General features: G+C 40.2%; 1 pseudogene; it reads left to right on the top strand.

Moving 5' to 3' along the window:
- The first annotated feature begins 27,774 nt into the window (after positions 1 to 27,774).
- On the top strand, positions 27,775 to 108,904 carry LOC148526677 (uncharacterized; annotated as a pseudogene).
- Positions 108,905 to 109,194: the final 290 nt, after the last annotated feature.

Genomic DNA, 109,194 nt, shown 5'->3' with positions numbered 1-109,194 from the left:
TGCTCCTGAACTGAGGGCTGGACTGACCCACAGGGGTACAGGGGAAATCCCCGGTGGGCCCCACTGCCTGTGGGCCCACCCTCCTCTTCTAGGTGACAGGTTCCAGACCTCAAATTATAGATTGATACTCTATTACCTGGAGGAGCAGAACCACTGATCAACATGGGGGCTTGTTGGTTCCCTTCTATAGAAACTACTGTACACCAAGATTTGATCAATGGTTAGTCAAATGTCTGTAGTGGCTGGCCACACCTTCTCTGGTGGATGACCACACCCCTTAAGCATGGGCTCCTACCACTGCATTTTACTGGTGGGCCCTTCATGTCACAGTCTGACACTGCCTGAACTTCCCTCTTAATTTATTATTACAATTACCTGTGTTGAAACAACCTTCTCATCAATTAAATAGTTAAACACAGGTGACTGCAATCATGATTTGAAGGGAAATCCAGGAGCAAAACAGTTTGTACCTGGTGAAAAGGGTCATGTTTTTAGGGTCTGAAAACATAAATATGGCTTGGTGCAATATTGCACTGATATTATCAGTTTCATAAGAATACTGTAGATCTAACATATAACAAAATAGCCAAGGTCATGTTGTATGTAGCAAATATACTACCTGGTTAATAACAATAGAAAAATAAAGGAAAAAAGCCTGGGTCCTGTGCATTGTAACACTGATATAAACTGGACACAAATTTCATAACAATACAAATACTGAAAAAATGCAATAAAAGTTTCTACCTATACATTTTTTAGTTTACAACTAGAAGGTTTCTATACAGCACTATTAAATATGCCCCAAACAAAATAATAAAAATGGGTGACACTAAACAGTACTATGTAGCTTTGATGATACAAATACACCCCAACTGGCCAAAAATAAATAAATAAAGGTGGGACTAACACTGTGCTATATTAGCACTGCTATTATCAGTTCAATACCAATTCATCCAAGCAAACAAACAAAAAAAAAACCTGTGCTATGTAGCATAGCTATTACCAGTTTAACACCAATGCAACACAAATAATCATTTCTACATTACTGCTTATCCAGGGATGTATTTCCTGATGTACATGAACAAATTTAGCATACTATAATATGTAATTTGATCTCCTACTCACTCTACTTCTGCAGGCAGTGACTGCCTAATGACCTAAGCTGCTGGATACTCAGGACTGACAGGTATGGCAGTGACTGCACTAGATTAGAGCTGTAGAGTATGACTTGCAGATTCAAAGTAAATTTTGAATGGAATCAGAGTCGATAGAAATGTACTGATCTAGATTTAAAATATAAACTAATAATATTATATAAATTAATAAAATGCTCTTACAAGAGAGCAAAAAACAATGAAGAAACAATTCTTATTGGGGGCACACTTTGTAGATTATTGTTATAAAATATAACTTTTATTTGATGTATTATTGAAATGAAATGAAAGAGGCAATTCCTTATTCAGAGGGAAAGGGGCAAAGAGATACATATATATGTATTCAAGTGTATCAGTTACTTTGTGTACAAAAAACTCCATTGTAAATAAAATTTTAGTTAAAATAAATCTTGGAAACAGGAAGTTTTGATGAGTGTGTGGATCCAGCAAGCATTATATCACCCAAATCAGTTTTCCATAATAAACATATATATATAACAGTTGTGCCATCGGGATTGTGCAACTGCTTTGTTTTCCTGGACTCTCTCTTCTCATGTACAAGAAACCACTCCCAGACTACCGATATCTCAGGCACACCTCCATGTTAACAGAGCAAAATTAGGTGTTCACAAGTGTATACAAAAAAGGTTGAAACATTCAAGTGAAAGTGAGTTTGAAAGTGACTAAAACTTTTTTTGACTAAATAATAAAGCGCATACTAGTAAAGTATGGCAAAGCTTCTCTTCAGAATTCACACCAACTCCTTAATTCTGCAAAACACAAAGGATGAGTACTATAATGTGTAAATAACACCAATAGTGTAAAATTTCTTTAAGTGAACCCGTACAATAAATAAATAGATTTCAGACATCCCAAATCTTGAAAAGAATCAGATTATCTGAAATCAGCCAACCAGTAGATAAACTGGTTGGCTAATTTCAGATAAGCTCAATTTCGCTTACAAATTGTATGAGCAATATTACAGTTGTCAGTAAGTAGTTTGCACCAATAAGGAATTGTTAAAACAAATAATATAACAATATATCTGTTCATTTTAATTAAAACACAGAGAATGTCTTCTCTTGATAACTTGAATTTACTTAATATACACACATGTACACATACAGTACACAATAAACATTATCTTATTTACAAGTTGTACATAATGTATATATATATATATATATATACATATATACATAAGATTTGCTACTGTAGCAGCATAAAAGTAACCAACACCCTATCAAAATGCCAGGCAGAATGAGTCCATACATAAATTAGGAGTTACAGTAAATTAGAGGGATAAATCCTCCAAAAAGTGTATCTGGATCCCGCTGAGAACGTATAGTTGTAAATTTTTCCCAAAGGTGTACGGGAATGGATAAATGCTTCATACAGTAGTCTGATGTAAAAATGTGAAGTTACTGTTGCAATACTATTGTCCCGTATAGTGGTACAGGGCCTCCCACCTAAGGCTAGCTAGTGTGCCTGCCTGGCATATTGTGCTCTGCATAGGAGCCCTGTCCCGGGAATGGCCCACATGACCAGCAGCGCTCACACCAATAATCACAGGGCTATATATATATATATATATATATATATATATATATAATGTAGAAAGTGATGACAGCGGCACTCCTTAGTAATAAATCAATAAACAGATGAAGTTCTAAACTTCTTTACTTCAACGTTTCAATCTTTTGGATCCAAAAGATTGAAACGTTGAAGTAAAGAAGTTTAGAACTTCATCTGTTTATTGATTTATTACTAAGGAGTGCCGCTGTCATCACTTTCTACATTATAGTTTTTTGTTACTTGCGGAGGGCACCCGAAAATCACTGACTGAGGAGGAGTGCCAAGCTTTATGCCATTTTTTATATATATATATATATATATAAAAACATGCACATAGATTGGCACTCTCAGTACTGAAAAAGTGAAAACATTATTTGTTGAAGCTCACATATTCTTCAAGCGATAATCAGGTCGATGTTTCGGGCCTCCTGGACCTTTGTCAAGACATAAAGAATCCAAACTGCACAAACACCACCAAAGACTTGTCTATGTGCATGTCTGTGTGCATGTTTTTATATTTTGGTCCACTCAGCTGGCCTTTAATGGAGCACCTCACTATTATCTAACATGCTGGATGTGCTGTTTCTCATTTGTATTTTATATATATATATATATATATATATATATATATATATATATATATATATACATATATATATATATGATACAAAATGAACCCTTATATTGCACATATGCACCTACACTGGTTCATCTGCACCAATTAGGTGGACCTCTGCTAATAGAGGACCTAAAAATAGAAATTGAAAAGAGGGGATACCTTTGGTGTGCTATAACTTTGAATATTAATTTAATAGAAGAAATTTCCACCACTTAGGGGGATTTATTGGAGGGTAAAGCATCAGTAAAGCATTCTGAGACCATTCATGTGTGGGGTTGCTTTTCAGCCAAGAGATTGGGCTCACTCACAATTTTACCTTAGAACACAGCCATGAATAAAGAATGGTAACAAAACATTCCCCAAGAGCAACTTCTCCCAACAATCCAAGAACAATTTGGTGATGAACAATGCCTTTTCCAGCATCATTGAACACCTTACCATACGGCAATAGTGATAACTAAGTGGCTCCGGGGACAAAACAAGGAAATTTTGGGGCCAGGAAACTCCCCAGACCTTAATCCCATTGAGAACTTGTAGTCAATCCTCAAAAGGCGGGTGGACAAACAAAAACGCACAAATTCTGACAAACTCTAAGCATTGATTAGGCAAGAGTGCCCCCATATAGTGCCCCTGTAGTTGTGCCCCCATATAATGCCCCTGTAGTAGTGCCCCATATAATGCCCCTGTCAGGACTGCGAATATTTTAGTACATAAAGATAGACTACTTTTGCCAAAGTACCATTGTGGCCGTTGGAGGAGCTATCCTGCTTGCTGGCATGCTTCTCATTCAGGGGATAGAGTGTTAAAGGGATCATCTGTTTCCCAGGTGTCAGGTTGTGGGATTCCTAGATTGCTCATTATTTAAAACCTGATTCCATTTGGGGCACATGTTCTGAAACTCCCTATGGATCACAGACCTCTAGTATAAAGCCTGTTACTAACTGTGTCTCAGTGTCTGTGCAATGTTGCTTTCAGGTCTTTCTTGGACTCCTTCCAGATCCCCACTGTGCCTATGGATTGCTGTGGACTTTGTTATATTCCAGATGAAATTCAGATGCCAGTTATCTGATGCGCTACAGAGCCCAGCATTCCTATTTTCTAAGTATTGCTTACTGCTACATCACTGTGGTTTCATTGTTTTGCTGCACTATTTACTTTGCCTGCTTTCTTTCCGTTCCTGTGGATATTGAACTCATCCTTGTTACAGTTGTCAACTGCACCTTTACAGTATCACCTCTGCATCACGGGGCACAACCCTGCTCCGAACCCTAGCCACGCTGCAGGGCTCAACCCTGTTCCAGAATCTCATCACATCCCAGGGATCAACCCTGCTACAATCTTCTCTGTATCATGGGGCTCAACCCCGCTCCTAACTCTAGCCACACTACAGGGCTCAACCCTGTTCCGGAATCACATCACAGGACTCAACCCTGTTACAATCTTCTCCGCATCACGGGGCTCAACCCCGCTTCAAACCCTACTCACGCCGCAGGGCTCAACCCTGTTCTGGAATCTCATCACATCACAGGGCTCAATCCAGCTTCAATCTTCTCTGCATCACGGGGCTCAACCCCACTCTGAACCCTAGTCGCACCGCAGGGTTCAACCCTTTTCTGGAATCTCATTGCACCGCAAGGCTCGGCCCTGCCCGGAACTATATTATTCTGCAGGGATCGCTCTGCTCTGGATTTCCATTGCTACAGGGTTCTACCCTGGCAAAGGTTCTCAATGTCATCCTGAGGTGTTAGCCTCATACTGGACTTGGTGTTCCCTACCACATTACTTCTTATACTGTTTGTTAAAGACTGCATATTTATTTGGGGGTTTCCTCCTATACTTATTATTAAATATGTGAACCTCTGTGCTGTTTGAGACTTTATATGAGACCTTGCTGATTATATTTCTTTTGTAAATAAATTCTATTTTACTTTTATCCTGTGCTACTGAGTTTCATGAAAAGGTCATTCCTAAGACCACCCCAGTTTATTGTGCCTAGTAGGCCTGCCTCCCTCCAGGAGTTTCAAGTGTCGGCAGCTGTGACAGTTTGCACAGACATAAAAATAAATCCGGATCTGGAACAGACTACAGGGGTACAGGTGCTTCAGGGTTTTACTGCCCATCTGGAAGTACAGGAAAATACTCAAGTTCAAGTTTTGCAATGTCTACAGGATCTTTCTACAAATCTTGATAAACGTAAAATTCCTGTTGCAAGTACATCAGGGGTTTCTGCTTCTCATTTACGCAAACCGACTCCCACCTCTTATGATGGTAATCCAAAAACATGTAGAGGATTTCTCAACCAATGTGAGATTCATTTTGAATTGTTACCTCAGAGTTTTACCACCCCTCGTGTTAAAGTGGCTTATATTATGTCATTATTGTCTGGTACTGCTCTTGAGTGGGCCTCTCCTTTATGGGAGATAAATGATGCCTTAATGTCTAATTACCAAGCTTTTGTTTCTACTTTTAAAAGGATATTTGACGAATCTGGAAGATCTGTGGCTGCATCTGTGGACATTTTATGAGTAAAGCAGGGAGCAGCTCCAGTTGGTCAGTATGTGGTTCGTTTTCAAACTATAGCCGCAGAACTTAAGTGGAATAATGAGGTATTAAGAACAGCATGTTGGAATGGTCTCTCTGAGAGACTTGAAGATGAATTGGTGACTCGGGATCTTCCTGAGAGTTTGGATGAGTTTATTTAATTGACTATTAAAATTGATTTGCATATGCGAGAACAAGGGGTACAGAGGAATTGCACTGAGTGTTCTAAAAGTTCTCTTCCCTAGTCTCGCTCTGTTCATGGTACATCTGATGAGCCTATGCAAATTAATAAAGCCAAATTGTCTGAAGTGGAGAAGCTTCATAGAAGGCGTTCTAATCTGTGCTTGTATTGTGCATCCTCAGAACATTTTTTGGCTGAATGTCCAACAAGGCCGGGAAACGGTCATCCCTAGTTGATGGAGGGGAAGTCAAACTAGGGGTACCTTCTAAAGTTTCCCCCAAAAAGGATTGTTTCATTTCTATGAGCATTCCTGACTTTGGTTCTTCATGTCAAGAGTTTTCTGCATTGCTAGATACTGGAATAGCTGGAAATTTTATTTCATTGTCTTTGGTTCAAAAGTTGAAAATTCCTGTTGTCAAATTAACCCATTCTCTTTTCCTTTCTGCAATAAATTTCTAGAGTTTCTAATGGATATTTTACACATCAAACAAAGTCTATGAAGTTGAGGGTAGGAGCTTTGCATGACGAAAGTTTAGAGTTTTTGGTATTACCTATTTCTATGTATGATATAGTTCTTGGTTTACCATGGTTAACTCTTCATAACCCTCATATTGATTGGACTTGTTGTCAAATTCTTTCTTGGAGTCCCAAATGCAAATTAAATTGTTTGATTCCTGTGGTACAATTGGCTAAAGTGAAAGTAGATGTTCCACCTTCTCTACCACAGCCTTATCATGAATTTGCTGATGTCTTTTCTGAGCAGGCGGTAGATGTACTCCCACCGCATCGACCCTGGGATTGTCCTATTGAAATTATCCCTGGTAAAATTCCACCTAAAGATCGAGTATACCCTCTCTTTGTTCCTGAGACTCAAACCATGTTGGAGTATGTGCAAGATAACCTACGAAAGGGGTTTATCAGGCCTATCTCATCTCCCACCGGAGCGGGCATCTTTTTTGTAAAGAAAAAAGATGGCGGACTTCGTCCATGTATCGACTTTAGAGGTCTAAATGAAATTATGGTAAAAAATAAATATCCTTTACTTCTCATTACAGAATTGTTTGATAGAGTTAAGGGTTCTCGACTATTTGCTAAACTTGATCTAAAAGGAGCTTATAACTTGATCAGAGTTAAAGAGGGTGATGAGTGGAAAACCGCGTTTAATACACGAGATGGCCATTATGAGAACCTTGTCATGCCTTTTGGGTAATGTAATGCTCCTGCAGTGTTCCAGGAGTTTGTGAATGAAATTTTCCGAGATATACTTTACCAGTTTGTTATTGTTTATCTTGATGATATTTTGATATTTTCCAGGAATCTATCTGATCATCGTACCAATGTTAAAGAGGCATTAAGTTGTCTTCAAGCTAATAAGCTTTATGGTAAGATCTCCAAGTGTGTTTTTGAAGTTCCAGTTATACCCTTTTTGGGGTATATCATCTCCGGTTCTGAGCTTCAGATGGACCCTTAAAAGTTAAAGCCTAATCAAGATTGGGTTTTACCCACTTGTTCAAGTCTATTCAGAGATTTTTAGGCTTTGCCAATTATTACATAAAGTTTATCAAAGCGTTTTCAACGATTGTAGCCCCAATTATTGCTATGACATAAAAAGGGGCTAATCCCAAAGTATGGTCCCCAGAGGCATTGAATGCCTTTCAGACTCTTCAAGATGCATTTTCTACGCACCCCATTCTAGTTCAACCTGACATTGAGAAACCATTTATGCTAGAAGTGGATGCTTCCACTTATGGAGTTGGGGCTATTTTGTCTCAAGTGGCTGCAGATGGGAGAACAGTGTCTTGTGGATTCTTTTCACAAAAGTTTTCTAGTGCTGAGAGTAATTACTCTATTGGGGATCAAGAACTGTTAGCTATTAAGTTAGCTTTGGAGGAGTGGAGATATTTATTAGAAGGTGCAAAACATCCTGTTACTATTTTTACAGACCATAAAAATTAGTTATATTTGAAGACTGCCCATTGCCTGAGCCCACGACAAGCTCATTGGGCACTCTTCTTTTCTCCTTTTGATTTTGTCCTCAGGTATCGTCCAGGTTCTTTGAATAATAAGGCAGATGCTCTCTTATGCTCAATGTTGGAAGAGAAAGTACAAAATGAGGATCAAAGGTACCCTATAATAAACCCTCTTGCCTTTTCTTCATTTTACATCTCTCCTGATCCTACTCCAGGGAAGATATTTGTGGCACCTGAGTTACGAGGTAAATTTCTTTCCTGGGCTCATAATTCTCATTTCTCTGGACATCCAGGGGTTCATAAAATGTACTCTTTTTTGCAACGTTCCTATTGGTGGTCTTCCATGGAAAAAGATGATCAAGAATTTATACGTTCTTGTTCTAAGTGTGTACAACATAAATCCTCCTGGCAGTCTCCAGTTGGTCCTCTCCATCCACTACCCATTCCCACCCAACCATGGACCCATCTTTCCATGGATTTTATTACAGATCTTCCTGAGTCTAGGGGGTGTACAGTTATTTTTGTAGTGGTGGATCGTTTTACCATGATGGCTCATTTTTGTACTTTGGCTCGAATTCCATCAGCCCCCAAATTAAAACAAATATTTATCAAAGAGATACTTCATCTCCATGGACTTCCTTCTGAGATAGTGTCTGATTGGGGTGTCCAGTTTGTTGCTCAGTTTTGGAGGGCTTTGTATTCATCATTGCAAGTTAAATTACAGTTTTCTTCTGCACATCATCCTCAGTCAAATGGACAAACTGAAAGAGTGAACCAGGAGTTGGAGACCTTCTTAAGAATGTATATTTCTTCCTCCCAAGATGATTGGATGGATTTTTTGCCTTGGGCTGAGTTTGCTCATTACTTTCATTATTTGTCTGCTACAGGTATAAGTCCTTTTTTTGCCAATACTGGTCAACATCCTCGAGTTCCTGAGCTTCAGTCAATTAATACTGTGGACGTCCCAGCAGCTAAAGCTACCCTCCAACATTTTTCTGGAATTTGAAGACAGGTACATAAGTGTCTTAGGAAAGCCTCTCATAATTATAAAACCTTTGCTGATAGAAAATGTTTGGCTGTTCCTAAATATTCTGTTGGGGATCGTGTCTGGTTGTCTACTAGAAATCTTCGACTTAAAGTACCTACCATGAAGTTTGCTCCCTGGTATAATGGTCCTTTTCATATTATTAAAATTATCAACCCAGTGGCATGTAAGTTACAGTTACCTCCAACCATGCGTGTACCTAACTTCTTTCATGTCTCCTTGCTTAGACCATTGATTCTTAATCGATTTCATGACAGCTTGCCTAAAGTACCTCCCATAACAACTGCTTGAGGTGTGGAGTTTGAGATCGATAAGATTCTGGATTCACGTACGCACCAAAATCAATTGCAATATCTTGTAGACTGGGTTATGGCCCGAAGGAGAGATCTTGGATTAAAGACTCTGATGTCAATGCTCCTAAGCTGATACGCAATTTTCATGCTAAATTCCCTTTAAAACCTGGTGAGTGTTCGGAGACCACCCAAAAAGGGGGGGTACTGTCAAGACTGTGACTATTTCAGTACATAAAGATAGACTACTTTTGCCAAAGTTCCATTGTGGTCATTGGAGGAGCTATCCTGCTTGTTGGCATGCTTCTCATTCAGGGGATAGAGTGTTAAAGTGATCATCTGTTTCCCAGGTGTCGTCAGGTTGTGGGATTCCTAAATTGCTCATTATTTCAAACCTGATTCCATTTGGGTCACATGTTCTGAAACTTCCTATGGATCACAGACCTCTAGTATAAAGCCTGTTACTAACTGTGTCTCAGTGTCTGTGCAATGTTGCTTTCAGGTCTTTCTTGGACTCCTGCCAGATCCCCGCTGTGCCTGTGGATTGCTGTGGACTTTGTTATATTCCAGAAGAACTTCTGATGCCAGTTATCCACTGCACTACAGAGCCCAGCATTCCTATTGTCTGAGTATTGCTTACTGCTACATCACTGTGGTTTCATCATTTTTCTGCACTATTTACTTTGCCTGCTGTCTTTCCGTTCCTGTGGATATTGAACTCATCTTTGTTACAGTTGTCAACTGCACCATTACAGTATCATCTCTGCATTACGGGGCTCAACCCCACTCTGAACCTTAGCCACGCTGCAGGGCTCAACACTGTTCCAGAATCTCATCACATCACAGGGCTCAACCCTGCTTCAATCTTCTCTGCATCATGGGGCTCAACCCTGCTCCAAACGCTAGCCACGCTGCAGGGCTCAACCCTGTTCCAAAATCTCATCACATCACAGGGCTCAACCCTGCTATAACCTTCTCTGCATCATGGAACTCAACCTCACTCCGAACCCTAGTCATGCCGCAGGGCTCAACCCGGTTCTGGAATCTCATTGCATCACAGGGCTCAACCCTGCTTCAATCTTCTCTGCATCACAGGGCTCAACCACACTCTGAACCCTAGTCACGCTGCAAGGCTTAACCCTGTTCTGGAATCTCAGTGCCTTAAGGGCTTAACCCTGCTCTGACTTCACTACACCACAAGGCTCAAGTTTGCTTCATCTCTCACTGCATCGCAGGGCTCGGCCATGTCCCGGAACTATATTATTCTGCAGGGCTCGCTCTGCTCCAGATTTCCATTGCTACAGGGTTCTACCCTGGCAAAGGTCCTCAATGTCATCCTGAGGTTAGCATCATACTGGACTCGGGCTTCCCTACCACGTTAGTTCTTATATGTTAAAGACTGCATATATATTTGGGGATTTCCTCCTATACTTATTATTGCATATGTGAACCATTGTGCTGTTTGAGACTTTATATGAGACCTTGCTGATTATATTTCTTTTGTGAATAAATTCTATTTTACTTTTATCCTATGCTACTGAGTTTCATGAAAAGGTCATTCCTAAGACCACCCCAGTTTATTGTGCCTAGTAGGCCTGCCTCCCTCCAGGAGTTTCAAGTGTTGGCAGCCATTACAGCCCCTGTAGTAGTGCCCCCATATAATGCCACTGTAGTAGTGCCCCCATATAATGCCCCTGTAGTGTCACTTGTACAAAAAAACCACTTACCTTAATCTATGATCCTGCATCCACCGCCATCCTGTCCGCCCGGCTGCTCCTTGGAACTACGGGAGAGACATCATGACATCTCTCCCATAGTGTGCATGGAAAGAGGTGGAAGCTGGAGTACAGAAGAGAACACCAGCCTCCGGTTAATGCAGCACTGCAGGGAAGGAGCCGGGTGCCCACTGGTAATAACAGCTCAGCCGGCGTCCGGCTTAGAGGCTCCTTGTGGCACAGCCGGACATGCATATGAATTATTATAGAATAATTCATATGCATGCCGGGCTGTCCATCCATTACCCCCAGGAATGTAATTTTTACCCCATGTGGGGTAATTTACCCCTGTTCCCTGACCACTGGCTTATAGCATTAAACACAAGATTGCTCCTACTTCTAGATGTCTATATAAAAATTACATCCCTTTTTCATTATACAGCCAACAATAAATATTTGTAAACAAATAGTGTTAGTAGAATGACAAATATGGTTACTTTGATCATTATAATTTATAAATGCAACATTGAAACCACTAAACTTCAGCAGTAAAAATGTCTATACAGTACACCTATTGCCTTAGACATTTGCCAAAAATTAGCTTACTGTATATTAGGCACACCCCTTTCTATAAATAGCTCTGTTGCACAAGCATTAAAACACTTAAACCTACTCTTTCTATGCACAATCACTTTATACATACAAATATACTTTATAAAAAGCCATCCCCTATACATATGTCATAATATATCTGTAGAATCTATTTTTTCCCCTTGGTTCCTTAGATCAACTTACAATCCTGGACTCAACATAAATTTAATATTCGCCAAATGCTTACCAGTGTTATTGTGATGTAATTAGTGTGGAGTTGTGCTGTCATTCAGGAGCATTTTAAAAGCTCCAGAGGCAGTTCTTGACTCACATTTCATTAATAGAAAGCAGTCAGATTGAAAAGATGTGCTTCTAGGGAGAGTTGTGTTCCATGATGGCTGTGTGCCCAACACATTTGGGATGTCACATTAGAACACAGGAGACACATGTGCTAAAATATATTTTCAGCTTGCACAATAACTTAAATCATTGTGATTTTTTTTGTTTATGCTTGCAGAATATATTGCCGCATAAGGCTGAAAGTAAGCCCTTAACGATAATATGTAATGTTTATATACTGTAGAAAATTTTCAGATAACATTTAGTGAATCTTCAACTGTGCATGTTTTTAAGCTACTTAGAAAACTACAGGCAACTTTGAATAACATGAACAGTGTAGATATATGTTCAAAAGCATATAACTATATTATCTCTATTATTGCGGTTTTGGGATGGTGATACCAGTGGGAGATACAGGTGGCAAGGGGCAGATGACAGATAAGCATCTCACCTGACACTAAGGAATGTTACACTCACCCTCATATGCCAAAATACAGTGCTAAGACACTCCAGGTAAGAAATTCAAGATGCAAAATCATTACTTTCTATCCGATAAGTTGTGGGAGACTCTGGTATTTCAGGAAGTTCCCATTGAATTCTAAAAGAGCTGCTTATCCTCCCATCCACCCACTTCCATTCCCAGGGCTTGATGATGTATTTATCCTCATGGTGCCACACAATTCTGTATTTACACTTCTTTGCTCAGCAGGGGAGGTGTGTGTGGGGGGGGCATGTCATGTGGCACAAATTGCATTGCTTATACCCCTGGCAACAGCAACCTGCATCTTCCTTTGAGAAACTCCCTGAGGGTTTTATATAAAGTCACAAGTATAGTGTCAGGACAAGTTGTTTGTCTCTCAAGGTGAAAAAGATAAAGATACATTTGCATGGCCATCGGTTTGATTAGCGGCAGCGCCTGGCTGACAAAAGCAGAGTTCCCGGCAGCGGAAGCCCGATAGCACTGGAAATCCCGATCATCGATAGGTAAGTACTTACTAACCTAACCCCCTAACCCTCCATAGGGGTGCATAACCCTAACCTTCCCCCCAAGTGCCTAACCCTAATCCCCCCTCTAAGTGCCTAACCCTAACCCCCCTTCTCCGCTGCCTAAACCTAAGTCCTCCCCGGGGGTGCCTAATCCTAACCCTCCCTCCCCCTAGCCTAACCCTAAATCCCCCCCGGGTGCCCTAAACCTAACCCTCCCCCCCATGGCTGTCCGCTCGTGGCGCCCGGCATCCCTTCGATTGGGATACCGGGTGCCTGTCTCCCGGCGTTGGGAAAATGTCAGGCATCTACATCTAGACACCCACCGTTTCACCCTCTCCAGGATATGACAGTCAGGAAGCCGGCTGTTGGTATTAAGGCAGCCGGCTTCCCAATTGTACACCTTCTTTACATGTATGCCCCTGAAGGGGGCATGCCCATGTCATTTTGGGGAGTGTGACTAAGTTCAGACAGGCTCAAGCACTTTATATTACTCTCTCCTTCAGTTGGTGTTCAAGGGTAGTGAAAAAACAATTGTACCTGTTGGTGGGGAAAGAGTCTGGAGATACTGTATGAATACATTATCAATCATAAAAATTTAAGCAGTTGTGGAAATATGACAGATGAACTATTTACATAGGCCCTCATTCAGAGCCGTACGCTCTAAGCAGAGCGCACGCTCTGAATGAGGGCCGGGCTCCATTTTCATGGAGCGTCCTCCTGGACGCTCGTATAGCTGTGGGTCACCACCCACAGGCTATACGAGCGTGCTTTGTGATGGCCGCGATGGTCGAGACCATCGCAACCATCGAAATTGCGAGCCGGAGCCTGCGGTTGAGGTTTTCAACCGCAAGCTCCGGAGTGATTTTGGCTCTATCAGAGCCAAAATCACTCCCACTGACATCATTAGTGATGTCAGTGGGCCGGCTTCTGACGGGAGGCGTTCCCGTGGGAACGCCCCCATCAGGGAGGCACGCCCCTGGCACGCCCACAAAAGGGGGCGTGCTGTCAATCAACATTGACAGCACGCCCCTTTTGATCGGACACAACAAGCGAAGGACTTTCCTTCGCTCGTCGCGTCTGGCGCATGCGCACGACGGAGCTCCCTCCGTCGTGCGCATGCTCAGTCCATAACATCGACCCACTTGCGAGCGGACAGCCGCTCGCGAGTGGGTCTGAATCAGGCCCATAGTGAGCTGTTGGTAACAATGACATTCCTTCATCAATTATCTTAATGGAATCTCCATCCTATTCTAGTTCTAGGTAAGCCTTTTGCTTTTGTGTTGCATGGGTATTCTGGATAGCAGAGTGCTAGGAACTCCCAGTTGCAAATTAGTAGCAGATATTCAATACTTTAGAACGGCACATGGGAAGCAGAGCATCAGGAACTCAGGATTGCAAATGGGAAGCAGAGTGCTAGGAATTCAGGTCTGTACTTGGTTCGAAGGGTGCTGTGAACTTATAAGTGCACATAAATTGGCAAGTGTGAGGATCTTTGGATAGCACACATGTAGCAGATAGTTTTCTCAGGATTGCACCCATGTTTCAGAGTATTAGAAACTCAGGATATAACTTAGATAGCAAAATGTTAGTAGCACATGGGTGGCATAACTCAGCATTGCAAATGAGTAGCAAAGTGTCAGGCTCTTGAGATTGCACATGGGTAGAATAGTTTAAAGGGGTTGGTTAGGTCATGCCAGTGCTCATGATCACGGCGGTCAGAATACTGACAACAGCATCATATAGGGAATTTATATTGCTCTACAGCTGGTCCCCTTAAAAATGCAGGTAAGATCTATTTTAATTAAAACTCAAGTCTGGTAAAGGTTTTAGATGCCACTGTGCAAGAACCCTCTGTACCACATTTAAAAGGAAGATCAACTATTGCACACACCTTTTATCCTTCAGTTCAATGGAGCTATGCAGTCATAGAATACTATTATGTAACAAGACAAACATTGTTTGAAAAGTAAACTGTAACACTTCATTATTAATTGTTTAAAGTTCTATATCGAACTATGAATAAATTACATTAGTTGGGAAGCTCTGTGGTAGGATTAATGTGTTGCATAAATTTTGATGCTTGTACCAGTTGTTTGAAACTATTCATGCACAAATAAAAAAAATAAAAGATTTATGTTTTGCTTGTTCTTTTCTTACAATTTGTACCTATTTTTATCTGTAATTCAAAAAAAATGTTTAATCCATATAAATTATGTAACAAAGAATTTCTTCAGCTCTTGCACAGTTCCCTTCCTTCTCAAAGGGGAAAATATGTTTTGGAAGTTGAAAGCAAAATTATGCTATAATCAGCATATACAAAGCAAAAGTCAGGGTATTAATAAAACAATTAGTAAACCCACCAAAACTCTACTTATTATTGGTGTCCTTAGAAAAAGGAAAAAAGAAGTGAACGATACAATAAACTTTGGCCTGAATATATGGGGTAAAATTACTATTATTATTATTATTATTATTATTATTATTATTAGTAGTAGTAGTAGTAGTAGTAGTAGTAGTAGTAGTAGTAGTAGTTGTAGTAGTAGTAGTAATAAAATACTGTAAAAATGAAACACATTCACAATTTAATGACAAATAACAATGAAAGAGGATATATCTACATTTATTTAAATTTAAAGTTATTTGATTTTAAGATCCTGTTAGTAAAATGTTGGCTGTCTAGGGGTAGATTTACTAAAGCTTCAAAAACAGACAAGCAGTGGTGTAGCCCATAGCAACCAATCATTCTAAAAAATGCTAGAAATGGTTTGGTTGCTATAGGCAACACCACTGCTTATCTGTTTTAGAAGCTTTAGTAAATCTACCCTCTAGGAGTGAAATACCAAACCATCTGTAATGATTTTGTTGCATAAGTAAATAAAACACTTTCCAAAGCACCATAAAGTACCAGAATTTTATTGTCTTTAATAGAAAAAAATCATATTGAAGTTCCAACTTTAGTCTACTTGACTGATAAGACCTTCAAATATTTTATACCTAGTGCATCTGCATACACTGGAATCAATTCAATTGATTTGTTGGGAACTAAGTGTTCCACTTTCTTTGCAAAGCTCAATTAAACACAATTTACTCACAAGATCAATACAGCTTCCAATAACATTGTTTTACTTAAGCATTCACAATTTCAAGACTTATGCACAAAAAAATAAAATGTTATAAGTAACAGTATTATCTAATAACTTCCCAATGTTTTCTCTCCCTCACCTTTCCATTTTCTTTTAAAATCTTTATTTCAGTCCTTTATGTATTATAAATGCGGTCACAATTTCCTGGCAAGAACTTGCTCATTTTCCTGATCCTTCACGTCAACGATAACATAGAAATCATATGCAATTGTGAATGGAATATCTGTCTTCCAATATGCTTGAATAAACTGATCTTCCTTGATTTGGTTCTGGTGAGTGCATACTAGTTTTATGTTTACATATTCAGACTGGAGAATAGATCTACATGCTCTATTATGCTAATGATCTAATGTGCGTGCGGGCACATCTGTTACATACATGCATACATTTATACTGTACAATGTATAAAATAAAGTCCCTGGTAGGCATCTGTCTGTTTGTTCGGCTAATTTCAAGAACCACTGGACAGATTTTGATGCAGTTTTCACTATTCTACAGAGCATTTGTCGAGGAAGGTTTAGATGTATGAAACATTAATGTATGACAAAAGGGAGCAGAGCAGTGATAATTTTAGTGAAACAAGTCATTGAAAATACGGATGACCGAGTGCTTTCTTTGTTTATGCTGCCTAAACCGTTAAAGATATATTACAATAATAAACTTTATTTTATACCATGTAGAGATTGACACTGGTTTCTCCAGAAAAATTTATGTAAGTTATGTTTACTCTTACAAAATTTAATTTTTACCCTTTTTTATTCCTATTTCATTTATGTAAAAAATTATTCTTTAATTTCAAAGTAGTCCAGTCCCTGATAAGAGTCTGCCTTGGCATGACAATAAATAAAGCACAGGGATAGACACTCAACATGGCTGGAGTTGACCTAAGTGGAGACTGCTTTTCTCACTGACAACTGTACGTGACCTGCGTGTCACATTAAATAAATCTTTTTGTGTTGATGTCAGGAGGAAAAATGACAAAGGTTGTCAACAAAGCAATCTTAAAAAATATTGTGACACTGTAGGTTATTGATACCGCTATGTAATATTTAAAATTGCTACAAATTGACATATGTGCTGTACCCCACTTCATTCGTGATTGTTCATATGGAGAACGATCAGCTGAGACTTGAGAGGAGAGCAGGAACCACATACTAGTGCTGGAGCTGCTGCCATTGCTACCAGTCATGACGATAGTAGTCCATCTACATCATCTACTAAAGCCGATGCACAAAGGCATACAGGGCTTAAAATATGGCATCTAAAGAACCAATCTTTTACAGTGGTAAAGAAGAAAACATCACAGGGAAAGTTAGCTGCAGACAGACATAAAATTGGCAATATGCCAGTTTTACCACATGAAGTGGCAAGGAAAGGCTAAGGCCTTGACCTTTATTTCTGACTGGTCGTTTTGCCTCTTATGATGATGTACAATAAGCTTGAACATGCTGACATAGAAATTGAGGATGCTTCTGTGGAAGTGCACAAGGATGAGCAGGATATTTGTGTAGCTGACGCTAATAAGGATGTAGATGATGTGAATGTTGTTGATAAGGATGTTGATGATGGGGATGTTGATGATGAAGATGTTGATGATGTGGAGGTTGTTGATGAGGATGTTGTTTGTGTAAATTAGGCACCAGTTGCCAATAAAAAGGAAAAGCCCATTGTCATGCCTGGTCACAAGACAAAAAATTTGGATGTGTTGACTCATCTGCCTCACCAGTGGGTTTTTTTGGGGAAAGTTTATTTATTTTCTCGGCAGATGCACTTGCTGGAGAAACTGAAGGAGAAACCACCGCTGCATCTCATGCCACTTGAGCTGACAATTTGCTTATCAACAGCTCTTTGCATCTCTTCAGATCTGTGGGCCTGATTCAGAGTTGGATGCTCTTTAAGAGTGCTCGCTCTGAATCAGGGCATTTTTAGTTGTTGTTGCGGCCTTCTGGCCACTCGGTAAGCTGTGGGTGACCACCCACAGCTTTTGCGGGTGGCCTGGTGATGGTCGCGACCATTGTGACCACTGGGGCTTGCGACGAGACCCTTGTGGTAGGGTCTCATCCATAGCAAGCCCCAGAGAACCTCCTGCTTTAACAGAGCAGGAAGCTCTCCACTGACATCACTGGTGATGTTAGTGGTGCCTCCCACAAACAGCAGGCATTCCTTCGGGAATGCCTCTGTTTTTGTAGCCACCCCCCCTCCCCGCCTACAAAATGGGGTGAGCTGTTGATCAACATCGACAGCTACCCCTTTTGTAGTGAGTCCTGGAGCAAAAGAATTTCTCTTTCACTCTGGGGCTTGTGCATGAGCGTGGCGCGCGCCGTGCATGCACAGTACCCCACCATCATCTCGCTTGATCTGAATCAGGCCCTGTGTCAATTGGGGAATTATACACAATGTCTTAATCTCTTCTGGGATGAAAATCCACTCCCAGCAGCAGCAGGCATAGCGCTCAAGGGTTCTCAAGAAAGACACTACATAAGACTTAAACCTTAAATCTTAAATCTTGCATTTGTTCTTTTTGGCTTGTCCACATATCTGTGGTTAAGTGGACAGTGGGTATAATGGCATTTTGGAGGCCACCAATTTAGTTTTTATTAATGTCCCTGTACAGGTTTGGAAATGCTAGTAAAGTGGAATCTTTGCAAAGGATTGTTTAACTGTCAATTGTTTTTTTAAAGAACTACTAGTAGTCTTCCTGGTCCTCTTATCCACTCCCAGCAGCAGCAGCAAGCATAGTGCTCAAGGTTTCTTCTGAGGCAAGGACTGATGTGAATGAGTAAAATATTTTTTGTAAATGCCTCCCCTCCTCCCTCATAAATTTGATTTGGAATCAAAAAATGAAATTTAATTTACTACCAATCAACCCTTCCTGTCCCTGCCTTCAATTACATACATACTCCAACTCAATCAGGCCTCTTAAATAATAAAAACATTTGTTTCCTGATGTGCCATGTTGGAAGTTGAAGTGCCACATGTTTGTGGCACCCACTGCTGCTGCTTAGCTTAGTCAGCTAGCTAGCTTGATGCAAATGTTGGACCTAAACCAGATGAAAACACTATTGTGAGCTGTGAGGTGGTCAAAATTGACTGGAAACGAGTGAAAATTAATGTTTTTGAGGTTAATAATACCGAAGGAACAAAAAAAACAAATTATGTGATTTTAGCAGATTTTTTTCATTTTAGAAAAAAAATACAGATGCAAAGCCAAAACACGCAAGGGGCGGTTTTGGCAAAACTAAATCCAGATCCAAAACACAAGGAGATACAGATCCAAAACCAAAACACAGGGGTCAGCGCACATCCTTAGCTAATACGCACGCAATTAGTCAATGTTTGTGCTCTGTGCATGCATATATATCGCAGTGCATGTGCGCAAACTAGCAATTGCAATGGGAACTGCAATTGCTGAGGCTACACAGACCCGGGGAACAGTGATTGGCAGAAAGTGCCTTTTGTGGGTGGTGACAGGGGGATGCTTGGGCGAACACAGGTGTGCCAGTAGGTTTCAACGCTGTTGCAGGGGCATGCATAAATTATCTACTGCATGGCTATAAGCAGCCAAAGCACTGATAGCATGTGTGGCTGTTAGCAATTTCTAAGTGTGGTCAGGGCTTGTGCAAGTGGCATATGGGTCCGATGTTACTTGATGTTTCCGATGGTTTCACTATGTTCCCCTAGTATACGGATGTTAGTAAGGGGAAGTGGGCGTGCTTAGTTTAGGATGCAATTGCAATGTGAATGCAAACATTTAAATAGCACTGCTGATATAAGCAACTGTGTTGAGAGCATACAAGCAGAATAGTGATCCATATTGATTCAGGCCATCTGCACATAATTAATCTGCCCCACATGTAGTGTAACAGTATTGACAAGGTGCAAATTGTTTAATTTTTTGATCCTTTTAGATTTGTTCATAACTCTGAATCAGGACTTTAATTGCCTAAACCAAAAGGACCTGCACAGTCACTAAAGGCCCATATTAAATTTGGAGCAAAAAGTCAGTTGCAGGACTTTTCGCCATTATCGGAGGTTTTCCCGTCGAAAAGTTATCACGCTCGTTCTCGCTTCTCTCCGTTTCAATTACAAAACAGTGGAAACGTGAGCTGGCGTTAATGAAATAAGCGAAATGTGCTATCATTTTTGGGGCAATCAGCCTGATACCCCCCCAATAGATGCTCTGACATGGGAGCTCACCCCCGAATAGCCCTGCAAAAGGTATTTGGGGTCTTTGAATGGTCTCAATAGTTGATATGTAGAGTCTTTGGGACAGTGGTGAAGAATAGCATTTAGCTACTTTTTGGGGGGATAATAAGTAGTCCCATCAAATTTGGGGTACCTGAAAATGGGTGCAAGCTTATTTTAAAGTTACTAAAGTGAACTTGTAAAAATTGTGAAAAATCCACCTTCCGCAAGCACCTGCAATCAAAAAAACACCTGGGGCATACTTGGGGACCCCCCCCTGAGTTTATTTCGCTAGTTTAAAAGTTTGTCCCCCAACTTTTTTTTTCACCCTCAAAATGAAAGTACCTTTTTGGGGTGTCCTGTGGTACTTTTTAAACATTTTTTTGACACAGAATAACTTTGGGGGACTGTCCAAGGGGTGCAGGGTGGATTTTGGAAGTCTGCACCTCAAAACCCTAATTCTGCACTTGTTCTCACCACCTATTCATAGGTGATACTTTTTCACTGGTCCCAATGAATAGTATTTTCGCACGGCGAAAACTCGGATAATTGAATATAGGGATAAGTGAAATTGGCGAAAATGACATCATCGGTAAAAAAGTATTGCTATAAGTGCTTTTTGCAGCCTAATTGAATATGGCCCTATTAGGGAAAGCTATGGTTAATCATCCAACTATTACACAAGTCAGTGATAGAAAAATTGTTTGAAAATTTTTCAAATTTTCCATATTTTTTTTTGCTTATTTCTGTAAATAAACAAATAACAACTTCACATACAGTACCATTTTTCCAGCTTTATTTTGTTATCCATTCATTTGTCTATTCTTATGTATAAACTTACTATTTTATTTTTAGCTAATTTATTTACAGAATTTAGTTTAATTAGACAAATCTACTATAAAAGGATTAGAATAAAAAGAAGACGTTATTCAGTAAGTGGTAGCATCTTTGTAAAATGTTTTCTGATATATGTAACAAAAAATAGCACTGTCAGATAACACTTTGATTACTGTAATGCAGGGGCCTACCTACATTGGGTGCAGGGTGACATGGGCCCCGGGGTCTAGGGGGCCCACACTGCAGACCCTGCACCCATATAGTTTTATACTTACCCGTCCATAATGGAGGACAGTTTCCCGGTGACTCTGCGCATGCACAGTACTGCTGTCCCTGAGAAAACTGTGCAGGTACCATTTTCCTGGAGACCCGTGCATGCGCAGTAGATTCTGGCCAGAATCTAATGCTGCACCATTTGCCACAGCACCATACGAGAGAGGAGGAGGGGACCTGAATTAAGTCTGCACATAGGCCCCCTTCTCTCTTAAAACACCCCTACTGTAATAGTATGCAGATATATGTCTATCGCACAATTTAAAACATATATGTATTACATATGAAGCATGGATTAATAAAATGGAAATTACCCAGATAATGGCGGTCCTTTAGTCTCCAATCTTGTAATATGCAATTTGTTTCTCCTCTGGAATAGTGATGGTGTAAAAGGGGTGTGGTGCCTTCTGCTGTGCAGGTGTACTTTCGTATCTTACTTTGCATCACACTGTAAGGACATGAGATATGTGTTACAAATGTATTTGCCGCATCTCAGTCATTGCAGCGATTAATTAACTTTTCTCCCATCCGTCTGCTAAGTGTATGTGTGATCATTCACATGACTTATACTTTTGCAGTAGCAGGGATATATTATGTACTGTAATAATGTAAGTACTTGTAATTTTTAATACTGGATAAGCCTTGATGTTAGCCTGGTCCATATGTCAGTGTTATTCATAACCAGTAGAGCAAGGGGACACCTAGCAGAACAAAAGACCCTCTAAGTTAATTCCCACCTCCCCAGGGGATGCTCAGAATTTACTCCTCCTTCCATTTGCCTGTTTTGTGCCTCACTTGAATCTCTCAGACTGAACGGAACCAACCCAGCAGGTGTTCATAAGGGAAGTAATATCCAGAGGAGGAAGGAGAAAGTGACAGCATAAGGGACTCGCACCAATCAGGAAATGGTGCAATTAAGCTGGGAGATCACAATATCATGGGAAATTGGAAGATTTCAAAACAGGTCACTGAAGGCAGCTCCTTATGTTAGCCACTGACTTTGGCTAAGAGGCCTCACTCTGCCAAGGTGCTAGTGGAATGCATCACCAGTTCTGTGGATTTATACTTTGGAAATTATGCAAGGACCTATATGCTGTTCATTGCTGTGTGTTCTGTGATTAGCGTCTACTGTATGGGGTCCTGGAAACGATTGAGTGGACTTATGCGCTATTCACTGCAAGTGTGATCAGTGATAGTTTCTACTATGGGGACTGAGGGTCTCTAGCTTTCGTGGAATTGTTCTGGGATGTTATACTCTACTGGGACTGCCTCTGTCTGGACTGCTACCTATTTATTGCCTGTTCACTGTATTTACCACTTGTCCATACATATTATCTGTTGCTGTGTGCTGTGGAAAAATAAACCATCACGTTGGTTTCATCTGCTCAGTGTCTGGGTGATTGAGAGGACCCTGTATCCTCACACACACCCTCTCTTGTTCAGGCTGTATAATGAACAGATGGTACTGGTACACCAGACTGGACACGGACATGATGACCTAGGAAGAAGGAGATGATGTGAGAACTGTCCTTCCTCAACATCGACCAACACGCCCTACCAGACCAAGAACCAAACAAAATGGTTTCAGGTTTAAGTGAAGTCCATCACTGGCACTTTTGGCTTTAGATCCCGAGTTTCACCTATAGGTACTTGTGCACCAGGTGAAAACTCAATTTTGCACCGGGGTGCAAGGTCCTCTCTCTGACCAGAAGGAAGATAGACAGAAAGAAACAAATAGAGACAGTAGCACACAGATATTGCTCACCGTGTCCACTCTTATTCTTTGTCTGCTCACTTGCCTACAGGTCCCTGTAAGGAGATAATCAAACACCACAGCCATGCAGGACCTAAACTAAACCTAAGTGTGTCACACTACAACGACAACATCGCCCTCAATTTACCGTGTGTGTAGTGCGGCATGTTTAACAATAAACCATTCAACTTTTACCCTGCACAACAACAACCACAGATGGTACTCACACATGAGTAAAACATGGTACTATCTCTTTAAATGTTTGCTATCTGCCTAACTAGAGCAGGCCAGCTCCTCTGCTAGGTGACTAGAATTATACATTATTTTAGTGGGAGCCTGACAGCTCTTCAAAGGGTATCAATGAGCTTGGTCATGCCTATACATAAGATTCAACACTAGAGGGTGAGAGCCGCAGAACTTACAACACTCCTCTCAAATATACTGATATATGCCATGAGTGCCGCACCTTCTCCTCCTTGTATCTACTTGTTTGTGAGGGCACCGGCAGAAGCTGATCACATGGTAACTGTGAGTGCCAAACCATAAAATCCATGTATTTATATATAAATATATATATATATATATATATATATATCCCATCTGGCGGCACTCCGTAGTATAAGAAAAAAATCACATCAGCCTTGCTTCACAGGTATAAGAATCGTTTCAGCGCTTTATTGCACTTTTATCAAGCTTAATATACATACATCAGATACAACACTTACCAACATTAAATAGCACATGGACATAGAAAACACTCCTCCAACATGGGATGCCAGTGACCTCCTCCCCGACCGGAAGTCACAGAGACCGGAAGTGACGTCTCCCCCTTCACTTAGCGGTAACCATAGCAACCGCAATATACAAAATACTCAACATGACAAACTTACAAACATTACATGCAAAATGTCTACAATAAGTAAAACATCATATATATCTCCACTAATACTATGTGGTAATCAATTTACTATTAATACACAGTGCATGGCAACAAATATAGTCAAATATATACTGCGCAACATTTATAATGGCATAATCATTTAAGTAACCATAGCAACTACATGAGTTTAACCCTAACGATACCCAAATTGAACATTCATATATAAAACAGTTCTCAATCACATATGCATATCTTAAGCTACATTACCACATCTATAAACTAAGCTCTAACACATTAACCCCTCACAGGAGATAAATACAACTCCTAATATAAAGTTATATACAATCTAGAACCCTAGCAATCCATATAATTTCATCAAAATTTAAACAGACACCACAGCGATTATGTGAAACACTGTAACCCCAGTGATTCGTTCAATCCTCTAGGGGCTAATGAATCAAGCCTAATGATCCACTGAGATTCGCAATGTAACAGTTTACGTTGGCGATTTCCTCCCCTTTCCAGTGGTGGTACATGGACAATAATTCTGTAGCGCAAAGATGCTAGATTATGTTTATAGGTCGCAAAGTGTCGAGCCACCGGCTGTTCACTGGAACCTGAAATTAAGGCAGTCCTAATTGCAGAACGATGCTGCGCCATCCGCTCCCTCAGTGTACATGCAGTCTTGCCTATATAGATTTTTGAACACGGGCAAGTAATAGCATATACAATAAATTTTGTGGTACAAGTCACAAAATGATTGAAATTATATTTAAATCCAGAATACAGATGAAAAAACACAGATCCAGTTTGTAAGGAGCGACATGTTGTACAATTAGAACAACGGAAACAACCTACTTTAGGATTTCCTAAAAATGTCTCTTTACGGGGTTTATCCATTAACAATATATCGTTATGGACTAAGTAATCTTTCAAATTTTTCCCTATCTTATAACAAAACATCAACTTAGAGTTCTGCAAAGGTTTTAGACCTTTAATGTTGCGCAGTATATATTTGACTATATTTGTTGCCATGCACTGTGTATTAATATTAAATTGATTACCACATAGTATTATTGGGGATATATATGATGTTTTACTTATTGTAGACATTTTGCATGTAATGTTTGTAAGTTTGTCATGTTGAGTATTTTGTATATTGCGGTTGCTATGGTTACCGCTAAGTGAAGGGGGAGACGTCACTTCCGGTTTCTGTGACTTCCGGTCTGGGAGGAGGTCGCTGGCGTCCCATGTGGGGGGAGAGTTTTCTATGTCCATGTGCTATTTAATGTTGGTAAGTGTTGTATCTGATGTATGTATATTAAGCTTGATAAAAGCGCAATAAAGCGCTGAAACGTTGCTTATACCTGTGAAGCACGGATGATGTGACTTTTTTCTTCTACTACGGAGTGCCGCCAGATGGGATATATTATCGGTTTGTATGCAGATACATACTGTGGATGGCACCCGGACTATATTGTGTTTTCTGAACTCATGAGTGCCGGAGTTTGGATGTATATTATATATATATATATATATATATATTTGTGCAGCGGCCCACCTATCCAGTTATTATAGTGAACTGGGCCTACTTCCCAGTCACTCTCAAGGGCCAGTGCCCTGGGCCTAGTGCCTAGTGTCTTAGAGCTGGCTCAGGCTAGTAACCTGTCTATTTTTACCAGTGGACTGGGCCTAGTGCCCAGACCCACTCACAATGGGCTCATGCCTAAGGCCTACCTACCAAAGGGCATAAATAGTGACTCAGGCCTAGTGCCCAGGTTACCTTATCAGCCGCATAGGCCTACTGCCTGCCTATCAATGGCATATGTTGGTCACCTGAGATGGTCCTAATTCCCAGGCCACTAACACAGCATTGGCAATTACAATCTATAGGGCCTAATACCCTCTATGGAGCCCTGGGCCTAGTGCCCACCTATATGCCCACAGGCCTTTTGCCTGAATTTACCCCATGGGCCTAGTGCCTAGCATCTTGTGGTCAACAGGTTCCCCAGATGTATTATTTGGTTCATCCCCTGCAGACCCTTCAGATCTGCTGGGCCCAGACCTGACCTCAGGAGCAGGCTCTTCCCACTATGGTTCTGTAAAGAAGCAAAAAACAAATAATCATATTGTGTATGTGAAGTTGTTTCTTGAAACAATTTTTTTTTTTTGGGGGGTGCAGTAAAAATAGAAAATTACCTTCACCACCATGTGGAGCTGCAAAGTCTGGCATGTCTATGTCCATATTCGACACACTGACCACCTCCTCTTCCTGCACACACCCCTGAGACGTCTCTTTCAAAGAATTTAATTCTAATGACACAGGAGTGGAACCACCACCTGTCCCCATGGCATGCTGAGCCCTATTTGCCAGCTTCTTCTTCAGCCAGTACTTGAAGTCTGTCCATCTGTGATGGATTTTCTTTGTGTTAATTAAAAAAATTAATAAAAAAACATTTTTAAACATTATGAGTCTCAATAACGTACTGTCTCTTCACATCATTAGTGGTTTGGATGATGGGCTCCTCCAAGTTCACAGCACTGGCTATCTGGTCCCAAATTACATCCTTCTATGCAGCCCCCATATTTCTAGGTGCATGGACAATGTGCTCCATGCACATGCAAACTAAAATTTCCATTTCCTTCCTTGTGAAGGGTGGCTGTCTCTGCCCGCACCTCCCATGGCTTGGGCCAGCCTCCTCATCACTGGCTTGTGCATCTTGAGGGTCTACACCTTGTAAAATATAATTTGTGATTAAATTTGGGAACATGCACAATTCATACTGTCATTCATTTTTGGGGCAAGTGCAAACACTGACATTTAAACATACTTGAGTCTGGTGTTCTTTGGGCTGCATGCTCCTCAGAGTCCATGTTATATCACTACTGATCAAAGCATGAGTAATAGTGGTGTGCGCACAGTATTTATAGATGCATACGCATCATAGACTGTGCATTGTGCACTGTGCATACGCATAATTTTTTGGGCGGGATTTGGCACCCTATTTAAGTTTGAGGTGTTTCAGCCATTACATGTGCTTTATTGTTGGTTAGTGGCTGGTGTTTGAAGGGATTAGTTTCTGCATGATATCTCCTTGGTCTTTTGGCCCGGTAAGTACATATGAGTAGAGTACTGCATGCTGCTGTTGGGTTGATGTTGCCTTAGCAGGCCATGTTTGTCACTATTCCAATGTCTAGTATTCTTCTCTATTAGTAGGCCATGTTTACCAATGAATGACTGTTTTTTTTTGTTTGTAATATTCTAGGAGTGCCTTACATTTATTTTTTCCTTAGAAGGACTTCCCCTTATTTGGCTTTGCTTTTTATTTCCCTTTTGGCCCGGTAAGAACATATGAGTACTGCATGCTGCTGTTGGGTTGATATTGCCTTAGCAGGCCATGTTTGTCACTATTTCAATGTCTAGTATTCTTCTCTATTAGCGGGCAATGTTTTTTACTACTAAAATGTCTAGTATTCTTATTTGTTAGGAGGGCATGGTTTACTTTTCTTTTCCTTGTTTTAATATTGTTTTTTTATTTCTTTACTTTTAAAAAAACATGTAGGAGTAAGCCAATATGTCCCTTCCCAACCCTGTAAGATTATTCAACATTCCGCTGTAATAAAATTTTTAACAACATTTTTAAAATATCTCCAAAATGTTTGTTTAAATTTCAGAGAGCTGTTGGAGATTTGATTATGGCGATGCTCTCACACCTCTACCTACCTGTTCATCCTTCTTGGCATAGGCAAAAGAGGGGTGCAAGGCCCCAGATATATAGAACACATGTCACCCTTTTTGGAATGTCGGATGATGTTGTCTGAAGAAGGTTCCGGCTCCCACCCAACATTATCCTAGACAACAGGTTGTCAAACTCGATCTTCAGGACCCCAAACAGTGCATGTTTTCCAGGTCTCCTCACAGAATCACAAGTGAAATAATTAGCTCCACCTGTGGATCTTTTAAAATGTGTCAGTGAGTAATGAATACACCTGTGCAACTGCTAGGTGACCAGCAAAACATGAACTGTGTGGGGTCCTGAGGACCGAGTTTGAGAACCACTGTCATAGACACTCTCTCATTAATAGAGAGTGATCCAGAAAGTGAAATCAACATTCCTACAGCAATACCACCACTAAGGCAGTTGTTGTCTGTGTTACATTTCTGTGCCTCAGGGTTCTTCCAGACCACAGTGGGTGTGGTGGGTGGGATATCCCAGCCATCCTTTTCGAGGATCCTGAGGCACGTCATAGATGCAATTTTTAAACTAATTGGTCATTTTATTAGTATGCCATTGGATATGGTAGCCCTTGGTGTGGTAAAGCAGCAGTTTCTCAAAATTGTTGGCTTTCCACACATCATATGGGTAGTGGATGGCACTTACATAACACTTCAGCCTCCTGCATTGCAGGAGGTTATTTATAGGAACCATAAGCACTTTCATTCATTGAATGTAATGGTGGTATGTGATGCCTCCCTCCAGATCCTGTCCCTGAATGCAAAGTTTTCTGGGAGTGCCCATGATGCATTTGTCATTAGGCATTCAGGGCTTTGACACAAATTATCCAGCCTGCAAGCTGGTGATGCGTGGCTTCTGGGTAAGTAAAATATGTTGATGTGTTGCACAAATGAACTTGATGTCACTGTTTTTTTCTGATATGTATTTTTCTAAATCATTTTGTGCAGGAGACAGTGGATATCCTTGCATGCCCTGGCTGCTGACTCCTTATTTGGCCCCCACACCAGGGCCACAAACACAATATAATGCCACATTTACTGCCACCAGGCAGGTGGTAGAGTGCTGTATCAGCCTGTTAAAGGGCAGATTCAGATGCCTCCACCGGTCTGGTGGCAAACTCATGTATTCGACGAAGATGGTTTCCAAGATCGTGGTCCTGTGTGGGATATTTCAAAACATCGCCATAAAGAGTCGAGTCCCAATGCAGCCAGAGGATGACTTGCCAGAGGATGGCCTTCCTAAGGTAGGTTGTGTGGGAGTGTTCAGGGGGGCCATCCGCGATGCTGTGGTTGCTCGTTTTTTCAGGTATTTTGTTATATTTGTGGCGTATCTGTTCTGTTTTGTGGAACATATTTTGGCCATTTATGTTTAGATGATTACCAATGTTTTAATATTGAAATGATGCCATGTATGGTAATTTTTTTTTCCAAAACAAAAAACCTTTCTTTCCCTCCAAAAACCAACATTACCACATTATCAAAAACATTGTATGTTGCATTTGGAAATACCACACTGATGGATTTGGCCAACATGTTATGATGCTCCATCTTCTCCCAGTTCTTGATGTTTTATTAACAAACATTTGTTTTGTGTTTTCCTTTGTTGTAAATAAATTTCCTTGTTCTGTAAGTTTTTTTTAAATATTTAAAAAAAAAAATTTAAGCCAGTGCACATTCCTAGCTCACATACATTTCATACATTTTATTTTTGGAGTTTAAACCAAAACAACATACAGATCTATTTCATTATTGTGTGTGTGAATGTATGTTTGAGGTAGGCATGAGTGGGTTTGGATTTCTGAAATCTGAACCCCTCCGAGCCCCCCCGATCCGAGTCATATCCGAATCAGGCTCGACTTTTCCCACCTGACTCGGATCTGAAATTGAGGCAAAACGTCATCATCCCACCTTCCGGATCTCATGGGTTTTGGATTCTAGAAAAGGTCCCCACATTGGTGCCATTTCTCACTCCGGCTGTGGACAGTAAAGAGGGAGGGTGGGAGCTAGGGCTGGCTGTGCTGTGCTGTGCTGCTGTTGTCCATAGGGGCTGTGTCCACTGAGTCCATGGGGACTGACTGGGCTGTGTTGTACTGCTGTTGTCCATCGGAGCTGGCTGGGCTGTGTTGTGCTGCTGTCATAGGGGCTGGATGGGCTATGTTGTGCAGTCAGTTGTCCATAGGGGCTGTGTCCACTCCAAAGTCTATAGGGGCTGGCTGGACTGTGTTGTGCAGTGTCCCATAAAGCCGGTAGTCCTAGAAGGGTGCTGTATTGTTGTTCATGGGGTGATCTGTGCATCAGGGATGCCCCCCAAAATGCTCTCTAAAAATTTTTTTTTTCCTGTGTTTGTGAATTGTGTGCATGGTAGCCATAAGTGCATCAACAAAGTAGCGCCAAGCGTGCGCCTGTGTCATAAGTAAAGGGCTGTCTGGCTTGTCCATTAAAGGGTGCTGTAACCCCCAAAGTGCACTCCAAAAAAATATATATTTTTCTGTGTTTGTGAATTGTGTGCACTGTATGTGCATCCTCAAAGCAGCAGCACCAAGCGTGCATCTGTCTGTTAAATGGTGGTGTAACCCCCAAAGTGCACTCGAACAAAAATAAAATATTTTCTTCTGTGTTTGTGAATTGTTTGCACTGTAAGTGCATCCTCAAAGCAGCAGCACCAAGTGTGCGTCTGTCTGTTAAAGGGTGGTGTAACCCCCAAAGTGCACTCCAACAAAAATAAAAAATTCTTCTTTTCTGTGTTGTGAATTGTGTGCACTGTACATGCATCCTCAAAGCAGCAGCGCCAAGCATGCATCTGTCTGTTAAATGGTGGAGTAACCCCCAAAGTGCACTCCAACAAAAATAAAACATTTTCTTCTGTGTTTGTGAATTGTGTGCACTGTAAGTGCATCCTCAAAGCAGCAGCACCAAGTGTGCATCTGTCTGTTAAAGGGTGGTGTAACCCCCAAAGTGCACTCCAACAAAAATAAAAAATTCTTCTTTTCTGTGTTGTGAATTGTGTGCACTGTACATGCATCCTCAAAGCAGCAGTGCCAAGCATGCATCTGCCTGTTAAAGGGTGGTGTAACCCCCAAAGTGCACTCCAACAAAAATAAAAAAATTTCTTCAGTGTTTGTGAATTGTGTACACTGTATGTGCCAAGCGCCAAGCATGCGCCTGTGTCCCATAAGTCTGTTAAAGGGTGATGTAACCCCCAAAAGTGCGCTCCACAAAAAAAATAAACAATACTTTTTTTTCTGTGTTTGTGTGCGAAATATATGCTCAGTAGCTGCATGTTCATCAACACAGCAGCAGCGCCAAGCATGCACCTGTGTCATAAGTCAAGGGCCGGTTTGGATATCTGGTCCGGACTGAAGGACGTGCCAACAATGTCAATTTCTGACATGTCTATTGTCACTGCATATGATACTGTCACCACTGACAGAATGGTGGAGGATTACATTGGTGACATCATCCAAGTAGGGATGTCAAACAGTAAGAAACTGTCCTGGCAGGAAAAAGAGGCAATTTGGAGGCCCCTGTACAAACTGGCTCTATTTTACCTGAGTTGCCCCCCCTCCAGTGTGTACTCTGAAAGAGTGTTTAGAGCAGCCGGGAACCTTGTCAGCGAAAGGCGTAGGAGGTTTCTTCCACAAAATATGGAGAAGATGATGTTCATAAAAATTAATTATCAACTCTTCCAGGGAGACCAGCCTCCAGAACGTACAGAGGGACCTGTGGTGGTGGCTTCCAGTGGGGAGGAATTAATACTCTGTGAGGATGAGGATGTACACAACACTGAAGAGGGTGCGGAATCGGTGGATGAGGAGGAAGAGGACGACATCTTGCCTCCGTAGAGCCAGTTTGTGCAGGGACAGATTAATTGCCAGCATGTTTTTGGGGGCCCCAAATGAACCAATCATTTCAGCCACAGTCGTGTAGCAGACCCTGGCGCTAAAATGATTGGTTTGTTAAAGTGTGCATGTCCTGTTTATACAACATAAGGGTGGGTGGGAGGGCTCAAGGACAATTCCATCTTGCACCTCTTTTTTTCTTTGCATTATGTACGGTTTGGGGCCTAGTTTTTCAAACTGCCATCCTGTCTGCCACTGCAGTGTCACTCCTAGATGGGCCACGTTTTTGTGCCGCCCACTCGTGTCGCTTAGCATAGTCATCCAGCTACCTCGGTGCAACCTTTTGGATATAAAAACACTATTGTGAGGTGTTCAGTGTTCAGAATAGACTGTAAATGAGTGGAAATTAAGGTTATTGAGGTTAATAATAGCATAGGAGCAGAAAAACCCACAAATTCTGTGATTTTAGCTGTTTTTATGCTTTTTTTTTCAAAAAAATACAGATCCAAAACAAAACCCAGAACCCAAAACACGGAAGGGTGGTTTTGGCAAAACCAATCGGGATCCAAAACACGAAGAAAGATCCAGATCCAAAACCAAAACACAAAACACGAAAAGTGGCTGGTGCACACCCCTTGTTTGAGGTATTCAGGATTGCAGTTTTAGAATAACTGCATCAAAACATATACATCCTTTTTTTGTTTAGAAAAATACATTTTCCCTTAGGCCCAATGTTTACAAAATGCGTTCTGAACATATGCTAGATATGGGTAGTAAGGCTAACCTGTTTTTTATTTGTGCTTTTGGGTTTGTTTAAGTTCTGGCATAAATATCTGCACAGTTCTAAACAAACTTAGAATTTAGAAAACCAGGCCTAGGTATATTTTTAAACCAGTAGAAATGTGGTGTTACAGTTATCCATTGAAATGACAATGGATGTCAATAACTTAAATCTAAAAAAACATTGGTTTAGAATGTGGTTATCAGAGCCAAGAGCACTCCCACTGACATCACTTGTGTTGTCAGTGGGTCCAGCCGCAGACAGTAGGCGTTCCCATGGGAATGCCTCCGTCTGGGCAGAAACACCCCCGGCACACCCATCAAAGGGGGCGTGCTGTCACTCACCATCGACAGCATGCCCCCTTTGTAGCGAAACCCGTAGCGATGGCTTGGCCATCGCTATCCGGGTCTCGTGCATGTGCACAAAGGAGCTGGCTCCCTTGTACGCATGCGCACTGGGCCAACATCGACCCGCTTGCGAGCACTCAGTGCTTGCAAGTGGGTCTGAATTAGACCCAGAGGCCCTGATTCAGAGCCGGATGCTCTGACAGGGTGCTCGCTCTGAATCAGGGCCGTCCTTCTGGATTTTTAGAGCGGCCTCCTGGCCGCTTGTATAGTTGTGGGTGACCAACCACAGCTATAGCGAGTGGCCAGGAAGATGGTCGCGATGGTCAAGACCATCGCGACCAACGGGCTTGCGACAAGACCTTTGTGGTAGAGTCTCGTTGCCAAAATCCCTGGAGTGCTTTTGGCTCAAATAGAGCTGAAAGCACTCCCACTGACATCACTTGTGATGTCAGTTGGGCCAGCCCCAGACGGTAGGCATTCCCATGGGAACGCCTCCGTCTGGGCAGGCACGCCCACAGAAGGGGGTGTGCTGTCACTCAACGTCGACAGCACGCCCCCTTTGGTACGAGACCCGGAGCGACGGAGTGCCCGTTGCTATCTGGGTCTCACGCATGCGCATGACGGAGCCAGCTCTGTTGTGCGCATGTGCACTGGGCCGCCATCAACCCGCTTGCAAGCGCTCAGCACTCGCGAGCAGGTCTGAATCAGGCCCTGTGTTAGATAATTGACAGAAGCTGGCATATACAATCCCTACACTATCACACCCATTATGTCCCTAAATAATGAAAAATAGAAAAATTGTTAATTCAGATAGGAAAACAGAAATGCAATTAGAATACTACTACAACTATTACTAATAATAATAATACTAATAATACTGCTACTAATAATAATACTATGATTTATAGCAAACTGTGGACCTGATTCAGAGCCGGATGCTCTGAATCTGGGCGTTTTTTTTTTTGCGGCCTCCTGGCCGCTCACATAGCTGTGGGTGACCACCCACAGCTATTGCGAGTGGCCAGGATGATGGTTGCGATTGTCAAGACCATCGTGACCATCGGGCTTGCGACGAGACCCTTGTGGTAGGGTCTCATGGCCGCAAGCCCCAGAGAGCTTTCGGCTTCAATTAGAGCCGGAAACTCTTCCACTGACATCACTGGTGATGTCAGTGGGATTGCCCACAAACGGCAGGTGTTCACATGGGAACGCATCCATTTGTGAAGCCACCCCCCCGCCACACCTACAAAAGCAAGCTGCCCCTTTTGTAGTGAGCCATGGAGCGAGAGATTTTATCTCTTGCTCCAGGGTTTGTGCATGCGCAGTGCAGTCGCTGCACGTGCGCAGAGCACACCATCGACCCGCTCGCGAGTGCACCAGCGCTTGTGAGCAGGTCTGAATCAGGCCCCTGTGTACCATAATGTTGTAATGATGAGCCTACATTTATGTAGAGGCCTGGAGCTGTAGTCCCATCCACCCATTTTTTAATCTAGCCCAGGTGTGCATAATGTGACATTAATTGGTGCAATTAAATAAAAGATGGGGTAACGGTATGGGTTTTTTCCTATTACTGTTTTTTCTTCCCAATTACAATGTTTTTAAAACATGAAAAAGTGAGACGTCACAATATTCTTCATTTGGGTCTTTCTCAACTATAATTTACATTGCAGAGCTAAACATGTCACTACTACTTTGCTGTATAAGTGATTCTTTTTCTATAATAATACATATTAAACGTATGTTGTTACATTTCCTATCACTTCCATTGGCAGTGTAGCAGAGCCAGTGAGGCAATGTCCTAAATTAACTGAATTTTTGAACTACTCTTTTGAATTAACTCAATCATAATGACCTAATCATCAAAATGAACTAGATTTCCTATCTCTATGCAGAATGCTTCGCTCTAACACTTACCAGATTGGGTGGAGTCGCTGGCTAGCTTTGCAAAACTGTCAGGATGACGGGACCTGCCCGGTGTGTTTTTTAGTGCGTGAATATTGGGGGAGTGGGCAGGGGAGGGAGGAGACATTTGGGAGGAGTGGTCAGGGGAGGGGCTTGGTGAAATGGGCCCATGAATGGCGAGTCGGCCTGCCCTTATCCTCGCTCTCCGTATATGCTGTTGTCCTAAGTGAAGTATATATTTTGATAAAATTTTCTTTGATTGTTTGCTGTGTTTTAAAACATGAATTTAACATACTCATAGTTACACTAAGTTGAGACTTTTGGATTATGCTAACAAAAATTAGGTTACATACTGCACATAATATAAAGTACAGTAGGACTAAACTGTACAATAGTTGCAACATACATTACTGGCTAATATCATATTTACTGTACAGTAGGGCCATACTGTACAATAGTTGCAACATACATTACTGGTTAATATCATATTTACTGTACATTAGGGCCATACTGTACAACATTTGCAATATTCTTTACTGGTTATTACCATATTTAAAGTACATTAGGACCATACTGTACAATTGTTGCAACATACATTATTGGTTAATATATTTACTGTACAGTAGGGCCATACTGTACAATATTTGCAATATACATTACTGGTTAATATCATATTTACTTTACAGTAGGGCCATACTGTACAATAGTTGCAACAAACATTACTGGCTAATTAAGGTCGCTAATATAGCAATGTTTATCCATGTCCTGTATTGTATTGTATTGTATTGTAAGTCAATGGTTACTTTTTTGTCTATGTACTTTGTAAGGTGCTGTGGAACACTTTTGGTGCCATATAAATAAATGATAATAATAAAAATAATAATAATATCATATTTACTGTATTGTACAGCCATACTGTACAATAGTTGCAATACACATTACTGATTAATATCATTTTTACAGTACATTAAAGTTTTAAAAATTACAGTAGGGTCATAATAATTGTTTGAAAAATTAATCATTTTAATATGTCATACTTATGCTGTAGAATATGCAGCCACAAAGAAGCCAGAAAGGTAGGTGGGCGGCGGGCAAATCCGACTAACGCCTTTCCAGCTGGGTAATGCTCCTCCTACAACCCGCCATACGCATCCGCCGCTGCTCCTCCGCATACACTTCCCTTTTTAGTCGGTTGGGGATGGGCGGCGCTAGAGTGCCCAAGCACCGGTCCATAACCTGCACCAAAATGGCCAGCTCACGGCGTGTGAACGCTGCCGCTCTTATGATTGCAATGACTATTTTAACAGTAAACACAATTTTTACAAGAAAAAAAAAAGATGATTGCTAGTTAAGTTTCATAAATCACATGTACTAACTTCTATTGGATACTGCATGAGTCATGTGACACTAATATTTCATAATATTGCGAGTTATCGTCTCCATGCATTTAGGTATGATTACAAAGTTAAGGACAAAAATACTCATAGATATAAATGCAGAACAATTTGAAAAATGCACTTAGTAACATGACAACATTTAAAAGAAATAGCAAAACAAAAACCACCCCAAAAAACAACAAAGGGTTAAACCAAAAAACCAAAGCAAAGAAAATTACATAATCAAAAAAAGGGAACAAAGCCAACATTTGCCCAACACTTAAGTTAATTAATGAAATAATTGACAATCATAACATATGCAGTGTGAGAAACAGATAGACAATCATAACATGACATGTTTGCTGCTGAAAAATACCCTACGAGTGCAAACATAAAAAAACAAAACAAAAAAAGAGTGGCTCGGTCGCTAACTTCTGTGGCTCGCTAGCTATAGGAGGAGCAGTGGAAATTATTGGGCGTCAGTTTGGTTGTGAGCTACCGCCCAATTGAATGCATTGATTACCATATTCCAGCTTGCGCGACCGCGGCTTAGTGAACGGGTCTGAATCAGGGCCTGTATGTTTTAAAACCCACCATAGCATTGGGGAGATTTCAGTGGGTAACAGCAGGTCGCTGTTGAATTACATAGGCCTCTTTTAAATGACCACCTATAAAATCTGGTGAGATGCAAATTCGGTGGAAACTCAAACTCACTGTTGGTTCTAGAAGGATTAATCTCACTGGAAATTCAGAAGATTGGGGTAGTAACTGCTATATACAATATATACCCCACCCACACATACTGTACTTATACAGTATTTGCCTTAGTTAAAAAATACCTCTTTGGTCATTTTGAGTCGATTTATTTTGTTATGCTATCTTTCTGACTAAAGCTGTTACAAACTGTATTTGTTTAGAAGTAGTTAATTGGCAAAATATGAATGGACAACCTTCATTATCATTATAAACAGCTAAACTGAAAACAAAAAAACATCTACTGTCTTTCAGTGGTGCTTTTAGCCATGCTATACTGTATGTCCTTAAGGTAATGCAGCAACCATTTTATTAATAATGCAATACCACATTCTAGAACCATTCATATACTATTAACCCAATTCACATTGCTTATTTATTCATAAAATAATCTGCACCTGGGACTAACACTGTCACATCACCCATCTGTTAAGGCTTCAGCTTTACTCAGGTTCTGCTTTTATTGTGTTGCAAGTTTCTCCTGAAAGTGGATTCCTTATTAGTGTTGTTATTGATATTATTGTTATCTGTCACATCACCCATCTGTTAAGGCTTCAGCTTTACTCAGGTTTCTTGTATTTATTTGAGTTGCAGGTTTCTCCTGAAAGCGGCAGCCTTATTAGTGTTGCTATTGATTTTATTTATATGTAATTAGTGGACTATACGTTTTTTCTTCTACTTGTTTGGCAAATGTTTATATGTATTTAGTGCTGCTTATTCATTTCTCTATTTTTTAGATGTCTACATTGTCTTGTTATATACATAGAAATAAAAGAAGACAATGTATGATGTTCCAATACTGTTCATTTAAGAGAAATCACATATTTTTTAAATTGATCTTTAATAAGTTGGAAAATCTATTCAAGGCTGAGACTACTCACTCGTAGGACATAATTACCCTCCAGAAATATTTGAAAATTATTAGAATACCAGGGGGTGTGAGGATTTTTTTAAGCTGCTTTAATTTACTGGATGCGAATCTCATCACTGAGTGTACTTTAGATCATATCTAAAATAACCTGATTAAATTACTTATTAGATATAAGTTACATAAAGCACACTATGCTGAAAAGGAAGTAGATGAATGAAAGATTATTTTAAGGATCATACACTGTACAAGGAATGTGATTTCATTATTAACAAGAAGGAACAGCAATATGAAAATAACCTTATACAAGGAAAAAAAAAATCAGCTGGGCTACCAAAAGGGTTAGGTGACATTTTATTAAAATTCATGGTCCTTTTTTATATTTAAACCCAAATTTAGGGGTCTATGTACTATGCCTTGGAGAGAGATAAAGCAGATGGGGATAATGTACCAACAAGTCAGCTCATAACTGTCCACTTTACAGGCTGTGGGGTAAATTTACTAAGATGGGAGTTCTATTAAGAAGTGATGTTGCCCAAAGCAACCAATCAGATTCCAGGTGTTATCTTCTAGAAGGTGCTAGATAAATGAGAAGTACAGTAGAACCTGATTAGTTACTGTCGGCAACATCACTTTGTAAATAGAACTCCCATTTTAGTAAATTTACCCCTGTGTGTGAAAAATTACTGTTAGGAGCTGAATGGTTGGTACTTTATCTTCATCTACTGTATCCATCTCCAAGGCTTAGTATGTACACCCATTAATCTCTGTTTCACCATTCAGACTGTTGCAAACCGCCATGCAGTATCAGGGTGCCCCACAAAAGAAGAGAGCCTGATTTAGAGAAAGTACTGCAGGATACAAATCCATTCAGTAGAAATAGAAGACATCTTTTACCCAAACAGGTATATTAAATCTGTCTTCTCACTTATTGACCCAAATATCATTGCTAGTTAGCTCTTTTAACCTGTGACTAAACCACACATATTTACTTGTTAAACTAATTTGATATATTAGGATGCTTTGTAGGAAAATATTATTTGCATTTAAGACCATAATACAGCAGAAGCATTCATCTTAATTTCCTATTACCCTGGTTAGAGATGCTGAAATAACCTTAAAGCTGGGTACACATGTAAAGATTTTCTGTCCAACCATCCAACTAGTTGATTGGTTGGAATGAAAATCTGGTAACGTATGGGAGTAACTGATGATCAGCAATTTGCTCCTAAATGCCAGAAAACAGATGAAAATGGTCGTTAGATAAGTTTGTTAAATGTTTGATCTAAACAATTTGTTCACACAACAGTTTTTGTCCATTTTCCAGCATTTGGGAGCAAATTGCTGATTGTCATTAGCTTTCATACCTTACCAGATTTTCTTTCCAACCAATCAACTAGTTGGCTGGTTGGAAAGAAAATATTTATGTGTGTACCCAGCTTTAGTGTCCTAAAGAAGTTCTTAGAGTAAAACAGTGGTTCACAAACTTTTTTGAATCATCTCACTCTATAATATCAGCATTTCTCCATGGCATCCCTTGGCCAAAAGTATCTTATTGAGAAATTAAGCAAAAATTAAATTAAGTAAATCGTGCTTATACAGTATGTCACCCTTAGGTTCAATTATGTGGTGGTTGACAGGACTGCATGTCTTTTGGTCCACATACTTATTGATTGGCAATCATTAGCACTGGTTTTGCCTGTCACACTGACTAAAAATAATTTTATTTGGTACTGAATCACCAACCCGAGGCATCCCTGCAAGTGCCCTGAGGCACCCAATTTGGGAACCACTGGAGTAAAATATTGAGGAAATTTGTGAGGCCCCTAGTGGTGGTTTTTTTCTTTTGTTTGGTATTGAGAGATCTTCCAAGGTTCCTGATTTGACTCATTTCTAAGTATAAAATGTTATCCTTTGTATTACGGCAGTATATATTTCAGCCACTTCTATAAAGTGTCTATAGATTATTTTAAAATGTTATAAACAAAAGTGTAATTAAAGACTTTACTTCAGATTAACTGATCATTTGTAATACAGAACATAATGGATTATATACAAGAGGATAAACATCATCTTAATAATTCTAGCTTTCACTATAAAATTACTCCTGATACCATTATAAAATATCAATGTACAGTAAATTAAAATTTCTTTTGAATGTGGCCCTCACCAAAGGGGTGGTTTTAAGAATTGAATTGTCTATTATTTAATACATACACCATTATACCCCATACTAATACTTACCCCAAATTGGCAACACTTGTCACTCCGCACTGGTGTCCAAACATTTTCAGTGTTGATTCTTGTACCCAATTTAAGTTCCTTTTTTATTATTATTTACAACTGTACATTGCTTCCTAGTGATCATACATCAAAGATACAACTCACTTCAGTATGACTAAAAATGTGCAATAGAAGGACAATTATATTTCCTCACATGTGATGTATGATCTGTGTACACTATTGTTCCTCATGATAAAGCCATTAATTAAATTATCTCTATTTGCATGCATACAGGCATATTTGATTCAGGTATGCATGAATACTTACCTGCTGGTACAGCTCTTCTGATATAGAGCTGTACTAATGAAAAAGTGTCTTCCGAGTTTATGACCCAGAAGTCCTAATTCTCATATGCAGCCATTGACCAGCACAAGCCGTAGGGCCGGATTAACTAGGGGGCAACAGGGGCAGTCATCCCGGGGCCCCCACACATAAAGGGCCCCCCACACTCCCCAGGGGTTAAAGTGAGCCTCCTCCGGTCCACCTCAGGCTCTACAGCCTTATATAAAAAATAATATGTTTTGAAGGGATAGGTGATTCATTTTAAAGTTGTATTTTTTACCTCAACAAAAACATTTATATTGCAACCTTCTAATACACATAGTCCCATTATTATCAATTATCTCAGTATTAACCTATTTATGTGGGAGATACTGTTCAAACAGAAATGTAAAAAAAAAACATTAACTGCAAAAAGTACAGTTCCATGGTCTAAGAATACCCAGTTACATAATTTAAGGAGAAACTCTTCCACATTATGTACTTTGAGAGGCAAGTTAAATAACTCATTCCAGGATTCAAAGTATCCAGAGGTTCTACTGACACAATCATATGAAAAGTCCTGGATAAGGAGGATATAAATACTGTACCTAATGCAAGAGGGAACTATCGCTATCCCTAGCTGGTAGATCTATTCTTTTTATCTTCTACATTTAATAATTGTTCATATAATGTGAAATGTAATATACAAAAACAGTCTTCTATAAAACAGATAAGTAACTGTATAGACTATAATGATTGGCTTTAAAATCTTTAAGACTTTATTGTGATGACAATTAATAATATACTACTACAGTATCTGTAAGTGTATAACCCACAAAGGATTTATTTTAAACAATGTGGTAGCAAGGAATCATTAAATCAAACAATTAACTATCAATCAAATTTTGTATTTCATTTACTGAAATGCAGTTGTTGACTACAATACGTGTCATCTGTTCACATTGGATTAGATTCCTTAAACATTGCAGATATATTCAAATGCATAGCATTTAGAGACTATGGGTAAATTTACTAAAGGTAGAGTTTGGGAGAGTTTGAGCATTATTTCCCACTCTCAAATTTACTTTAGTCAAACTCGGGAGAGAGATCTCCTTTTATATGGGCAAGTACTGGAGAGTTAGCAAACTCTCTTCAATTCACCATTGGCAAAACTTGAGAACCTTTTCACTAGTGAAGATAGTATTTTGGAATTTACCAAGCAGAGAGTTTCTAAACTCTCATGAGATGGGAAAACTCTCCTGTAAAAACTCGTGAAATAAATACACCTGCCCGTGATCTGCGAGTTTGGCAGAAACATACACAGATCACTGTGATCCATGTATGTTTCTGCCTGTCAATAGAAAAAAAAGTTTCAAATCTAAAAAAAATGACATAGCCCCCCCCACCCATAAAAAGCCTAACCAGCCCCAGACTTGCCAGCCAGTCCTGGTTCTTAAAATTACAGAGAACAAAATGTGTTTAAGAACCAGCACCAGGCAGTAGGGCCAGACCTGGTTTTAAATATAGGGAGAAAAAATATGCGTGAGGTTCCCCTTATATTTAAAACCAGCTCTGGTCCCTTTCTAGTGGGGGAATTATGCCACAGCCAGGGTTGCCCTTTCACCAGGCCCACCAGCCTCAGCATCAGCTCTGACCATTAGTCAGCCCAGGCCAGGGATCCCTGGGGAGTTGGAGACCCCTCCAATAAAGGGGTCCCCATCTCCAGGGCACCCCTGTCCTAGGCTGATAGCCTGCTGCTATCCCTGCCACCCCTGGGCAGTGGGTGGCAGGTTGATAGTGTAGATGTAGTGTTTAAAATAGAATTGACAACATTGTCTTTACAGTAGAACTGCAGGTCCCAGCAAGCCTACCCTGCATGCCCGTACTTGGAGAACCACAAGTACCAGCATGCAGGGAATTAAGGGGCCACTGGTCCATGTAGTTCACCTGTAAAGAAATGTGTAAAAATCACAAGACACAAACATCATGAAAATAAAGATGTATTACATCCATACACACACATACTCAGCTGTTCCCAGAAGTTCACGTCCCATTCTCAACATAAAGTATCCTATGGAAGTACCTGAAAAAAAGATCCAATACTCACCTTTTGTGTCTCTGTTCTCTGCAGAAATCCAATAAGGGCCCCGGACACACTGTAACAACACGCTTCAGCATATTGTTATAGTACAATATGGGAGAATGAGCAATCATTAGTATCGGGCTGCGAACCAATCAGTGGCGGCTTAACATTAGTTGCCGCTCACTGGCTGGGACCCACATGGACTTAGCCAATGAGCGGCTCCTCCTTTGAAGTCCCAGCCTAATGGAAGCTGCCACTGATTGGCTCGCGGCCCGGCACTAACTATAGTTCATTCTCCATGAGCTGTCATTAGTGTACTGTAACAACATGCTGAAGCATATAGTTACAGTGTGTCCGTGGCCCTTATTGGATTTCTGCGGAGAACATCGTGGGGTAAATTTACTAGGAATTGTGTCTGAGAGAGTTTGAAAACTCTGGAGAGTTTGGGCATTTTTTCCCACGTGCAAATTTACTAATGTAAAACTCAGGAGTGAGATCTCTTTTGCTACAGGAAAATACTGGAGAGTTAGCAAACTCTCTTCAATTCACAATCGGCAAAACTCAATAACCTTTTCACTAGTGAAGATAGGATATCTGAATTTACCAAGCATAGAGTTTCTAAACTCTCATGAGAAGGGAGAACTCTCCTGCAAAAACTCGTGGCAAAAAATTCACCTGCCTGTGATCTGTGAGTTTGGCAAAAACATACACAGATCACTGTGATCCATGTATGTTTCTGCCTGTAAATAGAAAAAAAGGTTGAAAGTTAAAAAAAAATATGACATAGGGTCCCCCCTAAAACTTAACCAGCCCCGGACTTGCCAGCCAGTACAATAGTTTCATTCTATTCTTTACATTATTACCCCTGTACCCAACGCTCCAGGGGTGCAGTGAAGAGCCCCGGACTTCAGTCCAAGCCTTGGGTTAAGGGGAGAGGGGGGATCCCTTTTTTCAGGGGTCCCCACCTCCCCTGAGATCCCTGGCTTGGCCTGACTGGCTTGGGCTGATAATGTTTTGGCCCTAGAGACCTGGTAATAGGGTCTCCTGAATGTGGCATTACAGCACGTCCGTTTTGGATCAGGTGCTGGTTTTAAATATAGGGGGTACACTATGCTATTATTTTCCCCTATATTTAAAACCAGGACTGGCCCTGCAGCCTGGTGTTGGTTTCTAAATTACGGTGGAACCCTACTCATTTTGTTCACAGTAATTTTAGAAACCAGGACTGGCTGGCAAGTACGGGGCTGGTTAAGCTTTAGAGGGGACCCTATGTCATTTTTTAACAAACATTTAACCCAATTTTTTACAGCTACAACACAATCAGCTTACACATATCTGACTGATATGTGCAGGCTGCTTACTCGGGCGAGTTTTGCTGAGAAAAGACACTGCAATCTCGGGTGAGTAAACTGCTGCAAAACCTGCTACCCAGGGGAGATATCTCATTCTGCTTCACCATCGGACTCTCACTCTCAGGTAAACTCACTTCTTGGTAAATTTGGGAGTTTCAGGAGCCTCAAATCATCCGAGTTTTGACGAAGCTAATCGAGTTGAATAAAAAGCAAACTCTCCCAGACTTGATTCTGAGTAAATTTAACCCTTAGCATCTTGTTACTCAAGTGATCTATAAGATCTAAAATTACTTTACATCAAATAGGTGAAGTTGATTGAGAGAGGCGAGGATCATTTTGGAAGGCTATGAACAAGGGTGACATTTTAGATCTATAGTTTACTTTGTCCTCCGAAGGGTCAAATAAGAAGTTTATTTTAGATCACCATTGGCCAGTTTGACTTATCCTTCTGACCAACTAAAATAAAAGCAGGCTTCCTTATTTTTTTATTCCCAAGTAGATGGTTATTTAGAAGAGTAGAAAAACAGAATCTTATTTAGATCTATATAGAGGCTTATTAAATGTGCTTGGTCTTAAAGTGAATTTATGCCAGAGGTTGTTGATCAAATTGCTCTTTTAAAGGCCTCTATGAGAAATAACTTTATTAAATGTATTAAAACACATTTCATTTACCTTTTAAGTGATGTAAACTACAATACTTTGGAAAGGAAATGTTATCCATTATATGTGAGCTGTGATGCAGAGGGCTGTTAAACCAAACTCCACTCTTTGTTCTAAGAGTACTTATTAATTCTTGTTTGTCTACATGGCAGTGAGAAGTTTACTCACTGTTATTTTCCATCTACTACAGTGTGTGAGCATCATAGTGTACTCAGTTGGATCCCAGTGGTGAGAAGTAATTTTTTATATAATTTACCTGATGTTGGTCTAGAAACAGGATTTACTAACTATATGGATTAGGTGCATTCTGTCTAACACTATTGCTTGTTAATTCTAGTACCTATATATGACATTTCAGTCCAATAACCTTTCATATGAAATTATACATACATTTCTGGAGCTTATTGAATAAATTCTTTATTTAAGTCTAATCATATTTATAGACCTTTACAATCTGTAAATACTGCAAGAACCACTCCTCCATGTATTAAATGCAATCAAATAACTAACTTAATGATAATTACAAATTTCAAGTAAATAAAACCATAAAACCAATAAACAAGTAATATACAGTTAAAAAACACTAAACATAGTTGCCAAATATAAAAAAGGTAGTAAATGCATTAGTAGCTAAAGTCTAAAAAAAAAACTTAGTATTTTAACTTGCTAAAGATATGTAGAGTTGGATTTGGTGAAATTTTAGTAGAATTTATCAAAAGTGAATATAATTAAATATTGACTTACAATAGCTGCATATGTGTCATCCCTGTTTGTATGCCCCTCCCCTTCAGAATTTAAGCTCTTATGAGCAGGTCCCTCTACCCTCTTGTGCTTCTCCTTACTTTGCTTATTTGGTTTTTATGGTCACTAATGTAGCAATATATATTATCCATGTTCTGCATTGTATTGTATTTTGTTGTAAGTCACTGGTCACCTTTTCGTTTATGTACTTTGTAAGGCACTGTGAAACACTTGTGGCACCATATAAATAAATGATGATGATGATAATAATAATAACAACAACTAACTAAATGATTGGCAAAAAGGTTCAGACAAGATCATGAGATTTTCCAACCATCATGAAACAAAAGGGGATCATACACTAACCTTTTGAGCTATGTTCTATTACAATCCACAGACCCTTCAGATTATACATTCCACCTGGAACAAAGGACAATAATAAAAAAGTAAGAACAGGAACACACAAACAAAGGTCAAATCCATAGCCCAGCACTAAGCAGAAGAGGAAAAGGGACTAGTAGCATCAGGCTGAAAACCTGGAAAAACCTCCAAGGCACCACAAGCCTATAATAAAGGAGTTGGTATGAAATGAGGTGGTTAGAATGAATGTACCTGAACACCAGCAGCCCAAATTCTTGAAATCAGTCACAGACAAACCCACAACAGCAACTGAAGTAGCAGTGTCAATGTGGAATGAATTTGTGCCAAACTCATCTACATTCAAGCCTAATATGCACATGCATTTTAGCATTGCTCCAAACTAAAACCTGAATAATGTGATCAAATATTTTTGTACCAGCTAAAGGCCTTAAACTGGGGGCCTAACAAGCATCTTCCGTGATGTCAACGCAATAGGACAAACTATAGCCTCAGAATGCTGAGAAAGAGATCCCCAATTCTCCCTCCCCAACTGATCCATTTTGGAATGGAAAAAATTACACAAAAAAGTAGAGGTGCCCTCAAAGACATCCCAAAACAAGGAAAAGTTTGCACTCAATTTAGATGCAGGCATCAATGTACGCTATGGTAAATGAGAGACTGAAACGGGGAATCTCATATGGGTTCTTCGAAACCACTCTAGCAGGCCTTACAACAAAATAATTCAGATAGAATGCAAAGGAGACTTGACCTTTGCCCAGCCCTTAAAAGTCTTAGTTATGACAAACCCTTTTCAACCCTCAGCCATGCAAATTTGGAAATCCATGCAAGCACCACTGTAACCACAGCTCTGGCCCACACCCCAACATTCTTTACATGCCCCTAATAAAGCAAGCATTCAACAATGCCCAGCAATACCTTGCTAAGCCTCTGAATCCGTAAAGGTGGCCAACTCCTACCAAGCAGAACAATAAAGCCTTGGCAAGGGTATTCTCCTCCAGTCCAGCTAATATGGTTTCCTGGTAAAGCAGCATGGTGGGAAAAAGCTTGGAAATTCACCCAATTGAAGCACATTTTCCACTTGCAGGGAGTTCCAGGCAATTCACACAACATGCAAGGCCAGCCAACGCCACACCAAACATAAAAGCAGTGCAGCTGATTGATCACCTAAACCACTCCCAGATTGTTGTAACAGAAAACAATTGACTTATTGCACAGTATATTAGCCCCAGAGTTCCAGTGTGATAATGATGGAGAACAGCTCTAATAACAGCAGATTTGATGTCAAACCCTGCCAATGCCACTCTTGTGGCCAGGGGAATATGTACCACTAATCTATAAAGTATGCTGCAGAGCTGCAGCTGTGGAATAGACACCAGTGGGAACACCCAAAAAAGGACCTCATTAAAGGAGGGAAGGAATTAATCCCATGCCTTCAAGTCTCTCATAAGTTCCTGAAAAACTGAAATGTAATGATAGCGGAGCTCCAACTTGGTTTTTGCACATTCACATTTCCTTAAAAAAATGTGTCCCATTGAAATTAACCTACAGGCAAAATTGAGCAATTCAAAAATAATTTGGATCTACAGTACTACAGCGACACCTTCTGGGCAGAACTTAAGCAAGCAATCTAACTCCTCAAATTGTTAACTGTGTTGCTAGGAAAGTGTCCAAGGTTTCAATCTCAATTCTCAAATAAGACAAAGCAGTGAATACCCAAATAAGACAACCTGGTTTTCACAAGTAATCAGATCACTAAAATGTCAGAACAATTGGCCTGATTCAGACTTGGGAATAGAGAGAGATATCTCTCAACTGATCATCTTGGTGAATCTGCAGGTGGGGCAGATTTAAAATGTGCAGAGAGATTTAGATTTGGGAGGAGTGACTTCTAAATTGTAGAGTAATAATAAAACTGTGCAGTACTTGTGGGCTACATGCAAAAGCAGCCAGTATTTACCCCATATGCAAAAAATGTATGTATTTACACCCCTTGCATTGAAATATGGTTTGTTCAGGTTCACAGTTAAGTGCTATGTCTTTCTCTATTCCCAACTCTGAATCAGGCCCAATGATTGGACCAAAAACATCAAGTTCAAACAACATGAAAAATCTAGGAGCCCTTTCACCATGAAATCATCCAAGTAATGCATTACACCCCACTACACCTTCCCTGCCATGATATACTAATGCATAAAAGGAAGGCAATGATTCACATAATATCCATGCTCAAATTTAAAACCAATAATACCCATTCTCCAATACACACATCCTACAATTTAGACCAATATAAAGTAATGTATACCAATGTAAAGGCATAAGGACAGTTACGCATCCAACTTTTCAAACACGGCTCTCCACCACAAAGCCTAAACCAACCATAGGGCACCATCACAAAACTGGTACACCAGTCTTCAGACTTCCACAGGGTTAGCTACATTAAGGGAGGACTAATCTGGATCATATAAGACTTTGATCACCCTAAACACCCCAACCTTCTTCTTAGGGACCACACTCACCAAGGAAAACATTAGGTTAACACCAGGTGTGATTGGCCAAATTATCAAATTTTATCTTCCTTTAGTACTTTTTCATGCACCACATAAGGAATTCACCATACAGATTTCAAATAAAGGGGGCCCACACTAACCACCCCAGAAACCTGTAACTTAACACCTACAGAAAGTCCATCATACAAAATGGCCACATCCAACAGGATAGAATACCATCCCAACCATTGTCTATGGATGCCAGGTAAAACAGTTAAGACACCATACTTAACACCAGCACTAAAAGGGACTTCCTCAACAAGGATGCTACATCATGAACTACCACACAGCAAGCAGGTGTGAAAAGGGCATTGGATACCATGCCCATAATACCTGTTCTGAAAAGCAAAACATTTACCCTGGGAATGAGAGGTGGGTTAAGTGTGGCAGATATCATTCTCAACCCGGGGAAATACCTGCTGGAGGGGTCATCTAAAGTCTGCCACTATGGCTGTGCGAAATCTACCACACCTTCATGTCATTGCAGATGAATTCAATCACATTCTGCCATTCTGCTTTCACCTAAAGTGTGCATCATATACCCACCATGTGTCACATCTGGATGACTTATGGAGCTGGGGACAAGATACAGGTAATTGATTACGTTTTGAGATTCAGGGTTCTCTAGTTAGTAGGCCAAAAGTATAAGCATACTGCTCCACCCAGATGTCATGCAAGCAGGAGGCCTCTTTTCTCATCCCTAATTTAGTATAGCACATTTAAGATGTAAAGGAGTAAAGGTCAACATAACTGCCAGTCTAAGGCCCATATTGAATCTGGAGAGCACTGCAGTGATAAGTCCACCAGGTCTGATGGCACAACCAGGGATTTCTTTAACTGGAGAAACAAAAGCATTAGAACAAGAGACAGGGGCATCTGATGAGGAAGATTCAGTCCAAAGAAAGCCATGTAACCAAACAACATTCTTGGAAGAAGAAGAAAGGGACATTCACCTACAGGGCCAAACCTATGAGGAAGAGGCAACCTAAAAGAGGTAGTACTACAAAACTGGCAACTTTCCCAAATACAGTCAAGGGGGCAAATGAGCGGGGAAATGAATACAATACAGAAAGCAGCCCCAGCAATTGGGGGAAAAAAGAAAGGCCAAAAGGCTGTACAAGTTATCCAAATCCCCACCAGCCAGTAAATGGGACCCCTGTAACTGTAACCCCCAGGAAGAGGGACCTTTAGTGGAAAACAATCCATGAGACCCCTAATAATGTGCTCCAATCCATGGAGTGGAAGGACATGTCATGGAACTTGAAGAAGCACCAATGGCAGGAAACAACATCACCATCGCCAGAGTATTAAGATGGTAGTCGCACAATACAGATGTAACAGTGCTATTCAAAAACCAATCGCACAGCTGAGGAGCAGGCCATAGACCGGTGCAGCTGAAAAGTGTCGAAATACTTCCTAGGGAGAGCAATGAACAGTAGTGGATGATCACATCACTGCCACCAATGCAATATTCTGCAAACCTATTGACTGATTCGCAACACTATGTGACCCCTTGTGACTTGTGGGGCTGACACCTGAATGTAGTTCACTAGGTCCCAAGGATACTGTGATATCCTCATGGCAGCAAGACCCAGCCATGTAGGCATGGTGAAACTGGGGTTATTAGAGAGGCCTCGCCCTTTAGCCCTCCAATGAAGAGCAGTAGCTCCCATGCTTTGACCAATTATCACATTCTTATTCATTGCTATGGCAGCATCCATGAATGAACTGCCATTACTGTTGGAAAATCACAAGAGGCACTCACACTTTACAAATATTTTTTTCATTTTATTACATTCGTGTGATGCCTACATGGTCCAAAGCGGACCCTTGCCAAAGTAAATAATAAATTGGTGAATGAAGGGTCTAGAGCTGTGTTTATTTAATAAAGATTTTTTTTTACAGATTCCAAGTCCTGCACCTATAAAATTCCTTCTTTTACAGGTGCATTACAAGTGCCAGCAGACCTTCTCTAACATGGCATGATGTCACTTGTGTTTCTCCAAGTGCCTTCAAGCCGAGGGGTGAGGAACATTTTTTTGTGGGCTCCATTTCCCTAAGGATAACAGCCTAGAGATGATTGGCACTCTGATGGGGGATCCCAAGCCAAATGTCCCCTTTCTATAGTGCCACCCACCCTGGCTGGTAAAGCCCATTGGTTATTAAAATCAGGGAGTATCAACACTTTGTTTCACCCCAATTTGTCTACTACAAGGCTAGGCTTAAAGGGCTAGGACTATATATCACTTTGGGGAAGACTCCCATGTGTTATTTTACTTTGCTATATTTTTAATTAACCACTTTCCTGGTGACAACACATGGGGTGCAACTGCAGGTGTTCAGGCTTTTCCTGCTGGTGGTGCATCCCATGAGACCACAGGTTCTGTTGCTTTCTGGCACCCTGTAAAAAGAAATACTCTCCTCTTCCTGAAGGGGCTTTATTGTGACGTCGGTGGTCAGTGACCACCACCATCACTTTGTTTTTTTGCCTTGTGATCAGTATTCTGTGGCAGTCATTCAAGAGGCAAGCTGGAGAGTGACAGGAATGGAACTGAAGTTCCTCTCTGGTAACCAATCTCTGCATAGATAGAGGGGCTGATGTGAGATCACCAATCCCTCTGCTTCTTCCTGCTCAGAGAGTTGCATGCTATATGCTCTGCTGTGGTCTGCAATAATGTGAAGGGACAGGGTTACCTAAGGCACTGAGAGTGAGTAGGGAGGTGGACTATTCTGCTTCAAAAAAAGTTTTTTTCTGGCTGGAGGAGAAATTTATAAAAACTGGGATTTATTACCACTAGAGGGATGGCGGGTGATAATGCTCTTTTGCCACTTGGGGTGCTATTTTTGATGGAGGTTGGGTGATTTTACAATGGGGGCCTATGGACATGGAGGGTGAAATATACTCCCCATGGATATTTTTTTTAAAATAAAATATTTAAATATATTTTTAAAAATACATTACAAAATTTATTAAATGAAAAAAACCTGACAATTTGTGACTGCTTTTTGAGAAAAAAAAATGTCAGTTCAGTGGTTAAAATACAAGCCTGTCTGGATCATAGGTATCCATGCAGATCTTAACCCCATCGGTTCCACTGAATTTTTGCAAATGGGACAGGTTTGTAGTGGGATTTGGAATTAGAAAGTGATGGGCATTGATGCTGGTTTACAAAACAGATATCCAATACTTATATATATAATAGTAAATCATATATTTTGGACCCAGCAAATTGCCAGTGATGCAAATCGGTTTCTAAATGGTGGGCAGCCCTACGCTTCATACATTTACCCACTTGTTTATATTCTATTTCTCAGCCTTAGGATTTACTATCCAAAGAAACTCTATTATCATTATTGCCATTATATTACATAAACAAAATCACTTCCCCTATGCGGAATATAAATATTACCATAGAGACCTGAAAAATGATTGGGAAAAAACTGAACAGCAAAAGTGTATTCTATAAAAAACAAAAAGCAAATTAAAACACATTCTTTAAATATGTTGTGCATAACTATTGTATATTTTTTGTTTAATGACATGCAGGTTACTGAAGCCACCCTTCCGGTATTGCTCTCCAGAGTGTATTTCCAATGCTGCTGTTTTGTGATTGTATATTTCAGATGTGATATTACAGGTAACTATTTTGTGATTGTAAATGCTTTTTCTCTGTGATGTTTTTCTTTAACGTTTTGTCCTTGTAAAATTAAAGTGATAATAGAATAAAGGTTGTGCTATTGCAAACTTCACAAATACTTTTCAAAATGACTTAACAGTTAACCCTAGTGTCAAAATCATTTGAATAGTTTGTTTGGAGGTCATATGAGTTTGTTTGGACACAGCTACTGTAGGAAAATTTTAATTTAATGGGATTTGAGCCGACCTGCTTGGAAAAACAAGTTTGTTTGGTGCATTGAGCAGTTAATATATGTATTTTCAGAATCGAAAAATAGGCACAATAATAGTAACTATATAAATATATTGTGCGAATAAATGCACAAAGTTCTACAAATAAATTGCCTACTTGGGAACAATTTAATATTGTACTTCATAAAAGAACTTTAGAGACAATAACAAACAGAAATATAAATATTAATAACTAGGAATACAGCATTCTCTCATATTACCACTGCAGGAGGGTCCAGAAAATTATATTTCCAATTTAGGGTAAATGGAGTTCCCAGCCACCTTTGCACACTGATATAAAATGAAAAGATTAAAAATTGTATTTCTGAATGCTATTGTTTCTTCACAAAGATGTAAAGCACAAAAGAATTGGAGTTAAACAGTTCATAAGAATTTTTTATCTGTATGATTCCAGAAAGCATATTTTGCGTTGGAATGATGAGAACAAAAAAATGTAGGTAGGAACATTTCAAGCTGTTTATCTTAGTGCTCTGCTTTCAGTGCAAACAACAAAATAGTCTTTGCCCAGTGCATTAATGGAATGGAAGAAAAAAAATCTGCACTACTGTGATAATACCTTTGCTACACAGGTACATTAGCAGTAATAACCAACAATTTCCATTTGTAAATTCTGCCAGCTAGCACATTACAAGTATGCAGTTTTTTATGCTTACAGACAATGATGTAGAATTATTGTTCTTCAATAAGCAGCCAGAAAAAATGTGCTTTTCTCTTCTATCCTTTCTATAAATATAAATTCTGAGGTTATACAGTAGTCTAGTTAGGCTGTCTTTGTTAAAATCACATCAGTAGTGAATACAACTCATTAATATATTTTTTTCAACTTCCAAATGACATGAGTTAATAATGTTATTGGGAAATGTAAATAAAAATACACTTTTTTGTATGTAATATGTGTAATATGCATAGACAGAGTCAATGGGTGGAATTCAATTAGACCTTTTTAACTGAACAGGTGCTTATTGATTGCCAGCCCATATTCAATTAGCCCAGCTTATTGGTGATTTCTTTTCAGGTCCCTTGAGACCTTTAAAGAAATTTCCGATAACTGTGCAGTTAACGGGTGTAAAAACCTAGTTAATGCATAGGTCCATGAATTTATCATGAACTGTATAAGTGAGTGGTCGTTAATATTATGAAAAAAGGTAAGTGTATCCCTAGAAGAAGAGGATAAAGAGTGTGTACATGGGTGTTTGATGCCGGTAATATAATTGTGTTTCTGTAGAGGTTTTGCTATTCGGACAAGCAAATGGCCTGGTGTGTTTCCCGAGTGATAGTATTTATGCTTACTAATGGATAATGAGTTTTTTGCTTTGGTTAAAAAACTTTTCAAGAAACTGCTTGGCTTGTTCATAAATGGAAAGGTTGTCATCAATGGGGGCAGTAGAGTAGTTTTAAAAGCTGGAGCTAGGGCATTTCATAGGGAAATGTAAGTCTGTTTGGCTTCACGTTTTTTTCCCTTATACATTTTCAATGATCTGACCACAAAAGACTGCTTAGAAGTCTCCCAAATTAGGACTTGATTATCCAAGTACTCTATGTTGTCATCTAAATATTCCGACCAAGCATAATTTAGAAAAGTCTCATAGTCATCAGAATCAGTATGAAGTATGAGGGAAATTGTCAGTGATGAGTAGTGGAGTGCATCAGTGTAGGAGTCAGGGACAACAATTTTTTGCCCAAAATACTCAAAAGCCCAGGGAGTACCCAGGGAAAAGTATTGAAAATCACCTTGTGGAATGGAGAACTCTGATAGAATATTGTTTTTTACTGTACATTATATAAAATGGAAGAATTCCACACGCAAGTTCATGAGAAGAACAATGGGGTTTCAAAAATAACAATAAATAACCAAAAAGAAATATCAATAAAGGAAAAAAAAGTCCAAATACGCAGGAACATCCAAATACAGAGTTGGAGTGGGGGTTAGGGGTTAAGAAAATGGCAATATGAATATAAGATTTAAAAACCCTAGAGGGGTGGTGGATGAGTATAAGAAGCCACACAAAGAAACCTAGAGTTAACAAGAAGTAGCCTCAATCTAAAGTAAGCTATGGTGCATGCAGTGGAAGACCACCACTAGAGGACTCTGGTCACTAACTACAATAATGCTAAAATACTATGTGTCCTAGGGTCCCATTTATCATTAAATAATTGTGACTTATTCCCCAAAAACAACTGTTTTAGGGGAATAACTGCAAATATTTTAAATCCCATGAATGTACAGTATTAACGAGGGATCACAGCAGATGTCTCTGGTGTCTGCTGCAGTCCCTACATTTCCACCAGCAGTCGTAACCCCCATAGGTTTCTATGGGAATGTGATGCTGTCAGATTTGTCAAGTTCCACAATGCGAAGCATTATGGAACTGGTTCACACAGCCTACCCTATCTGAAGATGGCATAAGCCACTGTAGCCTATGGGCTACACATTGCAAAACTAGCTGTGAGAGGGTTCCATAGGAATCCTCCCAAGCAATGGCCATCATGCATGTGTGGTCAGTAGACTGTGCATGTGCAGGATCCTCAGCACAGGAGTGGAGAGGCCACTGGCATCGTCACTTCACTCCCAGCATATTCCCTGTCCCTGCATGTGCTTTCTCTTATATCCCAGCGCTATGACCGTATCCTGCATTGTCATCATTGGTGTGGTATTGCACCCAGATCGCATTGCAAATGCAATTATTAATTAATTAGCCCCTTAATATGAAAAAGAAAAGGAAAAAAAAGAAAAAACCAAGGAGTGCGATATGATTTTAACACAGAAAAGGTAGTCCTGGGAACACTCACCTATCTACAATAACCATCAAGATTAGATTAAAACAATGCATTATGGTCAATAGACTTGAGTGAACAGTAAAACCTGGTTGTAAGCACAGTGAAAAAAATATTTTAACCTGAAAGAAGAAGCAAAGAGAGGGGAAGAGAAGAAGGGACAGAAGGAGATACAGTTCATACATATAAACAAAAACTGTAGTAAAACCCTAGATATAACTTAGTGCAACAGTCCAGAAGCACAAGGGGGCTGCAGAATCCACAAGATAGTGGAATAAACTGTACCAAACTAACCAGTCCATGGCTGGAGGCACAGAATCTACTGCCATAAGTCCAAGATCCAATAGTGCTCCGGAAGAGAAAGAAGCCTCAGCAAACCAGCCAAAAACCAGATGGAAGAAGGGAGCTCCAGAGTAGGTAAGAGATTGGTATGTAAGGCACAAAGGAGGTAAGAGACCAGAATGAAAGGCACAAGATAGAGGTCAGCCACAAGCAGGAATCAGTGGGGATGGGCAGCAGCATCCTCTTCACCAGATGAGGGATATGCAAAAGCTGGACACAAAATTCCACTGTGAACACCTGATCCAGCAGAGTCAAAAGGACCTGCAAGCATCCAGTGGGACAGGCAGCACACACCCATCAGGAAAACAGTCCTCCGATGGTAAAGACACAGAGGGCCCCATTTGACAACAATGCATAACTCCTTTAGCATTCGCTAAAGAGGTTATGTTCTCCTTTCAGTATTCAAAAAACAGCAGTAAGATAAGATTACCACTGTTAGTCACTGCATCACTCTTGCCATCTTTTTGCTGGCAAGCCTCCAGACACTGCTGTGTCCCCACCAGGTTAAACCGTCATCTTCATGCAGACTGACCATTGCACATGTGCATGAAACAGTAGCCCATCTCTGACAGCAATAGGCTGCCAGCAATAGAGGACCCTGCCAATAAGAAGTACATTACTGGACCTCACCGGCAAGGTATGAATACCAATAGCATATTCATTTGTATCACTAAGATACTAATTAAAATATGCAGCTGGTATTTACATCCATTGTTAAATGGGGCAGGGTGGATTGCTAGCCAAACGGAGGTGTTCCCGACGGAACGCCTGCCGTTTGGAGGCGGCCCCACTGACATCACGAGTGTCCATCTCTGAATCAGGTCCTTAGTCTTCTCCCTACAGTTTTCTTTGAGTTGTGTGGAGAAAGGTGATGTCATTATTTTGGGAGTTTACTAGACACTATAGTAGAGTTGGTAAAAATGCTTTGCAGTTTTGGATAGTTAAAAGAAAAATAATAAGTCAAACTTTTATACAAATAAGAACTCACTAGAATGCTTTTTTTCCAAGCAGCTAACACAGGAAGCAAACACATAAATATGCATTCTGCACCCACATTTTCAGGGAAACTTGTCATCTCATGTTTTTGTCACTGATGATGCAGTTAGTGAACCACCAAGAAAGGTATGATTGGACAAAGGAAGAAGGTGGACTAATTACTTATGAAGATTCTGTTAAAAAAATCATGGTATGATAGTGGGGATTGTTTTGGCAGTAATGCACATAAGAACGCCTGGCTTGATTCATTACAGAACACAACTGCAAATGCAAAATCAATTACACATGCAGTTCAACTGCGATAGTATGCTAATTCATGCGATCAAAATGCTGCCGCAGCACTATGCTGACTTTACCATACACACATCTGTAATGTTTAGCAAGACTGCAAAAATATCGGTACAATCGAGTACCATCGCAACCTCACGCACACTTGCACAAGGTCTGACCTTACTCAGAAATTGCTAAATTCCACGCACGCTATGAGTGGATAATTTATGCATGTCCCTGCAACAGTGTTCAAACGCACTGACACGCCTCCATTTCCACGACCATCCGCCGCCACCACCACCACCACCCACAAAGGGCACTTCTTGCAATCACTCTGCAATGAGTCTGTGTGGTCAATGAGATTGCAGTCCCGATCGCAGTGGCTGCTTTGTGCACGCGCACTGCGATGCATGCGTAAAACGCAACATTCGGCCAATTGCGTGTGTATTAGCAACTGCATTCCTTGCTGAATCAGGCCCATGGTTTCTAAAATAATAGTTTATCTACTGTATATGACACAAACAAACAACATTAGAACATTGTTACCAAGGCAACCTGCACTATGTGGCTCAATCTATAAATACTTCTATATGGCTATTCTTCTTTTTCCTACATCTCAAGAATACCATAAATATTTTTTTTTCTATGACTGTGTCATGGGAAAGATGCTAAAATGGAGAGTGGACTACATCATCACTTGGAACAGGTGGAACGTTTAGCCTTAAAGAAATGGAATATGAGAATAACTAAAGGTGCATACATATGGTACGATATCTATGAACGATATGAACGAAAATGATATCGTTCAATGATATATTGTTTATATTGTTAATTTTTAGGCAGTGAATGACCAACAATGCGCATTCCCACATGAACGATAACGATAACTATGATCATCCTTATATGCAGGCCAATCTGGACGATATCATCAACTTTGCCTGTTCAGAGATGTGGCAGGATGACTTCACTGAAACAGATCTTTGAAAGATTTCTTTGAATTATATCTTTCAAGTCGTCGTTGGAGAGATTGTTCTGTGTGTACCCAGCATAACATTTTAAAATGGATATACTGTATATTTAATTCAATTGAAGAGTCAGCTGAGAATCAGAAACAATGCATGGATCAAGTATGAACTGCTCTGAAAAATGTAAAGCTTCTATTTTGCAGAAGGGGAAGTCCATTCAAGGATTACACTAATATGAAAAGAGAAGATACAATACTACAAAGTACAAGGGGCCTGATTCAGACCCACTCGCGAGCGGCTGTCCGCTCGCAAGTGGGTCGATGTTATGGACTGAGCATGCGCACGACGGAGGGAGCTCCGTCGTGCGCATGCGCCAGACGCGACGAGCGAAGGAAAGTCCTTCGCTCGTTGTGTCCGATCAAAGGGGGCGTGCTGTCAATGTTGATTGACAGCACGCCCCCTTTGGTGGGCGTGCCGGGGGCGTGCCTCCCTGACGGGGGCGTTCCCACGGGAACGCCTCCCGTCAGAAGCCGGCCCACTGACATCACTAGTGATGTCAGTGGGAGTGATTTTGGCTCTGATAGAGCCAAAATCACTCTGGAGCTTGCGGTTGAAAACCTTAGCCGCAGGCTCCGTCTCGCAAATTCGATGGTCGCGATGGTCTCGACCATCGCGACCATCACAATGCACGCTCATATAGCCTGTGGGTGGTGACCCACAGCTATACGAGCGTCCAGGAGGACGCTCCATATAAATGGAGGCCGGCCCTCATTCAGAGCGTGCGCTCTGCTCAGAGCGTACGGCTCTGAATGAGGGCCAAAGTACTGTATGTCGCACCTGCTTAGGATTCCTTATTGATAACCTAGATCTATTGCATACAGTACTTCTAAGAAGAAAAACCAATGGAAAACCCTATATGAGTGGCTGACATTAAATATCTTTAAAATAAAACCTACTCTTGCTCCCCTTTACTAACTTACTTTCCCTCAGTCTTCACCTTTCTAAACATTTTGAGTTGGGATGAAGATAAGCTGTGCATGGGGGACTTGGTACATTGCACAGATATTGTTATAATTCTGTTGAAATGTATATCTTCTATATGGAGTAATTTTATTTTTGACCTGCATGATCCTTGCGCATGATTACTGCATTCAAGGTAGATGGGAGTTAAGGACAATTATCGTGTGAAATTAGTTTACAAGTAATGGCCTACTTCCATAATTGTGGCTTCCTTCATTATTTTCCCATTATAATTACCAACATAAAATGTTTTATTTAGTTTTAAAGAAATAGCCTGTGTGCATTTTCTGCACAAGGAAATGCCAAATTGAAATTGACTAGGAAAGTATAGGTTTTTGGCGATATATATTAAGTTTTAAAAATGTTACCACTATTTGCGCAGCTGAATCAAAAAATACCTTAAATTATGGTTTATCTCAGCCACTAAGAGACTATTTAAATATATCATACCTCAATGAAAAAAACTAGAGATATTGTAAGAACTTACCTTTGTTATTTATTTTTATATGAGGTCCATAGGGTCCACAGGAAGCCTTGGGGAGTATAGGTGATGGTGAAGACATCCGAGCACCACGTAGTTAAATTTTTCTCCCAGGATACAACAGGGCCTCCCTCTATACCTTACCCCTGGGCCAGAGGCTCCTCAGTTACGTAGCAAGCCAAATGCTGGAGGAGGATAAAAGAGAGAGAAAAAAATTCTGGAACACACTAGAATCACATTCTCTCATGGAAGGAGACTGAAAACTGGTGATTACAGTGAAGCCCATCTGAAGCACAGGTGTGTCAGGGTGGGTGCCCCGTGGAACCTATGGTCCTCATAGAAAAAGAGACAACAAATGTAAATTCTTACCACCTCTCTAGTTTTCTACTTCAGGGTCCACAGAAGGGCTACAGGAAAACTTGGGGATTCCCAAAGCAGTACCCTCAATGGTGGGGATGCTCCTGTGCAGAAATTAGATCTGCCACCCGAAGAAAGGATCTTGAGTGGCAAAGGTATCAAAGGCTTAATACCTCCAAAAGGTCTGGACAGAAGACCATGTGGCTGCCTTACGAAGCTGCACAGATGAGGTATCACGGTGAGTTGTCCATGAAGGACCCATAGACCGAGTAGATTGAACAGTGACCGAGGGTGGCACAGGAAGGCCCTAATGAGTGTATGCCTCAGAGATAGTCATGCGAAGCCATCAAGCCAAAGTTTGTTTATTGGCTGGCCATTGTCTCTTGTGGAAACCATAAAGTACAAACAAGAAGTCAGCTTTCTGAAGCGATCTGGTACGATCCACATAAACCCTGAGGGCACATACCACATCCAATGATGCCTCCCCTGCCGAGAGGTCTGGGGAATAAAAGGTAGGCACATTAATTTCTTCATTAGGAAGGAACCCAGGGTGAGTTTGAAGCACTGCCCTGTCCCTGTGAAAAACTAGAAATGGGGAACGACAAGAGAGAGCCCCTAAATCAAAAACTCTTCTGGCAGAAGCAATAGCCAGATGAAAAACAGCCTTGGCAGTAAACCATTTGCGATCCACTGAGCTCAGTGGTTCAAAGGGAGGGCCCTGGGGGACCCTAAGGGCAACAGCCAAATCCTAAGGTGCTACAGGAGGGACAAAGGGAGACTGGATATGAAGGAACCCCTGCAGAAAGGTATGGATGTCAGGAAGAGAAGCAATCCTTTGCTGGAACCACACTGAAAGGGCTGAAATATGGACCTTCAGTGTAGCAAGCTGGAGAACAAGGTCCAAACCTGCTTGCAGGAAAGCCAACTTTCTGGTTATCTTAAACACCTGGGCGTCATAACCTCTAGGATGACAACATTCAAAGTAGGTATGACACACCCTGTATTAAATCCTGGCAGAGGCAGGTTTTCTTGCTCTGAGCATGGTATTAACAAGAGAGCTGGAAAACCCCTTGGACCTTAGGAGGGAAGTCCCAATAGCCACACCATCAAAGACAGATGACCTAGATCTGGGTGGAGGCAAGGACCTTGAGACAACAGGTCCGGACATTAAGGCAACAGCAACGGAGTGTCAATGGAGAGACTCTGAAGATCTGAGTACCAGGGGCACCGGGGCCATGCTGGAGCCACCAGCAGGACCATGCATCCCTCATTTTTGACCTTTTGAAGAATGAGAGGAAGAAGGGATAACAGGGGAAACAGGTACACAAACCGGAATGACCACTTGACTGACAGAGCATCCACCAGGAAAGCTTTGGCATTCCTTGTCCAGGACCCATACAGTGGCAGTTTGTGATTTTGTTGAGAGGCACTGAGGTCCACGTCTGGAAGGCTCCACTTGTCTACTAGGAGCTGAAACACTTCTTGGTGAAGAGGCCATTCCCCAGGATCAAAGTCGTGAAGGCTGAGGAAGTCCGCTTCACAATTCAGCACTCCTGGAATGAATACCGTCGATATGGCTGGTAGATGGCCTTCCACCCATGTCAAGATGCATGACCCCTCTGTCATAGCCACCTGACTTTGAGTTCCCCCTTCACAGTTTAGGTAAGTCACTGTCATGGCGTTGTCTCACTGTACTTCCATGAAGCAGCTGCCTGGCTTGCTGCAGGGCCCTGAAAACTGCCCGCAGCTCCAATATATTGATTGGAAGCACAGATTCCTCTGCGGTCCTCTTTTCCTGAAAGGAGTGTGGAGACATCACTTTACCCCAACCCTGAAGACTGGCATCTGTCGTCAGAAGGACCCAGTCCGAGATCCAAAAGGGACACCCCTTGGTGAGGTGTGCCGTCTGTAGCCACCAAGACAGACCAGGTGCACCTCCAAATAGAGTACCATCATTTGAGTTCATATATGATGGGGTAATTCATCCCACTTGGAAAGGATCGATCTCTGCAGAGGCCGGGAATGAAACTGGGCATACTCCACAATGTCGAACACCGACACCATAGATCCCAGCAACTGCATCGCTGAGTTGACTGATACTCGGTGACTGTGACTGTTGACTGATCTGTGTACCCGCATCTGCAAAGTGGAGATCTTTTCTGCTGTCAAAATAATCCTTTGCTGTTGTGAATCAAACAGAGCTCCCAGATGGAGCAGCCTTTGAGACGGAATCAGTGAGGACTTCTTCCAGTTGACCAACCACCAATGTACCTGGAGAACAAATATTGTTAGCTGCAGGTAGTGGTGGTGAAGGACCTCTGGAGACCTTGCTAGCAGTAAGAGGTCATCCAGGTATGGATATCAAGAGACACCATAAAATCCATAGCCAGTATAACTGAGCATAGGGTATCCATCCTGAACCTGGATACCCTGAGGAATTTGTTCAAGGACCTGAGATTGAGAATAGGATGGTAAGAACCATTTGGTTTCTGGATTAGAAAAAAGCTGGAATAATACCCCTGTCCCCTTTGGGACATCAGGACTGGTACAATGACTCCTGCCTGTAGCATGGATTGTACCACCTGTTGAATAGCCAAAACCTTGTCCACGTTTTTCAGAAGTCCTGTGCAAAATAATTGATGGGGAGGCCTTCTGTGGAAGCAGAGCGCATACCCCAGAGAGAATCCAGGAATCTGTGGTAGTCTGGCACCAGTACTGGGCAAACAGAAGAAGTCAGCCTCCCACCCTGTAGTCCCCCAGGAGGAGGCCCGTCCCATCAAGCAGAGGGCTCATCATCAGGCTTGGCAGCCGGATGTCTGGCACTCCAAGGCTGCTTTTTAGGCCTGGCAGATTTCTTGGTGGTGGATGGCCTAGGAAAGGACTGACTTCTAGCCTTCCCTGGGGCCTGATAGGTCCAAAAGGATGAAGTCCGAGCCACCGAAGAGGCTGGAGCTGAAGGCAGACAAGCCAACTTTGCTGCTGTTAAGGTATTCACGATCTTGTCCAAATCAGGGCCAAACAAGACTTTACCATCATAAGGCATACATTCCAACCCCTTCTTGGATTCCTCATCAGCCCTCCAAGAATGGAGCCACAGAGAGCGCAATGGCCGCTGAAGAAATATGGAATTTACTAAGGCAATATCCAATGCTGTCTCATTTATATAAGTAGCAAAATCTCTGAGGTTTCCCACAAGATTCAGTTATTCTCTGGTAGCATTTGGGGCAAAGGATATTTCCAGGCTATTAGCCCAACATTCCATGGCTCGAGCCACCCAGCAAATGACCATAGCTGGTCTACACACAGCCCTCGAAAGGGAATAAACAGGTTTAAGGCAGATCTCTGCCTTCCTACATGCAACATCCTTCAGCGATGACATGGAAGGCATAGGAAGTGTTGCGCTTCTTACCAAGTGCGTGACATGGGAATCCACCGCCGGTGGAGTTTCCCACTTGGAAAAATAATTCTCAGCAAAAGGATAAGCAGAGACTAGACTTTTCTGCGGTTGATAATGCTTTCCAGGCGTTTTCCAAGTTACCTCCAAGTGATTCACCAATTGGTCATATAATGGGAATATAACCTCAGTCACTTTTTCTTCCATGAAATATGCATGCCTAGATTTAGGTGCAGGAGGCTCATCCTCCTCAATGATCATGGATGCTTTTACAGCTTGTATTAGCCCTGGAATATATATTTTTGACTTGAACCCTGACACCAGTAGAGGGGGCTCAGAGTCAGACTCATCCAGAAGCAGTCCATCATCAGATGACACATCATCTTCATCCCATACAGTACATTGCGATGACAGCAAGACCCTTTTAGCTGGTCTGCTGATGGGTGTGTCAGTCTGACGTACCTCAGTCGCACCTTGCAATGTATCAGGAACGGTATTAACCCACAGGGGCAACACCTGTGTAGGTGCAGATGGTTGCAGCAGATTTTGTGCTGGCAAAAAATGCTGCTGTCGAACACTGAACTGTGGAAACAAAGGAGGGCCTGCCAATTGCCCTGCAATGGTTGTTAGTGGTTTTGCAAATCAGTCCCATGGTGGCTCCAGCTGAGCGGCAGAAGTCGCAGAGGGACCAGGGGGAATGTAACACTGCATACATAACTCTTCAGAGGCTATGTCCCCTGCCCCAAACACTGCTGTACATTTTTTACAGACCATTTTAATAGGGGCTAAATTAGTCACAGCACTCTCACTGCCAAACATAATGCAGAGGATATCACTTAATAACTGAGACTGCATCTCAGACTGCATCACAGACTGTGTCACAAACTGCGCAGAGACTGGGTATCAGCTTGCAACTTTTGCCACACCCACACAACACCAGTGCTATGGCTCGGAATAGCAGAATAGGTTCAGGGATGGCAAAAAAATTACAGTTTTTAGAAAAGAAAATAGACAGCAGTGCTAACATACAGTCGCAAACAAATGCAGAAAACAACAATACCTGCATTTAATGGCACTTTCTTAAGTCAACTACAAAGACTTAGCATCTAGTAAGACAAAAGTGAAACATACACTGACCACCAGGGGAGAGGTATGTAGGGGGGCCCACAATCTGCTCTGCCTGTCGAGATCAGCGACACACATCCAGGAGAATGACCATCAAAGAACTCATGGGGAGGTGGAGCCGGAAGAAGGAAGCTGTCACAGCCAAGCCAGACTGCAGAGGAAAAGGTGCGCTGAGCAGCAGGGAGGAGCCAGCTGTTAAACAGGGAAGGCTCCCTCCACAAGCCAGCATTTAACCCCTGGGATGCTGGAGTGTGCCGCAGAACTCCAGTCCCAAGTCCCAGGTGGCTTAGTGTGGACGCAGGACTCAATGCCTGGCCATACTTGCTGTCATCCCCAGGGTGTCCCCCAACCCTGGTGGAAAAAGACTGCAACTCGGCATGCACCACCATGGTGCGTGTCACTTACCTGCACCCCGTAGTGTCCAGCCGCAGTCTAGGGATTCTCCGTGGTCCCTGCTAGCCAGGACTACAGAGGTCAGCCAAGAGGCACGGAGCAGTACCGGCATCTCAGCACCAGCGGGGTGATGATGCAGTCGCACAAACTTACACTGGGCTGTTCACGCTGACCACACTTAGAAAAAACTTCACATTTTCAGGGGCTGTTGATAACAGCCCCTCTGTGATATAGTGACCCGACTCCAGCCGGACACCAAATGAAATTGAGGAGCCTCCAGCCCTCAGGGAGGTCCCATTGCATCCTGGGAGAAAAATTTAACTGCATGGTACCCGGATGTCTTTGCCATCACCTATACCCCCCAAGGTTTTCTGTGGACCTTCTATGGACCCTGAAGTAGAAACTATTTTTTTAAAAGTGTATATATGGAATCACCTTTGACCCTACAGCAGATTTGTGAGCAAAATTAGTGTCCAAGACAACCCATCAAGAGTAGATTGGACAAGCCAAATAATAGGCCTTGCCCTTAACGTGCTTTTGTTTTAATTCATTTTAATGTTGTTTTTAAGATCTTTGTATTATTCAAGATAGAGGGATGATAGTTTGGCATGTGTATTATTTCCATGTTTGAATGCAAAACAATGGGCCTGATTCAGACCCATTCGCAAGCGGCTGTCCGCTCGCAAGTGGGTCGATGTTGTGCACTGCACATGCGCACGACGGCGGGAGCTCCGTCGTGTGCATGCGCCAGACACGACGAGCAAAGGAAAGTCCTTTGCTCGTTGTGTCTGATCAAAGGGGGCGTGCTGTTGATGTTGATTGACAGCACGCCCCCTTTGGTGGGCGTGCCGGGGGCGTGCCGGGGGCGTGCCTCCCTGACGGGGGCGTTCCCATGGGAACGCCTCCCATCAGAAGCCGGCCCACTGACATCACTAGTGATGTCAGTGGGAGTGATTTTGGCTCTGATAGAGCCAAAATCACTCCGGGGCTAGCGGTTGAAAACCTCAACTGCAGGCTCCGGCTCGCAGTTTCGATGGTCGCGATGGTCAAGACCATCGCGGCCATCAAACTGCACACTCGTATAGGCTGTGGGTGGTGACCCACAGCTATACGAGCGTCCAGGAGGACGCTCCATTTTTATGGAGGGCGGCCCTCATTCAGAGCGTGCGCTCTGCTCAGAGTGTACGGCTCTGAATGAGGGCCAATATTTGTTCTGGCATGGGATGAAGGGGAGATAAGCATGCAATGTAATGTTGCAGAAAAATAGGATACCAAGAAGTATGCCTCAGAGGATGTTGGCACTGGCAGAGGTGCATTAATGTCCCAGCAGCTGGTTCTTAAACTGACTTATTATCTGCTTTCTACTAAAGCAGAAAATAAACTTAACTAGGATCAGCTAACTTCCACATCACATGACCACCTCTGCACAACACAGGGAGATCATGCAGCAGTGCTATTGTGGCACTAGAAGAGACTGCAGGGCTGAAAAATAGTCCACAATGTAATGCAACAGTGTTGAATCAATGTTTGTGAAGAGAATTAGCCATTGAGTAGTTTTCTTTTTTAACCTCCCTCTAATACCGTACGTCATATTATGCATTTTATGATCAAAGAGTCATAGAATAATGCTTTGTTTAAATATTGGGTCAGCACATAAAAAATTATGCGGTTCAGATACTGCACTGAAGTGTGTTTTTATATCATTACTTTCGTGCTGGGTCTCCTAGACATCCTCATACTCCTTCCTCCTCTCTCCATAATACTAAAGGCACACTGCTATACAAGTCCATCCACCAAGTTTCTTAAAATTACAGCCATTTTGGAAAACCCAAAGATGCAAACCTTTTTTTATAGGCACTAGAAATGTAATTTAACTTTTCTGATCTTTTTTCAGCAGTTTATAAAACTGTGTCTTCATAAATTTCACACTTTGTATTTTTACTAAGTATTGAGCAATTTTTTCTTTACCAAAATTTAGCAATTTTGGAATCCTCCCCCAACAAAAATTGCTAGGGAAACTGTAGATTTCACTAGACCACATTTTAATAAATGTCCTTGATGAATTTTAATGGGTATATGAAGCAATTGCAATTTGAACATTTTGCTTATAATCACAATTCGGTAAGGTAAATTACTGCTTGCAGTTATCATCAATTAGCTCCGGGACAGAGTTCCCTGTCCAGGTGAAGGGTTAGTAGTAAAACCCGTTCAGTGTACTACCCATGCATGACCGTCAAGCTACATGTGCATCGGAAAGAGCTGGCGGCAAGATATCTATTTGATCCCTCTACAAAAAGAAATGCATTAGAATAGCCCATAAACTGGCTTGATAAATGTTACCATTTTTTAGCCCCCACAACAACCTATAGGAGCTGCTTAGCAATCAAATTTCAGCTTCTATCTCCAGTACATAAAATCCTAGGGATACTTAATACTTGTGGGTAGCCCCCAAAAATTGAAGTTTTCAAGAATATGCCACAAATTTTATTTAAACACTATGCCCCTAAGACCATGACTTCCAGTAATGTGGCCGTATTTGAAAGGAGAACCAACAACATTGATGCTGTGTATAATAATAATAATAATAATAATAATAATAATAATAATAATAATAAATGTATTCTCTAACCCAATGATGCCTACTCCATATATGTATGGTGAGAATTATACATTGACAGAATAACAGCAAGAGCCAACTTTATATAACTATAACAAGGCATGACAGTAATGGCCATCTTAGGAAAATAATGGTGGGTTAGATTTGACACATAACTTTTTCTGTGAATATGTATAAACAATTTGTAATAGGATGCAAAGAAGTAATTTTAGAATAAATCTGTTTTGTATTTCTATTTGAGAATGCAACTATATATAACCTATGCTACAGTTGGTAAATATAAAGTGATTCCATTTGGTACCAAAATATTTGTAACTTACAAAGTTGATATTTTGAAACAGTATCGTTAAGAGTCAACATAGAGAATAATTTTTTTACAATTTAAAGCTGCCAATAAAAATGATGAGAACGGTGCTTGCAGAAAAATATATTTAGAGAGCTTTTGTAATTGTGGATGAGTGTAGTTAATTTAAATTATAGTATATATTGAAATATGTCTATTTTTCTTGCTTATTTTTAGTTAAGAATGATTCAACAAAGTGTAATGGGAGCAATTCTTGCCCCATTAAATTCCCCACTTACTATTACCTCAGCTACTTAATAGTAGGAATCGCTCTGCTATCCCTAACTCACCCAAAATAAAGGCATTCTGTGGGTTTGTGCAAGTAGAATCAATGTGTTGCTGTCAGTTAATTTTGTGTTACAACTAAGGTCCTTTACTTTGCAGTTTCTTGATGGGTCCTCATGGATAAAAAAAATGGTCCTTTTAGAGCAGAAATATTAATATATTGAAAAAACAATCTAGGGCTGCTTTAAACATTATCTATTAATATATTATATTGGTGCCCCTGGGAAACTTTCTGGGCCCTTTTAAGTGACATGAGATCTGTAGGAATGCTTGGGAAAACAAAATATCCATTCCTACTCACCCAGATTTCCTATGACTTGTTTGCACATTTTGTCCCCATAGCCTATTGAGCCTAATAAAAGATAAATAGATAAAAAGAATAAACTTGCGCTTACATCCTAGATCCACAATTGTAGGGGTGATTCTCTACGGAACTCAGGAGGAGTTCCAAAAGCATAAAAAGCTTATAAAGCAATTGAGGGCACTCACCAAAATCCACTTAAGATGTTTCTGTAACCAGTCTTGACAAAGGCTTCGTGTGGGTCGAAACATCAACAAATACGATGCTACTAAGCTAAATACATCACTTTGTTGTTGGGTTTTTATGAGTGCCATCAATTGTTTTATAAGATTGTCATATTTCTATATTTGATACACCTCCTGAGTTTGGTGTGCTTTCTTTTGCTTTATAAGCTTTCAATGCTTTTACATATATATACATATATATATATATATATATATATATATTCAATAAAATGAAGGTGGCACTCCAAGTCTGGTCTCAAAGGTGGAAAAATAAGATGCAATTAATCAACATTTCTGGGTCCAGTCCCCTTTATCAGGACACACAGTAGTGACATTGCAAAGTGCAAACTTTGAGACAAAACTCACCCACCCCCTCTACAGCTGGTCCCTGGTGCCCAGCATTGCACTTCAGGTCCCGGGTGCGACGTCACACAAGATGTGATGTCAACCCAGTCAGGCCAGCAGGAGAAGGGATGCGGACTGGCATACAGTACAATACAATTTCCTGTGTTTACATCCAATTGCAACTGCTATATATGCTACCCAACAGTGTTGCCTGCACAACCTCATGCCCTATATGTGTAAACAAAATCACAGAGATAAAACAACATACAGTCAGTTGCATAAATATTGGGACATTGACAGAATTTTCAGATTTTGGCCTCTATTCACCACCACAATGGCTTTGAAATGAAACAAACAAGATGTGCTTTAACTGCAGACTTTCAGATTTAATTTGAGGGTAATTACATCCCAATCAGGTGAACGGTGTAGGAATTACAATGGTTTCTCTATGTGCCTCCCACTTTTTAAGGGGCCAAAAGTAATGGGACTATCAACTCAAAAGCTATTTCATGGACAGGTGTGGGCTATTCCCTCATTATTTCATTATCAATTAAGCAGGTAAAAGGTCTGGAGTTGATTCTAGGTGTGACATTTGCATTTGGAATCAGTTGCTGTCGACTCTCAATATGAAATCCAAAGAGCTGTCACTATCAGTGAAGCAAGCCATCATTAGGCTGAAAAATCAAAACAAACCCATCAGAGAGATAGCAAAAACATTAGGTGTGGCCAAATCAACTGTTTGGAACATTCTTAAAAAGAAAGAATGTACCGGACAGCTCAGCAACACCAAAAGACCCGGAAAACCACAGAACTGTGGTGGATGACAGAAGAATTATTTCCCTGGTGAAGAAAAACCCCTTCGCAACAGTTGGCCAAATCAAGAACACTCTCCAGGCGGTAGGTGTATATGTGTCAAAGTCAACAATCAAGAGAAAACTTCACAAGAGTGAATATAGAGGGTTCACCACAAGATGTAAACCATTGGTGAGCCACAAAAACAGGAAGACCAGATTAGAGTTTGCCAAACAACATCTAAAAAAGCCATTACAGTTATGGACAGATGAGACAAAGATCAACTTGTACCAGAGTGATGGGAAGAGAAGAGTATGGAGAAGGAAAGGAACTACTCATGATACAATATAGAGATATAGAGGGTTCACCACAAGATGTAAACCAAAAAAACAGGAAGACTAGATTAGTTTGCAAAACAACATCTAAAAAAGCCATTACAGTTCTGGAACAACATCCTATGGACAGATGAGACAAAGATCAACTTGTACCAGAGTGATAGGAAGAGAAGAGTATGGAGAAGGAAAGGAACTGCTCATGATCCAAAACATACCACCTCATCAGTGAAGCAAGGTGGTGGTAGTGTCATGGCGTGGGCATGTATGGCTGCCAATGGAACTGGTTCCCTTGTATTTATTGATGATGTGACTGCTGACAAAAGCAGCAGAATGAATTCTGAAGTGTTTCGGGCAATATTATATGCTCATATTCAGTCAAATGCTTCAGAACTCTTTGGACTGCGCTTCACAGTGCAGATGGACAATGACCCAAAGCATACTGCAAAAGCAACCAAAGAGTTTTTTAAGGCTAAAAAGTGGAATGTTATGCAATGGCCAAGTCAATCCCCTGACCTGAATCCGATTGAGCATGCATTTCACTTGATGAAGACAAAACTGAAGGGAAAATGCCCCAAGAACTAGCAGGAACTGAAGACATTTGCAGTAGAGGCCTGGCAGAGCATCACCAGGGATCAAACCCAGTGTCTGGTGCTGTCTATGCATTCCAGACTTCAGGCTGTAATTGCCTGCAAAGGATTTGCAACAAAGTATTGAAAAGTGAAAGTTAGATTTAGGATTGTTTAGTTTGTCCCATTACTTTTGGCCCCTTAAAAAGTGGGAGGCACATATAGAAACCGTTGTAATTCCTACACCGTTCGCCTGATTTGGATGTAATTACCCTCAAATTAAATCTGAAAGTCTGCAGTTAAAGCACTTCTTGTTTGTTTCATTTAAAAGCCATTGTGGTGGTGAATAGAAGCCAAAATATGAAAATTCTGTCAATGTCAGAATATTTATGCACCTGACTGTATATATAATAAAAATAAAGTGCATAAAAACTTTAGTGTGGAGTGTTACATGTCTATAGATACATACCAATAATAAATACAATAGGCTATTTCCTGTATATAAAAAATAAAAAATATATCATATTATGTTATGCAAAAACTGAAATAAGACAATACCTCACACTGTATAGCAACCACCTCAAAAAGCCTCCATGCTAGTAAAACTACAAAACTGCCTCCTAAAAATAGGCAAAAAATCTTTATACTGCCACAGTGTCTATTATAAACAATATGACTCTGAATAAAAAATAAACAAATAGAAGATAAGAGATAATGTAATGTAAGCCACATAAGCAAGACAGAAGATATACAACAAACTTGGAGGAACAGGTCAAAGAGTGTTGAATGGAAAACAGTTTACCTGTATATGGATGAGCAAATTTATCCCCAGGTATTAAATAGTTGCAAGTGACCCACCCTTTTTCTTTACCATACCTCGACTGCCACTCCAATTGGTTATGTCTGTTTTGACAACTAGATCCTTGATATTCGGACCCCTAGAAAAACTAGGCATGAGTTTTACATTCTTCAAAATGCATAGATCAGTATCAGATGTGACCACAAACTTTTCCCCTATTACTTGTTAAATGACTCTTGTTGTTAAACCTATTCACCCATGGTAACACATTGTTAGAATGTTTCTGTTTATGTTTACCCTCCTGTAGCAGTACAGAATAATTAAGCGCCAGGGCCTTCTTTTTGGCCTGTACCAATAACTTTGCTGGACACTACCTTCCTATGAATTTATTGAACTTTAAATTCAATTGGGTATCTCTTTCTTGGGGGTCACTCATTAGCCTACAAACCCTAACAAATTGTGATTATGGCAAACTATCAATCATAGATCTAGGATGTCAACTATCAAATTTTAACACTGTGTTTCGATCTGTGGGTTTAGAAAATACTCTGGTGTTAATCATTAACAACCTTACTGTGATATTTACATCAAGGAAGTTGATACTAGATTTATTCATAACCATAGATAATTTAGCGGGGTAGTCAGATGCATTATGAACCACAATCAGTTCTAACAGATCTTGTTCAGGCCCTTGCCACAACACCAATATATTGTCTATGTAACGAAAATACTTGAAAACATATTTGCTAACTTGACTCTCAGCAAAAAATAGATCCAATTCCACCCTGTAGATAAATGCATTTGCGTAATAGGGAGCAACACAAGAGCCCATTGCGCAACCCACTAGCTGAATTAAAAACCTCCGTTCATAAATGAAACAATTATGTGATAATGTGAACTCCAATAGTTCAATAAAAAAAATCAATATCCGGGCCTGTGTATTTTGGGTTACCAGTGATCAACCTTCTGACTGCCACCAGCCCTCTGTCATTGGGAATACTCGTATAGAGACTGGTGACATCAATACTTGCCAGAAGTAGAACCTCCGGAATAGGCCCCAACCCTTCACAAGCCCGGATCAGAGCAGAGGTATCCTTTAAATAAGTAAATGTCCCTTGAATGCAGGGTTGCTAAAAGGCATCCTGATATACAGCAATAGGTTCACACAGAGACCCCCTGGCAGAGATGATAGGCCTACCAGGGGGCCTCTGTCAATAATTATCAATAATCCCATCCAAAACTGCTCTATTAAGAATACACTCCCACTCTTTCTGGAACACACAAGTGGGATCCAAGTTTAACAAAGAATATGTGTCACCATCAGATAACAACTCACATTCTGTCTTATACATATCTAAATCAACCACTACAATCGAACCCCAATTATCAGCACCCCTAATAATGATGTCTCTATGAGCACTCAAATCTTTGAGAGCTACACGCTCGTCTCGGGTCAAATTCTGGAAACTTAAGGGGGTACATTCTTTTCCAGGCTGCTCCAAAATCCTTGAAAATTTCTTAATTGAGGGGTTAAATGACTGCAGATCATACGTGGATGAAGGGCCCGATTTTTTCACCTGCAGGGGCAAAGCTTTATCAATAAATGTTCCTCCAACACCTTTATACTTATCAAAGTTTTTTCTTAATCCTAATTTACACTGTAACTTGTAGTTATTAAGTTTCCATTGGAATTCTTCAAAGTTTTTGATCTGCACAAAACTCAACCCTTTACTTTACACCTTTTATATACATTTAAACAGAGCAGGGCAATCACCAGTCTTATAATAGTTTAAAGATGCAGTTTTATGTCAAACACTGCTGCATTATGACATTTCCTATTTGAAATAAAACTGTATCCTTAAACTATTATCAGACTGGTGAGTGCCCTGCTCTTTTTAAATTTGGATACGAACTGGTGGACTGGAGGATTTCTTCTTGGTTCCCAAAGAACCACCCCAGCAGCATATAGACTCAGATTACCATGAGTGCAGGGTATATATATATACTGTGTATATATATATATATATATATATTCAGTCAGGTGCATAAATATTGGGACATTAACAGAATTTTCATATTTTGGCCATTATTAACCACCACAATGGCTTTGAAATGAAACAAACAAGTTGAGCTTTAACTGCAGACTTTCAGATTTAATTTGAGAGTAATTACATCCAAATCAGATGAACAGTGTAGGAATTACAACGGTTTCTATATGTGCCTCCCATTTTTAAAGGGGCCAAAAGTAATGGGACAAACTAAACAATCCTAAATCTAACTTTCACTTTTTAATACTTTGTTGCAAATCCTTTGCAGGCAACTACAGCCTGAAGTCTGGAATGCATAGACATCACCAGATGCTGGGTTTCATCCCTGGTGATGCTCTGCCAGGCCTCTACTGCAAATGTCTTCAGTTCCTGCTTATTCTTGGGGCATTTTCCCTTCAGTTTTGTCTTCATCAAGTGAAATGCATGCTCAATCGGATTCAGGTCAGGGGATTGACTTGGCCATTGCATAACATTCCACTTTTTAGCCTTAAAAAACTCTTTGGTTGCTTTTGCAGTATGCTTCAGGTCATTTTCAATCTGCACTGTGAAGCTCCGTCCAATGAGTTCTGAAGCATTTGACTGAATATGACCATATAATATTGCCCGAAACACTTCAGAATTCATTCTGCTGCTTTGTCAGCAGTCACATCATCAATAAATACAAGGGAACCAGTTCCATTGGCAGCCATACATGCCCATGTCATGACACTACCACCAGCATGCTTCACTGATGAGGTGGTATGTTTTGGATCATGAGCAGTTCCTTTCCTTCTCCATACTCTTCTCTTCCCATCACTCTGGTACAAGTTGATCTTTGTCTCATCTGTCCATAACTGTAATGGCTTTTTTAGATGTTGTTTGGCAAACTCTAATCTAGTCTTCCTGTTTTTGTGGCTCACCAATGGTTTACATCTTGTGGTGAACCCTCTATATTCACTCTTGTGAAGTCTTCTCTTGATTGTTGACTTTGACACATATACATCTACCTCCTGGAGAGTGTTCTTGATTTGGCCAACTGTTGTGAAGGGGTTTTTCTTCACCGGGGAAATCATTCTTCTGTCATCAACCACAGTTGTTTTCCGTGGTCTTCCGGGTCTTTTGGTGTTGCTGAGCTGTCCGGTGCGAGCTTTCTTTTTAAGAATGTTCCAAACAGTTGATTTGGCCACACCTAATGTTTTTGCTATCTCTCTGATGGGTTTGTTTTGATTTTTCAGCCTAATGATGGCTTGCTTCACTGATAGTGACAGCTCTTTGGATCTCATATTGAGAGTCGACAGCAACTGATTCCAAATGCAAATGTCACACCTAGAATCAACTCCAGAACTTTTACCTGCTTAATTGATAATGAAATAATGAGGGAATAGCCCACACCTGTCCATGAAATAGCTTTTGAGTTGATAGTCCCATTTCTTTTGGCCCCTTAAAATGTGGGAGGCACATATAGAAACCGTTTTAATTCCTACACCGTTCACCTGATTTGGGTGTAATTACCCTCCAATCAAATCTGAAAGTCTGCAGTTAAAGCACGTCTTGTTTGTTTAATTTCAAAGCCATTGTGGTGGTGAATAGAGGCCAAAATATGAAAATTCTGTCAATGTTCCAATAGTTATGCACTTGACTGTATATACACATATATATATATATATATATATATATATATAAATATATAAAATCTTGGAAGCGGCACTCCTCACAACAATAATCCTTAATAAGCCAATAAAGCGGTGCCTGCCAGAGGCTGCAATAACCTGGTGCACCCTGACGAAGATGCCATATTAGAGCATTGAAACGTTGGTCCATCCATCGCTATCTGTGTCATTGTTCGAGTGCCGCCGATTGGATACTTTATATATATATATATATAGAGAGAGAGAGAGAGAGAGAGAAAGAGAGAGAGAGAGAGAGGTAGAAATCAGTGGCACTTGAGTTCTTAATCCATCAGTAAACATTTATTGCCAACGTTTCAGGGCTTCTCCACCCTTTTGTCAAGGTAACAATAAGCATAAAAACACTGTCTTACCTTTGTAACACCCATGTGCTTTGCTTTGCTTTGCTTTGCTGGGACTCAGAAGAGATTTGTAAAAATAAAAATGCAAATTTACTAAGAATCAAGTTTTATTTACCTGAAGCAAGATTCCCAATGGTGTATGAGATTGAGTTTCTAAATACTCCCGAACAAGCAGCCTGCACATATTGTGAGATACGTGCAGGCTGCTTGTGTGTGAAAATTAATAAAATCAAGGGTTATTTTTTTTTAAATTGATGTGGGGTTCCCCCCCAAAAGCATAACCAGCCTTGGGCTCCTGAACCACTCCTGGTTCTAAAAATTTGGGTGATAGAATGTGTAGGGATCCCCCATCTTTTATGAACTAGCACTGGGCTCTGTGTGACAGTCCTGTTTTAGAAATACAATGAAAAAATGGCATTGGGTTCCCCATATTTTCAAAACCAGCTCCAGACTCAAACTAGCCACATCCAGAGGACCCTTTCACCAGGTCACCCTGGTGAAATCATTAACACCCCAAGTTTGTCAGCCCAGGTCAGGAATCTCAGAGGAGATGAGACCCCCCAATAAAGGGGTCCTCCCTCTCCTAAGCAACCCAGGCCTAGGCTGAAGCCCAGGACTCTTCCCTGCACCCCATGCTTGGGGGTGAAAGGGTAAAGGTGAGAATAATAGATGTGTACTATTATTTTTTACAGTGGGACTACAGGTGCCAGCGTGCCTGCACTTGTGGCACTTGTGGAACTACAAGTGCCTGCAGGCATCTGCCACCTGTACCCCCACTGTAAAAAAAATAGTAAAATAATGACAGTATTCATGCACCACAGATAGTAAAATTTTATTACATACTAAATACACTCACACATATTTACCTTTTCCCTTGTGATCAGTCCCATTGTCCAGTAGAAATCCCAGGGTTTTCCTTAAAAAAAAAGCAATTACTCACCTACCTCCTGGCGCAGACCGGTCCTCTTCTCCAGTCCTCTTCTCCTGGTCTTGAGAATATAACTAAACACTGTATCCTGTACCATGGACACTGTAGAGATGTACAATATGCGTTTCCACATACATGTCTACCCATGTAACTGACATGGAGCTTAGTAAATTTACCCCTAAGACTATTCACTGATAGTCTTTTGTTCAATACAGCAATTATCTGAGAATTTGGGTTGATAAAATGTAGCAAGTTCCTTTGATATAATACATTTACGTTAAGGTTTCTGGATCCAGGTCAGAAATCAACAAATTAATCTTTTAGTAGGTTTAATACATTCTAAATACTTATGATTAGTATAGACACTAACAGCTTAAAGAGCCCCATATCACCAATGTTTCCATTCTTCAAAGGTCCATTTAATGACTACTAGTTATTGACTTCCTGTCATGAAACTGTATCCAAGATAATTTATCAGAACCAATCTTGATGAGTACTTCACCTGTAGCAACCTCTGTTACCATGAAATGCTATAAATCTGTCAATATTTATAGTTTCCAATACTTAACCTTGCAGTAGTGATATCTTATCTGGTATTATTTCACTGGTTGGAATACTAGCGTGGATAATGGCCTGACCTGCAAGTACCGCTATAAGGTATGATTGATGGAATTCAGCAGGCACTATATATCATTGTTGACCAACTGTGGTTCTTACACCTCACCCATGAGATCAGGTTTTCTGAATTTATTTTATCATGCACAGGTGAATGTGTCTATTCACTGAATCAGTCATATTTTTACATGTTTCTACAGACAGAAATCCTGAAACCATGATCAGATGGAGTTAAGAGGGGGGGTGATTGTGAGTACTGGATTTAATAAACACTGCTGTATATAGTTGATATGCAAGAGATAGCAAAGCCACAGTAGAAACAGCCAGCAGTCTAGTTGCATGCAGAATGTAGGCCAGTAACACAGTTCAGCAGTATATGTAGGAAAGTCTATAGTTGGGTTTTAGGATGGTAGAACTTATTACAGTAATAGTATATAGGAAATAATCATCAGTAAGACACAGCTGTAGTGGTGCAGTATAGCAGAATTAATTGGAAAAGCAGAGTAGCATCTAGTATTGCAACATTTGGCGGTGCTCTATACAGCAAGTAGTGCACGTAGGCAACTAATCACTGACCATAAGGCACACTTATAGTAAAAGCTGCAGGCAGCAGTCACTGAACTGAAATAAGAAGTATACAAAATAAGCCTACTGGGTCATCAGAACGGGCAGAATATAACAGAGTAGAGGCAACATACATTAGGTCAGTCCAGGCAGCTTTTTATCCAGGGTAACAGGATTGCACAACAGAATAATAAGAATCACTAAAGCACACAGGAAACAGGAACCAAAGTAAGCAGGAGCCTCTAGAAGATAAGTTGTACTGGAAATTTATTGCTAGCACTTGAGGAATTAAATATAGCTCCATTGTTGGTGTTTGGCCTCACCACTCATGTGGAAGGCAGCAGGGAGCAGTCATCCCGTTGTATCCCCTTTTCCTAAGTTGCCACTGCCCAGGGTGTAAAGGTCTCTTTTGGGGTCATTGATTTTGTAAAATATTTCAAAATATCATCCTGAAAGTAGCTGTTACTGCCCATTAAACTTCATCCTTCCCCTCCTTATTAGGTACAGTGCCCACTTGCATGTTGACATCATCTCAGGGAACAATACCTGTCTCAATAATCAAATGATGGCTTGGCAAGTACCCCAGTCCTATCTGATCAAATAATTGCAAAGTTAGAGGCTATTGGAGAAAGCTGCTATACAAACATGGCTCTCCTGTTCTGAGTACATCATGTTTTGCTATGGTAAGTACCTTTTGAGGAAGCTGTGGGTACTTACCACAGCAAAACACGTTAAAACTTACATAGGCACCTACCTATATCATATGATTGGACCACCTATTAGATTTATTGGAAAACTGGATTAATTAAAAATTACCATCCCATTTTATTGCCAATCTATATACACCAGTGGGAAACACTAACAGCATTTCATCAGATGCAAGATCATTCTTGTTTAACAGATGGATCCATACTCCATGAGTCTGGTAACTTGACAATCTGCTAATTGGATACTTTGGATGGTTTACATTTATCCAATTTACATCATCCTAAATATCTCAAATTGAGACTTTACTATTGTGACTGTTTGGTCCTAAAGACTTCATTAACTACTATGTGTGGTCCACATATATAGTATCAGCAATGTTATATATATCACATATATTGTGTGTACTCTTAATTGCCTAATCACCTTATATATTTTATGTGTTAATTTATTTAAATGGTGTCATTAAATTTATATTAGTCAGAATAAAATCAAAGTCCTTACAAAGAGATAAATCAGATGCAGTTCTCCAATGCAAGGTACAGTCACTTATGAACTATGAAGACTTTATTAAGTAGAGAATGAGGGGAAAACTTGCAAAACTTCAGGTGTTTACTAACTGATGGAAGATGCAATTATGGCTGTTGCTAATTCAAAAATAGAGCATTGACTAAAGGTTGTTTTGACTTTCCAAACTGAACCATCCATCAATCCTATTGGTTTTTGGACATGTATCCATGCTACAATGCCATCCCTAAGATCTGTGCAGCTTTCTTTATTTAAAAGTGTGAAAATTTACAAATATTAAAAGGCACCCCCAAAATGATAACCAGCTCTAGTCTTTTAAGTCTAGACCAGTGGTTCTCAAACTCGGTCCTCAGGACTCACACAGGTCACGTTTTCCAGGTCAACCAGCATTTGCACAGGTGTAGTCATTACTCACTGACACATTTTAACAGATCCACAGATGGAGCTAATTATTTCATTTGTGATTCTGTGAGGAAACATGGAAAACATGCACTGTTTGGGGTCCTGAGGACCGAGTTTGAGAACCTGTGGTCTAGACTAAGAGTGGTAAGATCAGGGGATCGAAGCATAAATGTCAACTATGAGCGATAGGCTTTACCAGCAATTGTGATCATTCCTAGGCCTGTCAACACACTGCTAATATCTCATGGAAGTGGGGCCTGCAAATACAATGTGGTGTCCTCCAAGGTATAATCAGACCTGTATTGATTATACTACGGCTGTTCACCACATCACTTGAGTGTTGGGTGTAGGTTCAATTATTTTGTGTAAAAAAAAAGATGTAATACTCTTCCTTACTGAAGTGCTACAGGTGCCAGTTAGCTCAGTCATGCTCAATTTTACGGGCCTTCAGGGCATGCTTGCACTTGGAGGGCCAGAAGTTATATCATGCCCTGGTAGACGGTGAATGATTGGTCAGAGAGTGGCAGCTTCTACATGCTGACCAATCAGGGAACTACTATTAATCCCAATGAGAGTGACTAGCAGCTAATTCTCATTATTGTCGGGACTCTGTTAGAAGTATTTGTCCATCACCAATGTGATTTTTATTTTGACAAAATGCTATGGATGCTACTGGACCAAAGAGTTTGGAAAGATATATCAAGGTGTTTTTATTTATTAAAGGACTTTCTACTTTTGTATGAAGGTAGTGTATTTATCGTAACATTATCTTTACAAGTTTACTAAATGGATCTTTGCAGTGCTTGCCAACAACATATCTGTCAGAGGCAGGTACATTTGTGGGTGAGATCTTGGCAGCTTCTAAATTAATCATTTAGTAAATCGATGAACTCTAATGTTTTAATGAGAATAAATGACTGTGTTTTCTATTCTAAACTGTTGTTTCTCTGGGGAGCTTGTGGCAGTTTAAATCTAGTAAATCATGGCAATCCCACCTGGATTTAAAACATGTTGCTTAGTAAATTTCCCCCTGAGTATCAATAAGCTCTCAAGTGATTACGTGATTGCAATAGGAAGAACAATCCTAATATGAACTATGCAGTAGCAACTTCTACCACAGGTCAGGTAACCACAAGTTCAAAGATCTTAGCTGGCCACTCAATCACATCCTTGGAGACCTAGCAGTTTGTGGAGAGCAGAGTAGGACATGAGAGGTGTACCCATGCTTGCAGCCATGTCTTGATAGTGTTCTTAACCTATGGATAATGTTCCTAAAAAGTTGTAGTCATTATTGACTTTTAGGGCAGTTTGCCACTATCCTCCAATACAAGAATGTTTTAGCACTAGCATGATTGATGGAAGTCTACAGTTTCTTTTAGGAAAGCACCAGTCATCTGTAAACAATATATCTCCTTCTGTGCCTCTCTAATGACAAAGCTAATCCTCAACTCTGTCTGGATACTTAAACCAGATTTGGTGTACAGGGCACTGCAGGGACTTATCCATCACCTGCAGGCAATGTGAAATGTAACAAGTAAACAACTGACTCATTCCAATCATTTGTTATAAAATTGGTGAATCAGGTTAGCTGGAGGCTTAACAGTACAGTAGTTCTCTACTTGCAGTGACACTCCCTCAGAAGCATGGGTCATTAACTGTAGAGGGATATATGTACCAAAATCCTGAAGTGACAATGTTCAAAAAATTATTTCTGTTATTTTCAAATAATTTCTACAAACCATGAATAAATCCAAGATGAAAACATGAGTAAACATATCAAAATATATTAATAATGATTACAAAGAGATATATTTGTAAATGCATATAAACATCCATGTATATCAAAGTATACAAATACACATGCAGATATGAATACATAATTGCATATTAATACCCCAAAAATCTTACATGCACATAGTAAATTAACCACCAGAACATATCTGAATATAATAGATAAAATATATCCAAAAATAACCTTACATTTTTTTGAACAGTGGGGAATGGGTGTTGTACCTCTAACTAAATCATTTGCCCACCACATTAGAACCTTTTTTGTGTGTTTGACTATCTAACTTCACAGCTTTTATTAAAACTAATTAATTCCTTTATCTGATGTTTTGTATTTATATCTACTCACTAAATTATCATGTATACTTAATAATAACAACATTTTAGAATGCAAGTAAAAAATGTATTGTTTATTTTATTTTAATTGAGATCATGCACTAGGAACAAAATACTGCCCTAGAGTGTTGTGTAATGCATAAGTGCAAGGCAAATGTTTTCCTATAATTACTCTGCTCATGCCATATAGACAATAGCGAACAAACCTAATTTCTTAGCTCTTTTGTTTCTACAGTGTGGCCCAACAGCTTTTCTCCTATCTAATGTACATCATTATCCAAAAATAAATTACATTAGTAGTGCTATATGTTTTTCAAAAAATATCTAGTAGCATAATTCATTTTCTGCACATATTTATCATAGTTTATTTTACCCTATTTCAAAGAAGAACTCTAACAATCTCTTCTAAAATTAATAGATTTGCACACAGTTTTCAGTGATATTTGCTTTGTTTATATTGTATATTTGCAAAATATAGACAGGTCACTTTACAAAGGTGACATTTATCAGTTGAGCAGTAAATTGTAGCATTCAGACACTACCGAATAACCAAAACAATTATAAGAACACAAAAATGCTGAATGAGAAACCTATTATTATATTCTAAATTGGTTGTTTTTGACAGTACCTGCCAAAATACAGTACATGAAAATATTGAAAATATAGCAAAATTACCATTGGGCTTACATTTATGATTGGCAGAAATACAGTCCAAAATATATCTTCAGATTTACTGTTTCCTGTTGCGTTTCTGAATATTTCAATATTCTGCTACTTTTCTGTAAATGTATTAGAATTCACCTGCAACTCTGAAATGACTAAGTAAACTTTTTCCATACACAATAGTGTTCAGTTTCAATGTAAACATTGTTGTTCATAAATATATTCAGTATTTTTTATTGTTCATCTATTTTCAACATAGAAAATATTGAGTTCTCTATTTACAAGTCCTCTTTCTAAAATGTTATCATGACACTTGTTTGCAGTAATAATAGCTTACTTATCAATGAATATGCACGATGATTCAATTAACAATGCAATCTTCCCACTTAGGGAGGTTTATGCAAGCTACAGCTAGTGCAATGATCTGCTTGCCTCCAAATGCTGAGATGTGCGGGGAGGTTCATAGTCATAATGCCAATTCATATGCAAAACTTTTAATGCTATGGGACATGCAATAATCTGAACATTAGCTTCACCCAGGAAGCTATAGTGTATTTAAATCCAAAGGTATACTAATGCTAATCTATGAGATGGCCTTTCATTCCACATTTAGGGTCCTTCTGTTTGGGCCACGGGATACTCAGTGACCAGACTAGTATACTGTACTTTTCCCCAATTCAAAATGGGAGAAGGGAAAGAATACAGAGGTATGTAACAAGATTACTGTATATCAGACCAGTAGGACTTCATAAAGTACAGTACCTTGCATCAGTGAGTTTTGTTATGGTGTCCACAGTAGGACTTCATAAAGTACAGTACCTTGCACCAGTGAGTTGTGTTATGGTGTCCACTACTAGGCTTGGGACTACTAAATTATCCTTCCTGCAACTATAACTGGAGGAATGAGGAGTACTTCATATATAGTCACCACCACATTATATGGTTAAGTTTTAGGTACCATAACTAAACTAGTAGTAGTCTAGATTTATAGCAGGGACAAGGGTCCCACACCTCACCAAATGAAGCACAGAAAAACCATACCAGGCATTGGAAATTACTTTATTAGGCTGGCTATTATAATATTGCACCCTCTTATTCACACAAATACACAAACTAATAGGGGCGTGACTATGCTGCTACCAGATGCTCATAATGCATCAGGTAAAACTGTGAGCCACTCCCAATTTTATTACTTTAGTTAGTCCTTCATTAAGGCCAGAGTTGAGTTAGTTAATGTTTACCAGCTGTAAACTGAGCTATGTCCTTATATTATGTTGTTGTTGTTGTTGTTGTTCTTCTTCTTCTTCTTCTTCTTCTTCTTCTTCTTCTTCTTCTTCTTCTTCTTCTTCTTCTTCTTCATAATAATAATAATAATAATACTCCTTCAAATGTATTTAAGTAAATTGTTTAATATACTATGCCTTGCAATATAAATGTATAATACAGAGAAAAATGTGGAACCCTGTGACTATGTGACTATTGTCTTAGAGAAAAGTTTATTGATGTATTGTAAGGGATATTGAAAGCATCATTTATGAAGCAGATAATTAAACCAACATTTGTGTTGCATTTATTATAATTGAATTCCATATAATTGAACGCAGTCAGGAGCATTTTGGGGGGCTTTCATAAACCATAATATAAAAAGTCTGTGAAGTGCATAAATAGCTTAGCGTGATTGAAGAGGAAAATAAAACAAAAATAATCAACATATCTAACATAATGATCAGTACTTGTAGTTATCAATATGCTGGCCCCCTATTGTTTTATGTGCATTTTACTACTAACAGAGATGAGTCAATTAATCTTTGCAGTCTGTTTTATTTCAGTGCACAGTATAAAATAAAAACAAAGTAAATATAACTTACAGGGAAGTTTTTAATTACTCTATTTTAATACTGCAGCTGAAAATCTCCAAAAGAAAAAAAAAGACGATCAACCAGTTTTGTCATTAATTAGAATGGTATTGAGATACAGTTTGCAGTTATCAATTTAGAAACAAGTTGTATGGAGAAACTTTATTTCATATAGAGCTGCAATTGACACTACAATTAACAGTAGAACAGGACCCTGCTAGAAGACCCCTATAGATTATACTATATACTGTAGCTTTTTATCTGTTGATTCCTACTTGCTTTTATTACCCTCTCAAATGTTGACACTGGGACAGATTCGTTACGAATCACAATTGTGAATGCAATAGCGATTACGCACGCAGTTCAACTGCTATAGTATACTGATTCATTGTGATCGCTATGCTTCCACAGCACTACATAAGGACACCCATTTTACCTTATACACATTCAGGGGCTGGCTGGTAGCTTTCAGCCTAGGGGGCAAACAAGTGGCCCAGTTTTTCTACAAGCGAATGGAATTTTAAAAATGGGCGTGGCAATAATGTTGGAGGTGTGGTTTGCATAATGTGGGTATGGTTTAAATAGCAAATTAAATATGAAAAATTGCTATGTCAAAGAGCTTTAAACAAATATATCAAGTACCAGCCCCATATAACCAATGCTGGGTGCACACTGACAGATATATCGCCTGTTCTATTGAACAGGCAATATATTTGTAGAGCATGATCGGTGAGTGTGTAAAAATTATATGTCTATTAACTGTGTCATTCACAGACATATCACATCAGCCCTGCAGCACAGCTGATGCCAATATAGCTGAATGTTTTGATCCCAATACTGGCCCAAAACATTCAGTCTGCTCCATATCCTTTAGGTAAAATCATGTGCTGTCCCGACTCTGGTGTCTCGCAGTCACAGGGGGAAGCTGTACATCTGGGTGTCTTTCTCCAGCTTGTGTGGATTGGGCTGCTGGAGGCATGTAGAGGGAGCCCTGGGTTCCAACTTCTATCACGTGTGCCTCTCAGGGGCTGGGTTGAGCAGCTGCACCCGGCCCTTTGTTCCACCTTCCCTTTTTGCATTGTGTGTGTCTGCTGTGGAAAAGGCGGGGTGCAAATCATCTATTACAAAATGGGCAGGGTGCATTTCACGATTAACAAATTAACAAAATGGACAGTGGAAATATATACAGTCAGGTCCATAAATATTGGGACATTGACAGAATTTTCAGATTTTGGCCTCTATTCACCACCACAATGGTTTTGAAATGAAACAAACAAGATGTGGATTAACTGCAGACTTTCAGATTTAATTTGAGGGTAATGACATCCAAATTGGGTGAACGGTGCAGGAATTACAACAGTTTCAATATGTGCCTCCCACTTTTTAAGGGGCCAAAAGTAATGGGACTATCAACTCAAAAGCTATTTCATGGACAGGTGTGGGGTATTCCCTCGTTATTTCATTATCAATTAAGCAGGTAAAAGGTCTGGAGTTGATTCTAGGTGTGACATTTGCATTTGGAATCAGTTGCTGTCAACTCTCAATATGAGATCCAAAGAGCTGTCACTATCAGTGAAGCAAGCCATCATTAGGCTGAAAAATCAAAACAAACCCATCAGAGAGATAGCAAAAACATTAGATGTGGCCAAATCAACTGTTTGGAACATTCTTAAAAAGAAAGCTCGCACCGGAGAGCTCAGCAACACCAAAAGACCCGGAATACCACGGAAAACAACAGTGGTGGATGATAGAAGAATTATTTCCCTGGTGAAGAAAAAACCCCTTCACAACAGTTGGCCAAATCAAGAACACTCTCCAGGAGGTAGATGTATATGTGTCAAAGTCAACAATCAAGAGAAGACTTCACAAGAGTGAATATAGAGGGTTCACCACAAGATGCAAACCATTGGTGAGCCACAAAAACAGGAAGACCAGATTAGAGTTTGCCAAACAACATCTAAAAAAGCCATTACAGTTCTGGAACAACATCCTATGGACAGATGAGACAAAGATCAACTTGTACCAGAGTGATGGGAAGAGAAGAGAAGGAAAGGAACTGCTCATGATCCAAAACATACCACCTCATCAGTGTCATGGCATGGGCATGTATGGCTGCCAATGGAACTGGTTCCCTTGTATTTATTGATGATGTGACTGCTGACAAAAGCATCAGAATGAATTCTGAAGTGTTTCGGGTAATATTGTATGCTCATATTCAGTCAAATGCTTCAGAACTCAATGGACGGCGCTTCACAGTGCAGATGGACAATGACCCGAAGCATACTGCAAAAGCAACCAAAGAGATTTTTAAGGATAAAAAGTGGAATGTTATGCAATGGCCAAGTCAATCCCCTGACCTGAATCTGATTGAGCATGCATTTCACTTGATGAAGACAAAACTGAAGGGAAAATGCCCCAAGAACAAGCAGGAACTGAAGACATTTGCAGTAGAGGCCTGGCAAAGCATCACCAGGGATGAAACCCAGCATCTGGTGATGTCTATGCATTCCAGACTTCAGGCTGTAATTGCCTGCAAAGGATTTGCAACAAAGTATTAAAAAGTGAAAGTTAGATTTAGGATTGTTTAGTTTGTCCCATTACTTTTGGCCCCTTAAAAAGTGGGAGGCACATATAGAAACCGTTGTAATTCCTACACCGTTCACCTGATTTGGATGTAAGAACCCTCAAATTAAATCTGAAAGTCTGCAGTTAAATCACATCTTGTTAGTTTCATTTCAAAGCCATTGTGGTGGTGAATAGAGGCCAAACTATGAAAATTCTGTCAATGTCCCAATATTTATGGACCTGACTGTAAATATATATATATATATTTATATATATATATATATATATATAACTTTCTGTGTGCAGTTAAGGTAGTACGGTGCCCTCCTAGGTATGCACAAGCAGAGGTTCCACAATATAGAGAACGACAGGTGGCACTCAGATAATAAATTCCAAGACACAGCTGGATACAAAGATTCAATGTTTCGAGACTTTATTGTCTCGTCATCAGGATAAGAAACATACAAAAGAACTAACCTTATATACCTCCACCATTACCACGTGGAATGTCAGCAGCCGGGAGTCATGAGAGACGCATCTTAATGAGGTCACTCGCAGAATCCCACAGCAATGGAAACAGTAAGCACCCGCTGTAAACAGTGTCCAGCGTGTGCGCACACACATAAAAACATATACAGTCAGTCAACAAGGCACATGCAACATGGTCTATAATATAATATAATGCATCCCCATATTCCAAGTAATACATCAAAGGCAGCAATAAATATATACATAATACATTACATACACTAAGGACTCGTTAGATACTACAACAGGGATAGCGATAGTTTAAATAGTGGTCATCTCACCACACATGCATGAAATATTCACATGAACAATGAAGTCCCATACTTTCATTCAGTCCCATTCTGATTCACAGCGTAACAACTTGCCAGCTCGATCACCCTGGCGTACAGATCAAGTGGAAACACAAATTCCTTGTCAACTCAGACGTTTAAAGAAGAGGAGACCTTTTGATCCGATGTCTCAGAATACATCTATAAAAACTTTTTCTCGCTTGTTGGATAATAGGATGGATGCAGCATTGAAAAACAATGCTGAGACACGTGGTGGATCTTATAAAAATTATAATAATTTGAATAAAAGTGAATGTGATGCATTAAGAGATTTGTCCAGATATACTGATATTATACTATGCCCCGCAACTCCCGGCTGACGTTGCATGTGGTAATGGTGGAGGTATATAAGGTTAGTTCTTTTGTATGTTTCTTATACTGAGGATGAGACAATAAAGACTCGAAATGCTGCTGTGTCTTAGAATTTATTATCTGAGTACCACCTGTCATTCTCTCGCTCTCTCTCTCTCTCTCTCTCTCTCTCAGGGGTGCCCTCACATAGGGATAAATAGAAGCAGAGACCATCGCGACCATCGAAATTGCGAGCCGGAGCCTGCGGTTGAGGTTTTCAACCGCAAGCTCCGGAGTGATTTTGGCTCTATCAGAGCCAAAATCACTCCCACTGACATCACTAGTGATGTCAGTGGGCCGGCTTCAGACGGGAGGCGTTCCCGTGGGAACGCCCCCATCAGGGAGGCACGCCCCAGGCACGCCCACCAAAGGGGGCGTGCTGTCAATCAACATTGACAGCACGCCCCCTTTGATCGGACACAACGAGCGAAGGACTTTCCTTCGCTCGACGCGTCTGGCGCATGCGCACGACGGAGCTCCCTCCGTCGTGCGCATGCTCAGTCCATAACATCGACCCACTTGCGAGTGGACAGCCGCTCGCGAGTGGGTCTGAATCAGGCCCATTGTCTGGCTGCATCTGCTAATGTTTAAAAAGAAGCAATTCAAATATTGGTCTCCATCTTGACCTTATTTCAGACTACTATTCATGTACATTTTGGGCACCAACATATGTGCCACTCTCTTGAAGAGAATCATAATCTCTATCTCCATAGACAGGGAATCCACAGATTAGCTCTGTTCTCTACCTTGGAAATAGTATCCTGCACACAATGTGACACATGGAGCTCTCCTGCAATCTACAAATTAGCACTCTCATATTTTATATATTAATATTTGTTCACACCCACATGCCCTTTACCCATAACTATAGAATGATGGGGCATATGTGAATTATGATTTAGGACAGTGTTTGTGTTCCAATGTGCCAAAGAGAAGTGTTTGTGGTTACAGTGCAAATACATGCCAGCTTTTACCAACTCAGGACAAAAGTCATCTTACACAAGACAGTCTCCTCAAATTGTCTGTCCCACCTAAATCAATGATCAGATTGGAGTCCTTATGAAAAAACAACTAGCATAACCAGGCAATGAAAGCCTAGGCTTGTCAAATTATAGCAGGCAAGCCCTTATCACTGGAGTCCCCAGACATAGTGGGGCAAAGCCTTAGCATGTTCAGAATGTTTGAAGCAAAGTCCTGACTGAGTGGGAGCATACTCTAAAATCGATATTGACCTATCAGAACAACATTTGACAGACAGTAATGAAAATTTTAAAAAATGACAAAATTACTACGTAACTCAAAGGACATGACATCAGTCCTCACCAAAGATTGACTGGTACAAATGATGATCTATTCAAAGAACTTGAACAGGATTTGTCTGATATCCAATGCATTTTCTGTATCACCGCCCGATGATTGGTGGTACACTATACTGTAGTGCAGCGTTTTCATCATGGAATCAGGGCTGTAGAAGAATGTCTAATAAAGTTTTAAATCATTACTGTACAGTATGTGTGTGAGTCCTGTACATTTAAAAAAATATATGTTTTAATATTTTTTGTCTCAGGGGCTCAGACAGGGTTCACATGCACACACTGCTTTCAATGAGATGGGATTAGTTAATATTCGGGTAACTGCTCTGGAACTGTGTTTACTTGTACTAGTATAATATTTAGAAAGGAAGACACATTTTTATTATTATTGTCATTATTATTATTCTTCCCTCACTGTGCCCTCCCTAATGGCAGCAGGTGGGTGGAGTACTCAAGGGTTCAGTAGTTGATGTGTAATCCTTCTTGGCCTAGTGGTAGAGCAATGGTTTTATATTGCTGTGGTCTGAGGTTCAAATCTCACCAAAGCTCAATATTATTTTGTAATCATGATTACTTTTAGATTCATTCCTCTATATATATTTTTTTATAAAGTACAGTGGTAGATCCATCCAAACTAATCGAGTTTCAGAGGGTTGGGGTTCAGGGACTCAAATGCAACCTCAGTTTTAAATAAGACCACATGATTTCCTGTTCAATTATGTTGCAGTAGTATATTGAAGGCACTACATTGCTCCACAACTCCCCCGCACCCTGCAATGACACACCAATACAATTATGGGGTGCAGAGGCTCGAGTGTCAGGTTTCAGATGCACTCTCAGTGTCAGGGGCTTAGATGGATCAGACACACCCAGAGGTGTTGGGGTTAAGGATATCAAATGTAACCTCAGTTTTAAATAAGATCACATGATTTCCTGTTCAATAATGTTGCAGTAGTGCATTGAAGGCACTACATTGCTCCACAACTCCCCTGCACCCTGCAGTGACACACCTAAACAGTTATGGGGTGCAGGGACTCAAGTGTTGGGTTTCAGGTGCACTCTCAGTATCAGGGGCTTAGACAGGTCAGACAGAACCCATAGGTGTTGGGGTTCAGGGACTCAAATGCACCTAAAGTAATGTAGGTGAGTATGAGTGCTTGTGAGTATGCTTGTATGCTTTAATAAAATTTTACTATCATGGTGTGTTTGTGTCCTGTGTTTATTGTACTTTTTATTTTGCATGTGAACTACTGGTATAGGTATGAACCAGCGTGCCCGTAATGTCCCACATGTTGGTACTTGTGGTTCTCCAAGTACTTGCATGCAGGGGAGGCTTGCTGGTACCTGTAGTTCTACTGCAAAAGACAATATTTTTACTTCTTTCAATTGCACCACATTTTACACAATCAACACGGCACCCACCACTCCAGGAGTTGCAGGGGATAGCCCCAGGCTACCAGGTGCCCTGGGGTGCCCTGGACCTGGTGAAAGGTTTCCCCTGGTTGTGGCATTACTCCCCCACTAGAAAGAGCTTGATCCTGGTTATGGATAATACAGGGGACCCCTACGCTTTTTGTCCCCTGTATATCCAAAACCAGGACCAGCTCAGCTGAGCCCAGTGCTGGTTGTGCCCAGTATCTCAGTTTTCCATGCTGCTACAATGTCCATGCCCCAGATGCATATTTGTGTATCTAGTCTCATAAAACAGCACCTTCACTTTTTATGCCCTGCACAGCGTCGATTGCTCCATAAGGTCTGATTCAATGGTCATTTTGTCCCTCTCGTGCTTTGGCCTACAGTATACTGCTATGTCCCATGCTAGCCCAGTATCTTGGTTTTCCTTGGTGCTACAATGTCCAAGCACCTAGACACATATCTGTGTATCTAGTCTCATAAAGCAGCACCTTCACTTTATATACCCTGCTCGCCATAGATTATTAATTTTTTATGGTTATGGTTTGGTCAAAAGGTCGACACAAAAATAGTCAACACAACAATGGTTGACACAGGATGATTATTTTTCTTTAACATTGGGTTAATGTTGGGTTAACATTGGGGATAATTAATCTAATTGAAAGTTGTGCATGTGTCTGACCCATGTCTGAACCCCTGAATCCCAATACACTTTAGGTGCATCTGAGGCCTCTTTGAGCCCCTGAAACCTGACACTTGAGCCCCTGCACCCCAAAACTGTATGGGTGTGTCATTGCAGGGTGCAGGGGAGTTGTGGAGCAATGTATTGCCTTCAATACACAACTGCAACATTATTTAACAGGAAATCATGTGGTCTTATTGAAAATTGAGGTTGTGTTTGGTTCCTGAACCACAACACCTATGGGTGCATCTGAAACTCGATTAGTGCGGATGGATCCACCACTTTACTTAAAAAATTTTTTTTATAGAGGAATGAATCTAAAAGTAATCATGATTAAGATATAATATTGGGCTGTGGTGAGATTTGAACCCTGGACCATAGCAATGTAAAACCACCACTTTACCACTAGGCCAAGAAGTATTCCACATCCATCTACTGAATCCTTGTGTACTCCACTCACCTGTTGCCGTTAGGGAGGGCGCAGTGAGGGAAGCATAATAATAATGATAAAAATAATAAAAATGTGTCTTCCTTTCAAAATATTATACTAGTACATGTAAACACATAACCCCACCATCAGTGAATAATAATTAATCCCGTCTCATTGAAAGCTGTGTGTGCATCTCGTTAATGTATCAGTTATACCGTCATAACAGCATGGCAATTACACTACCGTACAGTACTGTATGTGTACTGATTTGCGTCCCATTCAATGAGCTTCTGCAATATTATTAAAAAGATTGGTTGTGCGAACATGCTGTATGCAAATACACTGTGTGAACGTGGTTGGTCTGCTTGTCAGGGATATCCATCCACTTCTACAATATGGTGTTCAGTACTGCAAATTTCATTAGTGGAGCGCTCACCATCCAGCAGTTATGCGGTATATTACATGCCGTGGATTATTTTACGTTGTAGAATGCCACGGTGCGCCACAGTACAGCCATCAAGGAATGTTCCAAGGCGTGACTCAGAAGCCTGAATGTTGCTCTATGAGCAACAAACTAGCGGAGCCCATCTGTAATTCAAATTAAACAGCCTATTATGTACTATATTTCCTGTCATGCCATATCTGTTTCACCCTACATCATCTCCACATATAACTATTTTGTCACAAGAGGGGTGTTTTTCTAAGATAGATATACCGCTCTTGGGTTTGCAGTCACGCTCTGATATGTGCATGCCTTGGGTGGTTGAACACCAAGGATTTATAAAATATTGCAAGCAGGTACAGAGCTTGCAAGAAAGCTCTGTCGTAGGGAAACTTTCCCCCACACTTAGGGTATTTTTTGCAAAAAATACCCTGAGAGTGTGAATGCGCATGCACCACCTGCTAACCCTTCTCCCTGCACACACATGACATGCACAGTGATATGGTCAGCTCCTCTGTGACTCCTGTTAGATGGTCTCCAGGATCCTTTTCTGTGACCCCAGCATCTGACTTGCGCTGTAAACTAAGATGCCAGTTTACAGCACAGGTCTGATGCAAGGGTGACAGAGCAGGATCCCTGTGATCAGCTGACCAGAGTCACATAGGAGCTAACTGGTTCTCCAATCACCGGTTCCCTCGGTGCAGGTAGGTGTTTTTTTTCTTTGCATTTTTTTTTCACTGTAATCAGCTTGTGGTCTATTTATATACACAAAGCTGATCACAGGCACTGATTCCAAGCTCTGCCTGTCAGAGCAGAGCAGGAGTCAGTGAAACAGGGGAAAGCCCTAATAAAACCATCTCCAGGTGGCGTTATCACAGGGCTCTCCCCATTATTTTTTTACAATTTATTATTTATGGGAAATGTGATCTGTTGACAAAAAAAATGTGATGATTAGGGCTTTGAGGAGAATTTTGCAAATTCTCCTACAATTGCTCTTTAGTAAATTTAGTTGAAACTAAAATAATGTGAAAAGGGTCTGAAAACACCCATTTTCATAATATTTTAGTAAAAATAATACTGATAATTACAGTATGCCCGATAGTATATACTGCAAGCTTAATAAATGCAATACAATTGGGGATGTACTGTTTGGAGTATGGAAATTTATCCTAGTGAAGTTGTATATTTTTTTCTTTATAGTATACTTTTTTTAAACCCTACTTTGAGGTCTTTGACACTAAATTCTAAATTTTAATGGGTACTTTCTTTTAAAAATAAAAAGCAATAATGATTAAGAAGAACATCCTTTCTTTATATAGCCACTTATGTAAGTTAAGTAAAATGTGTTTTACAGCCAGTATCGTTTTTGAGCTTTACCAGCTTATTTATTCTTCTACCCTCCGAGCTAACTGTGCTGTTTTTGTACCACATTTTTTATAGGCACTTAAGTCACCAGGAATGTAGCATAAAAGAGAAAATTACAAAAAGATAATCAAATGCAGTAATTGGAATACTACTAAACTGTCATGAAAAAGCAAGCTTCAAAAGTTATAAATTGACAGTTCAATAGTTTCTGTCTTGTGAATTAATGGAAAAAGAAAATGCAAATAATATATTATGTGGGAATTTTAATTTTGTCATAGAAGAGACAATACCCTCTAAACTTAATTAAAGCAAACTTTAGATGTGCTGTTCTTTCTATCAAATGTTTTTATCCTGCTGATATGTGTCACAGTTTTATTCACCTTTAAATAACAAATGTATGGCAGTTAATGGTATTCCATGGCACAGCGTGTTTTATCTTGAATATTCTGTGCTAAAGAGTTCAGTCACCAGGGTGAGCAAATTCTCCCCTTAATTCTTAAACATGTTTCACTCTGTCTATGGTGTGTATGTACAGTATTAAATACAAGAAACTTAGGGGCTGATTCAGAATTGCATGTAAGTGTTATGCTGAACACAGATTCCTGATTATCATGAATCTGCGCCTGCACAGGACCAGTTCTGCAAATGTGCAGTCAGGGCCACCAACAGCGAGGGACTGCTGGGGCTGGAGTCCCATGTATGGACACTGGCAGAATGGAAGGGGCCTGCACTACTCGATTGAGTTATAGCAGGAAGGCCTGCTCCAACCTGGGAACCCCACACTGATGGACCGATTCCCCGATTCCCCCTTCAGTCTATGATCGCAAAGGGGGGAATTGGAGAATGCAGCAAGCATGTAGACAAAGGCATTTAAAGGGCGGTGTGAGGACAGCCGCATTCTCGGAAATGGGGACATGACGGCTTCATTTTCCAGGAGAGGCAAGGCCAGGGGCTGCGTCCATGGATGCAGTTTCCTGGCCTCGCAAGCTGGCCAGCCTGCATAAGCTGAGGCTTACTCAGCTGACCGATGCCCAGCGCCATCAAGTGTAGGAGAAGCACCAATGTTTTATATTTGTTATGTTTTATAAGATACACTAAAGGGTGAAAGCTAAGGGGAAATATAGTACAGGACACAAAGAACCTGATACAGTGGTGAACGCTGACATAAATGCTGACATACTAAAGCCTCATCCAATTTTCAAACATCTGAGAGGCCCACTTGTAACTAGAGATGAGTGAGTCCGGTTCTCAAGGAACACAACCCACCTGAATTTTGGGGATCTGAGGCGATCTGAGCCAAGCTTGGATCTCCCTGCCTGCCCCGGATCTCCTGAGGCAAAACCTTGCGATCCTGCTGTCAGGTCATGAGGTTTTGTATTGAGTGGGCTTTACTCTGATTGGGTTGAAAGAGTTGTCTCATGGCTCTCAGCCAATCAGCGTTAAGCCCATTGACTATGGGCACAGGAAGGAGAAGATGTTGCCCACCCATCCCCCGCTGCCTGATACTGCCGGCACCCCCCACTGCCCACACCACCAGCACCCCCTGCTGCCGACCCCCACTGGCAGTATCCCCCGCTGCCAACACCACCACTGCCAAAACTACTGGCACCCTGCAATGTGGACACCACCAGCAGCCATGCACTGCCGACACCATCAGGACCCCCACACTGAGGACACCACTGGCAACCCCGCTCTGCCCACACTGCCAGCACACATGCACTGAGGATACTGCTGGCACCCCCACTCTGCCGACACCGCCACCACCCTGTACTAAGGACATTGCCAGCACCCACGCACTACTGCCCCACATTTTGAGGAGCCCGCACTGCTGCCACTCCCACACCGAGGGCATCCATACACAGCTGACACTGTCATCACTCCTGCACTGAGGACCACCACTGGCATCCCCGCTATTCGAACACTGCCGGCACTATTCAATCAGGAAACTGCCAGGGCCCCCACTCTGCCAACACCAGCACACTGCTAACACTGATGGTATTTCCGCAACACCACTGGCACTCTTGCATTGAGGACACTGCCAGCACCCCACACTGCCGACACTGTTGTCACATTAAGTGCACTATTGGTGTATCCAACCCACACTGTATAACACACTATATCCATGTTGGATCTTGGAAGCTGAACTGCCACATGTTAGTGCCACCCACTGTGTCACGTAGCTTAGTCAGCCAGCTAGCTGGATGCAACCTTTTGGACTTAACTAGATGAAAAAAATAATATTGTGAGGTGATCAAAATTGATTAGAAATGACTGGAAATAAATGTTATTGAGGTTAATAATACTGTAGTCACAAAAACAGGCCCATTTTATTTCATTTTAGCTGTTTTTCTGATATTTGAGAAAAAATCCAGATCCAAAACCAAAAAACAAAACATGGGAGGTGAGGTTTTGGCAAAACCCATCCAGATCCAGAACCAGGGGAGATCCATTTCTAAACCAAAACCAAAACATGAGGGTCGGCGCACATCTCTACTTGTAACGTATTAAGACAGAGCATATTCATCACTGTGCGTCTTTAGGCACACCATCGGTCATACCATCAAAACTTGCACCAACTCTATGGCGGGTTCCATTTCTTTATATGAATATGGATTCCTATGTGAGCAGCTGTGCATCTTTGAAATCAGCCATTTTCAGCGACATGCCTGTAACATGCCCATGTCGACTTTGCGACCCCACTGTTACCTCCCAGGAAAGCCCACTAAAATTCTCATTCTGTGAATCTGATTCTGTGCTGTGTCTCTGTGCGCTGACAAGCAGGTGTGACTCATATACATGGCAGTCCAAAAAGCATTGCTCAACTGTTCACATATCTGCACTGTGTCCACTTCTGAATCAGGCCCAATGACACTGATAGCTAATGTTTTACTAGGGTAAAGTAAAATTAATATACTGAGGCATGTTATAATATATATGAGAGTAGCTAAAATAAATAGAAAATAGCCTCAAGAGATGTTAGTACTAGTTTGCAGAACATCCCAGATTACACCTTCACATTATGTTCGAAATGAGTCAGCGCTGATAACATGATTCGTGCTAATATCAGCTGCATCTGCAGACAGACTCTCAAAAGCCTCCACACTTGCCGGCACAAAAGTGAATTTCAAACATTATGTAAGGGCAGACATCAAAGTTATAAACATTTCTCAGTATGCTGGCAGTGTTAGGTGCACACTCCTTGTCAATGAAACAGAGTGAAATTGAAGCACATTGGTATAAAGAAGCAAGATGGTATTTGCTGCAGTGCAGTAATTTGTTAAGATGGACAGTGTGAGTGCATTCATTGGTAATTAAGAAGTTGGTTTACTAATGTGCTTATAGTAGCTTTGTGGATCAGTGAAAAACCAAGTGTAATGACACCTTTCAAAGCCTGCTTTTTAGCTGATGTTTCTTTCAGCTGTGAGAAGAAGGTACCAAATCTGTTTATTAACTGATGTTTCTGGCAGTTGGGAGGATAAGTGTCTGGAGCCTATAGCTTAAAGGATGAAGGAACCACACACTGTGGTGGACTGTGGATGCAGCCCATAGCGGGTGACCACTCAGAGTGGTAAAGATGGGTAATATTAGGTTGAGAGCCATACAGAGAGTTTGCATGAATTAGTCTTAAAGAGTGAATGATGCAAGACAGCATGGAGATGGCTTGGCTGCAAAGGATGGATGGAACTGCTGTACCTAGAAGCTGTACCTATACAACTGCAGTTTTACCATCTAGAACTGTGGATGAGTAGTAAGTAGATGCATTTAATTATGTAAATACTATTAGCTCACCAGGGCGTTACTAGTTAGGTTCATCCAGTGCTATTGCCTAGAGCGCAGGGCCTTGGGAGCAGCACTGCTACTCAGAGCATCCTTTCTCTGCTTCAGGCATGCATCCTACAGCATGTGCAGCAACCATGGGCTTACTAATGACATTCTAGATAGTGCTGTACTTCCTAAAGCCTATGTGAGCCTCCTTCTGTAGAAGAAGTTTAGATCTATCTCTGTCTATTTAAAGAACGTATGGCGATTCATAGAACCTCAATACGCTTGGCCCTAGAATGTAAAGCCACAGACCAACCGGTGGCAAAACATTTTTGAGACACTAAACATAATCTATCATTATTGAGATACAAGATTATTGATTCGGTACAAGAATGCTTATGCGGAGGAGATAGATCTAAATTACTTCCACAGAAAGAGGCTCACTGGATCTATGAACTGGTTACTTTGAGTCCAAACAGACTAAATAATTAAAAGAAACAATTCAGAACTAATTACTTAAGATCTATCTATTTTTTTTCTGCTAGAGATTAATACGTGTTCCCGTAATATACTGCTGGTTATATACTTTATTGGTAATTTTTTCATATATATTTGTGTATTATAACCATGTTTTCATGCTTTCCAGATTTTGCCTTACAATGCATGATGCTGCGCTATTACTGTGTAGCATATAGCTTAACATTGATATAGTTTGTCCTCACTGTATTGACTGGTAACAAGATTATTTTCCCCTATAGCAGGATTCATGTATAGATGTATCACTTTGTTACTTGCTTTGATTGTTTTTTGTTGATACTTGTCACCCAGCAACCGATCTCCTGTGGCTGATGTCATGCGGTATCGACTGGGAGCCACACCGACACTGACGGAGGTTGGACAGAGAGACAGGGCTGGACTGCACTTCTGATGTATCTGGTGAGGGGTGTAAATAGGTAAGTTATGTTGTTTGTAAATATATGGAAGAAGATGTGGGAATTGGAGCTACCTGTAGATGCACTAGGGTAAATAGTGGAAAAATAAAGATACTTATCCATAGTTATTATGGATTTGTTTCCCTTGTTAGTTCCTCTCATAGAGCCTTCATCTTGGATTTCTCACATTTGTATATGAAAGGAAAAAATAAAAAATAAAACACAATGTGTAGTCCCGTAGGAGTATATTGATACAAATATTAGTGATTCGATGGAGATCCCACTAAATAGGGATAGGTAAGCTCTGTTAACAAGGATATAGTGTAGGAAAAAACATAGGGCGTACCCAGACTCACTCAGTAGAGGCTGAATACACTCATATATAGGTATCTTTATGATCTCATGACAGATGTAGGGTTGACAAAGGTGTATTTCGTTTCACACACCTCACTCACATAAAATGCAAATAAAGTCCTCTTATATAGGGTATCTTTTATATCAGGAGAATAAATTTTAAATGTTGTTGCTGAGTTGCACCTCACTCACATTGTATGCACATCAGTAACACTTATCAAGGTATCATTAGATCTCAAAAGTTGACACTGCGTACCATTGGTCACAAGTTTGTTGATGAATACATTCCCATTAAGGTATCTTTCTATCAAAAAGTGGAGCGAATTGCCATGGTTAAAAAGTTAATTCAATAGCACGATATATCCATAAAAATCATCAAACAAATCTCTATAAAATCCTGAATCCAGGATAATGAATACATGTAAAAAATAAGGATGACTTTAGAAGGGACACCAGAAAAAAATATTGTATAGGTATGTCTTACAGGGGGACAGGTCAGGTTCCTGTCAGAAATATATAGCCGAAAAAAGAAAAGAGGAGACAATACCTTTGAATGATGCAACTTACCTCTAGAATGATCCTCCCTCTATCCAATGAATTTTGAGAAGTCTATTCTCTTTATCAAAGCATGAGGGCACTAGTCCACTTGTTGAGTTTAAATAGTCTGTGTGGAGTAAAAATGGCGACACTTTCGGTTCCATTTCCAGTCTGTATCCAGTTTATAGTGCCCTCTTCTGCTTGTACGAATATGCATCTCCCAAGCAAGGACCTGTCAATCCATCTATATTTGGATTTCCATAGTTAAAAACGTCCATTCGGCCTCTACCAGAAGTAGTTATCTGGCTGGCTGGAAGTCATCATATTCCTGCAGTGCTTTATGGGAGATGTAGTTTCCAATGCTAGTTCTTGATGCCAGATGTATTAACATAAATACTAATCCTTCTATCTGTCTGGGGATTGTAGTTTTATGATACTTGTATACAGATTAATACAAATTTGGAGTGCCTGCAAAGTTAAAAATAGTATCAATATAGAAAATAGAATGAATAAAAATAGTATTGAAATAGTATAACTATGTTAATATAAAAAATATATAATATATATAATATATATGAAAAATGGTAAACATGTAAATGTGGCAAGAAGCTCTATTATAAAAGTTCATAAGTTAGAATTAATGTAAACACTTGTATGAAGATATGACTCAATCAGGACAGTTGGTGAACTACTTGAATGAAAAAGACAGTTATAAATCGGGCTGATGCACCTTTATTATTGTTTGTACTGCTAGGGAAAGGGAAGATTATAAGAACCACTTAAGTTCGAAATCTTGGTTACACTCAGTTGGGTACAATGTTTTTAGTTTGAAGATGCTCTTCATTTCTGTCTTAGCCAAATTCCCTCCCTATATTTTTCACATGCTGAATTCCAATAAACCTTTGGATGTGGGCGATTGAGCAATTAAATAAAAAAAATGAATTTGTTCTTGACTGGAATCAAGTGTGAGATGAATGTTCATAGTGTTGTTGATTAAAACAGAGAAAAATTATTTGAGGTGTTCTTCTATCCCTTTCCAAAGTAGGAGAATATCATCTATGTACCGGTACCACTTAATGAGACCTTCTCCCCAAGCCACGCCTCCATATACATGGGTCTCTTCCCAGAAACCCATGAACAAATTGGAGTAGCTTGGGGAAAATTTGGTCCCCACAGAGGTTGAAGAAAGTAGTAACCATTGAAAAGAAAGTCATTATTATCCAGAATGAATTGTATTGCATCTAATACAAATTTCTTTCTTTCTATGGGGAAATCTGTTTTATCTAAATACCATGCGACAGCCTCCAAACCTTTAGTATGTTCGATGCAAGTATACAATGATGTCACATCCACTAAGGCTAACCATGTGTCCTCAGTCCATATGAAATCCTTTATTTTCATTAGTGTATCCCCTGTATCCTTTACTGTAGATAAGATGCATTTTTTATTACTAGAGGTTGTAGAATCCCATCAATTAAAGATAATAGATTTTATGTAAGACTGTCAGTTCCGGCAATGATCGGTCTCCTGGGAGGATTGTGGTACTTTTATGGATATTAGGCAGGATGTAGATTGTTGGGATTATGGGATCTTCTACAGTATATCTGTGAAGTCATATTCTTCCTTATTAATGCCACATGTTTGGAAATGTTCTTCCAGTAGTTTATGAAACTTTTCTCTGATTCAATTTGTGGGGTCACTCTTCAATAATATTGTTGATATACCTCTTTCATATAGTCCTCTTTATCCCTCCCCCCCTAATCACATGGTTTAAAAACAATATTTTCAACCCTACTGAGATTTTGTATTATATCTCTTTCTTTCTTCGTAAGGGTGAATTTTATTCTTGGTTTTTTAGATTCTCTAATTTCTCTATTACTATTTTATTAAAGATATCTATGAAATTACCTTTCATAAAGGTATGTTAAAAAGTAGATTTTTTCTTCTTCTGCTGCCCAATAGGGCTGGTTGTAGTAGATTCCATCTTTTTGGTTTCTATCCCTTGATTAACTTTGTCTTTTTTCTTCATCGTGAAATATTTCTTTAATGTTATTTTTCTTACGAACTTTTGGACATCAATATATTTGCCAAAATGGTCCATATGTGATGTAGGTGAATATTTCAATTGTTTATTTAACACTCTCTCTTCTTCCTTTGTTAGAGTTAGACTGCTTAGATTGAAGATATTTGGTTTTAGTAGTTTTTTTTCTCATTGTCTTTACATTTTTTTCTACTTTTGGTGGTCATCTGTCCCTTTTTCTTTGTACCTGATTTACATCCTATTTTCCTTTTATTTATTTTTTCCTTGTTGGTAAAGGGCTTTGTCTTTTTAATTATTTTCTCTCTTATTCCGAATGTAATCTCCTTCTTTTCTTTACTCTGGGACTATTCTGATTCCAAAGATCCTTCTCTACCCTCCTTTCTTCCAAAAAAGGGGATATAGGGGATCTATCTGTTTGTTGTTTTTTCTCCGATGATCCTTACTTTTCTTCTGGTTTTCTTTTGTGATTCCTCTTATGTGTTACATCTGGGGTGTCTGGTTCAAATCTTTTATGCTCTTTTATCTCTCTATATGCTTTTGGGCCATATAGATTACTCCTCTGTGTGTATCTAGAAAGGATCCTCTATTTTTTAATTCTAGCCTATCTTCTCTATTATGATTAAATGGTGTGAACGGTCCATAGTTTTTCCTTTTGTCTGGAATTGTTTTATATGACCCAGAGTGGGTGCTACTATTAGGTAGCAACAATTATTTTGGGGTGAGCGTTTGGGCGTGGGGCCCCCGAAGTTGCTCTGGCTGGGCCTTTTTTCAGGGCATCACCACTTAATTCACATAGATATTTTTTTATCACCTTTCTATTTGTTTGTCTATTATTTATGTAATTTTAACCCCTTACCATTAACACTTATTGATTTATCTTTACACAACTATACTTTACACTTCACTTTCACCTTTTTTCCATTTTTCGTGTGATGCCCTGGGGATAGTCCTTGGCTGGATTCTTTTGGGGTTCCCTGCGTCTTGGACGTGAACCCCATAATGTTAGGGATGCTGGTATAGAGGAGCCTTGACGTTGGCCCAGCGCTTATTCATATATTTGCAAATGTATGTAAACCAGTACCTCTGAATTTCTATTATCATGTAGGATTCAAGTATTTTTGTTGATTTTGCTGCAGTGTGCTGGAGGGAAAATCCCTTTTTTTCTGTAGATCTTCTACAGTATATCTGTGAAGCCATATTCTTCCTTATTAATTCCACATGTTTGGAAATGTTCTTCCAGTAGTTTATGAAACTTTTCTCTGATTCAATTTGTGGGGTCACTCTTCAACTTTGTGTATGTTGTTGTATTGGATAATTGTTGATATACCTATTTCATATAGTCCTCTTTATCCCTCCCCCCTAATCACATGGTTTAAAAACAATGTTTTCAACCCTACTGAGATTTTGTATTATATCTCTTTCGTTCTTCGTAAGGGTGAATTTTATCCTTGGTTTTTTAGATTATCTAATTCCTCTATTACCATTTTATTAAAGATATCTATGAAATTACCTTTCATAAAGATATGGTAAAAAGTAGATTTTTTCTTCTTCTCCTGCCCAATAGGGCTGGTTGTAGTAGATTCCATCTTTTTGGTTTCTATCCCTTGTTTAACTTTGTATTTTTTCTTCATCATGAAATATTTCTTTAATGTTATTTTTCTTACAAACTTTTGGACATCTATATATTTGCCAAAATGGTCCATATGTGATTTAGGTGAATATTTCAATTGTTTATTTAACACACTCTCTTCTTCCTTTCTTAGAGTTAGACTGCTTAGATTGAAGATATTTGGTTTTAGGAGTTTTTTTCCATTGTCTTTACATTTTTTTCTACTTTTGGTGGTCATCTGTCTCTTTTTCTTTGTACCTGATCTACATCCTCTTTTCATTTTATTTCTTTTTTCCTTGTTGGTATAGGGCTTTGTCTTTTTATTTATTTTCTCTCTTTTTCTGAATGTAATCTCCTTCTTTTCTTTACTCTGGGACTCTTCTGATTCCAAAGATCCTTCTCTACCTTCCTTTCTTCCAAAAAAAGGGATATAGGGGATCTATCTGTTTGTCATTTTTTCTCCGATGGTCCTTACTTTTCTTCTGGTTTTCTTTTGTGATTCCTCTTATGTGTTACATCAGCGATGTCTGGTTCAAATCTTTTTTGCTCTTTTATCTCTCTATATGCTTTTGGGCCATATAGATTACTCCTCTGTGTGTATCTAGGAAAGGATCCTCTATTTTTTAATTCTAGCCTATCTTCTCTATTATGATTAAATGGTGTGAACGGTCCATAGTTTTTCCTTTTGTCTGGAATTGTTTGATGTTCTCTCTGATGGGATTTGTGCGGTTTTTGTTTGTAGTCTTGATGTCTTCCATAGTTAGTCCCTAATTCTCTATGATGGTAGGACTCACCCTGCTGGTAATCAAAATCAGGATCTTGATGTCTTTTACATGTGTCTCTTGAATATAGTGTATCATTTCTTCCATCTTTAGAATTCCTATGTTTTTTCTGGTATTTTGGGAGATTATCACCTTTTTTGTTTTTTTCTAGATTGTTGGCGTCATATGCTTATTTTTGGAAAGTAGTTCTTAAAGCTGTTTTAGGATTGTAGTTTTATGATCCTAGTATACATAATAATAAAAAATTGAAGTGCCTGCAAAGTTAAAAATAGTATCAATATAAAAAATAGTATTAATATAAATAGTATTGAAAAAATAGTATAAATTTGTTAATATAAAACATATATAATATATATGAAAAAGGGTAAACATGTAAATGTGGAAGCACTATTATAAGTTAGAATGTATTCACCAACAAACCTGTGAGCAATGGTATGCAGTGTCCACTTTTGAGATCTAAAGATACCTTGATAAGTGTTACTGATGTGCATACAATGTGAGTGAGATGCGACTCAGCAACAGCATTTAAAATTTATTCTCCTGATATAAAAGATACCCTATATAAGAGGACTTTATTTGCATTTTATGTGAGTGAGGTGTGTGAAAAGAAATACACCTTTGTCAACCCTACATCTATCATGAGATCATAAAGATACCTATATATGAGTGTATCCAGCCTCTGCTGAGTGAGTCTGGGTATGCCCTATGTTTTTTTTTCCTACAGTATATCCTTGTTAACAGAGTTTACCTATCCCTAATTAGTGGGCATAGATAAATCTCCATCAAATCACTAATATTGGTATCAATATACTCCTACGGGACTACACATTGTGTTTTATTTTTTATTTTTCCTTTCATATGCACATGTGAGGAGAATTCCAAGATGAAGGCTCCATGATAGGAACTAACAAGTGAAACAAATCCATAATAACTACGGATAAGTATCTTTATTTTTCCACTATTTACCCTAGTGCATCTACAGTAGCTCAAATTCCCTCACCTTCTTCCATATATTTACTAGTATCTAGATCTTTTGGGATAGATCATTATTAGGTGTGGAGGGCAGCATCCCTATAACATTGAAGCACCTTATTTAGAAAACCCTCAATTCCATTTTTTTACGCTAAGTTGTTTGTATTATTGTCCTGACGAAAATTCATCAAATTCAATTGAATTGTTGATGTTGATTGTGGGGGCTCCATGTCATTATTATTATTAATTGCCTGAGTGCCGCCTGATGCTTGTTTAATTACATATTGTGGAAGAGGGCACCGGCAGAAGTTGCACCTGGAAGGTTTAGTGCAGAGTATCTGAACTTATATACTGTATACTCTATGTACTTGTATGAGTACAATTAACTAAGGAACAAACCAGTGTTATAATTCGCCACCAGACCTGATTGTGTGCCAACAGCAGACTTTTTTATCACTTGGTGTTTCTGGTGTGGTGATGTCGCAAAGCACAGTGCAACCTGCAAATTTGTGATTCCAGGTGATAGATCTACCACTAGGAGATAATCATATATTCTCAGAAGAGGAAGCAAACAGGTAATTATTTACTGAAAATTTGGAAACAACTGTGGGAGAAGAAACAGCACAGCAACACTATTTGTCTTTGCTAAAATTTTAAAAACAGGAGCTGGACTGTTATCTACATGGGGAGACTCTATCAGATTATTTTAAGATTAAAAAATTTTGACGTGGCTTCAGGATTCGCAATATCCCAACTATCGGGAGACACAATTCAGAATTTTTCATAAAATAGGCTGCGATCCTGAATAAGGCCTCTTTCAATCTTATTCTTCTTGTAATTGAAGAGTCAATGAGATAACTAAACAATATTAAGAGAGAATTAAAACATATAAAGATTTACATCTAACTTCATTTTCAGAAGACACAACATGTAATTGGTTGGAAAAACTTCAGATTAAAGTGAACAAATACAAAACCGATTTATTCCAATTTAAAAAGAATAAATTGGCAATTGTAAACAAAGATTACGAAGAAAAACGTGTTTATAGTTGGGCGGCAACACCATTTAACAAGTCAAGACAGTATAACAAATATAGGATAAATAAGTGTTTTCCACTGGAAACTGATAATTCAGGAGAATCCCCTTCTTCCAACAGTGAGGCACAATATGCTGGAGCAAGTGGAACATCAGCGTTAGCTCTACACCCTTTAGGAGTTATTACAAGGGCCACAAGGGACCCCATAAAAGATCCGATACTCAAAGTGGTAGATAGTGTGCACGTCAGAGAAAAGTCGAATTTAAGGAAAAGATCATTTTTAATCTCTCTTCACGTATTCTGACTGAGGATGAACAAAAAGTTAATTAGTAACTAAAAAATTAGTTTTAAGCTTTGTGCCTACTAACACACACAACCGCTTCCAAAGCAGGATAGTTTATGTAAAGTTAACCGCCAGCTTCATTTCAAATTATTTTTTGGAAATTGTGAAACATCTAGATTATTAAAACATACTGAAGACAGATGTGCCATAAAAACCAAATATCTGTTTGATCCCCCCTCAAACAATATGAATATAAAAACATATACCAGAGCAATTTTAAAAACTATAGAAAATGTGGAAAAATTACCATCTGATCTAATATACAATCTGTAACACAATGAACATATTGCTTTGAAGAATCTGGCTGGGTATAACGATATTGTTATACATCCAGCGGATAAGGGTGGGGGCATTGTGGTGTAGTCCATCAATTATTACAAACAGGAAGCATATCGCCAGTTAAATTATACAAATGTTTACAAGCATTTAGATAGAGATCCTACTGATGACTTTTATAATGAACAAAAGTCCCTTTTGGATGAAGCAATCTGCAGTGATATTATCACTAAGAGTGTGTTAGCAACCCTATTAAAAGAGACACCAAGAGTTCCCCTGTTCTATTTACTCCAAAGCTGCACAAAACAGTGAGCAACCACTTTGAAGGCTAATGATTTCGGTGAGAGAGTCTCTGTATTATGATGTATCTAAGTATCTGGATTAGGGGTGAGCGGGTTTGGATTTCTGAAATCCGAACCCCCCCGAGCCCCCCCGATCCGAGGCCGATCCGAGTCAGGCTCGACTTTTCCCGCCTGACTCGGATCTGAAATCGAGGCAAAACATCATCATCCCGCCTTCCTGGTCTCGCGGGTTTTGGATTCTATATAAGGTACCCGTGTCGTCGCCATTTTCTCACTCGGCTGTGGACAGTGAAGAGGGAGGGTGGGAGTTAGGGCTGGCTGGGCTGTGTAGTGTAGTGTAGTGTTGTGCTGTGCTGCTGTTGTCCATAAGGGCTGTGTCCACTCCTCCAAAGTCCATAGGGGCTGGCTGTGTTGTGCTCTGCTGTTGTCGTCCATAGGGGCTGTGTACACTACTCCAAAGCCCATAGGGGCTTGGCACAGGCCAAGCGTGTGCCTGTGTCCCATAAGTAAAGGGCCAGCTGGCTTGTCCATTAAAGGGTGCTGTAACCCCCAAATGGCACTCCAAACAAAATAAAAAAATATTTTCTGTGTTTGTGAATTGTGTGCACTTTGGCTGCATGTGCATCAACAAAGGAGCAGCGCCAAGCGTGTGCCTGTGTCCAATAAGTAAAGGGCTGGTTGGCTCATTTCTTAAAGGGTGGTGTAACCCACAAAGTGCACTAGTGTCCAACAAAAATAAAAAATTATTTTCTGTGTTTGTGTGCACCTTAGCCGCACGTATATATCAATATAACATAAATGGAGGACCAAACTTTCTCCAATAAAAGTAAAATAGGGAAAGATCAAGAACCACTTCCTCCTAGTGCTGTTGCTGCTGCTGGGAGTTGTTCATCATCCCAGAGAGGAAGAAGGTACACCACTACTTTTACTAAACAATTGACCCTCCAACAGTCCCTAGCGAGGAGGATAAAGTACAACAGCAGTCATCCTGAAGCAAAACATATAACTGAGACCTTGACTGCTATGTTGGTGTTAGACTTGCGTCTGGTATCCGCCATTAGTGCAGTGGGATTTAAACAATTGATGGAGGTAATGTGTCCCCAGTTCCAAATCCCATCTAGATCCCACCTGCATCCTCAAAGCAGCAGCGACAAGCATGCGTCTGTCTGTTAAAGGGTGGTGTAACCCTCAAAGTGTGCTCCACAAACAATAAAAAAATTCTTCTTTTTTTTCTGTCTGTGAATTGTGTGGGCTGTAGCTGCACCTGCATCCTCAAAGCAGCAGCGACAAGCATGCATCTGTCTGTTAAAGGGTGGTGTAACCCTCAAAGTGCGCTCCACAACCAATACAAAAATTCTTCTTTTTTTTTCTGTCTTTGTGAATTGTGTGGGCTGAAGCTGCACCTGCATCCTCAAAGCAGCAGTGACAAGCGTGCGTCTGTCTGTTAAAGGGTGGTGTAACCCTCAAACTGCTCCAAAAAATAAAAAACATTTTTTTATGTGTTTGTGACTTGTGTGCGATGTAGCCGCACGTGCATCAACACAGTAGCAGCGCCAAGCGTGCGCCTGTGTCATAAGTCAAGGGCCGGTTTGGAAATCTGGTCCGGACTGAAGGACGTCTCAACAATTTCTGACAAGTATACTGTCACTGCATATGATACTGTCCTCAAAGCAGCAGCGACAAGCGTGCATCCGCCTGTTATAGGGTGGTGTAACCCCCAAAGTGCTCTCCAACAAAAATAAAATAATCTTCTTTTTTTCTGTGTTTGTGTGTGAAATGTATGCACAGTAGCCGCACCTGCATCCTCAAAGCAGCAGTGACAAGCGTGCATCTGTCTGTTAAAGGGTGGTGTAACCCTCAAAGTGCGCTCCACAAAAAATAAAAAAATCTTTTTTTTCTGTCTTTGTGAATTGTGTGGGTTGTAGCCACACCTGCATCCTCAAAGCAGCAGCGACAAGCGTGCGTCTGTCTGTTAAAGGATTACATCGGTGACAGTATCCAAGTAGGCATGTCAGACAGTCCAGGAAAAAGAGGCCCCTGTACAAACTGGCTCTTTTTTACCTGAGTTGCCCCCCCTCCAGTGTGCACTCCGAAAGAGTGTTTAGTGCAGCCGGAAACCTTGTCAGAAAACGGTGTAGGAGGTTGCTTCTAGAAAATGTGGAGAAGATGATGTTCATAAAAATTAATTATCAACTCTTCCAGGGAGACCAGCCTCCAGAACGTACAGAGCTACCTGTGGTGGTGGATTCCAGCGGGGACAACTTAATAGTCTGTGAGGATGAGGATGTACACAACACTGAAGATGGTGAGGAATCGGTGGATGAGGAGGATGAGGACGACATCTTGCCTCCGTAGAGCCAGTTTGTGCTGGGACAGATTAATTGCCAGCTTGTTTTGTGGGGGCCGAAATGAACCAATCATTTCAGCCACAGTCGTGTGGCAGACCCTGGCGCTGAAATGATTGGTTTGTTAAAGTGTTTTTGTCCTGTTTATACAACATAAGGGTGGGTGGGAGGGCTCAAGGACAATTCCATCTTGCACCTCTTTTTTTTGCTTTGCATTATGTACTGTTTGGGGCCTAGTTTTTCAAACTGTCATAGTGTTTGCCACTGCAGTGTCACTGTTAGATGGGCCTCGTGTTTGTGTCGCCCACTCGTGTCGCTTAGCATAGTCATCCAGCTACCTCGGTGCAAACTTTTGGACATAAAAACACTATTGTGAGGTGTGAGGTGTTCAGAATAGACTGGACATGAGTGGAAATTAAGGTTATTGTGGTTAATAATAGCATAGGAGCACAAAAAACCACAAATTCTGTGATTTTAGCTGGTCTTATGCTTTTTTAAAAAAAAAATACAGATCCAAAACACAAAACCCAGAACCCAAAACACGGAAGGGTGGTTTTGGCAAAACCAATCAGGATCCAAAACACGAAGAAAGATCCAGATCCAAAACCAAAACACAAAACACGAAAAGTGGCCGGTGCACACCCCTAATCTGGATACATGTTTACTTCCAGTGATTCAAGGAGAACAAATCTACCTCAAAGATACAACAATGTTCTTTAATGGACTGAAAGCAAAGCAATATTTACCTCCTAATTTCTGCATGGCAACAATTGACATTGTAAGTTTATATACCAGCATCCCCCATGTGAGAGTTGTTGATGCCATGAGAAGACTGTTAACCAACAAGTACAATAACTCAGGAGCTGATGTGGATTTTTTCCTGGACCTATTAAGATTGTTCCTTACAAGAAATTTCTTTATGTTTAATGGGGAGTTTTTCATGCAGTTACAAGGATGTGCAATGGGGTCATGTGTGTCCCCTGCATATTCAAATTCCTTCATGTTCTCATTGGAAAGAGACTTTTTGCTCAGTGATCCCGAAATTACAGTGAACATTTTATTTTTTAAACGCTATATTATCGATATATTTGTCATATGGACTGGTACAAAATAAGAGTTAATAAAGCTTATGACCCATGTAAACCATCTAGATGTTAATACAAAATCTACTAATGACATTAGCGAGGAAATTGTCCATTTTCTGGATGTAGTTGTACTACAGAAATAAGCTATATTATCAACAACAATATATAATAAACAAACAGATTGCAACTCTCTTTTATCAGCAGCAAGCCATCATCCTTCTGCACTTAAGAAGGGTTTAGCCTTCTCCCAATTCCTAAGTGTATGGCGCATTTGCAAAAATAAGGAAGATGAAACCAAGCAAATGCCTGCAATGTAAAA

This window comes from Taudactylus pleione, unplaced genomic scaffold, assembly GCF_031769625.1.
Source record: "Taudactylus pleione unplaced genomic scaffold, aTauple2 ptg000095l, whole genome shotgun sequence".
Lineage (NCBI taxonomy): Eukaryota > Metazoa > Chordata > Amphibia > Anura > Myobatrachidae > Taudactylus > Taudactylus pleione.
The sequence above is the reverse complement of the archived record's forward strand: the minus strand, read 5'-3'. Positions and strand labels throughout refer to the sequence as shown.